The 144,179-nt window shown below is 42.6% G+C and overlaps 1 protein-coding gene and 1 long non-coding RNA gene across 3 annotated transcripts; one reads left to right on the top strand and one right to left on the bottom strand.

The window, feature by feature from the left end:
• The first annotated feature begins 43,228 nt into the window (after positions 1 to 43,228).
• LOC142740894 (uncharacterized) lies at positions 43,229 to 61,922 on the top strand. Its single transcript, XR_012880911.1, has 3 exons — positions 43,229 to 43,311; positions 61,478 to 61,623; positions 61,702 to 61,922. It is a non-coding gene; the product is annotated as an uncharacterized LOC142740894 (long non-coding RNA).
• CNGA3 (cyclic nucleotide gated channel subunit alpha 3) lies at positions 52,535 to 131,101 on the bottom strand. Of its 2 annotated transcripts, XM_075850318.1 has the most exons (9): positions 130,607 to 131,101; positions 102,423 to 102,567; positions 88,492 to 88,608; positions 82,015 to 82,200; positions 72,030 to 72,080; positions 69,383 to 69,475; positions 61,590 to 61,697; positions 61,387 to 61,493; positions 52,535 to 54,821 (listed from the first exon to the last, which is right to left on the bottom strand). In XM_075850318.1, exons 2-9 carry the CDS (start codon positions 102,524 to 102,526, stop codon positions 53,389 to 53,391), a joined length of 2,199 nt encoding a protein of 732 aa, XP_075706433.1. In that variant the 5' UTR covers positions 102,527 to 102,567; positions 130,607 to 131,101; the 3' UTR covers positions 52,535 to 53,388. The 2 variants fall into 2 exon arrangements, with proteins under 2 accessions (XP_075706433.1, XP_075706432.1); XM_075850317.1 differs by lacking the exons at positions 69,383 to 69,475; positions 72,030 to 72,080 and having other exon boundaries at positions 130,607 to 131,100.
• Between the last annotated feature and the right edge of the window lie 13,078 nt (positions 131,102 to 144,179).

The following is a 144,179-nucleotide window of genomic DNA, read 5'->3' as shown; positions in this document are numbered from 1 at the left end:
TCTTCAGTGGCACAAACTGGGCACAACATATTGTGCATTAAAATGGCATATCAGTGGAAAATTTTAATTTTCACTTTGCACCATCCGCTGCGCATTAACCCCTTCGCGCACCACAACTTAATAGCATGTCATGGTGCGGGGGCTATATATGGAGCAGGCTCATGCGTTGAGCCTCCTCCATATGCTGTAGGTGTCAGCTGTGTATTACAGCTGACACCTGGGTCTCACGGACAGGAATTGCGATCGCGCTGTTACAGTAGCCTGTAAAAATAACATTATACTGCAACACATTAGTATTGCAGTGTATTGTACCAGAGATCTAATGATCGCTGGTTGAGGCCCGCTATGGGGACTAATAAAATGTGTAAAAAAAAAGTAAATAAAGTTATTATTAGTGAAAAAATATATAATGTAAAAAAGAAACAAAATTGGTAACGCTTCATCCGTAAAAGTCCAAACTATTACAATATACCATTATTTAACTTGCACGGTGAACGCCGTAAAAAAATAAAGAATTTAAAACGCCAAAATCGCTGTTTTTTGGTCACCTTAGATTTTATTTATTTTTTTTATAAAAAGTGATCAAAAAGTTGTATGTACCAAAAAATGGTACCAATAAAAACTACAGCTCGTCCCGCAAAAAATAAGCCCTCACACCACTCAATCTACAAAAAAATAAAAAAAGTTATGGCTCACGGAATATGGTGAAACAAAACGTTTTTTTTTTAACAAATAGTTTTTACTTGTAAAAGTGATAAAATATTTTTAAAAAAACTGTATAAATTTTGTATCACCTTAATCGTATTAAGTCTCAGAAAAAACTTTAAGCTATCATTTATACCGCACGCTGAAAGCCGTAAAAACGAAACCCAATAAACAATGGAGGAATCGCAGCTTTTTCCAATTTCAGCCTGCAAAGAATTTTATTTTCAGTTTCACAGTACATTAAATGGTACTTTAAATGGTGTTACTACAGACTATAACTCCTCTTGCAAGAAATAAGCCCTCACACCACTCTATTGACGAAAAAATAAAAAAAGTTATGGCTCTTGAAAAGCGGGAATGGAAAAACTAAAATGAAACAGCAAAAAATGGATCAGTCCTGAAAGGGTTAATTCATTTCTACTGAAAAAAACATTTATGACCTAATGGGGTATTGCCGTACTTGGGAGAAATTGCTTTACAAATGTTGGTGTGCTTTTTGTCCTTTATTCTTTGTAAAAATGAAGAAATTCAAAATTTTTGTGGAAAAAAATTTGATATTCATTTTCACGGCCTAATTGTAATAAATTCTGCAAAAGACCTGTGGGGTCTAAATGCTCACTATACCCCTAGATAGATTCCTTAAGGGGTGTAGTTTCCCAAATGTGGTCAGTTTTGCGGTGTTTCCACTATTTTGGTACCTCAGAGGCTTTACAAATGCGACATGACACCCAAAAACTATTCCAGCTAAATTTGAGATCCAAAAGCCAAATATTGCTCCTTCCCTTCCGAGTCCTGCTGTGGCTCCAAACAGCAGTTTATTACCACATATGGCATATTGCCGTAATCAGGAGAAATTGATTTCCAAATTTATTTATTTTTTCTCCTTTATTCATTGTAAAAATGCATCATTTCTATGTTTTTTTCAGAAAAAAACGTAGATTTTAATTTTCATGGTCTAATTACACTAAATTCAGCAAAAAAAAACAAATCTGTGGGGTCAAAATGCTAACTATACCTGTAACTTTTGTGGGGTTTCCACTGTTTTGGTCCCTCCAGGGCGTTGTAAACGCGACATAGCACTGAAAACCAATCCAGCAAAATCTGCGCTCCAAAATCCAAATGGTGCTCCCTACCTTCTGAGCTCTGCTGTGGGTCCAAACAGCAGTTTATTACCACATATGGGGTATTGCCGTAATCGGGTGAAATAGCCTTACAAGTTTTGGGATGCTTTTTATTCTTTATTTCTTGCAAAGATTAAAAAAAATAATATTTTTTCAGAAAAAAAGTAGATTTTCATTTTCACAGACAAACTCCAATAAATGATGAATACCTATACGAGTATAGACCATTGGCATGCGCCAAACAATAATGCGTCCACACAAATCATAAAGCAAATATCAATACCTATACCAGACTGTGAAGACTACTAGTATATCCAGAAAATGAAACACACATAGCACAAGTCATGTACCATGACAATATAAAATAAACTTTATTGAAATATACATAACACATTGGCCATCAAAATATAAAAACAATATAGCACACAGTTAAAAAGGAGAGTATGGAGGAGCTGCGTGAATAATCCAATATATATGCTACCATACTATAAACATCCTGTGATGTTGTAACAAATGCAAATATCTATAGAAAAGATAATCATATAGATCAAGTATTTGGACAACAGAAGCACATAAATATATTTAGCACCTAACAGAAGAGCACACAATTGTGCATGCATATAAGAGTATACAGCTAAAGCTCCAAGTTGCACCCAAAACAAAGACCATACTTTATAAATAAAGGATATTGCACAAACCCATGGACTGCATGATAGGAAGCACGCAGGAACACTGCACACTGACCGCCCCCGCCGCACGTTTCGCCGTCAGCTTTCTCAAGGGGTACTGACTGATGGGATAGTGGTTGTTTTAAATATAAAATGCAGAGGGAGGGGACTACACGAATAGCCAAACACTAAGCAGTGTTCACAGCATATGGAGATCTGCAATCACAGATCAAATTACACCTACCATGCTGCAGGCACCATTAGGCTAGGTTCACACGGGGTATTTTGCAGGAGGAATATCTGCCTCAAAATTCCGTTTGGAAGTCCGAGGCAGACATTCCTCTCCCCGCACGCCGATTTTGGCGGCGATTCTCGCTCCGCTTTTCGCCCGCGGCCATTGAGCGCCGCGGGCACAAAACAGCGCGAAACACGCTTTCTCTGCCTCCCATTGAAGTCAATGGGAGGTCAGAGGCGGAAGCGCCCGAAGATAGGGCATGTCGCTTCCCCTTCCCGCGAGGCAGTTTCACTGCTCGCGGGAAAAAGACGCCGACGCCTCCCATTGAAATCAATGGGAGGCGTTTTTGGGCCGTTTTTGCCGAGTCTTGCGACGCGGTTGCCACGTCAAAAAACTCGGCAAAATACTCAGTGTGAACATAGCCCCAATGTGCATGGACGACGGAAGCCACATTCGTCTCTGCGGACGCCATCATACCATACCATACCATGCGCGCTGGCACTGATCCGGATGTCGGAAACTGTGCCATGGACTTAAACTACAAACTGCGCATGCACGCTGCAAAAAGACTAAAGGGAGGGGCTGGCATTATACAGGGAAGGGTTAGTGGCCATTTTAGAGCCTGGCAGTTATGCCAGAAGCTCCTTTTTAACTGTGTGTATATTGTTTTTATATTTTGATGGCCAATGTGTTATGTATATTTCAATAAAGTTTATTTTATATTGTCATGGTACATGACTTGTGCTATGTGTGTTTCATTTTCTGGATATACTAGTAGTCTTCACAGTCTGGTATAGGTATTGATATTTGCTTCATGATTTGTGTGGACGCATTATTGTTTGGCGCATGCCAATGGTCTATACTCGTATAGGTATTCATCATTTTGTCTGTTTTTGTTAATAGGCCTTGTTACAAATATGGATTTCCACACCAGGGAATCCAATTGGTTGTCTTTGGTGACTCAAGTTTTTAGCAATGATGCTGTGGAACCCACAGGGGTTGTCCACATTGGTATATTGGAAACCCAGAAAAAATTGAAGGAATTACTCAAGCGAAGGATGCGTATTTGGTGGAACAAGGTTTCATTGGAACAATACCTTACAAAAGAATTGATCCCTAGAGGATTACGTGTTCAAGTGTTTCCATCTTTTCCTTTTGATGATTTGACCATGCGATCGCGATGGGAGGAAGCCTGTAAATGCTGCTCTCAGACGTTCATAGAACTTCTGATTGGTTGGGACAAAAAACAATTGGAAGAAATTGAAAAATTAATATTGCCCTAACAGGATAAAATTAAAACAGATCTGAATCCTGAACTCCTGGCTAAATTTGAACAAGAGTTGAGCACCGAGTATATTAAATGGGAGAATAACATCAAAGAATTTAAATCTAAAAAATTCCAACGTGACCTGTTGGACTTCCAAGAACAGAGTGTATATAAATGGCAACGGAGGGGTCCCTCTATGTTGACACGCTCCGAGTCTGTGTCATCATTTGAGAGTACGACCTCTGGGGCATCACATGGGAGTGTCCCTATGAGAACTAGGAGATATGAGAAAAGACAGACCCCAACCAAAAGAAAATTTAATTCTGTGGAGGAGAATATGGGAGGCGAGATGAAGGTAATTAACCTCTCTGACCGAGTATTAACTCCGTGTCAAATCTCTGTGCTTTCCTTGGGCTTAACTTTCTGTCCTGTATCAGGATTTGATGATTTCACAGCCATTAAGGATGTTTTCCTGTTTGCACGCAAATTAATATATAAGAAATATTTTTTTTAAAATGATCCTCATAACTTGTTTACAGCACAGGAGGAATTGGAAGCGGTCCGGGCGTTAGAATCCCTTCTTCAGGAGCAGGAGGTGAGCACTGGCAAATTCCCAACAACTATTCGCCCCCGGTCTACCACATTTCCATCCTTGTCTCTTAACCCATCAGTTGACATGTTTGTTAAAATTGTCACCGATGAATTGCGCAAACTTCCACAGCAGCGGAGCCATGATAATCTATCGTGGGCCCAACGGAAGGCGCTTTTTGAACTAAAAGAGATGAAGGGTGTGGTATTCAAACCAGCAGACAAGGGTGGAAATGTGGTGATTTGGCCGGTGGAGATGTATGAATTGGAGGCATACAGACAATTGCGTGATGCTAGATGCTATAAACGCCTGACCTCCAACACTACTGAAGGTTTTAAGGAACAGTTGGATAAAATGCTTGCGGATGCATTGGTGGACAATATTATCACTAAAAAAGTTCTGGATGGGCTTATTGTGAAATTTCCCATCACCCCTACACTATACTTGTTGCCCAAGGTACATAAAGACCAAAAGAGACCTCCCGGTCGACCAATTGTGTCTGGCTGTGGTAGTTTATGTTAATCGGCATGCCGTTTTTTAGACTTTTATCTCCGTCCATGTGTGGAGGGACTCCAATCATACATCAAGGATTCTACGGACGTGCTGAAACGCCTTGATGGTGTAACAATGGAGCAGGATATGTTTTTGGTATCCTGTGATGTAGAATCCCTTTACACTTGTATAGATCATGATTTAGGTCTATCCGCAGTCTCATATTTTTTAGGAGCAGGCAACCTTGATCAGGATTTGGTCCACTTTCTCATCCACCTTTTGCGTTTTGTCTTGGAACATAATTATTTTCTGTTCAGAGACAAATTCTATTTACAGTTACGTGGGACGGCGATGGGTGCTACCTGTGCGCCGTCCTATGCTAACCTATTTCTGAGCCATTGGGAACAGGAGATTGTGAGAGCAGTTATGGATACGGTTTCGGGTAGCGTGGTCAGTTGGATGCGCTTTATTGACGATATACTGTTTTTGGCAGGGTACGCGAGCTGAGCTTGATTGATTTCTAACCATCTTAAATACCAATACATGTAACATCAAACTGACAAATGTGATTAGTCAGGACTTTATGGAATTTCTAGACATCAAGATTTCTGTACAAAATACGGGTAAGCTCAGTACCACTATTTTTCGCAAAAAAACTGCTGTAAATGCTCTTTTACATGCATCTTCGTTCCACCCCTCACACACTATACGCGCCATCCCCACAGGACAATTCCTGCGGGCACGACGTGTATGCGATTCACAGTCAAACTTCGAAAATGAATCCCAATGTTTGAAGGCTCGGTTTGCACAACGAGGATACCGTAAAAATGATATTGAGAAAGGGTATCAGAGAGCATACCATACTGACCGTAATAGTCTTCTTGTTCAACAACAGCGCAAAAAGAAAACAGTGAGGACACGGTAAGGCTTATCACTGCCTACAATACACAATGGTCTGAGATGCACACAATTGTTACTCGCTTTTGGCCCATACTGTTGACAGACCCTGATCTTAAAAGGCTTCTACCCCCCAAACCCAAACTTACAGCCAAAAGGAGTAAGACCTTAAGCGACCATCTAGTTCTGAGTCACTATAGTGCCCCAAACTTTAATATGTATCTATATGGTTCCAAGGGACCAAAGTGGGGATCATTCCCCTGTGGCCATTGCTCTATCTGCAATTTGATAGTCAAAACGGATACTTTCCCTGACTCTGAAAACAAAAAATGCTACAAAATTGTGCATTTTATTAATTGCAGTACATCGGGGGTCGTCTACAGGGCAACATGTCCGTGTGGTCTCTCCTATATTGGCATGACCACAAGAGAGCTTAAAATAAGAATTCAGGAACATGTAAGAGACATTAAAAAGGCTGAAAAAATTGTGGATAATGATTGGGAGATGATTAATAAACTTAAATCTATCCCCAGACATTTCCGGGACCATCATAACAACAGGTGGCAAGATCTGAAAGTACATGACATTGATAAAATCATCATCGGAACACGTGGTGGAGACACTTTTCGCAAGCTTGAACGTATCGAGTGTAAGTGGATAACAAAGCTTAACACTAGTTCACCATATAGTCTAAATGAAAAAATGTCCTTCGCTTCCTTCTTGTAATTTACCCCGTGGGTTCCATGGCGTCATTTTTATGGAATATAGTTAGTTTTATGATATTTTAATTGTGTGATGGGATTATTTCTGGTTGATACATTTCTGTGATCATGCTGTTGCGGTGGGGACGCAATGTTCTGTCGGTGTGAGTTATATATATCCCTAAAAAGAATATTGTGCTCAAAATAAAAAGCACAAAAAATATCTTTATTAAATATAATGACAAAATAACACAATGATAGAAAAAGAGAAATAATACAGCATATACGGAGACATATACAGCAGGGTCAGATGAAAAAGACCATGACCGACAGAATCAACCATATACTAATGATCACTAACACGCTCAAATAATATCCAATAATAACACAAGCCCAGGGGTGTGTAATATAAATCCCACATGTAGCAATAGCAATGCAAAGGTGGCCTATATAATATCAAAGCCTATACAAAGTGTGATAATACGTGGGAAGGGCAGGATAACATATGGCAGCATACATATGATGATAATACGTCAAAGCCAGCACAATGTATAAAAAGGTGCAGCTAAATAGATATGCATATGATAATGCGTAAAAGGTCAGCACAGTATAGCTAAATAGATATACGTATACTGCTAGGTTAGAGTCAGCACAAGTAAAGAGTGCAGCTGTTGACGTATATCAATAAATATTGTAGCTCAGATAGCCATAGAAAAGTACAGCTGCCATAGTTAAACAGAATAGCCCAAAAGTAAGTACAGGTTTAGCAAAAGCACATACACATACCCTGAGACATGTTGAGAGAGCGTGGAGGATCAGAAGATCTGGGTGAACAAACCGGCTTCGTCAGGAGGCTAATTTAAAATGGTACTCCAGGGTTATACATAGAGAACATAAAGTTAGGCTCACCTGTGATGAGCGCAAATCGGCGCTCGGAACACACGCCCAGTGACGCCCACATCACGGGACGCGCCGCGCGTCAAATGGAGAGACGCCGCATGATGAAAAATCACCATGGCGACGTAGGACGCTGAGCGGCACTCCCGGATGTAGGCCACACTGCGCATGCGCAACCGAGCGTCTGTGCGGACACCACAGGGGAGACAACAGAAGACAGGACTAACACAATGGCAGTTAGGAGTGGGAAGTAACTACGAGAATGGAATACATCCAACGGAATCTAGTGATAAAGGATAAATGCAGATAAAGCAGGATGTTTATAAAAAATATAAAAATAATAGAATATAATGAGAAAAACGGGGTGAAGTGCACATATGACAGGACTGTGCACAATAGGAAAAAGTGAAAAAATAAATAAACTGTAATCCAGTAAATATGTGAAACAGGTGAAAAAAAGGGGCATGTTTATATAATAATAAATATAATACATAATGTGAAAAGTGAATTATTGGTAAACTGAGAATAATAATGGACATACATTAATGTGAATGGGCAAAACCTAAACACCCTCTAAAAATAGATATATGTAATACAGAAAAATATATATAAAAATAAAATAGTGACAAGTGAATGCATAAATATATATAAATAAATATACATGAAACAAAAAAGTGAAATACATCAAGATATATGTTTAAAATAAATCAATATACTCCATCCCATATATCCCATTATATACAACAAATGGAAAGCCGATAATGTGAAACCCAAAATACAATAATAAAATGGAATCCATAGTATCGGCAATAAATACACACATATAGATACATTGGTGGATGTACAAAATGCTGCAAAATCAAATATACAAGAAATAGATATAAAATACTACATAGTGTATATTACAAAATACATATATATATATATATATATATATATATATATATATATATATATATATATATATATATATATATATAAATAGAAATATATTCCTATATAATTAGTTGAAAAACGCAGCAATCGCTCCAAAAATTTAGAAAAATACACATATTGACAGAAATAATAATACAAAAAATACACAATACATCAAAATTATATTCACAACATGTGTATAACTTCTCCACTTCTGGTTTGCAATAAAGGCCATATGCGATCCTCGTAGATATATAGAGAAGTAGACCCACTCACTGGACAAGATAAACGGCAATATACAAAAGTAGATATAAAACACAAGAAAAAAACCCTAGAGAAAATAAAATTCACGCATGGTTAAAAAATTACAAGAAAGGCCTAAAACTAGTGGCTTCGTTTAAGCCAGATGGAGCTACAGTATTAAGTAACGTGATCCACTTCATCTCTTTTCTCAATAACGCCACACGTACATCCCCACCTCTACAGCCCAGAGAGATCTTGTCAATTCCACGTACCTCAAAACCCTTAGGATTACAGGAGTGGAACTTGCGAAAATGCAGTGCAACAGGCTGGAGTTTGTCGATATCCATGACAATAAGTGCCGATTTGATCTTACTCACGTGTTCCAACACCCGCACCTTCAATTGCCTGGTGGTCATGCCAACATAGATAAGCCCACACGGACAGGTAGCAAAGTACACCACAGCTACGGTATTACACGTAATGTGGTAGACAATTTTATAATCTTTCCTTCCGCTTGAGCTATGAAAGTTAGAGGTACGTAGAATGTATTTACAGGCAGAACAATGACCGCAGTTATACGAGCCCCAAGGAGGGCCTCTACTCCCAAACGGGTTGGGGGGAGCACTAGGAATATAGTGACTCGCAGTCAGAAGGTCCTTAAGATTTTTAGACCGCCTCCAGGTAATGGAGGGATAACTGGGTAAGACCCCTGCCAAGTCGCGATCAGTGAGAAGGACCCGCCAGTGCTTTTTCAAAATATCACGAATCTCAGTCCAATGAGGGTTGAAAGTAGTGATAAATCTGACATTCTGATCTGTTTTATGTCTCTTGGGTCTACTCACCAGAAGTCCATCGCGAGATGAGTTTTTAGCTCTTAGATAGCCTTTCTTTATGACCCTCTGACTATACCCACGACTCTTGAATCTTGCTGTAAGATCCAATGCTTGACGCTCAAAGTTGCTGTCACTGGAGCAGATACGCTTTGCCCTCAAAAACTGGCCCACGGGTATGGATGTTGTAACCTTCGGGTAGTGGGCAGACGTAGCATGGAGGAGGGCATTTGTGGAAGTTTTTTTCCTGAAAATATTGGTAGAAATAAAACCGCTATCATCTCTGCAAATACAGATGTCCAGAAAGTCAACGCGAGTTAAGCTAAACTGCCACGTCAGTTTGATATTGATATCATTCCTATTAAGGGAATCGAGGAAAGATTCCAAGCTAGACGTGGAGCCCTGCCAGATGAATAGAATATCATCTATATACCGTGACCACAGGAGCACTGAATCATGACCCGGAGTCTGTTGCACAGTCTCCCACTCCCACAGCCCCAGGAACAAATTAGCATATGAGGGCGCACAAGTGGCCCCCATTGCTGTGCCCTGGAGCTGTAGGAAGAGACGGTCCTTGAATACAAAAAAATTGTGTGTTAGTGCAAAGTCGAGAAGGCATAGAATAAACTCAACAAGATCCGGGTCATGATTAGTCATCTGTAAAAAATGTCTAGATGCTCGGATCCCGTGGTCATGGCATATAGATGTATACAGGGACTCCACGTCACATGTGACAAGAAGCATGTCATCCTCAAGATGCAGCCCGTCAAGGCGTTGTAACATATCCGTGGTATCCCTGATATATGACGGCAGGGTTTCCACACATTTCTGTAGATAAAAATCCACGAATCTGCAGATGTTCTCACATAAGCCTCCAATCCCTGACACTATTGGACGCCTGGGAGGGCAGATGACATTTTTATGCACTTTAGGCAGTAAATAAAAAGTGGGCTTGATGGGAAAGTCCACGGAAAGACCATCTCTTAGTTTGGAATTGATAGTATTTGAATCCACACCTCGTTGCAATAAACTATCTAGTTCTGCTTTAAAGGCTAGCGTAGGATCCGATGGTAACCTACGGTAACAATGGCTCATATCTAGTTGCTATTGCTACATGTGGGATTTATATTACACACCCCTGGGCTTGTGTTATTATTGGATATTATTTGAGCGTGTTAGTGATCATTAGTATATGGTTGATTCTGTCGGTCATGGTCTTTTTCATCTGACCCTGCTGTATATGTCTCCGTATATGCTGTATTATTTCTCTTTTTCTATCATTGTGTTATTTTGTCATTATATTTAATAAAGATATTTTTTGTGCTTTTTATTTTGAGTACAATATTCTTTTTAGGGATATGTCCCAATTGGTTCGTTTTTAGGTTTAATTGCTATAAGGGACCCCACTACATGCCATTTCTTTGGTGCGAGGTTTTTGGTTAGGGTGTGAGTTATATACACTCAGGTCGGACTATTTTTGAGTATTCTCCACTATCTCAAATTCTCAATCTCTTTACAGGCGATATGGATACATTGGCTCATTTGTCCAGTTATAGCGGAGTTGCTTTATGATGCCCAAATTGTGCCCGTTCCCGCTTTCTTCTGCGTGCTATTATCATATGTGGGCTTAGTGTATGCATGGGAATGTCATTTTATGTATATATTGCTATACATTTATATCCTTTTTTTGTATATGCTTGGTATTTTGGGATGTTCTCAGCTTTCTCAAGGGGTAGGTATTGGTACTGGTACACGTACCTTATCCATATTTCTCTCTTACTGACACATGTTTATATGAATTTACATATTGTTATTATTGTATTTCTTGTATGATATCATGATTACTACATGCACATATTATGTATACACTTTTAGTGTACCAACTTTATATATTTATATATTTTTACTACTCTATATGCACTAATTAATTAACATATTTATATACCTAAGTCTATACACGTTATCACATTTTACATATCTTGCATGAATCTATATATATTGTTTCATGTTTCTTATCCATTATATTATATCCACGTATACTCACTACACATTTTTTTGAATATGTATATATATATTTTTGGCACATGTATGGATTTTAATTGTATACATGTGTTCAGTTATACTTATTAGATCACTTACATTTTGATGACTTTCAGTCATGATGCATTGATTATTTTTATGGTCTCTAACACGCTCATATTGAGTCGCATCATTTTCATATTTTTATATAGGTTTTCAAATTTTTGTCATTTATACAATACATTATATAATGATTCATATTGAATATGTTTATATTTCTGCATGTTTAATAATGGCTATATATTTTTCAGGTGCAGTCCTTTTTTTACTCCTTCACATAATCTAACTATTTATTTATTTTTTTCTTTTCCTCACTTCTTTTCACTATCACGAGCACGTGTGTTCACTCACCTCTCCTCACTCCCCTTGCACTCTATTTACACTATTTACTATTATTTGTTTATATGGGGGTACATTGTATATTTATATATGTATATTTTTATTACGATGGTATTTATTGTAAAATAAAGTGGAATTTTTAATTGTATGGTGCTATTTACAGTGATGTACTAATATGTGTAGAATATTGATATTGTTGTGTATTTATGTATGTATGTATATTCATTCATGTCTATGTATATGGGATTTTTATGTGCGTGCTCCAGCTGTCCAGTGATAATGTCTCAACTACCTTGAGAGATACCCAGGTACTCGGAAGTAGCGACTAATGTATTAACTATGCTTTCACTATTTATATGTTTTCCCGGGGTAGATTGTTTTAGTGCTATATACGGCACTCCTGGTCAGTACATGACCTTTATCCCGTGTTTGGGCTTCTGGCATAACTGCCAGGCTCTAAAATGGCCACTAACCCTTCCCTGTATAATGCCAGCCCCTCCCTTTAGTATTTTTGCAGCGTGCATGCGCAGTTTGTAGTTTAAGTCCATGGCACAGTTTCCGACATCCGGATCAGTGCCGGTGCCCATGCGCCAAGCAGGTATGATGGCGTCCGCAGAGACGAATGTGGCTTCCGTCGTCCGTGCACATTCGGGCTGTGTTCACACGGAGTATTTTGCCGAGTTTTTTTACGCGGAAACCGCGTCGCAAGACTCGGCAAAAACGGCCCGAAAACGAATCCCATTGATTTCAATGGGAGGCGTCGGCGTCTTTTTCCCGTGAGCAGTAAAACTGCCTCATGGGAAGGGGAAGCGACATGCCCTATCTTCGGGCGCTTCCACCTCTGACCTCTTATTGACTTCAATGGGAGGCAGAGAAAGCGTGTTTCGCGCTGTTTTGTGCCCGCGGCGCTCAATGGCCGCGGGCAAAAAGCGGCGATTCTGTGAACACTGCTTAGTGTTTGGCTATTCGTGTAGTCCCCTCCCTCTGCATTTTATATTTAAAACAACCACTATCCCATCAGTCAGTACCCCTTGAGAAAGCTGTCGGCGAAACGTGCGTCGGGGGCGGTCAGTGTGGAGTGTTCCTGCGTGCTTCCTATCATGCAGTCCATGGGTTTGTGCAATATCCTTTATTTATAAAGCATGGTCTTTGTTTTGGGTGCAAATTGGAGCTTTAGCTGTATACTCTTATATGCATGCACAATTGTGTGCTCTTCTGTTAGGTGCTAAATATATTTATGTGCTTCTGTTGTCCAAATACTTGATCTATATGATTATCTTTTCTATAGATATCTGCATTTGTTACCACATCACAGGATGTTTATAGTATGGTAGCATATATATTGGATTATTCACGCAGCTCCTCCATACTCTCCTTTTTAACTGTGTGCTATATTGTTTTTATATTTTGATGGCCAATGTGTTATGTATATTTCAATAAAGTTTATTTTATATTGTCATGGTACATGACTTGTGCTATGTGTGTTTCAATTTCTGGATATACTAGTAGTCTTCACAGTCTGGTATAGGTATTGAAACTCCAATAAATATAGCAAAAGACCCGTGGGGTCAAGATGCTAACTATACCCCTAGATAAATTCCTTAATGTGTATAGTTTCCAAAACTGTGTCACTTTTGGGGAGTTTCAACTGTTTTGGCACCACAAGACCTCTTCAAACCTGACATGGTGCCTAAAATATATTCTAAAAAAAGGAGGCACCAAAATCCACTAGGTGCTCCTTTGCTTCTGAGGCCTGTGTTTCAGTCCATTAGCACATTAGAGCCACATGTGTGATATTTCTAAAAACTGCAGAATCTGGGCAATAAATATTGAGTTGCGTTTCTCTGGTAAAGCCTTCTGTGTTACAGAAAGAAATGTATTACAAATGAATTTCGGCAAAAAAAAAATAAATTATAAATTTCCCTTATACTTTGCTTTAATTCCTGTGAAAAGCCTAAAGGGTTAAACTTTCGGAATGCTGTTTTGAATACTTTGAGGGGTGCAGTTTCTAAAATTAGGTGATTTATGGGGTCCATCTAGTACATAAGGCCCTCAAAGCCACTTCACAACTGAACTGGTCCTTGAAAACTAGCCTTTTGAAATTTTCTTGAAAATGGGAGAAATTGCTGCTAAAGTTCTAAGCCTTTTTAATGTCGTAGAAAAATAAAATAATGTTAAAAAAACGATGCAAATATAAACTATACATATGGAATATGTGAAATAACTATTTTGTGTGGTATTACTATCTGTTTTACAAGCAGATACATTTAAAATTACAAAAATCATAATTTTTGCAAATTTTCTTAAAATGTTGGTGTTTTTCACAAATAAGCAATGAGTTTCTTGACCAATTTTTTCCACCAACATAAAGTACAATATATCACGAGAAAATCACAGAATAGCTTGGATAGGCAAAAACATTCCAGAGTTATTACCACATAAAATGACACCTCAAATTTGAAAAAATGGGGCTGGTCCTGAAGGCCAAAATGAGCTCGGTCCTGAAAGGGTTAAAAAACAGAGACATAAGAATTTTTTTTTATTGAAATAACTCCCCCACACAACCCTTATTAACCATTTTATTTCTAAAAAAAACCACGTAGATCATTGCAGCAGTCCACCGAATCTCGACGTAGTCTAATAGATCCAGTGGAAACCTGCAAAAAAAATAAAGTTAGGCGTCAAGCACACTTCAGTGAAACGCTTCAGTGTGCTATCCATTTTTTTTAACGGATAGCACACTGTCCCATTCATTTCTATGGGGCCATGCACACTTCTGGGTTTTTTTTCAGTTTTTTTTTTTGCGTCTTTTATGCGCGCTTTTTGCACATTTTTTGGGGCATAGATAGGACTCACAGTGTCTCTGGGAACATTTGTCGTATTTTATGCACCAAAGAATTGATCCAATGCTTTTTTTTTACGCAACACATTTTTAAAAAACGAATGGCTTGCTTTCCTTAATCAAGCGTTTGATGCTTTTTTGCGTGTTTTATGATGCATTTTGTGTGCACTTTTTGCAAGTTTTTTGGTGCGTAATTAGGACTCCCGTTGACTATGGGAACGTTTGGTGTGTTTTACGTGCAACAGAATTGACGCAACACCACTTTATTTACACAACGCATTTTTTTAACAATCGCGTGTGTAAAAATATCAGGACTTTTATCATTCTTAGCCTTTTACAAGCTGCCATTGTAAAAGCACTCCCAAAATGGGAGCTGGACAATGATTAGCAATTTGAAAACACCTTTTCCTGGATTGTATCCAAAAATAGGGAGGGGGGTGAGTCTCTTCCCACATTTACATCAGCTGTAAATCAGGCTGCTTTGCCTTATTCACCTTGCAGTAATTCTGGGAAGTGCTCCCTCTGGTGGCCAACATAGGAAAACTTGTCAAATTATTATTACATTTTAAATACTTTCCACTTTGTGGAAGAAATAAAAAAAATACAGCAAAAAAACTTAATTTAAAAAAAATATAAGTAACTTACTTAAAAAATTTTTTTATTTCACGACACATCCCTTTAAAGGGAATGTGTCGCTAGAATTTATTTTTTTAGTTAAACAGTTAGTATATAAATAATTACACATTGTTCTATTTTTTTTAATTTTTTCACAAGTCAGGAAATATTATAAATTAGATTCTAATTTATAACATTTCCATGTGCTGGTCACTAGAGGGAGCAATTCCCAAAATTGCAGCATTGGCATGTGGTAAAGTAACCTCATTGCTTTATGCTGCAAAATTGGAGAAGACACGCTCGCTCTAGTGTGCTCAAACAATCCCCCCTCCTTTATCCTGGCTAGTGCCAGGAGCAAGGAGGGGGTTGAATGTTCAAACCTCCTACACTGTGTGCCGCCATTTTTTGAGCGAATGCACAGTGTAGGAGGATTAGATACAGTGGTAATCACACAGTATAACACGAACATACACACACATCACATACACAAACATAACTTACCTGCTCCTGCCGCCGCCGCTGTCCCTGCCACTATCGCCGCTCCCTCCGCTCCTAGTCCTTGCTTCTGAACATATGGACGGAAGCCGCGACCGGAAGTAGTCATCTTACTGTCCGGCCGTGGCTTCCGGTCCACATGAAAATGGCACCAGATGTCGCTCTGCTGAAGACCTTCCTTTTGGACTGTGTGGCAGTGGCGCATGCGCCGTTCCCACACAGACGGCGTACACTATAGTGAATGGAACGGTTCCCGTTCGCATTATCTATGGGGATGTATGTGCCGTATTCCATCTCTGTATGTGTCGTTAATCGACACATACAGAGATGGAAAAAAAAATGCCAGCCCCCATAGAGAAGTAAAAAAAAGAAAAAAGTAAAACACAAATAAATAAAATTTATTTTAATAACATACTAAAAGCAATAACATATAAAAAAAAATATTTTCGTGACACCTTCCCTTTAAGCGATTGGAAGACTGGTTCAGTCCACAAATTTACTGCCTCTGTATTTTACGCGTTATAAACAACAAGGGTATGTTCACACGCACTAATTACGGACGTAATTCGGGCATTTTTGCCCCGAATTACGTCCGAAAATAGCGCCTCAATAGCGTTGACAAACATCTGCCCATTGAAAGCAATGGGCAGACGTTTGTCTGTTCACACGAGGCGTAATTTACGCGCCGCTGTCAAATGACGGCGCGTAAATAGACGCCTGCGTCAAAGAAGTGACCTATCACTTCTTTGGCCGTAATTGGAGCCATTATTCATTGACTCCAATGAATAGCAGCGCCAATTACGTCCGTAATGCACGCGACGTTCAAGCGCCTGCACATGCCGTTAAGGCTGAAATTGCGGGGATGTTTTCAGGCTGAAACATCCCCGTAATTTCAGCCGTTACGGACGCCCTCGTGTGAACATACCCCAAGAGTACTGCAGTCACAGCAGCCATTCATCTCCTCTCAGACAATCACAGACAATCACAATCACCTGTAGGCAATTGCCAAGGTATTTATGTGTTTGATATAGTTTGATAGAAGTTAACATTTTTGATTGAAGACAAAAGTTCTAAAGTTCTTAAATGGTCTACTGCCGTGGGTTCAGTTTTTGAAGCTGTGGACAGTAACATTCACTGCAGGTGATATAATATAGTATATAGAGGCCATGTGGTATAAGGTTGTACTTAGTAGGAACAATTCTTTCCCATGGCTCTCCTATCAGACCAACGCCTCATTAAAAGGGCCATAAAGTGGCCCCATTTTAGCCTCTGTATTACTGAGATAAGTCCTGGCCCGACCGGATACCTATGATGCTGTTAGTTTAGGTCACCAGACCCATAGTCAGGTCGGTACTTGTGGCTGTAGTACAGATGCTAAAATGTGGCCGCTTTATGGCTGTCCCAATGAGGCCTAATAAATGGGGTCTCGAGCAGAGACAACCTCTATCTCATTCATACTCCCTGAAAGGGCATATGGTAAGGGCTCAATGGGAAAACACATTTAACTTTTAAAAACTGAATTATATTACAAAGGTGCCAAATAGAATTGGGGAAGAAATCTCTATTCTGTGTTGTGCATCTACAGCTATGTAACATAGAAACACTCTGATCCTATATAAATTATCACCATAGTGTCACTAGATGACATAGTTCTCAGGTGAGTCCAGGGTGTCCCCTTTTTGAACATGCAGGCAGGCAGTACATCATTGGTTTGCAATTATAAGTAAAGAGATCTTGAATGTAAGGGTGTGTGCACACGGCTTATTTTTGGAAGTTTTTCGGGCCGAAAACGGGAAGCAGAACACCTCCACACATCTGCCCATTGATTTCAATGGGAAATACGGCGTTCTGTTTTGATGGACCGTTTTTTACGCGGCCATTTTTTAAAAAATGGCCGCGTAAAAAAACGCCTGTGAAAAAGAGGTGCATGTCACTTCTTGAGCTGTTTTTGGAGCCGTTTTTCATTGACTAGAAAAACAGCTCCAAAAATGGTGCGGAAAAACACGAGTGGCTTAAAAAACGTCTGAAAATCAGGAGCTGTGTTCCCTTGAACACAGCTCTGTATTTTCAGACATTTTTAAGTAAGCGTGTGCACATAGCCTATTGGTAAAATGTGATTTTTATGAAGAAAAATATTCTCGTCAGATATGGGAATACTCTTACCTGTTCAGGTCCATATTCTTATCATGCAGGGAGGGATTAATAAAGGGCACAGTACAAGATTAGGATTAAATATCACAGTGGTATCATATCGCCTTGCTTCTCGCCAGGGGCGTAACTAAGAAAGACTGGGCCCCATAGCAAACTCTTGACCCCTGCCCCCCCCACCGGGGGCCACAAGCAGCCCCCCTTACAGATAGTGCCCCCTGTAGAATGTGCCATATAGCCCCCCCTGTAGACAGTGCTATATAGCCCTGCCTATAGACAGTGTCACACCCCATTTGTAGATAGCGCCCCCCACCTCCCCCTTGTAGATGGTGCCATACAGCCCCCTTTAGATATTGCCATGAAGCCCCCCTGTATATAGCGCTATAAAGCTCTCACTGTATATAGCGCCACACAGCCCCCCCCTTAGTAGATAGTGCAGCACAGCCCCCCATTAGTAGATAGTGCCACACACAGATCCCTGTAGATTGTGCCACACTCAGCCCCCTGTAGATAGAGCCACAGCCCTCCCCCTTGTAAATAGTGCCACACAGCCCCCCTTGTGTATAATGCCACACAGCCCCCCCTTGTGTATAGTGCCATGGCAAAACCGAGAAAGTTGTATCAGCCAGGGAGATGTCAATCAAACATGGAAAGGTGGGGTTGGAGGCAGGACTATGTGACTCTTCAGGATAGCGGCACCACCCCATGACCCTTTTAGGAGTAATTAGCATATAGTGTGCGCCGTGTTAAAAGTGGATTTTAAAGATTTTGCTGCATCTGAAAAAAACATACAAGGGAATGTTTGGAAATATTGTCAGGTCATGTATTACCGCATGGTGGCGGTTCAATGGGGTTAAAACTACCAGACAGGTTCTCATAAAATATACAATGAATTGAGAATAATTCCATCTGCCCTGCTGTTTTGTTGTTATAAATATATTCTATATAATTACGGCTCCAGAACCAAGCTCATACATATATACGGCATGAGAGACAAGCTCAATACATATATACAGCACCAGAACAAACCTCAGTACATAAATACAGCACTAGAACAAAGCTCATACATATATACAGTACCACAACCAAGCTCAGTACATAAATACAGCACTAGAACCAAGCTCTGACATATACAGCACCAGAACAAAGCTCAGTACATATATACAGCACTAGAACCAATCTCAGTACATAAATACAGCACTAGAACAAAACCCATACATAAATACAGCACCAGAACCAACCTCAGTACATAAATACAGCACTAGAACCAAGCTCAGTACAGATATACAGCACCAGAACCAAGCTCAGTACATACATACATCCCCAGAACTAAGCTCAGTACATATATACAGCACCATAACAAAGCTCAGTACATAAATACATACCCAGAACCAAGCTCAGTACTTATACACATCCCCAGAACAAAGCTCATTACATATATACAGCACCAAAACCAATATCATACGTATATATAGCACCAGAACACAGCTCAGTACTTAAATACAGCATCAGTACCAAGATCAGTACATAAATACAACACCAGAACCAAGCTCAGTACATATATACAACACCTGAACAAATACAGCTCAATTTAGTGCAACCCCTGCCGTATAGGTTTGTACGGCATAAAACTACAGCTCCCAGCATGGCCCAAACAATGGTAAGGATGTGCTGGGAGTTGCTGTTTCACAAAAATTATACCACAATCATCTCGCTGCAGATCATACAGTGACTACAGTGCTGATTAGAGGCAGAATAAACATTTACATTAAGTGACTCACCGGTGACGTCTCAGATTCTAGACCTTTTCTTCTCCCTCCTGGTCCAGACATCTATGATGTATTTCTCCTGGCCACGACCCATTTCTGCAGTTTTCCGCTCAAATGTCTTCAGCTTCTCACTTTTAAAACATTTCTGCACCTATAAACGAAGTTAAAATTCTCAGCACCTCTAAATATAATAAAGCGCCATACACTGCACATCTAACTATAATGGCGCCATACACTGTGTCCCTGATTATAATAGTACCATACACTGTGTTCCACACACACACCATGCCCCCTGTAAATAGTGCCCCCATAGCCCCCTGTAGATAGTGACACCATAAAGCTTTTGTAGATAGTGCCATGCATAGAAGCCCCTGTAGATAGTGCCCCACATACAGCCCTCTATAGATAGTGCCCACCTATGGACTCCAGAGCTGTTAGGCAATAGTGCTAACCACTGAGCTACTGTGCTGCCCTATATATAGCTCCCCCTATAGATAGTGCTCCACATATAGCCCACCTCTGTAGATAGTGTCTCACATATAGCTCCCCCTGTATATAGTGTCCCACATATAGCCCACACCTGTAGACAGTGCCCTACATATAGCCCCCCCTGTAGCTAGTGCCCCACAGGAAACCCACCCCTATATATAGTGTCCCACATATAGCTCACCCCTATAGAAAGTGCCCTAAAAATAGCTCCCCTGTAGATACTGCTCTACATATAGCCCACCCATGTATATAGTGTCCCACAAATAGCTCCCTCTGTATATAGTGCCCCACATATAGACCCACCTGTAGATAGTGCCCCACATCCCCACATATAGACCCCCATGTATATAGTGTCCCACATCCCCACATATAGACCCCCCTGTAGATAGTGGCCTACATCCCCACATATAGACCCCCCTGTATATAGTGGCCCACATACCCACATATAGACCCCCCTGTATATAGTGGCCCACATATAGACCCCCCTGTATATAGTGGCTCACATCCCCACATATAGACCACCCCCCTGTATATAGTGGCCCACATCCCCACATATAGACCCCCCCTGTAGATAGTGGCCCACATCCCCACATATAGACCCCCTCTGTATATAGTGGCCCACATCCCCACATATAGACCCCTCCCCACATATAGACCCCCCTGTATCCCCACATCTAGACCCCCGTGTAGATAGTGCCCCACATCCCCACACACATACAGTGGCCAACATGCCCACATATAGACGACCCCCCTGTAGATAGTGCCCCACATCCCCACATATAGACCCCCTCTGTATATAGTGGCCCACATCCCCACATATAGACCCCTCCCCACATATAGACCCCCCTGTATCCCCACATCCCCACATCTAGACCCCCTGTACATAGTGCCCCACATCCCCACATACATACAGTGGCCAACATGCCCACATATAGACGACCCCCCTGTAGATAGAGCCCCCTGTAGATAATGCCACTCACAGTTTTATTAGAAAAAAACAAAAAACTTTACATACTCACATGATTCCATTACCACACCGTCCGATGGCAATGCAGATCTGCTCTCTTCTAACATTTTGCCCCGCCAATCAGCGTCATTGTAAGGCGCTAAATGGTCGGAACATGCCCGGCCATTCAGCGCTAATGCATGTATTTGTATATAAGTATAGGAAAGGGAAGTGGGAAAACTAGTGTGTATTACCGAAATAGAAAAAATAATAAATAGTTTATTGAAACAATTTTAAAAAAGCAATGTTAGATGGAAATAGTATTGTACCAAGATCCCCTAAATTGGCACACTAAGACAAACTATGTCAATAATAAATATGCTCAGTTTTATTGAAGTTAAATAACCTAGCCTCCACTGAAGATATTATTATAGGACATCTAAAGTTAACCCTACAGTGGTCCAGAAAATTTGTTTGTATCAATGAATTCTTAATGATTGTCACCTATAGTAAATAGTCAGGGGACAGTCAGATTACATTTGATCCTAAAGGTTTCTCCAACGGGCTGTAAATTAAGCCCAGCAGTGGATAAACCTTTGCATCAATGTGATTAGAATGTGTTATATACACATATAATCCTATGTGGACAGGCACAGCACAGCAGAGTTTAAGCTTCTACGTGTTCCCAACTCCAAAAGGAGAAAGAATGAGAGAAAAGCCACAGTTACGGGCGGCCGCACAGACAGTATGCCTAGACAGTGAACTCCAATTCCACATGACAGTGGGTGTCTTTTAAAATCACTATCAATGTTATATGGTCACACTATGCTCCATACTGTCAAACAACAGGCTGACTTTATTGTTAATCTGGCAGAATATCTGCCCTAGTTAGGGACGAGAATACGCCATCACCACATGCTGGGCTCTCCATTTAACCGTAGTGCACGGAGGGACGACGCTGAGCCATGTTTAAGATGCGGTCGCACTCAAACAGCTGATCGCGGCTCATCTATTAGCCCTTCTCATGAAGCTGTGACTTTCTCTGGCAGCCTGGTTCTTTGTACACAAAGACCTCTGTTGTAGTAAATTAACTGCCTGAAAGGCAGAATACTCACTGTCATGTGGAAATGGAGTTCGCTGTCTAGGCATACTATCTGTGCGGTGGCCGTACCTTCGTGACTCCTCGTTGTGGAGTTGACATCACGTTGCAGTTTCAACTCTGCTGTGCCGTGCCTGCCCACATGGGATTGCATGTGTATGCAACAAATTGTAATCACACTGAAGCAGCCTGGTGGTTTGTAGTTTGTTTGTACAAAAACAAACTTTGTTGGATCAATTGAACTGCCTAACAGGCAGAATACTCACTGTGACGTAGGATTTGAGATCGCTATCTAGGCATTTCTCTCATTCTTTCTCCTTGTGGAGTTGGAGAAACCTTTAGGATCAAATGTAATCTGACTGTCCCCTGACTATTTACTATATGTGACAATCATTAAGAATTCATTGATACAAACAAATTTTCTGGACCACTGTGGGGTTCATTTTAGATGTCCTATAATCATATCTTCAGTGGAGGCTAGGTTATTTAACTTCAATAAAATGGAATTATTCTAGACATAATTTGTCTTAGTGTGCCAATTTAGGGGATCTTGGTACAACACTATTTCCATCTAACATTGTCTTTTTTAAATTGTTTCAATAAAATATTTATTATTTTTTCTATTTTGGTAATACACACTACTTTTCCCACTTCCCTTTCCTATACTTATATATCAATAATTGGTGGTGTATGCCTAGTGTGAATCCAATTGCTCTAACATTATATATAAAATTGTACGAGGGTAATACCTATTAAAATATAATGCATGTATTTGTAACTGCGTGCTACAGACGCAGGTACAATTACTGCAAGACGGGGTGGCTGTCGCTAGCACCGGGGCCCCCTCCTTTGCTAGAGACGCCTACGGGCATGAGAGGGCCTGTGTCGCCTGGCCCATACATGGTAGAGGCTCGGCAGGGTCCATGACATCACTGTCCATATATATATAGTGATATCAGGAGCTTTAAGATGCTGGAATCTCAGCAAGAGCGTCAACAATGCTGTGGCCAGGATTCCACTCCTGAAGGAGTCCATGACATCACTGTCCATATAAATGGGCAGTGATGTCAGGAGCTTTTAGGTGCCAGAATCCCTAGCCAGATCGTTGGCAATCGTCTGGCCTGGGATTCCGCTCCTGAAGGAGTCCATGATATCACTGTGCATATATATGAACAGCGACATCAGGAGCTTTAAGATGCTGGAAACCCTGGCCAGAGCGTTGGCAATGCTTTGGCCAGGCATTCCGCTCCTGAAAATGACCATGACCTCACTGTCCATATATATGGACAATGACGTAAGGAGCTTTAAGATGCCGGAATCCCTAGCCAGAGCATCGTCAACGCTCTGACCAGGGATTACACTCCTGAAGGAGTCCATGGCATCACTGTCCATATATATGGGCAGTGACATCAGGAGCTTTTAGATGCCAGAATCCCCAGCCAGAGCGTTGGCAACGCTCTGGCCGGGGATTTCGCTCCGGGAGGAGTCCCTGACGTCAATGTCCGTATATATGGACAATGACGTCAGGAGCATTAAGATGCCGGAATCCAGAGCATCAACAAAGCTCTAAACCGGGGATTTCCCTTCTGGAGGAACCCCTGACGTCATGGTCCATATATATAAAAAGTGACATTAGATGAGATGCCGGAATCCCCAGTCAGAGCATCAACAACGCTCTAAACCGGCATTGCATTGGCAATACTCTGGCCATGAATTCTGCTCCTGAAGGAGACTATAACATCACTGTCCATATATATGGACAGTGACGTCAAGAGCTTTAAGATGCCGGAATCCCCAGTCAGAGCATCGACAACGCTCTGGCCAGGGATTCCGCTCCTGAAGGAGTCCATGGCATCGCCATCCATATATATGGACAGTGACATCACGAGCTTTATGATGCTAGAATCCCCAGTCAGAGCGTTGGCAACGCTGTGGCCGGGGATTCCACTTCTGAAGGAGCCCATGGCATCACTGTCCATATATATGGGGAGTGACATCAGGAGCTTTTAGATGCCAGAATCCCCAGCAAGAGCATTGGCAATGCTCTGGCCAGGGATTCTGCTCCGGGCAGAGGCCCTGACATCACAGTCCATATATGGACAATGACGTCAGGAGCTTCAAAATGCCGGAATCCCTAGCCAGAGCCTCGGCAACATTCTGGCCGGGGATTCCGCTCCTGAAGGAGACCATGACACCACTGCCCATATATATGGACAGTGACATAAGGAGCATTAGGATGCCAGAATCCCCAGCCAGAGCATCAACAACGCTGTGGCAGGGGATTCCCTCCTGAATGAGTCCATGACATCACTGTCCATATATATGGACAGTGATGTCAAGAGCTTTAAGGTGCCGGAATCGCCAGCCAGAGCGTTGGCAACACTCTGGCCTGGGATTACGTTCCTAAAGGAAACCATGATATCACTGTCCATACACAGTATATCGACAGTAACATTAGGAGAATTAAGATGCCAGAATCCCCAGCCAGAGCATCGACAACGCTCTGGTTGGGAATTCCGCTCCTAGAGGAGTCCATGACATCACTGTCCATATGTGTGGGCAGTGACGTCATGAGCTTTTAGATGCCAAAATTCCCAGCCGGAGCGTTGACAACGTATTAGCGGCCCTACCGCTGAAGCAGCCATAACGACTGCTAGCGGCGCCACCGGGCATATGCGGGGGGCGTGTCGGCTGGCGGGCCCTGTAGCAGATGCTACGGCTGCTACCGCGGTAGTTACGCCACTGCTTCTCGCTCTTCTGTGTGGGCTGTGCTATGCTGGCTCCTCGCTCAATCTATGCTTTGCAGCCCCATGTGTCTTCTCTAGTCCCACTATGTGTCTCCCATTTGTACCCCCATTCGTCTCCCTTTAGTACCCATATGTGCTGTCGTGTCTTCCATTAGTTACCCCATTTGTCTTACTTGAGTTCTACTAAGTGTGGTGCAGAATTATATATTTTTGGACACATTTTAATATGATCGCAATTAACGAAATTCAGTTAAAACTTCTACATGTTTTTACCATGTGAATACACCCTAATGTGAGACCCATGAAGGTACTAATAAGAAACACATGGGGGTGGGGTATTATTTAGAAACCTAGGGACAATAATAAGAGACTAGGAGATAATAGGATAAAAGTAAGATGCATGGGGGTAACAACGAGTCAATCGGACATGGGGGAAGCGTATCAATAGTGTTGTAGGATCCATGCATTTAGGTGTATGTGAAAATTACACAAAATGCATCAAATTTATCACAGCGGAGCATCCAGCAGTCTTATGCGAGGTTTACAGACATAACATTTCCCATCTCTCAAACTGTTCTGCTCAGTAGTTGCAGAGTCTTACAGGGAATATTGTTCTAGATGTCCAAATGCTGATGATATAGAGGTCCACGTACCCAGATCATGGTGGTAAGTGATGCCAGCATGATACACAGTACTCATTGAAATTACTGGACTGTCCGTGTAATGCATGAATATGCTTAGTTCTCCAGAGTAAGAGACACTCTTTGTAGACTTTCTCCACTCTGGTCAAGAGATGAGGATCTCAAAATTCTCTAATATGGTAATTCAAAAAAGTTTTTCTAATCCAGAAAACACCTTTTATGGACTAAGGTCATACATACTGTAGACAATGTGGCTCCTATGAGGCCCTAGTTAATCCCATTCCCTTTGCTACTTAGTGAAGGGAACCTCTGCAGGACTCCCCTCTACAGACAAACTACATTGTAATCAAACAAAAGTGTAGGGAATCGGCACAGGGGTCATTGAAAGAAATAAAAACCTGGTCCTTTTGTCCTAGGCGGAAAAACATGGCACAATAATGGTGGGCCCTCTTTTGGTCTTTTGCTATGGGGCCCCTTTCTTGTATGTACATGAAAATTTCCAGGGACGCTTCGTGGACAGTGATGTCAGGGGCTTCCCCAGCCGTAGTCCCAGAGTAGATTCGCTTCTAGCACTCTGCCTGGGACACTTGCTCTGCTCCTGACATCACTGCCCATATATGGACTGTGATGTCAGGGGCTTCCCCAGCTGGAGTCCCGGAGCAGAGATGCTTCTAGCACTGTACCTGGGACTCCTGCTCTGCTCCTGACATCACTGCTGTCACGGTTTGTGGGTTTGTGGACCCACTAGGCCGTACCGCCGTAACGGGGAGGCAGCTGGCCAAACAACAGGGAACCCCAGCAATACAAAGTCCCGCACAAGGGTACCTGGATAGTCCACTGATGGAGATGGGTGCAGCAGGTAACGCCAGATGTGGCGGATTACACAGATGCCGCAGGTTGCACCAGACGTGGCGAATCCCTCTGGACGTGGCAGATGACACAGATGCAGTAGACTCGACTCCTACTAGTAGGCACAGAAGCAAGAACACAGCACGGGATACAGGAACAGGTAACAGGGCACGGGTAACAACTGGAACGGGAAACACTAAGGGACCATTTGCAAGACAGACTTGTAAATTACTAACAACGCTCAGGCAAGGATCAGACAGGCTGGGGCCCTCTTATAGTCCAGGAAATCATGTATGTTGATAATGATGATTTCCTACTTGTGTGCGCGCTGGCCCTATAAAAGCGGGCACGAGCGTGCGCGCGCACCCTGTGGGACACAGCAGACCGGAAGTGAGCGCTGGCGTCTCCTGGGAAGGAGATGGGGACCAGCACTCACAGATCCCATGGCTGCGGGCGTCAGGAGGTGAGTGGACCCGACGGCCCACGGCCATGGACGCTACAACTGCCCATATATGGACAGTAATGTTAGGAACTTTCCCAGAGCAGGAATCTCGGAGCAGAGCGCTAGTATAGTCTCTGCTCTGGGATTCCTTCTCTGGGGAAGCCCCTGACATCATTGTCCATATATGGACAGTGAAGTCAGGGGCTCTGTCTATGAGCGGAATCCGAGGCAGAGCATCGGCAATGCTCTGGCCAGGGATTCCGCTCCAGGAGGTGCCTTGCCCTGACGTCACTGCCCTTATATGGACAGTGAAGTCAGGGGCTCTGTCTATAAGCGAAATCCCCGGCCAGGGCATCGGCAATGCTTAGGTTGAAGATTCCGGCACTCCGGGAGGAGTGAATGGCAGAGCAGGAAGCGGATAGTTTCCTGCTCTGCCATAGTATTGAATTGTATCTATGTCCTGAAGACGCAGATACAATTAAATGTAGCAGTTGCTGGGACAAGTCCCGGGACAGTCATTTGCTGGGACTGTCTCTGTGAATTTGGGACAGTCCTGGTAAATTCAAGACTGTTGGCAAGTATGTATGTATGCCACTGATAAAATATGAAGATATGTACAGTTATCTTGTCTGTTATTTTTTTAGCCCATAAAGGGGTTTTCTTGTTTAGACCATCTCTTTGATATTCGCTATGAAGGTATAGGTAGGTAATAGAGCAGAGTCCTCCACGCAGAAACCCAACTTTTAAAAGTCATAGAAGAGTGCTGCTACAATAGAGGGTGCTCCATGAGTTACATGAATGGCCTATTTAAAGGGACGCTTCATGAGAACAACCACTTTCTACATGCCTTAGTAGGGTATATGTACACCATAGATGGGAACCCCTGTTAAGGACACCCCTCTATGAGCCAGAGCGGAGAGTTACTGCTAAGACTTGATGTAATCATGTATTAATGTACTATATACCTAAAATATAGGTTGTCCAAAATTAGAAAAACATGGCTGCTTAGTTCAAGAAACAACGCTACATTTGTCCATGGGTTGTGTCTGGTGTTGCAACTCAGCTCCATTGAAGTGAATGCACTACCACAGTCAATACCACACTGAACCTGTGGACAGGTTTGGCACTGTTTTTTATGATAGCAGCCATGTATTTCTAATCTTGCACAAGCCTTTAATTTGAATGGACATTGTGTAATACCACATAGGTATCTGCAGGGATAAATACAATCATAGGCTCCTTTATTTTGCTGAATATTAGCCCCCTGCCCAATACTTTTGTGATAATAGCCACGATCAATGTGCCAGAGACAGATATAATAAAAGAGGAGTAGGATTTTTTTTAATGTGATACATATATGAAAAAACATTACCAAAAAGCCCTGAAAGTTCCGCTAGATACTAAACTCCACCATATCCTGGGAAATAAGGACACAGCAGACTTGTTATATGTAAGAAGATTTATTTTATTATATGTATTTTTTTTATATTTATATTATTAATGAGAAGGACATCCCTATACCTAAAGCTGTTGATCCAGAAGAAGACAAAAAACCCTGGACACATTTGGCCAATTAGTATCACAAGGGGAAAATTCCTTCTTGACCCCAGAAAATGGCGATCAGTTATAAACCCTGGCTCAAAGCCGCTAATACTATCACTAGATGTGTTACAGGATCGTAAGTTCTATATCTATCACCCTGACTGCTAGTCACTAAGGGCTGTGAGTGGTTGTGGATGTCCTGTCCTGTATAACTGTGTATTATTATATAATGGTAAGGTATTAATATTTATATTATAGTAAGCTATTGTTTCTATTATAGTGAGGTAGTATAGTTTATATTATAGTGAGCCTGATAAATTTACTTTAATTTAGACCAGAAATTTTAGTAAATTATAGTCAAAATCTATGCCAGCTTGTAGCAGGCATAACATTTTAGATTGTAGCATACAAGCACGCCTGTTGGCACACGTCTCTTAATAAATTTGTTGCATCTTGCTCTAGGACTCTTCTATCTAAGACTGGCATATGAAACACCAGTTTTAGTAAATCTGGGCCTTAGTGTTTATATTATAGTAAAGTAATAGAATTTATATTATAGTGAGGTATTAGAGCTAAAATAACAGTAAGATATTAGTATTTATATTATTGTAAGGTGTTACAAATTATATAATGGTGAAACAATAGTATTTATATTATATTATAGTACAGTATTAACATTTATATTAGGGTCCTATTCACAACACGGTTTTTTCCTTCCCTCTGATGTATATGTCAGGAGGAGTATACCTCCGACGGAAGGAACCAACGTATCCCACTGTACAGGTATACAGTGGGATATGTCGCCTGAACTCACTGGGCACATCGCTACTTTAAGTGAAGAGCCTGTTCAAGCCCCTGAAGTCACTGTCCATATAAAGACAGTGGAGTCAGGGGCTTTCAGTTATGGAGCGTCGGCAACGCTCTTGGCTGTAGATTCTACTCCTGGAGGAACCCCTGACGTCACGGTCCATATATATATATATATATATATATATATATATATATATATATGTATGTAAAGGATCTGCCAGACACAGCTTCTGTGTCGACACCCGTGGTTAATCAGTCTGCATCTGCTCCTAGGTCTGATAGAGTGACTCGATCTGCTACCGCTCAGGCTGGTGGGCTGAGGAGTGGTAGTACCTATCACAGCCTGGCCAGACGGTTCTAGATCCCGCCATCGGTCTATGTATACCTTCATTTGCTTCTTGTCTTTGCCTGTGATTCTCTCTTGTTTCTTGGCTCTGTTGTTCCAGCTATTACTATTGACCTCTGCTTCATTTTGACCCTGGCTTTACTGACTACGCTCCTGCTCTGCGTTTGGTACCTCGTACACTCCTGGTTTGACTCGGCTCATTCACTACTATTGTTGCTCACGGTGTTGCCGTGGGCAACTGCCCCATTTCCCTTAGCTTCTGTGTACCCTTGTCTGTTTGTCTGTCGTGCACATAATGAGCGTATGGACCGTCGCCCAGTTGTACGCCGTCGCCTAGGACGGGTCGTGCAAGTAGGCAGGGACTGAGTGGCGGGTAGATTAGGGCTCACCTGTCTGTCTCCCTACCCCATCATTACTTAATCGCAGGCCCATATACCTTTTTTACCCTGGTTCCTACTACTATGGACCCCCTTGAGACCCTGGCTCAGTAAATGCAGGGTCTCTCCCTACAGGTCCAAGCCCTGGCACAGAGGTGCGACCAGCGTGATGCTAACCAGCTAGTGCCCTCCACCTCACCTCTTGAACCCCATCTTAAGTTGCCTGACCGGTTCTCAGGGGACCGGAAGACGTTTTTCTCCTTTCGGGAGAGTTGTAGACTCTATTTCCGTCTAAGGCCCCACTCCTCATGTTCTGAGAGCCAGCAAGTGGGTATAATTGTCTCCCGGCTCCAGGATGGCCCCCAAGAATGGGCCTTCTCCTTGGCTCCTGACGCCCCTGAACTTTCCTCTGTTGACCTTTCTTTTTCTGCTCTCGGGCTCATCTATGATAAGACTGACAAGACTGCCTTTGCCGAGAGTCAGCTGGTGACCTTACGTCAGGGTAAGAGACCCGTTGAAGAGTACTGTTCTGACTTTAGGAAGTGGTATGTAGCCTCTTGCTGGAATGACCCTGCCTTGAGGTGCCAGTTTAGATTGGGTCTGTCGAACGCCCTGAAAGACCTGTTAGCTATCACTCTTCTGACTCTCTAGATCAGGTTATGGCTTTAGCGGTACGTCTTGACCGACGTCTCAGGGAACGACGACTTGAACGTTTTTGTACCTTCTCCTCTGGATCCCCCATGATGGCTCCCGAGGTTCCGTTGCTTCGTTCTTCCACGGAAAACTCGGATGAACCAATGCAACTCGGGGCCTCCGTGTCTCTCAAACAACGTAGATAGTTCAGCAGGAAGAATGGTCTCTGCTTCTACTGTGGGGATGACAAGCATCAAGTGAACAACTGTCCTAGGCGTAAGAATAAGCAGCTGGAAAACTTCCGCGCTTAAGTGACCGTCGCTTAGGTGCACAGGTATTACCCGTAAATATGAAACCTAATAAGATCTTGCTTCCCTTTCAGGTCTCTTTTGAGGGTAGGTCTGCCACCGGCAGTGGATTCAGGATCTTTTGCTAATATTATGTCTGTGGAATTTGCTATGTCTCTAGCTATGCCATTGATTGATTTGCCTAAACCTGTCCCGGTAGTGGGTATCGACTCCACTCCACTTGCTAATGGTTATTTTACGCAGCATACCCCTGTTTTTGAACTCATTGTTGGCTCCATTCATTTGGAGCAGTGTTCTGTACTGGTGATGCAGGGATTATCGTCCGATTTGGTTTTAGGCCTTCCCTGGTTGCAGATGCATAATCCCACGTTTAACTGGAGTACTGGGGATCTTACTAAATGGGGTAATGAATGCATGACGTCCTGTTTTTCTGTTAATTTTATTTCTCTCCCTGAGGAGGTGAACACTCTACCTGAGTTTATTCAGGACTTCGCTGATGTTTTTTCTAAAAAGGCCTCCGAAGTGTTACCTCCTTATAGAGAATACGATTGCGCAATCGATTTGGTACCAGGAGCTAAGCTCCCTAAGAGTAGGATTTTTAATCTCTCTTGTCCCGAACGTGAGGCCATGAGAGAATATATCCAGGAAAGCCTGGCCAAGGGTTACATTCGCTCCTCTACTTCTGCGGTAGGTGCTGGCTTCTTCTTCGTAGGGAAGAAGGATGGTGGTCTTAGGCCGTGCATCGATTACCGAAACTTGAATAAGGTCATTGTAATGAACCAGTACCCCCTTCCTTTGATTCCTGATCTCTTCAATCAGGTTCAGGGGGCCCAATGGTTCTCTAAGTTTGATCTTCGGGGGGCTTATAACCTTATCCGAGTCAGAGAAGGGGATGAGTGGAAGACTGTGTTTAACACGCCCGAAGGTCATTTCGAATACCTCGTCATGTCCTTTGGGTTGTGTAATGCTCCTGCGGTCTTCCAGAATTTTATAAATGAGATTTTAAGAGACTACCTGGGGGTATTTCTTGTAGTGTACCTTGATGACATACTTGTGTTTTCCAAGGACTGGTCCTCCCACATTGAGCATGTCAGGAAGGTGCTCCAGGCCCTTCGGGAAAACAAACTCTTTGCTAAATCCGAAAAATGTGTGTTTGGGGTGCAGGAGATACCATTTTTGGGTCAAATCCTGACTCCTAATGAATTCCGCATGGACCATGCCAAGGTTCAGGCTGTGGCTGAATAGGTCCAACCTGCCTCCCTGAAGGCGTTACAGTGCTTCCTGAGGTTTGCTAATTATTACAGGAGATTTATTGCCAACTTCTCGGTCATCGCTAAGCCTCTTACGGATCTTACTCGCAAAGGTGCTGATCTCCTCCACTGGCCTCCGGAGGCGGTCCAGGCTTTTGAGATTCTTAAGAAGTGCTTTATCTCTGCCCCAGTGCTGATTCAGCCTAACCAAATGGAGCCATTCGTCGTGGAGGTTGACGCCTCCGAGGTGGGAGTGGGTGCTGTCTTGTCCCAGGGTACCAGGTCCCTCACCCATCTCTGTCCCTGTGCCTACTTCTCCAGGAAGTTCTCGCCCACTGAGAGTAACTATGACATGGGCAACCGCGAACTCTTTTGCCATTAAATGGGCATTTGAAGAGTGGCGCCACTTCTTGGATGGGGCGAGGCACCAGGTAACGGTCCTTACCGACCACAAGAATCTGGTCTTCCTAGAATCTGCCCGAAGGCTAAACCCGAGACAAGCTCGATGGGCGTTGTTTTTTACTAGATTCAACTTTGTGGTCACCTATAGGGCTGGGTCTAAGAATATGAAAGCTGATGCACTGTTACGTAGCTTCATGGCCAGCCCTCCTTCGGTGGAAGATCCTGCTTGTGTTTTGCCCCCAGGTATAATAATATCCTCTGTTGATTCTGACTTAGTCTCCGAAATTGTGGCCGCTCAAGGTTTTGCTCTCGGGAACCTTCCTGAGAAATAGCTTTTTGTTCCCCTGCAATTCCGGCTAAGGGTACTCAGGGAAAATCATGACTCTGCACTATCTGACCATCCAGGCATCCTGGGTACCAAGCACCTCATTGCTAGAAACTATTGGTGGCCTGGGTTGCCTAAAGACGTTAAGGCCTACGTCGCCGCTTGTGAAATTTGGGCTAGGTCAAAGACTCCCAGGTCCCGACCAGCGGGCTTACTATGTTCTTTGCTTATTCCCCACAGACCTTGGACCCATATCTCCATGGATTTTATCACCGATCTTCCTCCATCTCAAGGCAAGTCGGTGGTGTGGGTTGTAGTAGAACGCTTTAGTAAGATGTGCCACTTTGTGCCCCTCAAGAAACTACCCAATGACATTAGCTACCTTGTTTGTCAAACACATCCTGTGTGTCCATGGGGTTCCTGTCAATATTGTTTCTGACAGAGGGGTACATTTTGTTTCATTGTTTGGGAGAGCTTTCTATAAAAAGTTGGAGATTGATCTGTCCTTCTCCTCGGCCTTCCATCCTGAAACTAATGGCCAAACTAATCAGTCTCTACAACAATATTTAAGGTGTTTTATCTCTGACTGTCAATATGATTGGGTCTCCATTCCCCTCGCCGAATTTTCCCTTAATAACCGGGTCAGTAACTCGTCAGGGGTCTCCCCCTTTTTCTGTAATTTTGGGTTTAATCCACGGTTTTCCTCCCTTTCACCTGGTGGTTCCAACAATCCCGAGGTAGATGTCGTTCATCGGGAACTGTGAACAGTCTGGGCCCAGGTTCAGAAGAACCTAGAGGCATCCCAGAGCATACAAAAGACTCAGGCAGATAGAAGACGTTCTGCTAACCCCTTGTTTGTGGTCGGGGATCTGGTGTGGCTGTCTTCAAAAAATTTGCGCATTAAGGTTCCGTCCCAAAAAATTGTTCCCCGGTTTATAGGGCCGTACAAGGTCATTGAGGTCCTTAACCCTGTCTCCTTCCGGCTGGAGTTACCCCTGTCTTTTCAAATACACAACGTGTTTCATGCCTCCCTCCTGAAACGCTGCTCCCCGTCCTTGGTTACCTCGAGGAAACCTCCGGTCCCTGTTCTCACCCCTGAAGGGGTAGAATTCGAGGTGGCCAAGATTGTGGACAGCAGGATGGTCCAAGGCTCCCTCCAGTACCTGGTCCATTGGAGAGGATACGGGCCTGAGGAGAGGACTTGGGTACCCGCCCTGGATGTTCACGCTGGGGTATTGCTTAGGAGGTTCCATCTTCGGTTCCCCAATAAGCCAGGTCCACCTAGGAAGGGTCCAGTGGCCCCTCATAAAAGGGGGGTACTGTAAAGGATCTGCCAGACACAGCTTCTGTGTCGACGCCCGTGGTTAATCAGTCTGCATCTGCTCCTAGGTCTGATAGAGTGACTCGATCTGCTACCACTCAGGCTGGTAGGCTGAGGAGTGGGAGAACCTATCAACAGCCTGGCCAGACGGTTCTAGCTACCGCCCTCTGTCTATGTATACCTTCATTTGCTTCTTGTCTTTGCCTGTGATTCTCTCTTGTTTCCTGGCTCTGCTGTTCCCGCTATTACTATTGACCTCTGCTTCATTTTGACCCTGGCTTTACTGACTACGCTCCTGCTGTGCATTTGGTACCTCGTACACTTCTGGTTTGACTAAGCTCGTTCACTACACTTGTTGCTCATGGTGTTGCCGTGGGCAACTGCCCCATTTCCCTTAGCTTCTCTGTACCCTTGTCTGTCTGTTATGCACATACTGAGCATAGGGACCATCGCCCAGTTGTACGCCGTCGCCTAGAACGGGTCGTGCAAGTAGGCAGGGACTGAGTGGCGGGTAGATTAGGGTTCACCTGTCTGTCTCCCTACCCCGTCATTACAATATATATATATATTTTATATATATATATATATATATATATATATATAAATAAAAACTGTGACGTTAGGAACAATAAGATGCCGGGGATTCCGCTCCTGAAGTAGACCATGATATCACTGTCCATATATATGGACAGTGATGTTAGAAGCATTAGGACGCCGGAATTCCCAGCCAGACCATCAACACGCTCTGGCCGGGGATTTTGCTCCTGATGGAGTTAATGGCCTGACTGTCCATATATATGGGAAGTGACATCAGGAGCTTTTAGATGCCAGAATCCCAGGCCAGAGCATTGGCAACGCTCTAGCCGGGGATTCCGATTCGGGAGGAGTAGCTGACGTTACTGTCCATATATGGACAGTGACGTCAGGAGCTTTAAGATACCGGAATCAGCGGCCAGAGAGTCGGCAACACTCTGGTCGGGGATTCCGCTCCTGAAGGAGACCATGACATCACTGTCCATATATATGGAGAGAGACATTAGGAGCATTAAGATGCCGGAATTCCCAGCCAAAGCATTAGCAAAGCTCTGGCCGGGGATTCTCATTCTGAAGGAGTTCATGACATCACTGTCCATATATATATAGACCGTGATGTCAGGAACTTTAAGATGCTGGAATCCCCAGCCAGAGCGTTGGCAACGCTCTGGCCAGGGATTCCGCACCAGGAAGAATCCCTGATGTCAATGTCCATATATGGTCAGTGACATCAGAAGCTTTAGGATGCCGGAATCCCCAGCTAGAGCAACGGCAATGCTCTTGCCAGGGATTCCGCTCCTGAAGGAGACCATGACATCACTGTCCATATATATGAACATCCAATGATAGACAGCACTCCAATGTCAAGGTGAAAAACAGTGACGTCTGGAGCTTTAAGATGCCAGAATCCCCAGCCAGAGCGTCGACAACGCTCTACCCGGCGATTCTTTTCCTGAAGGAGTCCATGACATCAATGTCCATATATATGGACAGAGACGTTAGGAGCATTAAAATGCCGGAATCCCCAGCCAGAGCATCAACAATGCAGTGGTCGGACATTCCCCTCCTGAAGGAGTCCGTGACATCACTGTCCATATATATGGACAGTGACATTAGGAGCATTAAAATGCCGAATCCCCAGCCAGAGTGCAATGTCAGGATAGGGAGCTTAGGATAGGGAGACAGACAGGTGAGCCCTAATCTACCCGCCACTCAGTCCCTGCCTACTTGCACAGCCCGTCCCTACGCTCAATATGTGCACGACAGACAAAACAAGACAAGGGTACACAGATGCAAAGGGAAGTAGGGCAGTTGCCCACGGCAACACAGTGAGCAACAGAGTAGTGGACGAGTCGAGTCAAACCAGGAGTGTACGTGGTAACAAATTCAGAGCAGGAGAATAGTCAGTCAAGCCAGGGTCAATATGAAGCAGAGGTCAATGGTAACAGCAGGAACAGCAGAGCCAGGAAACAAGAGAATCACAGGCAAAGGACAAGCAGCAAATGAAGGTATAAGTAGACCAAGGGCGAGAGCTAGAACCGTCTGGCCAGGCTGCCATAGGCTCTCCCACTCCTCAGCCTACCAGCCTGAGTGGTAGCAGATCGAGTCACTCCAGTAGACCTAGGAACAGATGCAGGCTGATTAACCACGGGCGTCGACACAGAAGCTGTGTCAGGCAAATCCTTTACAGTACCACCCCTTTTATGAGGGGCCACTGGAACCTTCCTAGGTGGACCTGGCTTGTTGGCGAACCGAAGATGGAACTTCCTGAGCAATAACCCGGCATGAACATCCCGGGCGGGTACCCAAGTCCTCTCCTCAGGCCCGTATCCTCTCCAATGGACCAGGTACTGGAGGGAGTCTTGGACCATCCTGCTGTTCACAATCTTGGCCACCTCGAATTCTACCCCTTCAGGGGTGACAACAAGGACAGGAGGATTCCTCGAGGTAGCCAAGGACGGGGAGCAGCGTTTCAGGAGGGAGGCATGGAACAAGTTGTGTATTTGAAAAGACGGGGGTAACTCCAGCCAGAAGGTGACAGGGTTAAGGACCTCAATGACCTTGTACGGCCCTATATACCGGGGAGCCAATTTTTTTGACTGAACTTTAAGGCGCACATTTTTTGAAGACAGCCACACCAGATTTCCAACCACAAACAAGGGGTGAGCAGAACGTCTTCTATCTGCCTGAGTCTTTTGTATGCTCTGGGGCTCCTCAAGGTTCTTCTGAACCTGGGCCCAGACGGTGCACAATTCCCGATGAACGACATCTACCTCGGGATTGTTGGAACCACCAGGTGAAACAGAGGAAAACCGTGGATTAAATCCAAAATTACAGAAAAAGGGGGAGACCCCTGACGAGTTACTGACCCAGTTATTGAGGGAAAATTCGGTGAGGGGAATGAAGGAGACCCAATCATCTTGGCAGTCAGACATAAAACACCTTAAATATTGTTCTAGAGACTGATTAGTCCTCTCAGTTTGGCCATTAGTTTAAGGATGGAAGGCCGAGGAGAAGGACGGATCAATCTCCAACTTCTTACAGAAAGCTCTCCAAAACAATGAAACAAATTGTACCCCTCTGTCAGAAACAATATCGACAGGAACCCTATGGAGACGCAGGATGTGTTTGAAGAACAAGGTAGCTAACGTCTTGGCATTGGGTAGTTTCTTGAGGAGCACAAAGTGGCACATCTTACTGAAGTGGTCTACTACAACCCACACCACCGACTTGCCTTGGGATGGAGGCAGATCGGTGATAAAATCCATTGAGATTTGGGACCAAGGTCTCTGGGAAATGGGCAAAGAACATAGTAAGCCTACTGGTCGGGACCTGGGAGTCTTGGACCTAGCACAAATTTCACAAGCCGCGACATAGGCCTTAACGTCTTTAGGCAACCCAGGCCACCAATAGGTTCTAGAAATGAGGTGCTTGGTACCCAGGATGCCTGGATGGCCAGATAGTGCAGAGTCATGATTCTCCATGAGTACCCTTAGCCGGAATTGCAGAGGAGCAAACAGCTTGTTCTCAGGAAGGTTCTCGGGAGCTGAACCTTGATCAGTCGCAATTTCGGAGACTAAGTCAGAATCAACAGAGGATATGATTATATTGGGGGCAAAACACAAGCAGGATCCTACATCCGGAGGAGGGCTGGCCATGAAGCTACACGACAGCACATTAGCTTTCATATTTTTAGACCCAGCCCTATAGGTGACCACAAAGTTGAATCTAGTAAAAAAACAACGCCCATCGAGCTTGTCTCGGGTTTAGCCTCCGGGCAGATTCTAGGAAAACCAGATTCTTGTGGTCGATAAGGACCGTTACCTGGTGCCTAGCCCCCTCCAGGAAGTGGCGCCACTCTTCAAATGCCTATTTAATGGCTAAGAGTTCGCGGTTGCCAACGTCATAGTTACTCTCAGTGGGGGAGAACTTCCTGGAAAAGTAGGCACAGGGACGGAGATGGGTGAGAGACCTAGTACCCTGAGACAAGACAGCACCCACTCCCACCTCGGAGGCATCAACCTCCACGATGAATGGCTACATCTGGTTAGGCTGAATCAGCACTGGGGCAGAGATAAAGCACCTCTTAAGGACTTCAAAAGCCTGGACCGCCTCCGGAGGCCAGTGGAGGAGATCGGCACCTTTGCGAGTAAGGTCCGTAAGAGGCTTAGCGATGACCGAGAAGTTAGCAATAAATCTCCTGTAATAATTAGCAAACCCAAGGAAGCACTGTAAAGCCTTCAGGGAGGCAGGTCGGACCCAATGGCAGGGTCCATGCAGAATTTGTTAGGAGTGAGGATTTGACCCAAAAATGGTATCTCCTGCACCCCAAACACACATTTTTCGGTTTTAGCAAAGAGTTTGTTTTCCCAAAGGGCCTGGAGCACCTTCCTGACATGCTCAATGTGGGAGGACCAGTCCTTGTAAAACACAAGTATATCATCAAGGTACACTAAAAGAAATACCCCCAGGTAGTCTCTTAAAATCTAATTTATGAAATTCTGGAAGACCGCGGGAGCATTACACAACCCAAAGGGCATGACGAGGTATTCGAAATGACCTTCGGGCATGTTAAACGCAGTCTTCCACTCATCCCCTTCTCTGATTCAGATAAGGTTATAAGCCCCCCGAAGATCAAACTTAGAGAACCATTGGGCCCCCTGAACCTGATTGAAGATCGGATGATAATCCCTGCATCACCAACACAGAACACTGCTCCAAATGAATGGAGCCCACAATGAGTTCAAAAACAGGGGTATGCTGCGTAAATTAACCATTAGCAAGTGGAGTGGAGTCGATACCCACTATCGGGACAGGTTTAGGCAAATCAATCAAAGGCATAGCTAGAGACATAGCAAATTCTACAGACATAATATTAGCAGAGGACCCTGAATCCACGAAGGCACTGCCGGTGGCAGACCTACCATAAAAAGAGACCTGAAAGGGAAGCAAGATCTTATTAGGTTTCATGTACACGGGAAATACCTGTGCGCCTAGGACAGTCGTTCACTTGATGCTTGCCATCCCCACAGTAGAAGCAGAGACCATTCTTCCTGCAGAACTCTCTACGTTGTTGGGGAGACACGGAGGCCCCAAGTTGCATTGGTTTATCCGAGTTTTCCGTGGAAAAACGAAGCAACGGAACCTCGGGAGCCATCATAGGGGAGCAAGAGGAGAAGGCACAAAAACGTTCAAGTCGTCGTTCCCTGAGTTGTCGGTCAAAACTTACCGCTAAAGCCATAACCTGATCTAGAGAGTCAGAAGAGGGATAACTAACAGGTCTTTCAAAGCGTTCGACAGACCCAATCTAAACTGGCACCTCAAGGCAGTTTCATTCCACCGAGAAGCTACACACCACTTCCTAAAGTCAGAACAGTACTCCTCAACAGGTCTCTTACCCTGACGTAAGGTTACCAGCTGACTCTCGGCAAAGGCAATCTTGTCAGTCTCATCATAGATGAGTCAGAGAGCCGAAAAGAAAAGGTCAACAGAAGAGAGTTCAGGGGCGTCAGGGGCCAAGGAGAAGGCCCATTCCTGGGGGCCGCCCTGGAACCGGGACATAATTATACCCACTCGCTGGCTCTCAGAACCTGAGGAGTGGGGCCTTAAACGGAAATAGAGCCTACAACTTTCCCTAAAGGAGATAAAAGTCTTCCGGTCCCCTGAGAACCGGCCAGGCAACTTGAGGTGGGGTACAAGAGGTGGTGTGGAGGGCACTACCTGGGTAGCATCACGCTGGTTGCACCTCTGAGCCAGGTCTTGGACCTGTAGGGAGAGACCCTGCATTTGCTGAGCCAGGGCCTCAAGGGGGTCCATAGTGTGTCAGGGACCAGAGTAGAAAAGGTATATGGGCCTGTGATTATGTAATGTCAGGATAGAGAGACAGGTGAGCCCTAATCTACCCGCCACTCAGTACCTGCCTACTTGCACAGCCCGTCCTAGGCGACGGCGTACAACTGGGCGTCGGTCCCTATGCTCAATATGTGCACGACAGACAAAACAAGACAAGGGTACACAGATTGACAATGCTCTGGCCAGGGATTCCGCTCCTAAAGGAGTCCATGACATCACTGTCCATATATATGGACAGCGACATTAGGAGATTTAAGATGCTGGAAACCCTGATTCTGCTCCTAAAGGAAACCATGACATCACTGTCCATATATATTTGGACGGTGATGTCAGGAGCTTTAAGATGCCGGAATCCCTAGCCAGAGCATTGACAATGCTCTGGCCCGGGGATTCCACTCATGAAGGAGACCATGGCATCACTATCCATATATATGGTAATGCTCTGGCTGGGGATTCCAGCTTTAAGATCCTGGATTCCCCAGCCAGAGCATCAACAACGCTCTAGCCGGGGATTCCTTTCCTGAAGGAGTCCATGAAATCAATGTCCATATATACGGACAGAGACGTTAGGAGCAATAAAATGCCGGAATCCCCAGCCAGAGCATTAACAACGCTGTGGGCGGGGATTCCTCTCCTGATGGAGTCCATTACATCACTGTCTATATACATAGACAGCGATGTCAGGAGCTTTTAGATGCCAGAATCCCCAGACAGAGCAACTCAAATCTCTGGCCGGGGATTACGGTCCAGGAGAAGTCCTTGACGTCACTGTCCATATATGAACAGTGACGCCAGGAGCTTTAAGATGCCAAAATCCCTAGCCAGAGCATTGGCAACCGTCCGGTCTAGGATTCCGCTCCTGATATCACTGTCATTATGAAGAGTGACATAAGGAGCTTAAAGATGCTGGAATCCCCAGCCAGAGCGTTGCAACGCTCTGGCCAGGGATTCCGCTCCTAAAAGAGTCCATGACATCACTGTCCATATATATGGACAGCGACATCAGAAGCTTTAAGATGCTGGAAACCCTGGCCAGAGCATCGACAACGCTCTGGCCAGGGATTCCACTCCTAAAGGAGTTTGTGGCATCACTATCCATATATATGGCAACGCTCTAGCTGGGGATTCCGCTCCGGGAGGAGTCCCTGACGTCAATGTCCATATATGGTCAGTGACATCAAAAGCTTTAAGATGATGGAATCCCCAGCCAGAGCATCGACAATGCATCAGCCGGGAGTTCCGCTCCTGAAGAAGGCTATGACATCACTGTCCATATATATGGACAGTGACATTAGGAGCATTAAGATGCCAGAATCCCCAGCCAGAGCATCAACAATGCTCTGGTTGGGGTTTCCCCTCCTGAAGGAGTCCATGACATTACTGTCCATATGTATAAACAGTGAGGTCAGGAGCTCTAAGGTGACGGAATCCCCAGCCACAGCGTCGACAACGCTCTGGCCGGGGATTCCGCTCCTGAGGGAGTCCATGACATCACTGTCCATATATATATATGGACAGTGATATCCGGAGCTTTAAGATGCCAGCGTCCCCTGCCGGAGCGTTGACAACACTCTAGCCGTGGATTTCTCTCTGGGAGGAGTCCCTAACGTCACTGTCCATAGGATGACGGTTGGTAATGCTCTGGCCTGGGATTCTGCTCCATATTTGGACAGTGATGTCAGGAGTTGTAAAATTCTGAAATCCCCCACCAGAGCGTCCACAATGCTCTGGCTGAGGATACTGCTCCATTAGGAGATCCTGACGTCACTTTCAACATATGGACATTGACGTCTGGAGCTTTTAGATGCTGGAATACCCAGTCAGAGGGTCGGCCGGGGATTCCACTGCTGCAGACGACTTTGACGTCACTGTTAATATATGGACAGTGCTGAGAGGAGAGTTAAGATGCTGAAATCCCCTTCTAGAGCGTCGACAATGCTCCGGACGGGTATTTCGTTCCAGGAGGAGCTCCTGACGTCACTGTCCATATATAGACAACAATGTCAGGGGCTTTAAACTATGGAGTTCCTGGCCAGAGATGTATTTATTTAAGGGAGTATGTCAGTGGTCTTTGTTTAGGGGGGAGTGTGGTCTGCGGTCTATTTTTCTGGGGGTAGGCTCGTCTTGGATCTGTATTTAGGGGTAGTCTGGTCTGAGGTCTGTATTAAGAAGTAGTCTGGTCTAGGGTCTGTATTTAGGGATAGTCTGATCTGAAGTTTGTATTATAGGGATAGTCTGATTCGGGAACTGTATTTAGGAGTAGTATTGTCTGGGGTCTGTATTTATGGGTAGTCTTGTCTGCAATTTGAATTAGGAGGATAGTCTTGTCTGGAGTCTACATTTAGGGGAGTCTGGTTTGGGGTCTTTATTTAGGGGGAGTCTGGTCTGCGGTCTGTTTTTCTGAAGATAGTCTGGCCTGAGTTCTGTATTAAGAGGATAGTCTGTCAGTTTTCATATATTTTGTATGTCCATGTCAAAGTGTTATTCTACCTAATTGATAAAAAAAAAAGTGCAGGCTCCTCCTTCTGCGCTGGAGGCTGTGTATAATGGACATTCAGGGAAGCTCAGCTTAACATATTTTTGTTTGATTCTTCTGGAAGTATCAAAATATGATGATCGGAGCCGACCTGTAAACAACACAAAGCATGAAAAATCACCCCCAGATACATTGTGATGTCACATTGGGGTCCATTAGAATTGTGTGAAACAAAACGGCTGTGTTGCCTGCAACAACCAATAAGATTTCATGTTTCATATTTTCAGTGCAGTGCTGGACATGAAAGCTGTACTGTGTGATTGGTTGCTGTGGTTAAGCCCACACCCTTTTTGCCAGCACTAGGCCCAGTATGTTATAATAATAACAACCATATTAAGGATGATGATGATAATGATGATGATAATAATAAAATATACATTTTTACTGCTGTAACAGGAGTATCCCTATATAGGCAAGTGCAAGAGAAAACGTTGGGGCGTCATGGCAACTAATTAGCTCTTATTTTTTCGCAGCCTCTTGGAAATTGAAAGCAGCAACCTGATTGGTTTCTGCAGGTAACATGTCCACTTTTCCATTGCACTACTTCGACAAAAAGTATGCGTTGTCCATAGCAACTAACAACAGTGTTGGATTCATATTGGTTGCTATGGGTAACACCACTGTTTGTCTGCACTATTTGTCATACACACTGTATAATATATTATATAATTAATCTATGTGCTGATCATACAGATTCTATAATATATGACTGTGGTATTATTACATATTAATAACATACAGTCCGTTATTTAACGAGGGAATTAATTCACTAATTGAATAAAGGGCTGTATGTTGTTAATATGTAATAAACCCCTTTAAAGACCTTAGTGGGGCACTATAGAGCAGCAATGCTCCCTACTATATTATATATATATGTTCTACTACTGTGTCATGCTACAAGTAATGAAATGGAAGTGATAAATAAGGCTCTGTTTACGTCTGCAATGGCACATGGCATGACTTGTAATGGGGTCCATTAGGTTCCATTGTGGTGTCTATAATTTTCCCCTTAATAAATTTGGCGCATTTCATACTGACCTAGTTCAGTTTAAACCTGGCGTATGAAATGCCATTCTTAATAAATCCCCCCTATTAATTCAGAAGATGATGATAGAGTTACCTGTATTCTGCCCTTGGTCTTTGTCTTCATCTTCTGATCTGAGTAGTGAGCTCCGGCTTATACATGATAGTATTATTATAATGGAATCTAGTGATGTCATAATGTTTACTCAGATACAGTGCAGTACATAACATCACAGGATGACATGGTAGAATTATAATGATGTCATCTTATGATGTCACGTGTACTGAGCTTCAGGCCACCATTTTGTTGGCAGGCCCAACAATAAATAATATGACGTCAATGGCCCACATTTACTAATAATGGTGTATTTTACACCAGGCAAAAGGGAGGGGATAGTTGTCGAGATTTGCACCAAATGTACTAAATGGGGCATGGGACTTAAAAAAATTTGTTGCATTTTGAACCCTCCTGACAAAAAAAAAATAATTCTTACAAAATATATACATGTAACCCCCTAACAGTCACGTTAAATTGGGGGCAAAAACGTCTCAAAAGTGTCACTTTTTTTTTTGTAGATATTTTATTTATGTCTTAAAAAAATATTGTTGGCATTTAATTCTGGTTCTTTTAGAGCAGTGGTTCCCAAAGTTTCTGAGGCCGGGACCCACTTTTGGCCGAGACTTTTGTTTTGGACCCCCTCACTACCGTACTTAGCCCGATTTTGTGTGACGTATGTCAACATCATTCGTGGTTTGATGCCGGTACTTAGTTACATTACAAAAATAAGTCCCTGCAACATCGAAAGCAATGATAATTGTATGGGGGATGGGGCGGGCTCAAGGTATCCTGCTGCTGTGCGCTGCTGTGGTCAGACTATGGTTGCTAATGGTGGGTAATGTGACCCGACCCATCCCTCAGTGGACAACAGAGGCGTAGCTAGGGGTTTAGCACACGGGGGGTCAAACACATCTGAGTGGGCCCAAACCCAGTAGGCCACCCACACCGTATAATGACCCCTTAATGCCCTTATACCTGCCCCACACAGAATAATGTTTCTATAGATGCCCCCACACAGTATAATGCCCCCATAGCTGTCACCACACAGTATAATGTCCCTATAGTGCCGCCCCACACAGTATAATGCCCTCATAGCTGCCCCTACACAGTATAATGACCCCTTAGTGTCCCCACACAGTATAATGCTCCTATAGCTGCCCACACAGCATAATACCCCATAGCTGCCACCACACAGTATAATGCCTCTAAAGTGCCTCCCTACACAGTATATTGCCCATAAAGTTGCCCCCATAGACTATAATGCCCCCATAGCTGCCCACACAGTTTAATGCCCATAGCTTCCCCCACCCCTTAGTGCCCCCACACAGTATAATTACCCCATAGCTGCCCCCACAGGATAATGTCTCTATAACTGCACCCACACAGTAAAATACCCCTATAGCTGCCCCCACAGAATAATGTCCCTATAACTGCCCCCACACAGTATAATGCCCCTATAGCTGCACCACACACAGTTTAATGCCCCATAGCTTCCCCCACACAGGATAAGGCCCCTATAGTTGCCCTCCCCACAGTATAATGTCCCCATAGCTTCCCCCTCAAAGTATGTGCACACACAAAATAAAAAATGTCTGAAAATACGGAACTGTTTTCAAGGGAAAACACCTCCTGATTATCAGATGTTTTTTTTTATCATACTCACATCTTTCGCTGCGTTTTTTTACATCCATTTTTGGAGCTGTTTTTCTATAGAGTGTATGAAAAACCGCTCCAAAAACAGCTGAAGAAGTGACATGCACTTCTTTTTTGTGGCCGTTTTTTTTATGCGGCCGCGTAAAAACCGGCCCATCGGAACAGAACACCGTTTTTCCCATTGAAATCAATGGGCAGATGTTTGGAGGCGTTCTGTTACCGATTCTTCAGCCGTTTTTCGGCACGTTTACGGCCCCAAAAACGGTTGAAAACACTGCTTGTGAACATACCCTAACAGTAAAATGCCCTACAGCTGCCCTGACACAGTACAATGGCCCCATAGCTGCTACCACATAGCCCCAATAGTGCCTAATAAAACTTTAAAAAAACATATTTACCTATGCTCCTGGCTCTCCGCTCACAGCATAGTGAATGCTGGAGCAAGGAGCCATTATCTCTTTGCTCCAGCATTGAATTCAACTGTATATGCGTCCTGAGGAAACCGGGACATCAGTGAGTGGCTCGTGATCTCCCGGAGGTCTTCACTCGACCACCCAGATGGTCGTGATCCAGTTTGGAAAACAATGTTTTAGAGCATAATAACCCCTTATTGATGTTGCTGATTTTGGCCTTAAAGACCACTAAATTTATCCCCCCCCCCCCCCGTGTTCAGTTGAATTTTACTGGTGCTTGCGCTAGCCCTTTAAGAAATAGCACGAGCACGCGCGCACCCTATGGGACATACAGGGAGAGGAAGCAGAGAGAAGAGGCATATTCCTGTGGTCGCGGCTGCCAGTAAGAGGGGGATGCCGGTGGTCCGCGGCCACAGGCATTACAGTACTTGCCCCCTCCTCTTAGGTCTAGAGCGTAGGAGGAGCTTCTTGATGATTGTTGGGTCGTCAATATTCTCTTCAGGTTCCCAATCTTCTCCTCAGGTTGCAGTGGATTTACTTGTATGATTATTATACGAGAATTCAGCCCACAGAAGGAGATGTACCCAGTTGTCATTTTGAACTGATACAAAATGGCGGAGATCGTTTTTGAGCACTTGATTAATTGGCTCAACTTGGCCATTGGATTGTGAATGGCAGGCAGAAGAGAAGTCCAGTTTTATGTCCAGAAGTTTACATAGAGCTCTCCAGAATTTGGATGTGAACTGGACACCACAATAAGAGACAATGTGGATAGGCATTCCATGCAGACGAAAGACATTCTGAATGAAGAGGCTTGCCAGACGAGGAGCTGAGGGAAGACCAGACAGAGGAATGAAATGTGCCATCTTGGAAAAACAATTCACAACGACCCAGACAATGGTGCAGCCACCAGAGGGAGGAAGATCTGTAATAAAAATCCATAACACTATGCTACCAGGGACTATCAAGAACCAGCAAAGGTTGGAGTAGACCCACAGGCTTGGAATGAGTAGTTTTGTTTTGGGAACAGGTGGAGACAAAGTCCTGGACATCCTCTCACACGAGTGGAACAGAGCGTCTGCTTTGACGTTTTTGTCCACTGGAGAAAAATGAAGTTGAAAATCAAACCTGGCAAAGAAATGCGACCATCTGGCTTGACGTGGATTTAAACGTTGTGCCAACTGTAAGTAGGTAAGATTCTTGTGATCTGTGCAGATGAAAACTGGATGTGCAGAACCTTCAAATAGATGTCTCCACTCTTCTAGGGCTAACTTGATGGCTAGGAGTTCACGATCACCAATGGAATAATTATTTTCCGCTGCCGAGAAGAGTTTAGAGAAAAAGCCACAGGAGACAGTTTTTCCCTTAGGGTATGTGCACACGGTAGCAGGCTTTTACGTCTGAAAGGACAGACTGTTTTCAGGAGAAAACAGCTGCCTCGTTTCAGACGTAAATGCTCCTCCTCGCATTTTGCGAGGCTTCTCTGACAGCCGTAAATTTTGAGCTGTGCTTCATTGAGTTCAATGAAGAATGGCTCAAATTACGTCTTAAAGAAGTGTCCTGCACTTCTTTTGACGAGGCTGTATTTTTACGCATCGTCGTTTGACAGCTGTCAAACGACGACGCGTAAATGACAGGTTGTCTGCACAGTACGTCGGCAAACCCATTCAAATGAATGGGCAGATGTTTGCCGACGTATTGTAGCCCTATTTTCAGGCGTAAAACGAGGCATAATGCGCTTCGTTTACGCCTGAAAATAGGTCGTGTGAACCCAGCCTTAGAGTTTTTCTGGAAGAGGAGTTCTCCAGCACCTATGTAAGAGGCTTCAACCTCCAATGAAAACTGACGGGAAACATCAGGATGGTGTAGAACGGAGGCAGAAGTGAAGGACTTTTTAAGCTCTGAGAATGCAGCTTCAGGAGGCCAACTTGTAGCATTTGCTCCCTCTTTGGTGAGGGCAGAAATGGGAGGGGTAAGCAAAGAAAAATTAGATATAAATTGTCGGTAAAAGTGTGCAAAACCCAGAAACCTCGGTATAGCACAAAGACCTTGAGGAGAAGGACATTCAAGAATGGACTTTACTTTCTCTGGATCCATCTGGAGTCAATGATCGGTGACAATATAGCCCAGGAAGGGCAAAGAATTATTTTCAAATATGCATTTCTCCAATTTAGCATAGAGGTTGTTCCCCCTTAACCGTGACAGGAATTGGCGAACATGCTTCCAGTTAGTCATCAGATCAGGTAAGTAGATCAAGATGTCGTCCAGATAAACCACCACCATACAACATATCCCAGAATATATCATTCACGAATTCCTAGAACACAGCTGGAGCATACGCAAACCGAAGGGCATCACAAGATATTCATAGTGGCCGTCTCGTGTGTCGAATGCAGTTTTCCACTCGTCACCCTTGCGGATACGAATCAAGTTATAAGCCCCACCAAGGTCCAGCTTAGAGAAAATCTTGGCTCTAGGAATACGGTCCAAGAGCTCAGAGATAAGTGGTAAGGGATACTTATTTTTGACTGTGATCTTATTCAGACCACAGTGGCAAGTGGGCTTATACAATTTGATCAAAATGTTTACTAAGAACATCATGTTCGTACATTTTATTTTGCTGAGCCGCAATAGATCAAGTATAACAAGTGGATGTGTGGTCCAGGTTTCTTTTCTCCCTTGTGGATGTAACAAGCAATGTATTGTACTTCGGTGGCTTAAAAAGGCTCTGTAACCACATTATAAGTGCCCTATCTCCTACATAGTCTGATCGGCGCTGTAATGTAGATAACAAAAGTGGTTTTTATTTTGAAAAACTATCAATTTTTAGCAAGTTATGAACAATTTTAGACTTATGCTAATTAGTTTCTTAATAGACAACTGGGCGTTTTTAAACTTTTTACCAACTGGGCGTTGTACAGAGGAGTGTATGACGCTGACCAATCAGCGTCATACACTTCTCATTGTTCCAGCCCAGCTTGTTTCACTGCACATACTGCGTGATCTCACTGTGAATGACAGCACAGCGTGATCTCGCAAGATCACGCTGTGCTGTCACTTACTCACACATTAACTTTAACGAAGTGTATTGAGACTGAATAGACATTGCCTCCAGCCAGGATGCGATGTCTATTCACACTCCCTACACTTCGGTAAAGTTTCTGACACAGCACAGAGTGATCTCGCTGTGAATGACAGCACAGTATGATCTCGCGAGATCACGCTGTGTGTGTAGTGAAAGAAGCTGGGCTGGAATGATGAGAAGTGTATGACGCTGATTGGTCAGCGTCATACACTTCTCTTTACAACGCCCAGTTGGTAAAAAGTAAAAAAACGCCCAGTTGTCTATTAAGAAACGAATTTGCATAAATCTAAAATTGTTCATAACTTGCTCAAAATTTATTGTTTTTCAAAATAAAAAACACTGTTGTTATCTACATTACAGTGCCGATCAGATTATGTAGGAGACAGGGCACTTATAATCTGGTGACAGAGCCTTTTTAACTAGTGCTCTATACAGACCACAAATAAGCCCTCTCTCAGTTGAAATGGTCCGGCTGCAGAAGTCTGCAGTTAAGCTTAGCAAGGATATGGGATGGCTTAAAAAACCAATTGTTCAACCCTGGATTCCTTTCTCTCTGACTACACTTCTGGTGTGTATTTCGCTGGTTCTACTTCTTCTCCACTTTCCACACCCCAAGGTTCAGTGTTTGATCCCCTACTGGTTTCCCTTTTTACAAAGTTCAGCTTATTTAGTTTCCAGTATTATCTTTATACTTATGACACCAACCAATTACATTTTATCATGCTGTCCTAAAAACATCAGTGAGCAGCTGTTTCTGGTCTCTTCCTATTTTCACTTTCAAATTTCTCACCAAAATCAGATGTTTCCCTCTCAGTATGTAATACTACAATCCTTCCTATTTTTCATGCCAGGTATATGTGCTTTCTTTTTTACATTTAAGGTTGCTGTTTGACCACTGACAACACCTTTAATCTGAAAGCTGCTCCCATGAACCCTGGGAAATAGCTGCAAGGGAAATATAGTATTACATGGTGACCGTTTAGATGTTAGCATGTCTCCACTCTGACTCATTGAGGGGGAACCCCCTCTGACATCCACATGATGTCATAAGGAATATGGACAGGGGTTGTCCATTACCAAATTCTAAAATAATCTCTACCTACCTCACCACTGGTATAAAAAAAAAAAACAACGATTCAATTCTTGCCTTGAATGTAGCTCATTCCTAACTGGTTTTCCATTAAAGAAACCATCTCTGATTCAATCTATCATGAATTCAGCAGTAAGGTTGATATTTGTGTCTAATGGTCATACTTACCCCTCTGCCCTTTGTCAGTTATTACACCAATTACTTGTCTCTTCTAGAACTCAAAGTCCTCTTACTAGTTTATAAAGCTATCCACCATGCTGCACCTTCCTACATTTTCAACCTCATCTGTGTTTAATAATGGACTCTCAGTCCCATCTCCAGGACTTCTACCATGCTTCACCCATCCTATGTAAATCATTGCCTTGTGCCTTTAGATTTGTTCCTAACATTCACAGTTTAAGTATCCTTTCCAAACTTGTCACATACTTTTATCAGATGCCAAGCCCATGGTCCATATTTTCATTATTATTATTTATTTTTCAAACTGTTTTTCATTTTTAGGACCAACAAGGAAAGGAGACATTGCAATGTAAAAGGAATATTACAAATAAGATCATCATTACATAGATCCAGTGTAATGGGCTAAGGGGAAGTGGAGAGTGGAATGGCAGGAGTGTGAAACCATGAACAATCACTCATTACGCATACAGACATAAATGTATAGTTACCAGTATACAGTAACCAAAGTCTGGTACAATGGCATTGAAGCTCAATTAGTAAACATGAGGGACCCATCAACGTCTGAATTGTGGACAATAATTACACTGGTGCAGAGCCCAAGAGAATCTGATTCTGGAACCAAACTGTGTACTGGAAGCTATCACATATTGCCTGTTTAACATTTGATGGCAAAAAAGCAATAAAAGGGACCCAAGTATAAAAAAAAGTGTATGCGTTGTTTTTTTGTGGAGGGTAGTCTCTGTCCAATCTATCTTTAAAAAAAAAAAGAGTTTTTCCCAACAATTTCAAAAAGAGGGGGGCTCCCTTTATAACCAAGTTTGTAGTATGGCATAATTGGCTGAGGCAGCTATGATGTGTAACAGTCCTTTACACCCTGGAGTGCAATTATATAAATACTCTAAATGTTTTAATTATTTACATTTTCTAAAGCACTGTGGAATATGGTGATGCTATATAAATAAAGATTATCATCATTACTACTTTTATATAGACACCAAACATTTTATTTCAGCACCTTGTGTCATCTAAATAGTGGCCTATTAAATTAAAAGAAGTATGGTGGTATTAAATTCATTGTGGAACATTTCTTAGTCTAGTAGTTATTTTTCTAGTGACGGTTAAAATATAGAATAGGCAACACCTCTATTCTTGTATGGGTTTTATAAATAGCCCTCATTGTCTCTTTAAAATGAAAATGAACACAAATTAACATATTTAGTAACACAAAAAAAACTAGAAAAAAGTCACATATATTCAGTAACAATTTATTTCTAAACAGCATTTTCTTAAACAATCCTATTACAGAGTGAATATTAGTACTAGATATAGTTTAAATTCTAAACTGGCTTACGGCAATATGAATTGCAACCTGAGAGCAAATCATTTCTACAAAATACGGTACATTAACGTTTCTTTACCAGAGGCATTTTAATAATGATAATAATGATGTGAGTATAATCTCATCATGTGTTCAAAGCCCTTTTAATATCTGAATATTGTTACAAACGAATATACATAAATATACATATGTTTTTGTATAGGAAAGGACATGAGATAAATCCATCTTCATTATATGTCACCTACTTCATTACCACATTCATTTACCATCAGGTGCAGCATGTTCTACATAATAGAAAAACATTCAATGAACTACAGTATCATTATTATATATTACCCCAGGCCAAAATTGTCAAACTGAAGGCTGACGTGACTGAGTGTTTCTGGCTGGATTTCCAAATGTTTCATAAATTTATGGATATAAGTATATGTTCCAAAGAGAAAAAATGTTTTGGAGGATTCCTCCAGCTCACCTTATCGCATATGGGTACTTGCGCGCGGGTCCTCGTGTCAGCACACATATGGAGTACAAGAGAAGACAAAGAAATGGATCCAGCGCTGTGTCCTTGGAGTCTTTTAAAATAGGAAACTATTTCCAAGTTTTATTATATAATGAAAAATAAAAACAATAGCATTGCAGGTAGATATTCTCAAATGAATGGTGGATTTATGGCAGTGTGAGCGGTGCCTACGCGTTTCTGACGCATACAGCGTCCTTAGTCATGGCTTCTGAGAAAGCCATGACTAAGGACGCTGTATGCGTCAGAAACGCGTAGGCACCGCTCACACTGCCATAAATCCACCATTCATTTGAGAATATCTACCTGCAATGCTATTGTTTTTATTTTTCATTATATAATAAACCTTGGAAATAGTTTCCTATTTTAAAAGACTCCAAGGACACAGCGCTGGATCCATTTCTTTGTCTTCTCTTATATGTTCCAAAGATTTGCTTTTAGCAGTCACTTAGGCTTTGTTCACATTTGCATTAGGTGTTATCTGTAAGGTTCCCCTGCTTTTAGTGGAAAAGCGTAACATGATGCAGTATTCCATCCAGTTAAAAAAAACAAACATGTGTTCCTGACACTCATTAGAAGTCAATGGGGAAAAATCATATCCATCATAGATCCTGTAACGCCAGACATAATGACGCCAGTGTGAACTGATCATTTGGGCATCATTTTGCAGTGACAATATATCAATATTTGGGATCAATCATGTTCAGGTCAGATTATTTATTTTTTTCCTGGTCTTTGGTTGAAATTTTAGCGTCTGAATCTGATGGTACTGTATAATGACAACACTGAGCACTAAACACAAATCTATGCATCTACAAGGTGCCTTAATACCCATCTCATCTTTAATGGCATCCTTCAAAATGTTTGTGTGTATTGTTGGATAAAATTGGCAAAAATAGGCAATAAAAAGTTCCTGGATTATTATCATATGAATGTACCAAGAGCAATATCCATTTATTATTATTATTTTTTTTTATAAAAGTAGTTGTATCTGTGACTATTCTATCCTAAAACAAATACCAGTGGAGCAGTACTGATAAACCTGTGTACTGTGTTATTATCTAAAGAAGTCTAAAAGCTCTTGAATACAAAAATATCTCATTGAAGAAAATATATAAAAAATGTATTACCCTGTAATGACTAAGCTTGCCAAAATAAGAAAATCTATGCAGTAAAAATAGAAAGAATGTATAAAACAATGTTCATTTGACAATAAAAATCTCAGTGCATGAGTTTATTTATCATTGTCATTGTCCTCGGCTTTAACATTGTCTGTTTCTGGTGCACTGTCTGGTCCTTGAGACAAGTTGTCATTGCCTAAATTCTTTTCTTGTATACTCTTCTCAACTTTTGTGATTCTTTGTTTAAGTTTTAGTTGTGTGGAGTTGTAGTCGGCTAGTAATCTGGCAAATCTTGTCTGTAAACTGTCAAAAGCAGTTTCTAGCTTCTCCACTTTTTCTTCTGTATCTTTTGGATCTGACCCAGCCTTTGCGGCCTCCTCATCAATTAGTCCGTCTTTCATTAGAATTTGTCTACCTTTTTCTTCAAGCGCTGATTTTGCCTCTGGGTACTCTGTGAGAGCCTCCATTAAATCATCCTTGGATAAACAGAACAAGTCAGAATAACCAATACTTCGAATGTTAGCTGTCCTCCTGTTCCCTGACTTGCTACCTTTGATGTTTAATATGCTGATTTCACCAAAGTAACTTCCATCACTGAGGACCACAAACTGTGTCACACCATCATCTGCCACCACTGCAAGCTTACCTTCTTTAATAATATACATTTCCCGTCCTATATCACCTTTTCGACAAATATAGTCACCAGGGCTAAATACTTGAGGCCTTAGCTTCAGCACTAATTCCACTAGTAATCCAGCTTCACAGTCTTGAAAGATTCGAACCTTCTTCAAAGTGTCCAAATGGACATTAATTGCAATCTCTGCTTTCAGTTTGTCTGGTAAGTTTTTTAGGACTTCTTTTTCATCCATTGTTTTCTTGTTTGTCCAGAGATAGTCAAACCATTTTATTACCCTGGCCTCCAGATCTTTTGAGACATTACGAAATTGCATATATTGCTTTATGGAGTCAATCTTGGACTGAAAATCTGCTCTTGATGCATTCATATTTGAGATCATAGATCCCACATTACCAACAATGGTGGCAAAGATGAGAACACCAATTAAGAAGTCAAACACCACAAAGAGGAACTCTATATCCTTGACTGGAGGAGGTGTCTCCCCAATAGTGGTAAGAGTGAGGGTTGACCAGTAAAGACTGTAAATATATTTCCGTGCAAGGCGACCATATTCTGGATGAGAAATATTAGGATAGACCCATGTGTCATTTCCAAAGCCAATGGCTTTGGAAATTGCAAAGTAAATGCATGCATTCCAGTGTATGATAATCAAAATATAAAGAACAAGGTTTCCAATGCGGAAAATATTAGGGTAATTGGTTCTAGTTTCAGTGCGATCAAAGAACTCAAACATTCTAGCAAACCTTAATAGGCGGTTGAAACGTAGTTCTGGATAGTTAAAACCCACTTTGAAGGAGATCAAATCTGTTGGCAAGAGTGATAACATGTCAAGTTTAAACTGCAAAGTCTTTGTGTAATATTCCTTTAACTTCTTGGCTTCTCTCACTAGCAAGCCTTGCTCAAGAAAACCTGAAAAATATAAGTTTTTATTAAAATATAAGTTTTTATTAATACTTCATGTTCTAAATTTTATGTACTTAAAGTTCTATTAACTACTGTATAGCAAATAAAGGGGCCAATTTGTAACATTATACAATATGAATGAGATTTCAGCCTGTCAATCCATTAACCCCTTATTAACCAACCTATTTTAGGTCTTAATGACCATTTTTCCATCGTTGCATTCAAAGAGCTAGAACGTTTTTATTTTTCAGTCGACACAGCTGTATAAGGACTTGTTTTTTGTGGGACAAGTTGTATTTTCTAATCGTTCCATATTGGGGTACATATCATTTATTGATTAGCTGTTATTAACTTTTGGGGGGGGGTAATAGAAAAAAACACAGAAATGTTGCCATACTTTTTTGTGTCTAAAATTGACACCGTTTACCCTGTGGTATAAATAACATAATAACTTTATTCATCATGTCGTCACGGTCGTGGAGATACCAAATTTATATTGTTTTATTGTTCCTCTAATATAGCTGTAAGAGGGATGCCAATTAGCGTCTATGAAAGGCACTGATTGGCAGGGCAGAATGACTTGTAGTTTTTATTCAGGGGCGTAGCTAGGGGGGGCAGGCGGGCCATGTGCCCCGGGCGCAACTAAGAGGGAATTTGAGGGGGCACAGGGCCCCACCAATCATGACAGCGGTAGGCAGTTTCTCTGAGGGGGTGGCGGCGCCACTGAAATCACCCGCCGCCACCCCCTTCTGCAAAATAGACGATGAATGGCCGGGTACCGCGCCGCTAGCATCTATGAAAGGTGCTGATTGGCAGGGCAGAATGGCTTGCCGTGTCAATCAGCACCTTCCATCGATGCAATAATTAGAGGTGCATTGTATGACGCCATCCCCAGGAAACCTGCTCAGAAGAGAGTAGGTTTATACTGCCACGGGACGGCGTGGGAACCGGATTATGGTGAGTATGTAAAGTTTATTTATTTTTTATCCTAAAAAAATAAGTGACATTATCTACAGGGGGGGGGGTCTTTCTACAGAGGTCGGCTCAATCTACAGGGGGTGGCTATATACAGGGGTGGGCTATATGTGGAGTACTAAACGGGGAGCTATATGTGAGGCATTATATACAGGGATGGGCTATATACAGGGGTGGGCTATATGTGGAGCACTATTGGGGGAGCTATATGTAAGGCACTATATAAAGGGGTGGGCTATATGTGGAGCACTATATACAGGAGCGGGCTATATACAGGGGTGGGCTATATGTGGAGCACTATAGGGGGAGCTATATGTGAGGCACTATACACAGGGATGGGCTATATGTGGAGCACTATTCATAGTGGGAGATATATGCAGGGCACTATCTACAGGGGCATGCTATATGTTGGACACTTTATACAGGGGTGGGCTATATCTACACGGAGGCTATATACAGGGGTGGGCTATATATGGAGCACTATTGGGGGAGCTATATGTGAGGCACTATATACAGGGGGGTATATGTAGAGCAATATTCATAGGAGGAGATATATGTAGGGCACTATTTACAGGGGTGGGCTATATGTTGTACACTATATACAGGGGGGTATATGTGGGGCACTATATACAGGGGGGCTACATGTGGGGCACTATTTTCAGAGGGGGCTATATGTTGGGCACTATATACAGGGGGGCTATATGTGGGGCACTATTTAAATGGGTGGCTATATGTGGGCACTATCTACAGGGGTGGCTATATGTGGGACACTATCTACAGGGGGCTGTATGTGGGGCACTATCTACAGGGGGCTCTATGGGGGGAACTTTCTACGGGGGCACGGTGTGTGTGTGTGTGTGTGTGTGTGTGTGTGTGTGTGTGTGTGACACAGTTTATGGTGCTATTATAATTAGAGGTGCAGTGTATGGCGCTATTATAATCAGGGACACAGTGTGCAGTGCTATTATAATTAGAGGTACAGTGTATGGTGCTATTATATTTAGGGGCACAGTGTCTGGCACCATGAGAACTTTATCTTTGTTTATAGGTGCAGAAATGTTTGAAAAGTGAGAAGCTGAAGACATCTAAGTTGTAAACTACAGAAATGGGCCGTGGCCGGAAAAAGTTATCACAGCGGTCTGGACCGGATGGATAAGAAAAGACAAAAAGAACAACTACAATCTGAGATCATCACCTGTGAGTCACTTAACGTAAATGTTTATTCTGCCTCTAATCAGCACAGTAGTCACCGTACGATCTGTAGCGAGTTGATAGGTAGTATGTTTTTTTTTCCTGAAACAGCATCTCCCAGCATATCCTTACCATTGATTTACCCTTGCTGGGAGCTGTATACAATTTAGTACAAACCTATATGGCAGGGGTTACAATAATTGAGCTGTATTTGTGCTAGTGTATTGTATTTATGTACTGAACTTGGTTCTGGTGCTGTATATATGTATGGAGCTTTATTCTGGTACTATATATATATGTACTGATCTTGGTTCTGGAACTGTATATATGTACTGAATATTGTTCTTGTGCTGTATATATGTAATGAGCTTGGTTCTGGTGTTGCATATATGTAATGAGATTGGTTCTGGTGTTGTATATAGAACTATATTGCTTGCAAAATGTACAAATGGTTTTATGCACGAGTTACATTAAAAACAATAACGTGGGAAAAAAATGCCACCTCATTGATTGGTAGAGAAAACAAATATGGCGAGTTGGAAGAAGATGTCGGGAATGAGGTTGGGGGGGGGGGCGCCAAACTGAATCTTTGCTCCGGGTGCTGGAGAACCTAGCTACACCCCTGTTTTATTGGTACCAGTTTGGGGTCATTACAGATGTGGTGGTATCAAATATATGTAGCTTTTTTTTTTCCATAAAAGGCATATTGTAAGCGGAAAAAATAGTTTTGTTCTTTTTTTTTTCTTGGGATTTTTATTTATTTATTAACTTTGTTAAACTATTAGCTTTTTTTTTTTAGTCCCACTAGGGGACTTTACTGTATGATATTTTGATAATAGAGTGCAATATTCATGTATTGCAGTGTATTATCCCTGTCAGTGTAAAACTGTATTAGGCCATGCCTGTTAGGCCCCCGGCTGCCATAGAAAACATCGGCATTCCGCGATCGGGATAAGAGAGGGAGACCCCCCTCTAAAACCACTTAGATGCCTCGGTCACTATTTTGATCCTGTCCGCTAGAGCAGGTGCCCGACTGCCTTTAGACCGCCTGACACCCACTCTAGCTGGCACGGTACAAGCATGCCGGGCCTATGTCACAGCGTCGCCTTTTCACGGCACTGTGGCATAAGTACCCTTAATGGCCGCTGTTTAAACACTTATTGGCGGTTATGAAGGGGTTAAGGACGTCTCAGTACATTACAAAGCTCTAATACATATATTGTGACTGTAATGTAATGAGCTGTGCATCTTTGTCTCCATCACATAACCAGGACAGATCTTTATTCACTAGAAGTGAACAATGATGGTTCTCATTGAATAACTACATAAGGAATCTGTATAGAAAGTATATTAGAAAAATGTATACAATACAAAGTATAATATTAATTTGCTGAAACCACTATACTCCTTTATTCCATGCAAAGTTTCCGATTCCTTTCTGAGAAGTGACATTCCGTTCTGTGTAGGGAACATGTTTTCTGAATATTTTGTTTTAAGACATCTTTAGTAGACAAACGTAAACATTATGTACACCTTTGCAGAACTTTTTTTTTTTTTTGAATACTCATTTTTATTAACGTTTTCGACAAATAAACATACATAATTATATAATATAAGAGGAGTAACATAATCCCCTATCAAATTAAAATGTCAGAGTATTCAGTAACAATCTAAAAAACCTCAACTGTCCCCCGCCCTACTCACCTCCAACCCCCCCACCCATGTCACCACCTGTAAAGTATAATCATGTATCATACCAAGGAAATAGGTGTTCGCCCATGTAGTAGCTCCAAAGAATACCATGTTGTATACTTAAAGCCAGAGGCGTAGCTAGGTTCTCCAGCACCCAGGGCAAAGATTCAGTTTGGCGCCCCCCCCACCTCTTTCCCGACATCTCCTTCCCCCTCGCCGTGTTTGTTTTCTCTACCAATCAATGACGTGTCATTTCTTTTCCACATTTATTTTTATGTAACTCTAGCATAAAAACATTTGTACATTTTACAAGCAATACACACACACACACACACACACACACAAACACACACGCATTAAATAAAATAACAAACAATTCAAACTCACCTTAATCCCGCTCCCACGCCGGCCGGCAGCAATGGAGACCTGCTCTCTTCTGCGCAGGTCTCCTGGGGGTATAACCAAGCATCTATGAAAGGCGCTGATTGGCTGGGCAGGATGACTTTCCCTGTCAGTCAGTTAGCACCTTTCATCGACAGAAGCTTCACTGGTACAAAAGGTACCAGTCGCTTCACTGGTACAAAAGCGATGAATAGCCGGGCACGGAACGTACCCGGCCATTCATTGCTTCTAATTGTACCTGTGTCCTATAGACACAGGTACAATTATAGTGCAGGAGGAGGTGGCGCTGGCGCCCCACTCTAAGTTGCGCCCGGGGGGAACATGCCCCGCCTGCCCCCCTAGCTACGCCCCTGCTTAAACGTATAACTGCGGATTGAGTATTAATAAAGGATAGCCAAGATGAAAAGAATAGTTTTGTCAGTGTTTCCTTCTGTAATGCCGCATTAAACCAATCCATGCAAAATAAGTGTTCCACCTTTGATAAAAACCAATGCAAAGGGTACTGCGTCTGCATTTGCCCAATATTGAAGTATACTCTTGCGAGTCGCACATGCCCAAATATTCAAGATAGATTTTGAAAGGCTATTTTTGTCAGATTCTGACAAAATACTGAAGATAGCTCATTCAGGAGTCATTTCAAAAGAGATTTGAAATTGTTGAGAAAGATGAGTTTTGACCATGATATTTTAGTTTGCGGACATTCCCAAAAATTGAGAAAAATTTCAGAATTAGGAAATTTGCATCTAGCACAAGAGTACACTTCAAGTGGAGACACAGACCTTTATTTTAATGATTATGTTGTGAACAAAACATTTACAATTGGTTTTGATGAAAAGTTTTGTACCGTTTGTTTTCTGAATCTTATATGTCTTACAATCCTATACCAGCTGCTGGATGCCTTAGGGCTTGTCCACACATAACGGAATTGCGGCAGAAAATTTCTGCCGCAATTCCGCAAAAACTAGCAGGATTTCCGCTGCGGAAAAACCGCACCATTTCCTGCGTTTTTACTGTAGAAATTGGTGCAGATTTTACTGCGTTTTATTCAATGTTGTGAGATGGTGACATGTCCTCTGAAAAACGCAGCAATTCAGTCCACTTTCCGCAGCAGGAATTGACATGCGAAAAATACGCATCGAAGGTCAATTTCTGATCAGAAATTTTACGCGGTGTGTGGATAAGATTTGTTTAATCTCACCCACTTTGCTGCTACTGTATTCTGCTGTGTATTTTCCATCCGCAATTCCGCTACGTGTGGACAAGGCCTTACAGTGCTCTGCCCGACAGAAACGCTTATTGTCGGCTTATCTCTAGCCTCTCTCTGTACTCTCCTGAACGCTATTCTAAGCTGAGATCTTCTTTATTGAAAAAATGTTAGTTTGAAACCCCATGTACACAACCGTAAAAATCATCCTTAATTAAGGACGCATTCACTTCTATTCATCACAGACACCTTCACATTTATTTACGGGAAGGTGTCCCGGCCGTAGAAGTGTACCGCAAAAGATAGGACATTTCCTATATTTTGCTTTTTATGGTCCGTACTCCCATACGTTGTATTAGAGCAGGGGCCGAAAATGCGGGTGGCTGCCCGCAGGCCGTCAGCGGGCCGGCGTCGTGGCCCATGAGTACCGGCACGTACGTGTGCATGAGGCCTAAAACAGCATTGAGGATAGCAGAAAGAGAAAGGATAGAGAAGAGCTGACATTCAGCTGGTCTGTCAGACAGAGCACTGAACGGCATCCAGCAGCTTGTATGGAATTGTAATACATACAGGTTCCAGAAAAAAAAAAGTGCAATTTTTTTGAATAAAACCAATGGTAAAAATGTTTTATTTTTAAAAAAAATACATACAAGGCTCGCAAGTGTGAGGACATACAGCAGGAGACATCTTGGCTTCCTGAGTAGGGGCTAATAATAACTGCACGCAACCTACATTTCCAGGTCTGAATGGGGTTGTGCATTATGGATTGTAACACAGATCATATACACAGTATTCTATAAATATTTTTGACTGGTTATCTATGGTGTCCAGCTGATTTGATGTAATATAATATAATAAGGAGTACAATAGAGCAAACAGAGTTATAGACGTCAAAAAGTTGTAAGAGGTTCAGAAAACTAAGGAAGAATTTGGGCCATTTGTTCCTCTGGCTCGATTGTAGTCACCATCCCACTAAGAATGTGTTTAATCCATGACCCCCTCAAAACTTTTGGTTAAATAGTCTTAATTTCTAGCAACCAAAGTAATTTAATTGTAAAAAATATTAAAATTGAATATTATATGGGTGTGATGATTTGAATAATTTACCTGTCCTGAATCTTACTATTATGTCCATGATGTATACTGCATCCGCACTGTAATCCAGGATCATCCACAGGACAATGTTTTTTTTCTGCAGTTCATCAAAACAGGCTCTTCAAAAACAGAAAAAACAGCCAAATATCAGTCAGTGCTGACAGGATATCCAAGTGAACGTTATCAATAAGAGAGAAGACATCTGCTATCTTTACCTGCACACTAGAAAGCACCAGTTATACAGCACAGGTATGGAGATGATTGATAACCATCTGTAGTAGAAGTTGCTGGCTGGATCAACTACAAACACTACTTTTTTCTTTCTAGAATTAAAGAACACTTGTATTAAGAATACATCAGAGAAGAATATTCCACAATATTCCAAGATGTGACTGCATCAATTAAACCATCTCACCCATACCTACCTGTCAATGCAGACATATTTTCTTTGTTATAATATGTTCACCAATAGAAAATGGACATATTTTCTTTGTTATAATATGTTCACCAATAGAAAATGGACAAATTTCAGGATTGTGATCTGTTGTTTTTATTGTACCTTTAGGAATGATGTTCTATAATTGCTATGATATAATTTCCTTTACCTATATACTAAGAAATATTCTTATTAATAATAAGAAGCTTTTATAGCTTTTTTATGTATCATCAAGTTATCATTAAATGATTTCAAACACATACAGTATAGTAATTCATGTATATCAACCAGTCTAGCAAAAAAGGAAAAGGTACAGTAGTTTTACTTTTCAACCTCCACTTGACACTGGGAATCTAATAGTACCCTGGAAAACACCACTATTTGTATTTGTACTGTAGAATGTTAAATCTGTTCAATTTAACTCCTGTATTAGATTTCTATAGTGCCTTAGGAAATTATACACCCCTTTGGTATTTTTCCTGTTTTATTACATTACAACCTGAAATTCAAATCGATTTTAAATTAGATTTTATGTAATAGACCTAACAAAATAATCCAAATTGTTACAGTGGAATGTTTTTTTTTTTACCTTGTTTAAAAACAAAAACACCTGAAAAGTTGTTTCGTGCATATGTATTCAATCCCTTTGTTATGAAACCCCATATATAAGGTCTGATCAAACCAACTAACTTCAGGAGACACATAATTAGTAGAATAAGGTCCCTCTGTGTGCAAAGTGTTACATGATCTGTCACATGATGTCAGTATAAATATATCCGTTGTGGAAGGCCCTGATTCTGCAACCCCTCTAAGCAAGAACCATGAAGACCAAAGAGCTCTCCAAACAGGTCAGAGACAAAGTTCTGGAGAGGAATAGATCAGGGTTAAGTTATAAAAAAATATCCCAAACTTTGAACATCTCACGGAGCACCATTAAATCCATTATTAAAAAAAAAAATTCAAGGATATGGCACAACTACACATCTGACAAGGGAAGACCCCCCACGAAAACTCGGACTGGGCAAGGACAGCATTAATCAGAGATTATAAAAAACACCAACGATAACACTGAAGGAGCTCCAAAGATCCACAGCTGAGTTGGAAGTACAGTATCTGTCCACAGTACCACTATAAGCCATACATTTTACAGAGTGGGGCTTTATGGAAAAATGGCCAGAATAAAATCATTGCTTAAAGAAAACACATTTTGAGTTGACCAAACAGCATGTGGCAGGCTACCACAACGCTATGTGTGGCTCACACCCAGCACTTCCCATCACCCCAATAACACCATTCCCACAGTGAAGCATGATGGTGGCAGCATCATGGTGTGGGGGGGATACTTTTCATCGACAGGCACTGGAAAACTGGATTGAAGGAAAGATGGATGGCAGAAAATACAGGGCAATGCTTGAGAAAAACCTGTTTCAGTCTGTTGGACATTTGAGACTGGGGTGGAGGTTCACCATCTAACAGGACAATAACCCTGAACATACTGCTAAAGCTACTGTACACTGGAGTGGTTTAAGGGGAAACCGTTAAATGTCTTAGTCAAATCCCTGATCTCAATCCTATTGAGAATCTGTGGCATGATTTCGAAGACTGCTGTACACCAACACAACCCATCTAACTTGATGGAGTTGGAGCAGTTTTTCCTGGAAGAATTGGCAAAAATCCCAGTGTCTAGATGATGTAAACCAATAAAGACATATCCCAAGAGACTTACATCTGTAATTGCAACAAAGGTGGCTCCACAAAGTATTGACTTTCAGGGGGTGAATACTTCTGCACATTAAAGTTCTATTTTTTATTTTAATTATTGTTTGTGTGACAGTAAAAAATATTTTGCACCTTAAAAGTGATAGGCAAGTTGTGTAAATCAACTGGTACAAACTCCCAGAAATCCATTTTAATTCAAGGTTGTAATGCAACAAAACAGAAAAAACACGAGATGTGTGTGGGGGGAAGGGTGGGTGTGAGTACTTTCACAAGACACTGTAAATGCAAAGACACTGTAAATGCAAAGCAGATAATAAACCAAACTTGACCATACTTTGGCCTACATGGTTTACATCAAGTGATCTAATCCAAAGAGTATGGAAATCTCTAGTACAATATGTAGAAATGTGAGCAGAAAATTGAATACTTCACTCTGCAGAGATTTCCATGGAGAAAATTTTAAGCATCGAAGGGATTTTCCGAGTTATTTAAAAAAACAAAAAACAAACAAAGTGATTCTCATATTGCACTGTTTAAGATGTGACCATTACATGTAAAGTACCAAATTTTTACAGATTTCACTTACCACGTCTTTCGCCATTTGTTTACATCCTTAGGCCTCATGCACACGACCATAGCCATGTGCACAGCCGTGATTTTCGGGTTGGCCGGCTGCGGACTCATTATTTTCAATGAGCCCAGACCGCAGAAGACGGCCGTAATAAGGCATGTCCGTTCTTTCTGCGGTGCGGGCTCCCGGGCCATGCATGGACCGTAAAAACTACAGTCGTGTGCATGGCCCCATAGAAACGAATGGGGCCGCAATTCTCCCATGGATTTTCCGGGGAATTGCGGCCGCAAAAGCACGTTCGTGTGCATGGGGCCTTAGACTTCTCTTGTTGGGCGTTTCATAACATGCTCTACTGTAACTACATCTCCCATAAGTCTTTGCAGACTGCACATCGGGGTGTACTCCTCCCTCTGTCTTTTTCTCTGCTCTCTGAATAACTTCTAAGCAGTGGCGTAACTACCGCTATAGCAGCCGTAGCGGCTGCTACAGGGCCCGCGGCATGAGGGGGCCCGTGTCGCCCGCCGGCACGGGCCCCCACCTTGGCCGGAGGCTCCGCTAGCAGCCGCTATGGCTGCTACAGCGCGACGCCACTGAACACTACGGCAGAGCAGGGAGGTATCTCCCCGCTCTGCCATTAAACAAAAGACATGTATCCCCTATTCACAGGATATCCACAGGACAGGGGATACATGTGTGACTGCTGGCATTGATAGGGAGAACGGGGGACTGAAAGTCCCCTGAAGTTCTCCATCACAAATTTCGGACTTCCGGGGTCTGTGTCGGCAGCTCCGTAGAAATGAATGGAGCGCCGGTCGTGCTTGTGCGCATGCGTGACCAGCGCTCCTTTCATTTTTATTGAGCTGTGCAGACGCCGGAAGTCAGAGGTTAGTCATGGAGAACTTGGGGGACTTTCGGTCCCCCGTTCTCCTTATCGCTGCCAGCGATCACACATGTATCCCCTATCCTGTGGATATCCTGTAGAGAGGGGATACATGTCTTTTGTAGGACACACTGTAGGTCGCATTTTTTTGGGAGGGTGGACGCTGTATGGCGTTCCCTACAGGGGGGCTGTATGGCGTTCTCTACAGGGGGGGCTGTATGGCGTATACAGCCCCCTCTGTAGATAACGCCATACAGCCCCCCCTGTAGAGAACGCCATACAGCCCCCTGTAGATAACGCCATAAAGCCCCCCTGTAGATAACGCCATACAGCCCCCCTGTAGATAACGCCATACAGCCCCCTCTGTAGATAACGCCATACAGCCCCCCTGTAGAGAACGCCATACAGCCCCCTGTAGATAACACCATACAGCCCCCTCTGTAGATAGTGCCATACAGCCCCCTTGTAGATAACACCATACAGCCCCCCCTGTAGAGAACGCCATACAGCCCCCCTGTAGAGAACGCCATACAGCCCCCTTTGTAGATAACGCCATACAGCCCGCTGTAGATAACGCCATACAGCCCCCCTGTAGATAACGCCATACAGCCCCCCTGTAGATAACGCCATACAGCCCCCCTGTAGATAACACCATACAGCCCCCTGTAAATAATGCCATACAGCCCCCTTTGTAGATAACGCCATACAGCCCCCTCTGTAGAGAACGCCATACAGCCCCCCTGTAGAGAACACCATACAGCCCCCCTGTAGAGAACGCCATACAGCCCCCCTGTAGAGAACGCCATACAGCTCCCTTTGTAGATAACGCCATACAGCCCCCCTGTAGATAACACCATACAGCCCCCTGTAAATAACGCCATACAGCCCCCTTTGTAGATAACGCCATACAGCCCCCTCTGTAGAGAACGCCATACAGCCCCCCTGTAGAGAACGCCATACAGCCCCCCTGTAGAGAACGCCATACAGCCCCCCTGTAGATAACGCCATACAGCCCCCCTGTAGAGAACGCCATACAGCCCCCCTGTAGAGAACGCCATACAGCCCCCCTGTAGATAACGCCATACAGCCCCCCTGTAGATAACGCCATACATCCCCCTTTGTAGAGAACTCCATACAGCCCCCCTGTAGGTAACATCATACAGCCCCCCCTGTAGATATCTACAAAGGGGGATGTATGGCGTTATCTACAGAGGGGGCTGTATGGCGTTATCTACAAAGGGGGATGTATGGCGCTATCTACAGAGGGGTCTGTATAGCGTTATCTACAGGGAGGGCTGTATGGCGTTATCTACAAAGGGGGGTGTATGGCGCTATGTACAGGGGGGCTGTATGGCGTTATCTACAAAGGGGGATGTATGGCGTTATCTACAGGGGGCTGTATGGCGTTATCTACAGGGGGTCTGTATGGCGTTATCTACAGGGTGTCTGTATGGCGTTATCTACAGGGGGGCTGTATGGCGTTATCTACAGGGGGATGTATGGCGTTATCTACAGAAGGGTCTGTATGGCGTTATCTACAAGGGGGGGCTGTTAAAAAGGCACTATCTACAAGGGGGGGGGGGGTTGTGTGACACCCAGGGGAGGGGGGGGCCCAGTCAAAAGTTTGCTATGGGTCCCAGTCTTTCCTAGTTACGCCCCCGCTTCTAAGACAACCGCTGTGTCAGCTGCTCCGCTCCCCGCCACTCTCGTTCTTCTCCTGACGCCCTGACACCAACAAACTAGTGACGTGCCGTATACCAGGCAGATACTTTCAACAGGTTGACCACGTAATAGATATATGGCTTGTAAACAGAGGGGGCAAAGAGTGTGACGTCACCAGTCATGTGCCCCTTGACAGCATCGGAAAACAGGGCCAGTTTAGATACAGTAAGTGCATTACAAATGTAATCACTTTCAGAGTTTAAAAGCACTGCCACATAAAAGTGTTAAGTCGGAACACCCCTTTAACCTGTGTGGTCTATGCACTGCTAATATGGCATGGGAAAGACATAGCTTTGCAGTGATTTGACAAGAGGCAGCTAGAGTACTAGTTTAGACATCTCTATTGCTGAAATCTTTTGCTTTACCTCTCCCCTATGCTAACTATTTTTTCTATGCATCTAGAGTCGGCTGAAGGAATTGAACAACTTTATGGCTGCCATTCTACTGATTTGTTTCTGCTTTGTGTCATTTACAGAAGCCTGCAGTCTGCTAATACAGATTTGCCTATAGACTACTGTAAAATAGTCATTGTCTATAGCCAGGGCATGCAGAGAACGGAATTCTTGTTTGAATTCTTGTATGGATCGGCTCTGTAGAATCTATTACTGAAATATCTGCTAAAAAGTTATAAATGGAAAATATAAAAGTAATTTATTAATTAGTAATGTATTGGAAAGTTTACTGGCTATACGTGTACAGATAATTTGGTTGACCAATAATAGGATTTCATGTCAATAACCTGTAAGTATATGCCAAAGTCCCGTCACTTCTGAATGATGGAGATCCTTGACTTGTAAGGGCACATTCAGACGTGGCGGAATTGCTGTTGAATTCCGCTGCGGACAGTCCGTAGTGGAATTCTGCAGCAGATGTTTTTTTTTTGTTTCTTTCTCTACATTTTTAGGAAAGTTAGTTCAGACGTTGCGGAAAATAACTGTGCGGAATTTAGGCTGCGGTGCAGAATTTTCCCTCCGCAGCATGCACATTATGTTGCGGAGAAGCGGAACTTCACTGCGGATTTCAGCCTTTGCAAAGCAAAAACTGAAATCTATGGCAAGTCCGCTGTGATATATGCAACTTCTGAATTACCTGTCAAATATGAAAATGTTGGTGCAGAGTCGTTGCGTAATTGGCCCGAATCTGCACCAACATTTGCAGTGGAAAAATTCCGCCACGTCTGAACATGGCCTAATACTGGATTTACATATCGGGAGTCAGTATGCACAAAAGGCTCTCGAGTATGATCCTGATCAGTCAGTGTAAATGTAACAGAGACACGGCCAGCACCCCATGGGTATCTAAACTTTTACCAGTTGCGGTACAACTAAATATTCTTTTGTCAGTGTTTAGAGACATTGCATGTATATATCTATTGAATAGACTACTGCATTATCTCGCAATGCATTCAGCCCTGACCTGGCACCATTTCCAATAGACTAAAACAGGAGACAAAAAGAGACACGGCGCCACATGGTGCAAAGTAAAAGTAAAATTAGGCAGGGGAGCAAACTTTGTTAGGAATAAGCTCACCTAGCCCAAAATACACCAATAGGTGTCAAACGAGCATTAGGGCTGCTGCTGCCAGGTCCAAAACACATCAAACGAAGTTTGTTGTCCAGAATAGATACTTTAAAAATAATAAAAAATAGGACCACCGGCGCTGCAATGATGGACAGAAAGATGGAAGACTTAGATAAACATCACGGCAAGGTTTTAATGTCAAGGGCTACGCGTTTCAACACCGGACTGGTGTCTTCATCAGGCCAATACCTATTGATGAAGACACCAGTCCGGTGTTGAAACGCGTATCTAAGTCTTCCATCTTTCTGTCCATCATTGCAGCGCCGGTGGTCCTATTTTTTATTATTTTTAAAGTATCCATTTCTAATAGGGCTGCCCATAGGAACGGGCCTTTCATGCCCAATAAACACCTGTCCTCAAAGTCAAGTTATCAGACATGCTTGTTTTTTTTCTTAGCAAATGGTTACTATTGTTTGCACCAGTGATGCCCAAATGACAACCCGAGGGCCTCATGCAGCCATAATGTGTCTGATATACGGCTCCGAATAGAAGCCTAAATCAAATGCTAGAGCTGCTTTCCCAAAGATAATGATCAGGTATGAGCACTCCTGTACGATGAATGCTCTGCTCAACCATAAAGAATAGAAGAGCTCCTCTGTTTTCTCCACTGTTATGGGGGCACTGTGATATCTTTCTCATCTGCAAAAGATGTTTCATGTATATGTTTATGAATATTTATATATGGTTTTTTTTTTTACATTCATGTAGTCCCTCCTAATGTATTTTGCCTAACCCTTTATGTGGCCCAGGCTAAATGTGACTTTTGATGAAGTTAAGGGCTACATTTCAGGCCCCCTCAAATGTGTCAGGTTGCCCACCACTGGTTTACAATGCAGCATATAATTTCTTATCAATTTATAATTTTCTATACAATGGAAGTGCTATCATATTTTTGAGCGTACTGCAATTGCTTTCATTATAGCAAAATAAATTCTATGTAATATTTCAGAATGATAGCTGCAAAAATATTGTTTGTCAATGCCTAGCCTTAGAAAACAACGAGGTAAATAATCCTTGCAGAAGTCATGCAGATAAATCCCATTCCCGACAAACACCCCCTGCATATAAATTCCACACCAGAACAGCTCTCAGTACTTACTCATTTTCCTTTTTCTCATCATTTTTTGCATCCTTTTTGTCCTCCTTTTTTTGCTCTTTGTTCTCATTGGCAACAGTCTGATCGTTCTTTTTGCTGTTTAGTGTATTCACATGTAGAGTGGAAAGAGGCTTTTCAGAGAAGAGAATAGCACAGACACAAGAGCGAGCAGTCTAGTTTCTGCTGTATGAATTTGTGACCATTTTTCCAGACATCATTCAGGTTGTACATTTCAAATAACTGGGTTATTTGTGAGACTCGTGTAATGCAGAAATATCACCAATTTAGCAATGGAAGGAAATAAGAGGGCCATGATTTTGTTGTTTGAAATGATATGTTAGCTCGACATAAGACGTACCCTGAGCAGTAAAATATCTAATGTTGTTAGAAATAATGATGAATCTTAATATGGACGTGTTATGCGTTATCACATACACTCCAGCACATTTTTTTTGCTGTGGCCCCCGTTTGTAAAGTACACCCGGTAAAAGGTAGGGCAGTCCATCCTTTTACTGGGCGCTTTGTTGCAGAAATATCCTGGCCGCAATTATGTCACGTGACTGGAATGTGACCGGCCGATTCCGACAGCATCTTCTGTGTGGACCAGAAGTCACTTTAAAGAGAACCTCCAGCTGTAATGAATATTGAATAAATGCAGAGAATGTCGACAATACCTTCTATTAGAAATCATTGATTAATACACAGAACTGATGTCAACTTATCCCTTCTGCATTAAAATGCCCTGAAGCCACCTTCATTAATATGGAATTTAATCCATACTCACTTCATGTCCATTGGCCTATCAGAACATATTGTGAATATGCTTGTCTGCATCTAGTAAATATTCATTATAAATAAAAATTCTGACAGTGAGATATATTGTCGTCTGCCAGATTTATCTCCTACCCTTCCCCTGTGACCATTTAAAAGTCTTTCATCTGAAAAAAAGAAACTGGGGACCCTGTTCATCATCAATACTGTCCATTAACACTTCTGTAGACTGGCAGATGACAATGTTCACACACGGCAGATTACAGTTGCAGAAATGTTTGCCACAGAAATCCATTCAATACATCTGAATAGAGTTTTGTAAAATTTCCATGCATGTGTGCCATGTGAGAACCTAGTCATCCACTTCATGGAGATCCTGTTAAAACATTTTAGGTATTGTCTAGAAAATGAAGCTCAGGGAAAACAATAAGATGATTGTTTTAGGGACCTTGAAGGACATTACTGGAGTCATTACTATGGGGAACTACTTTTACCTACGTTTCCACTCTATATCGGTCAGTAGGTGTCAATGTAAAAGCTATCCATGAGCATGAAATCAGTGGATTGTCAAATTGAAGACTGACTGTATGACCTTCCTTCTTATAAGGACTACGATGATAAAAATTTTGGGCAGCAGGTTTACTTGAATGACTGGTAATGACGAAGAAAGGACAAAACGTGCGTTGTGGTGCCCTGTGTGTCCCCCCTGGTCAGTAGACCTTTTATTTTTATGTGATATTCCTAGTCCGTCTCTTCTCTATGTTACGTTATGTATTACTTGTACTTATGAGGGCTTTGTTGTACATATGCATAGATGCTTATAGGTGTATAGCTTTAAACACCTCTTTACAATAAATATGGTAGTTACAGTGTTTGTGGTTGTGTATCACCATTTATATCAATTTTATGTACTTTTATATCCGGATTTATTAACCGGTTCCCGACCGCCGGCTGTGTATATATAAGTCCGGCGGTTGGGGCCCTTAAAACCCGCGCCATAGACTATTTACGGTGCCTGTTTTCGCTTGCTCCCCAAGCGATCAGGCAAGCTGAATGTCGGGTCTCCGGACAGACCATAATAATATAAAAATAAAAGTTAAAAAAAAGTTTAAAAAATGAATAAATACACATAAAATACCCACCCCAAAAAAACGTTGCCCCCACCAATTATTATCATAACGCTAGCCCTGACCCAATTACCCTAAAATAGACATGTAATATATCAAAATTTACAGTAGACAACGATCACAAATAAAAGGTCTATTTTAGGGTAAAACTATATTTTTACCAGAAAAAAATAGCTAAAAAGTGAAAAAGTTTTTTTTTTACTATTATTTTCAAACTTTAAGCCTAACAATTCTAAAATAGCAAAAAGGATGTGTATAAAAATGATAAAAAAAAAAAAAGAAACCTGCATTGTCTTTGGGAAAACATTGCAAAAATCACGTCCCTAGCCCAACAAATAAAAAAGTTATAGCTGTTTAACTAACGCGTGCTAAAAATGGCTAAACGATGTCTGGTCCTGAAGGATCAAAATAGCCCGGTCCTGAACCGTTTAATAAAGAGGTATGATTATTCCTTACTATTTTTGTTCTGTGCATTTTATCTTTTTGGTGATTATTCTTTTAGTGACTGGATGATGGGCACAATTCTTACAAACAATATTAACAAAAGGATGAAATAATACAGAGAAGAGGACACAAGGGTCAGTATATCGGGAGGTCAGAGACATGACATCTATTGATTGTTGAAGGGTTAACTTTGGGATTCCACACTACCGTTATCTACATCTACATTCAAAGTATCAGAATAATTCTACATTTTGTCACAACTAGTACAAAAGGTTATCAAGGGATTTTCTTCTACGGGAATAACTTACTCATCAGTATTGTTGCTGTTGTTGACATTGAACTCGGCAAGAACCCAATGACTGGAATAACAGTAAATAATAATAAAAAAAACCATTAATAAACTGCTACCTAGTATTCTGAGAAAATATATTAGCAGCTTTAGCGAATATTAGGGCACTATATATATATATATATATATATATATATATATATATATATATATATATATATATATATATATATATAAATAAATGTACAGTGCTACCCATTTAAAATAAAAAAGCAACCAGTAAAGAACTCGGTTACAATGATTTAATGCTCCCCCTCCTGGGCAGACACAGTTAAGATGTCACCAGCCTCTACCCTCCTGCACCATAGAGGAGATTGTCCTGAAATGTAGAATTAGGCACCATCACAGTCTTGAGGAGGTGGTTCAACCCATTAAAAGTTGTCTCAGGACAGATATTTATGGCATCTTCACAACATATGCCATAAATGTCTGATAGATGCGGGTCCCACTTCTTGGACCCACATTTATCTCTGAAATGGGGGACCTCCAACCACATTCCACCTGGTTAGGGGGACACTGGCCGCTGCATCCAAAGCTGGATGAAAACTTATAGAAGTGAATGGGAGTTTCGGAAAAAACGTTGTACAGCATGCTACGCTGTTTATGAAACTTGAGCAATGAACATATATTATATTTGGAAGAATTAGAATGCTTTTCCTCTGGGAAAATAATTCTGATTAGTGGTATATACCATTGTATGCTCTTTTAACAGCCAGCACCCCAGTTGAGGCAAAATAACTTACGTTGCCAGCTTTAGGTCCTTGTTATTTTTAGTACACTTCACACTATTGAACACTCATGCTATCAGTAATGCAGCTAGAATTAATGTTACCTCCTGTTACAATAGAAAATATATGCTCTATGAACACTGTATATGGAATGGAATGCCACAGGACATGTGAAATATTTACACTACATAGGAAAAATGACCCCTTATATAAGTGTCATAGTCTTGCAAAATTAGTGCCATGGGTGCTTAAAAGTCCCCTGAACATGGCCCTATTGATATGCAAAATAAGGATCTCCTGCGTACACAAAGCTAATGCAGTTATCATGTGGACATAAAACAGTTCTTTAGAAACAAGGTTACATCATTTCATTATCATGAACATTAATAAGGGTTTAGCAAGTCATTTTTACCCCCTTTATTTCTCAAGATTGATGTCTCCAAAGTGTGTAATGTGTTGATGATAGTTGTTTCGCTATATGATTATCATATATTATCATATATTCAATACATTCTATTTATCTCGGCCATAGAGACCTCATTGCAGGAAAGGGAAGCTGAGCACATTGGAGAAGATTTAAAATAGTGGCGTACATGCCTTGCGTCAGATTTATTTTGTGTTTTAGATACCTTTTGCGCCTCACAAGACAGTTTTGAAAAGTGTATAGAAAAAAGGGCATGGCTTAGCAAAAAGGTGTAACACAAAATGTACCAGGGTGGCAAAATTGCACCAACATTTTGGTGCAAAATATTGGTCTAAAGTAAGCCAAGCAAGAGAAAGAGAAGAGAAAAGTATCTAACATGTCTTGCAAGATGCGCCAATTTTATCATACAGCATGCGCCACTGCCTGCCTGCCTGGTCTAAGTTTGACCATTTAGTGACAAGCCTATTTTAGGCCTTAGCTATTTGAGGGCTTTTTTTTTTTTTTGCTGGACAACTTTTTTTAGTTTTTTCATAATAAAGGATTTTGCAAGGAGACAAAGTATGTTTTTAATTTTTTTCTACTTGGGATTTTTATTATTAACTTTATTAAACTTTTTTCAACTTTTTTTTTTTTAGTCCCACTAGGGGACTTCACTAATCAGTCATTTGATCGCCTTTATAATACACTGCAATATTACTGGCATGGCCTAAGAGGCATTCATTCACCTGCGATACAAACCATGGGCATTAGGGGTGAGAGAGGGAGCCCCCTCCCTCTAACAACACTCAGACCCAGCGATCAAAATTGACAGCCACATCTAAGGGGTTAAATGGGCGGGATCAATGTTGATTTTGATCCTGCCCCCTCGAGCAGATCTGCTCCCAGCCCTCAGCTACCTCCGGTAGCTGAGAGCAGGGAGCTTTAACTGCTACCGGTGGCACTGCTTTATTCTGATGCAGAACCGTAAAAAGGCTACTGCATCAGAATAAAGCCTGTTAGCGACCGCTGTGAAAAGGCGTATTGGCGTTCACTAATGGGTTTTGATAGTAATATTAAATCTGCTCCATTCTGTCCAGCATCCTGTCAGAGAGACAGGACACAGGCAACATGTGATATCTGCTACGTTATCCTAGACCACCAGAGAAACACTTACCCCCCCCCCCAGTACCCTAGACCACAAGGGGAGCAGGCATTAACCCCCTCCATTACAGTAGACCACCAGGAAAGCAGGCACCCCCTCTCCATTGCCAGGGACTAAAGCTTCTGAATCTTTTTCTACTGTGTCCTCCCCAGCAAGAACATGGTGATGCCTGGGCCCCAATAATTGTCGCACTTAATGCCCAAATGTTAAAAAAATGTACTTCATTTATCTGAATATTTCTTCCTGAATATAGTAGAACATTAAAATAAGCACTAAAGTATTCAGCTAAATTAGAGATTGCTGTAGCCAGAGAAAGGGCTTTGCAGCATATAATCACTTCTGTCAAAACAGCCTATCAAACTGAGCCTCCTCAAAAACTGGGGGGGGGGGGTAACCTCAAAAGTGAGATCCTCCTCACAGTTTTAGACGCACTGACCTAGACCATTAGGGAAGCAGATGTTAACTCCTTCAATGCCATAGACACCAGGGAAGCAGGTATTATGCCTCCATTACCTTAGATCATCAGGTAAGCAAGCATTACCCATATAGCTGGCTTCAGAGGTGTGCGACCCTTGTCCTTGCACAGGGTGCATCAGCCACTCCTGCTGAAGAGAGGTGCCTCTGGAGCATTTGTGGCCGCAAGAAATCTTATTATTAATTGTATGGCACTGTTACTGAATTACACATGGAGCTGTTATTTAGTCATTGTACTTTATGTTGGTATTATTTGAGCACTGTATTATGTGGCAATGCTGCTTAGGTACTGTGCAGTATATTATTTTTGCAGTGTATAATGGTGGCGGTGATGGCTGCACTGTATCATTGTTATTTAGGTAACTGTAAAGAAGTATTATTTGGCCAATATATGACACTGTATGATACTTTTAATAAAGCAATGTTTAGTATGGTTATTTGTGCACTGTATAACAAAACACCATATGGTAAAGGGGCATTAGCAGAAGGTACTGCACACAAGCCATTCGCCACTTACCAATGCCAGAAGTGGATCCAAAAGGAAGAAAAAGTATAAAGGAAACACTTATACAGTACAGTACAGTCCTCTTTTATTGTATCCACTTCCGTGGAAAAATGTAGCCTTATAGACTGAAAAATATAGTAAATAATGAGGTAAAGATTTACATGTATTTTGATTGCACTTTGCATATACCTGATATCACACTAACGATGTAAATGGTCTCATAGTAGCCAAAAATACTAATTTGTCTGGATGTGTGGTTTGGGCAACCGTTTATATGTAGTTGTCCAAAAAGCTGATGCTTTCCTAGTAAGTGTCAACACTCGACAGTATAATAAATCTGGCTGTTGAAATAAATGGCTGTCCATAGGCTGCATTCCAGCTGTTCAGACAAAACAGGTACTAACAAGCCTTTCGATACAAAGAAGAACTCTATTCATGTTGGTTATTATTGGGCACAAAGTGCTTTTAGCATATGAAACACCACCCTACCTACGTTCATGAGTTCAACGGAGACCAAGATTATTCAGTTTCTACACCAATATAATTAGTTGATGCTGTTTTTACAGAAAGGGTATGTGCACACGCTAGCTGTCATTTACGTGTGAAAAGACAGACTGTTTTCAAGAGAAAACAGCTGCCTCGTTTCACACGTAAATACTCCTCCTCGCATTTTGCGAGGCGTCTGAGACGCTCGTAAATCTTGAGCTGTGCTTCATTGAGTTCAATGAAGAACAGCTCAAATTACGTGGCAAAGAAGTGTCCTGCACTTCTTTGCGGAGGCAGTCCATTTACGCGTCGTCGTTTGACAGCTGTCAAACGACGACGCGTAAATTACAGGTTGTCTGCACAGTACGTCGGCAAACCCATTCAAATGAATGGGCAGATGTTTGCCGATGTATTGTAGCCCTATTTTCAGACGTAAAACGAGGCATAATACGCCTCGTTTACGTCTGAAAATAGGTTGTGTGAACCCAGCCAAACAGCTGCATGTTTTCATGTGGTGGTTTTGTAAATGACCTTAAGGCCAGGTTATCACACACTTGATGCAGACTTTGGATCTTTTTTTTTTTTTGCCAAATTTTGTCCAGAAGTGGATTAAAAAGAAAGGAAATGCGTAAGGAAAAGACTGATGCATAACCTTTCTTTTGTGTCCACACCTGTGTTTGGCTAAAAAAAAAAAATATTAAGGGGCCAAAAACTGCATCAAAAGTGTGTTCTGCGATCCTGGCCTTAGAATGTGTTGCATTCCAACAAAGCCCCATTGCCAGAAGCTGCTGAAGAAATGTCAAAAATAACAACAAAACACGCTGCCAATACTGATGCCACAAGGTGTCCAGGGAGGACTAAACAAAAGCTTACCTGTAGCTGACTGATTTTTATGGCATTTGATATTCCAAAATAAAATAGTATCTCCTAATCCTATAAAATTCGTGGTACTTTAACACTAGTGTAATAAAGCTTTTAAAGTCTTATAGGAAATGAATGGTGAATACTTTATCACTATAGACAGCATAAAACCCATAGATGAAGAAAAAACATCATGCTACAAATACACGATAAGTGGCAGCATACTTTTTATAAAAGACAAATACAATACCTTTTAAATAACAGCCACTTTAAGTTCTTTTTCCCCACCATAGACATTTAAGGCATATCAACAGGATATGCCATAAATGTCTGATAGGTGGGGGACCTATCTTTGGGACTCTATCTGTTGAGAGTACAGGGTTTCTTGTTCCGCCAAGTGAGACAGCTACCAAAACTAGACGAAGACTGATTGATAGCTGGTCTGTATGGAAGTTACGAAGACCACCGTTCTAACATTAGGTGGTCCCATAAGTGTGATTCTAAAAATACTGTATATTCTCGCAAAGTTACAATAAAAAAATCACAACAAAGTTCTAAACTTTATGGTTGTCCTTTGAACCTCAAAAATTCTAGATTTGCATGATATATTCCTAGATTTGCAGAATACATTGTAAAATGCAGTAAATTGAGGAAGTATGGTCAAGCTCCTAGAGCACTAAAGCACATTTTTTGCTGTTTCTATGTTTGAAACGGGTTTCCTCTGATTACTATCATTTTGTTGTTCCCTATTCTCGTATCTGAGGACAGTAAAATCTGTACAGGCAGTGGCGTAACTACCGCTGTAGCGGCTGCTACAGGGCCCACAGCCTGCTGACACGCCCCCCCATATGCCCGACGCTACTACGGGGCCCGTTTTGCCAAGCCTCTAACATTTATGGGCCGGGTGGCACGGGCCCTCTCATGGCAGGTGGCGTCACTTGCACCGGAGGGCGCCCGGTGCTAGCGACAGCCATCCCCTCTTGCAGTAATTGTACCTGCGTCTATAGCACGCAGGTACAAATACATGCATTGGCGCTGAATGGCCTTACAATGATGCAGATTGGCGTGGCAAGTCATTCTACCCTGCCAATCGGCTCCTTTAAACGACGCGCCGCTTGCATCATTCAGCCCCAGCAGACCTGCTCAGAAGGGAGCAGATCTGCATTGCCGCCGGACGGCACGGGAATGGGATCAGGGTGTGTATGTAAAGTTTTGGTTATTTTCTACTAAAACTGTGAGTGGCATTATGTGGGGGCTCAATCTACAGGGGGTTTCTATATGTGGGGATGTAGAGCACTATCTACAGGGGTGGGCTATATGTGGGACACTATATACAGGGGTGGGCTAAATGTGGAGCACTATATATAGGGGGAGCTATTTGTAGGGCATTATCTATAATGGTGGGCTATATGTGGGACACTATATACAGGTGTGGGTTACCTGTGGGGCAATATCTACAGGGGGCTATATGTAGGGGACTGTCTACAGGGGTGGGCTATATGTGGGACACTATATACAGGGGGAGATACATGTGAGGCACTATCTACAGAGGTGGGCTATATGTGGAGCATTATAGGGGGAACTCTTTGTAGGGCACTATCTACAGGGGTGGGCTATATGTGGGACACTATATACATGGGTGGGTTATTTGTGGGGTACTATATAAAGGGGGCTATATGTAGGGCACTTTCTACAGGGGTGGGCTATATGTGGAGCACTATCTATATGGGTAGCAATATGTAGGGCATCATGGTGGCTCAGTGGTTAGCACTATTGCCTTGCAGCTCTGGAATCCATATGTGGGCACTATCTACAGAGGGCTGTATGTGGGGCACTGTCTACAGGGGCTTCTTTGTAGGGCACTATCTACTCTATGGGAGTCACTATCTACAGGGGGGCGATGGGGCACTATGTACAGGGCGCACGGTGTGTGTGGGGGACACAGTGTATGATACTATTATAATCAGGGACACAGTGTATGGCGCTATTATACTTGGAGGTGTTGAGAGTTTTATCTTCGTTTATAGGTGCAGAAATGTTTTAAAAGTGAGAACTTGAAGACATCTGAGCGGAAAACTGCAAAAATAGGTTGTGGCCGGGAGAAATCCATCATAGAGGTCTGGACCGGAGGGATGAGAAAATAAAAAAATAACCAGAATCTGAGATGTCACCTAAAGCAAATGTTTATTCTGCCTCTAATCAGTACTGTAATCACTGTATGATCTGCTGCGAGATGATGGGTGGTATGATTTTTTTTTTTGAAACAGCATCTCCCAGCATATCCTTACCATTGTTTGGGCCATGCTGGGTGCTGTAGTTTTACGCCGTACAAACCTATACTGCAGGGGTTGCACTAAATTGAGCTGTATTTGTTCTGGTGTTGTATATATGTACTGAGCTTTGTTCTGGTGCTGTATATATGTACTGATCTTGGTTCAGATGCTGTATTTATTTACTGAGCTTGGTTCTGGGGCTGTATATATATGTACTGAGCTTTGTTCTGGTGCTGTTTATATGTACTGAGCAGTATATATGCACTGATATTGGTTCTGATGCAGTATATATGTACTGATCTTGTCATGATGCTGTATTTAAGTACTGACCTTTGTTCTGGTGCTGTATAGCTGTATATATGTACTGAGCTTTGTTCTGGTGCTGTATTTATGTACTGAGCTTTGTTCTGGGGCTGTATATATGTACTGAGCTTGGTTCTGGTGCTGTATATATGTACACTGAGCTTGGTTTTAGTACTAAGGTTTGTTCTGGTGCTGTATATATGTACTGAGCTTTGTTCTGGTGCTGTATATATGTACTGACCTTGGTTCTGGTGCTGTATATATGTACTGATCTTGGTTCAGATGCTGTATTTATTTACTGAGCTTGGTTCTGGGGCTGTATATATGTACTGAGCTTTGTTCTGGTGCTGTTTATATGTACTGAGCTTTGTTCTCGGGCAGTATATATGCACTGATATTGGTTCTGATGCAGTATATATGTACTGATCTTGTCATGATGCTGTATTTAAGTACTGACCTTTGTTCTGGTGCTGTATAGCTGTATATATGTACTGAGCTTTGTTCTGGTGCTGTATTTATGTACTGAGCTTTGTTCTGGGGCTGTATATATGTACTGAGCTTTGTTCTGGTGCTGTATATATGTACACTGAGCTTGGTTTTAGTACGAAGTTTTGTTCTGGTGCTGTATATATGTACTGAGCTTTGTTCTGGTGCTGTATATATGTACTGACCTTGGTTCTGGTGCTGTATTTATGTACTGAGCTTTGTTCTGGTGCTGTATATATGTACTGAGCTTTGTTCTGGTGCTGTATATATGTACACTGAGCTTGGTGTTAGTGCTGTATATATGTACTGAACTTTGTTCTAGTGCTGTATATATGTACTGAGCTTGGTTCTGGTGCTGTATATATGTACACTGAGCTTGGTGTTAGTGTTGTATATATGTACTGAACTTTGTTCTACTGCTGTATATATGTACTGAGCTTGGTTCTGGTGCTGTGTATATATATATATACATACATATATATATATATATATATATATATATATATATATATATATATACTGAGCTTGGTTCCGGTGCCTTATATATGTACTGAGCTTGGTTCTGGTGCTGTATTTATGTACTGAGCTTAGTTCTGGTGCTGTATTTATGTACTGAGCTTTGTACTGGTGCTGTATATATGTACACTGAGCTTGGTTTTAGTACTGTATATATGTACTGAGCTTTGTTATGGTGCCGTATATGTCAGGGCTTGGTTCTGAAGCTGTAATTATATAGGATATATTTATAATAAAAATGCAGGGCAGATGGAATGGTTTTCAATTTATTGTATATTTCATGGGAACCTGTCTGGTAGTTTTAACCCTTTGAACCGCCACCATTCGTTAATACATGACCTGACAATATTTCCAAATGTATGTTTTTTTCAGATGCAGCAAAATCTATAAAATCAACTTTTAAAACGGCACACACTACATGCTAATTACTCATTAAAGGGTCATGGGGCGGTGCCGCTATCCTGAAGAGTCACATAGTCCTGCCTCCAAACCCACATTTCCATGTTTGATTGACATCACCCTGGCGGATACATCTTTCTCGGATTCGCCATTGCCTTGTACTACTTGGGGGGCTGAGTGGCACTATATTAAAGGGGGACTGTGTGGCACTATACACAAGGGGGGGCTGTGTGTCACTATACACAAGGGGAGCTGTGGCACTATACACTTGGGGGATCTGTGTGGCACTATATACAAGGGGCTGTGTGACTACTAAGGGGGGCTGTGTGGCACTATCTACTAGGGGGGCTTTATGGTACTATTTACAGGGAGGGGGCTGTGGCTCTATCTACAGGGGGCTGTGTGTGGCGCAATTTACAGGGGTCTGTGTGTTGCACTATCTACTAAGGGGGAAGGAGGGGCTGTATGGCGCTATATACAGGGGGGGGCTTTATGGTGATATCTACAGGAGGCTGTATGGCACTATCTACAAGGGAGAAATGGGGGGCACTATCTACAACTGAGGTGTGACGCTGTCTACAGGCGGGGCTGTATAGCACTGTCTACAGGGGGCTGTATGGCACAATCTACAGGGGGCACTATCTATAAGGGGGTGCTGTGTGTGGCACCTGGGGGGCCCCAGTCAAGAGTTTGCTATGGGGCCCAGTCTTTCCTAGTTACGTCTCTGTGTACTGGGAATGATATGAGTGATTCTATTCTGTGCACATAGCTGCAGAATGAGTTGTACTGTATAATGACGAGCAGTGGTAGTGGATAAACATCCTTTGAAAAAAAATACAGAATTTTTATTTCAGGTTAAACAGTTTGAGAACTTTTTTGGGCATTTTTATGAGAGAGAGAGAGAGAGAGAGAGAGAGAGAGAGAGAGAGAGAGGGAGAGAGAGGGAGAGGGAGAGGGAGAGAGAGGGAGAGAGAGAGAGAGAGAGATTTCTTTGAAATTCAGATTCATATTTCAGTAGTTCAGCCTCCATTGTGTTCTTATTAGGAAAGTTGCCGATCAACAAAACAACGGTGAAGTGAATTTAAAGTGATACGGAATACACAACTATTTGGTATCACGTAATTTACCTTTGTTTAAACAAAATTAGATGAAAATACTTTAGTATACCATATGGGCTCAATCCCTTAATTTCTCCAGAACAATGGCACAATAGCATCAGTATCTGAAAACCGCACATTGACACCATGGTTTCAAGAACACTGATCCTAGAACAATTAGTGATAACTTCTACATCAATATAAATATGGACCAATAATAATAAGTGGCCATGACATTATTATAACAGTACCTATTTGCCCTGTCCAGCTTGTCTGGGTTTTGGTTTTCTATTGCAGAATGTGTGTAACTATTCCTGCTAGACACCTCTTTAAGTTCTGGCCCTCGGAACCTCTCCAGAAAAGAGTCTGGACGCTGATCTTCATGATTCAGGTGTCTCATTGCCCAGTTCCGCATTGTTAAAAGAAATCTTGACAACCTGCAAGGAATTAATAATAAATAGTTTGCTAGTTTTTCTTTCTAACTACTCCCTAATAAAACATTATTTTTAAAGTATTTTAAATAATTTACAGGAAAATCCAAGAACATTCCATATAATCAAAACAGCATTTGGCGAATAGAGAAATACATCCAAAATATTGTAATTCTGTATAAGAAACATATTTGTATGATGCTGGCTAAATCTTTTTGTTTCTGAGGTCCAAATAAGGCCTCATGCACATGGCAGAGAAGTCCACTGCATATGACTGTACGATGCTTCGTCGGGTGCCATATGTCGATATTTTCTCCCCTAGAAGCAATGCTTCCGCATCCAATGGAACATGGCACGATTTTCGCACAGAATCCCACAAAAAAAACCTTGCCTCTGTATGAAATCAGAGGTATATAGAGATACCGTTAGGGCCCTATGCGCCTTTATGGGACTCTATCACAATGGACTGCTTTAGGTTACCTTTTTTTTATGGTACTCTATGAATATCACTGAGTATTAAGAAAAAATAAAATGTTACTTTTGTCTGATTAAAACATTACTATAGACAATTACTCTGCTTCCGAATGCTGCAAATATTTAGAAATATCCTCAGGCTATTTTATTTTTATGCCTGGGTACAGTGAAACCTTTTTAAGACGACCACCCAAAATTGCATTTGAAGTGGTCTTCTCTGGGGATGGTCTTCTCAAAGCAGATGGCCAGTATTTGTAATATATGTTGGAACTGAAAATCTGTCACGAGAAATCTGGTCTGGATAAGGGTTGGTCATCTCAAATAGATTGTCTTTTGGAGAGGTTTCACTGTATTTTCTAGTGCTCCAGGCTATCGGGCTAGTTAGTCTGTTTTTCCCGGCCTCTATACTTTTAAAGGAAGAAGAGGGATACAAAACCGAAATGTGCCCTATTCTTAGCTTAGACTAGCCATTCAATTACCAATTATTAATCCTACGCGTTTCTGTCCAAACATCATCAGGCAGTGGCATAGCTATAGGGGACGCAGTGGTCGCCGTAAAGCCAGGGGTTCCCGCGGCGTCCCCACACCACGTCTACAATTGCCCAGAGCCACCTGCACTCTATAGCAGCTATAGCGGCTGCTACGGGTCCGAGCCGCCTGGCACATAACATTTATACATACACGTACACACATTTTTTTTTGGGGGGGGGGGACCTATGTATTGGGGCTTGTGCTAGTGCTGCATCGCTGGGTCATTTAGCTGAAAGCTGCAGGCTGTCGGCCATGAGAATAAGTTGGGGGGCCCAAGAAGGCCTTTTGCATTGGGGCTCATGAGCCTTTAGCTACGCCCCTGTCACCAGGAGTATATATTTTATGGAGATTTAGATCAGCATATATTTCAGCAGCATAGCGGTCATTGATAACAGCCTTGAAGGTGGTTATTAAACAAAAATCACTCCAATAAACAGACTGTTACACAAATACCGAAAAATCTACAGGCTTCTCCTGCACTGGATATAAAACAGGGATGAGTGCATTTAAATACAAGTTATATATTTGGATGGGTATTACCCCCGTACAATTTATATATAATATATGTCGGAGTAACTCACACTAGGTGTACACCACCGATTGTCAATATATGATTGAAGGAACAGGGGGAGTAGGAAAAGTAGTGTGTTTCATAGATGTAAAAAATAAAAAATACTTTATTATTAAATTGTTATTAAAAACAATGTTGGATGTAATTTACGTTGCGCCAAAGTCCCCTAGATTGGCACAATATGACAAATTATGTCTAAATTAAATTGCTCCAATTCTATAGTAGTATATTGATTTATATAGACGACTGACCTCTCAGTGTTGGTGAGAAAACAGTCAATTGCAAGCAAAAAATTATTATTAAGGTTCCTCCAACGGGCTGTAGATAAAGCCCAGCGATGGGGAAACCCCTACATCAATCTTGCTGCAATGGGTTCCATGTACATGCATATAACTGCATAGATTGCATGCACAAATATCCTGTGTGAGCAGACACGACACAGCAGAGTCGAAACCGCTGCGTGCCAGCAACTACACAGGAGTAGGAAAGGAACAAGCCACAACAAGTGACAGCACTGTTGAATTGCCTAGATAGTGACCTGTGAATGATGTATCAGCAAATACTCTGCCCTGTCAGGCAGTCAATGACTTGCGAATCACAGCTTGTGTGTTATCATGTATGTGTATCTCAGCATAGCAGAGTTGAAACTGCTATGCTGTGACAGCTCTGCAAGGGGGAGTAACAGATCGGCCGTGCTCCCGGACGGGCGGCCACACAGGCAGTGTGCCTGAACAACGAGCTCCAGTGCCTTGCAGGGGTGAGTACTCTGCCTGTCAGGCAGTTAGTATACTGAAGCACAGTTTCTTTATTATTTATTATGTAAGTTGAGCTGCCAGGTCATTCACACACACGTGGTGAGGGCTGGGGGAAGGAGAGCCGCTATCAGCTGTCTGTGTACGGACTTTACTCAGACACAGCTCGGCTCCGTTCCCCTGTGCAGAGCAAACTAAATCAGCTGCTCAGCGTGCAGCCTCGGCAGGCCATTGTCCCTAACTAAAGCAGATATTCTGCAGGGTAGATGGTGAATAGAACTGCTAGTAGGCAGTACGGAGCAATATTAAGCATCCAATATTGACAGTGGTATTAAAAGAACACCCGACGCGCGTTTCGCCGGTACTTCCGGCTTCTTCCAGGGGTCTTCCTGCTTTAGTTAGGGACAATGGCCTGCCGAGGCTGCACGCTGAGCAGCTGATTTAGTTTGCTCTGCACAGGGGAACGGAGCCGAGCTGTGTCTGAGTAAAGTCCGTACACAAACAGCTGATAGCGGCTCTCCTTCCTCCAGCCCTCACCACGTGTGTGAATGACCTGGCAGCTCAACTTACATAATAAATAATAAAGAAACTGTGCTTCAGTATACTAACTGCCTGACAGGCAGAGTACTCACCCCTGCAAGGCACTGGAGCTCGTTGTTCAGGCACACTGCCTGTGTGGCCGCCCGTCCGGGAGCACGGCCGATCTGTTACTCCCCCTTGCAGAGCTGTCACAGCATAGCAGTTTCAACTCTGCTATGCTGAGATACACATACATGATAACACACAAGCTGTGATTCGCAAGTCATTGACTGCCTGACAGGGCAGAGTATTTGCTGATACATCATTCACAGGTCACTATCTAGGCAATTCAACAGTGCTGTCACTTGTTGTGGCTTGTTCCTTTCCTACTCCTGTGTAGTTGCTGGCACGCAGCGGTTTCGACTCTGCTGTGTCGTGTCTGCTCACACAGGATATTTGTGCATGCAATCTATGCAGTTATATGCATGTACATGGAACCCATTGCAGCAAGATTGATGTAGGGGTTTCCCCATCGCTGGGCTTTATCTACAGCCCGTTGGAGGAACCTTAAAGGAACAGTGTCATCACAAATTATTTTTTTATATGTTAAAGATGTTAGTGCTTTATTAAAAACGTTTATATTCATTTGTGTGTTTGTGTTTTACTTTTTCTTATTTTTACACTTTTTCTTCCCTATGGGGGCTGCCATTTTTTGTTCCATTTCTGTGTGTGTCGATTAACGACACACACAGACATGGAATACGGCAGCCACAGTCCCATAGGGACTGCGAACGGCTCCCGTCCCATTGACTGCCGTGTACGGCGTCTGTGTGGGAACTGCGCATGCGCCGCTCCCACACAGTCCTATTCGAAATTGGCGCCGTCCGGCGCCATTTTCCTGTGGACCGGAAGTCGCGGCCGGACAGTAATATTACTACTTCCGGTCGCGGCTTCCGGACTTGTGCACATGGAACAGCGGCAGCAAAGGGAGCGGACGGGCCGGAGGGAGCCGCGGCGGCAGGAGCAGGTAAGAGATTTCAATGTATGTTAGTGTTTGTGTGTGTTTACTACTGTATGTAAACCTACTACACTGTGGGTTACCTAAAAAAATGGCGACACACAGTGTAGGAGGTTAAACCTTTCAAACCCCTCGTTTATCCCGGCACTAGCCAGGATAAAGGAGGGGGGGATGCTGAGAGCTCACTAGAGCGAGGGCTTTTAACCCAATGTTGCAATGCTGCAATTTTGGGAACTAGCTCCATCTAGTGACCAAAAATGGGTAGTATTATAAATTAGAAAAAATTTATAATATTTCCTGACTCGCGAAAAAAATAAAAAAAAATTGAACAATGTTTAATCACCCACAAACTAAATGTTTAATTTTTAAAAAAAAAACATGTTTTTCTGGCAACACATTCCCTTTAATAATAATTTTTTGCTTGCAATTGACTGTTTTCTCACCAACACTGAGAGGTCAGTCGTCTATATAAATCAATATACTACTATAGAATTGGAGCAATTTAATTTAGACATAATTTGTCATATTGTGCCAATCTAGGGGACTTTGGCGCAACGTAAATTACATCCAACATTGTTTTTAATAACAATTTAATAATAAAGTATTTTTTATTTTTTACATCTATGAAACACACTACTTTTCCTACTCCCCCTGTTCCTTCAATCATACATTTAAATACAAGCACAATTATCAATGGAAACAGTTTGTAACATGGGAGCCCTACCCATACAAGTGTATAATCGAAATGGTAAACTTAATCTAAAGGCTTGTGTCAGCGTTCATGGGTCAGACTACCATTAGGTGAACACTGAAACAAGAATGGTGTATATGGGAGGATAGCCAAGATGTAAATACTATTCTCAAGTAGAACATGGTCATCCATTTAAGGTTTGATAAAGAAGACCTTAATTTGACAGAACTGAGAAAAAATGGAACATGAAATGAGCAAAATTAGATATGGTGAAATCCTAAGGCCTCATGCACACGACCCTAAGGGTTTTTACTGTCTGCAAATACGAATTTGACGGCTATTGATACACATTCGTAGCCATCCGCAATTGTGGACAAGAATAAGACATGTTCTGTATTTTGCGGATCATTTCTATGGCACGAATACACATCCGTAAATATACGGAAAGGTATCCATGGCCAATAGAGATTAATGGGTCCGCAATTTCATCCGTAATTACGGATGAAAACTACGATCGTGTGCATAGGCCCTAAGACGACAATCCAACATGAGAATGGCATTCCAGCAAAAAAAAATCATGCTGATGTCACTACCAAGACAGATTGTAATCATTGCATGTAAATCAGAAGCTCCCCCTAGTGGCCACTACCAGAAGACAGAATTTAATATTTATTTCTATGCACGGGATTTGAAAATCTGTATCAGAAAAATAAAACTCTGACCTCTATTAAAATATATTAGGAAAACAATCAGTACAAAATCCAGGACCTTAAAACAACATGATGTTAAAAGGGATTCCCTTTAATTACAATCAGAGTATGAGTTTACGCTTTTTTCCTGACAAATAAATATAGAAATATATCCTTTAAGTTTTTTTGGTTTGTCATAATATATTTCATGACTATTATGACCTGAAAATAATCAAATCCATGCAAAAATCCATTAAATTCTAAAGGGTCACACACCACTGTAGATTCATACAACTACATTGAAATAAATAGACACCAAAATAAATCCCAGCTGTACACTGAATTATTATAGTAGACACATAAAGCTTATTTCTAAATACACGTTCATTTCATTAAGGCGTCATGCACACGACCATAGTTTTGCGGCTGTATACTATCCGGAAATGTGGAACCGCAATTGTGGATAGTATAAAACACATGCTAACCTATGGGCCAATGCACACAACCGTGGTTTCCATGGTCCGTGCATTGCCTAGAGCCCGGACTGCAAAAGAAATAGGACATGTCATTCTATGATCTGCAATTGCGGTCCGGGCTCAATGAATTTAACGTACATCTTGTGTCTGCAGGGTCCGTGATTGCGGACGGCCTGCGGATGACACTCCACTGCCCGCCTGTGCCGTAATCACGGACTGTGCACACAGCTATGGCCGTGTGCAGGAGGCCTAACATATACATGATGTAAAATAATTTTGTACAGAAAAATACAAGAACTCATGTATTTAACTCAGAGGTACATATTAAAGATATACAGATGTGGCCATCTTTATCTTGACTCTTAACGCATTGGATACACCGTGGCAAGAAACTTTAAATTGACTTTTTCAATGGCTTTTCAACGTCTTTTGTTGTGTGATATCATGCTGCAGCAAGTTATCAGAGTCAAGTTTGCTACATATGTATATTAAAGACTCATGGGTTTACAGTACATAATATGATCTAGAGGAGCCTGTCAATGCTGAATTCATAAAATTATTTTCTGTGTCTATTACCTGGCCAGTCCTCCCCTTCCTGTGAATGAGCTCCTGCGGGACTCAGTAAGGCCTCTAGCATCCAATGCAATAACCCGTTGCAGCTCCGATGAGGTGTCCTCGCACAGGGAATGGGCCCTTTAAAATGAAAGGAAAAAACTGGGTTATATCTTGTTGGGGGTAAAATGATAGTATTAAATGACAGGAGGATACAAAGTATACATACTGGGGCTGGACGATTATGCCCTAAATCAAAATCACGATTAATTGAACATGTAACCTGGGTTACGATTAATGAACGAATATTTAGGCCACACCCCTTTTTGTGTATCACACCCCTTATTTGCATGCTACGCCATTGAATTAAAGAGGCTCTGTCACCACATTATAAGTGCCCTATCTCCTACATAAGGAGATCGGCGCTATAATGTAGGTGACAGCAATGCTTTTTATTTAGAAAAAACTATCTGTTTTTACCACTTTATTAGCGTTTTTAGATTTATGCTAATGAGTTGCTTAATGCCCAAGTGGGCGTATTTTTACTTTAGACCAAGTGGGCGTTGTACAGGGTAGTGTATGACGCTGACCAATCAGCATCATGCACTCCTCTCCATTCATTTACACAGCGCATAGGGATCCTGCTAGATCCTTATGTGCTGTCTTATACTAACACATTAACAATACTGAAGTGTTTAGACAGTGAATAGGCATTCCACGGGATGTCTATTCACAATCTCTGCACTTCGTTACTGTTTCTATGGTAGTTACAGCAGAGGAAGCGTGATCTCGTTGTAACCTGTCATTTACCGCGTAATCTCGCGAGATTACGCGTCCTCTGCTGTAACTACCACAGACAGAGTAACGAAGCCTAACAAAACCCCCACTTGGTCTAAAGTAAAAATACGCCCACTTGGGCATTAAGCAACTCATTAGCATAAATCTAAAAACGCTAATAAAGTGGTAAAAATAGATCGTTTTTTTAAAATAAAAAGCATTACTGTCACCTACATTATAGCGCCGATCTCCTTATGTAGGAGATAGGGCACTTATAATGTGGTGACAGAGCCTCTTTAATATTTATCCCCTGTGCCTGCTGTATACTACTGTATATAATATACCCCGACACTGCCCCCACACAGTATATTGCCCCATAGCTCTCACCACACATCAGAATGCCCCCATAGCTGTCCCCACACATTAATGCCCCTTAGCTGCCCCCACACATTATAATGCCCCCACACCGTATAATGCCCCTAAATCTGCCCCCTACACAGTATATTGCGACCCATAACTGCCCTCCACACAGTATAATGCCCTCCTTAATTACCCTCCATATAGTACAATGCCCCTATAGTTGCCCTCCACACAGTATAATGCCCCTATAGCTGCCCTCCACTCAGTATAATGCCCCCATAACTGCCCTCTACACAGTATAATGCCCCCATAGCTGCCTTCACACAGTATAAAGCCGCTACAACTGCCCTACACACAGTATAATGCCTCCTATAGCTGCCCTCCACACCGTATAATGCCCCTATATCTGCCCTCCACACAGTATAATGCCCCCTTAACTGCCCTCCACACAGTATAATGCCCTTATAGCTGCCCTCCACACAGTATACCACTATAACTGCCCTCCACACAGTATATTGCTCATATAGCTGCTCTCCACACAGTATAATGCCCCCTATAGCTGCCGTCCACACAGTATAATGCCCCCTATAGCTACACTCCACACAGTATAATGCTCCCCACAGCTGCACCCACACAGTATAATGCCTCCTATAGCTGCCCCCCACACAGTATAATGCCCCCCACAGCTGCCCCCACACAGTATAGTACTCTTATAACTGCCCCATATCTGCACTCCACACAGTTTAATACCCCCATAACAGTGCCTAATAAAATATATACTCACCTAACCCCGTTCAAACGACAAATGGTGGAGATTCCTCTGCTCCTACGATCTGTGTGGCTCAGCGCAGACCGGAACGATGACATCACTGCTTTGTACATGTCTGGGCAGAGCCGTGAGCGCCCGGTGATAAATAGTGAATGGACCTTACAGCTCCCTGCTCTACCATTGGATTCAACTGTACTTTTCTAACCAATCCATTACCTGTGTGTCCATCATATGAACATGGACAGAATTATTTCCTTTGAGAGTAAACTATTAAGGTCTTTTTGAATGACAGCAAGCAGAGATATTGAAAACCACAAGGAAATGATGCAGACAGTATTTCGGAAATGTGTATACCTTTTCATTATACAAGGAATAACATATATTTGTTGAAACCAAAATACCCCTTTAACAGATGTTAGTCTCAGCTTTTTAAAACGTATCAACAGATTATAACCAAACTTCTTGTAAAGCCACCTCCAATGTTATCACTAACTTTTCCTTTTAACATCCTGCATTACTACTGGAATATCTGTAACGTGTTAGGCTACAATCACACAATATGCAAATCCGACACAAATTCTTACATGATCAGTGGCAGAAATCGGAGGCATTTCTGCTGTGGATGGGCCGCGGATTTGTTGCGGGTGTGCAGCAGATCCACATTCTACTTATTTCCACAAGGACAGACCTTTTCCCGGAACATGTAAACGGGTTGTGGAGAGCCCATTCACATGGATGGGATACAGTTTGTAGTCGAATTTGACAAAATCTGTGTCAAATCCGCCATGGGTGAATGAGTCTTACTGTACTGGGAATTACTGATGTGATTCGCATGATGTGACTGTTAGGGTATGTTCACACGAGGTCATTACATCCGTAATTGACGGACGTATTTCGGCCGCAAGTACCGGACCGAACACAGTGCAGGGAGCCGGGCTCCTAGCATCATAGTTATGTACGGCGCTAGGAGTCCCTGCCTCGCTGCCGGACAACTGTCCCGTACTGTAATCATGTTTTCAGTACGAGACACTGTCCCTGCACTGTGTTCGGTCCGGTACTTGCGGGCGAAATACGTCCGTCAATTACGGACGTAATGACCTCGCGTGAACATACCCTTACGGAATGGCCCACATAGACTTGGATATGGTCCATTATGAGAGTACATCTGTAGTAGAAAATTGGGTCCATACATGCATTACTTATGCAGCATCTGGCCACAATTTTGTCATGCTATCCTCATGACCAACACTTTTCAGTTTGGGTGTGTTGCTAATTTTTCACAAGTGCTTGCCACATTTCTAAAGAACATATAATGTGTTATTTTCTACCAAATAAAACTGAAGAAGGGTTTTCTTTTATCCTGCAACATTTTCACAATATTCTGGTTATTATGTTGCAAATCATATCCAAGTCTAAGGACGCTGGAGTCGTCCGAAACGCGTAGGCTCTAAGGATCTACACTCCCCCATTTCTGCACACCAGGACTCCACACCATTGGACCTTTATAACTAAGACCATTAAACTTGGAAACAGCTTCCATTTTACTTCTATTTCAAAGCGCTGGACCCAACCTCTCTCTATTACCCTGATATACAATGTAGATTGTGCTGCGACATGAATGTGTGAAATAAATGTACAGCTCTGCCTGCCTATGACTGGCACGGAACTCCTTTCCTTGGAATATAATCTGAAGGATATGCAGACTGTAAAATCAGCTAAGTGTATTGTTATTGTCTAAATTTCAATCTCAATTACTTTATCTAATTATTAGTTTGATTTAAGTCATTATTGTTATATTGCATTATTGTTTATATGTGCTAGTACACTTTTATTATCACTTGTGTTTTTATGTTGCTGTAATTCATTAAAGTTATTTTTTAAAATAATGTCTGCTTCTAAATATTGAATTATAAGACCAGCGATATCTAAGGCCCTGTTCACACAGAGTTCTTTGCAGGCAGAAAATCTGCCTCAAAATTCTGTTTGGAATTTTGAGGCAGATTTTGCTCTGTCTGCACGCCGATTTTTGCAGTGTTTTTCACCCGCGGCCATTGAGCGCCGCGGGCAAAAAACGCAGCGAAATACGCTTTCTCTGCTTCCCATTGAGGTCAATGGGAGGTCAGTGACGTAAACGCCCTAAGATAGGGCATGTCGCTTCTTTTTCCCACGAGACGGTTTTTCCGCTCGCGGGAAAAAAACGGCTTTGCCTCCCAAATCAATGGAAGGCATTTTCAGACATTTTTTGGCGCGTTTTCCGACGTCATAAAACATGTAAAAAAACTCAGTGTGAACTTACCCTTAAGAACCTCCAGGGATGAGGCTAAAGTTGGCAATTGCTAAAACATTTATTTGATAGCTTTGTATGTTACTGCTCCCTTCTACTTTAGTGCTCTACTATATGTCCTATATCTCAGTGAATTGGTTTTGGCATGCCAATATACACCGATCAGTCATAACATTATAGCCACTGATAGGAGAAGTCAAAAACATTGATAATGGCACCAATCTGAGAGTGGGATACATAAGGCAGCAAGTGAACAGTCAGTTTATGATGTTGATGTTTTAGAAGCAGGAAAATTGGAAGGCGTAAGAATCTGCATGACTTTGAAAAAGGCCAAATTGTGATGGCTAGATGACTGGGTAAGGGCATCTCCAAAACGGCAGATTTTGTGGGGTGTTTCCAGTATGCAGTGGTTAGGATCTACCAAAAGTGAACCAAGAAATAACAACCGGTGACAGGGTCTTAGGTGCCCAAGACTCATTGAAGCTCGTGGGGAGCGAAGGCTAGCCCATCTGTTCTGATACCACAGAAGAGCTACTGTAGCACAAATTGCTGAAAAAGTTATTTCCGGCTATGATATGAAGATGTAAGAACACAGTGCATCACAGCTTGCTGTATATGAGGCTGTGTAGCCACAGAGAAGTCAGAGTGCCATGCTGACCCCTGTCCACCGCCAAAAGCGCCTACAAAGGGCACGTGAACATCAGAAGAAATGGAAGAAGAGGGCCTGGTCTGATAAATCACGTGTTCTTTTACATCGTGTGGATGCCCAGGTGTGTGTTTGCGTTGCTTACCTGGGAAAGAGAAGGCACAAGGATGCACTATGGGAAGAGGGCAGACCAATGGAAGCAGTGTGATGCTCTAGTCTAGGTAATGTTCTTCCGGGAAACCTTGCATCCTTCCATTACTTTGACACATAGGTACCACCTACCTAAACATTGTTGCAAACCATGTACACTCCTTTATGGTTTTCCTAACGGCAGTGTCCTCTTTTAATAGGATAATGTGCCCTGCCACACTGCAAAAATTGTTCGGAAATAATTTGAGGAACATGACAAAGAGTTTAAGGTGTTGAATTGGCCTCCAAATTCCCCAGATCTCATCGGATCGAGCATCTGTGGGATGTACTGGAAAAACAATTTAGATCCATGGAGGCCATACCTTGCAACCAACAGGACTTGAAGGATCTGCTGCTAACATCTTGGCGCCAGATACCACATGACATCTTCAGAGAACTTGTGGAGTCCATGCCTTTGATGGGTCAGAACTGTGTTGGTAGCACAAGCTCAATATTAGATGATTTTTTTTGTAATTTTGTTATGGCTGATCGGTGTATCGCTTGAAAAAAAAAAACGCACGTATCTCTGAGCTATTTTAGTGAATATGCTGAACAACTGATGGCACTGATGTAAAATTTTGGCAGAATGTCCATTATTAGAAATTTCAGGCCAATCATTAAAAGTAAATAAATGAGTACCGTAACTCCATGTGTATTCTGCATCCCCCTAAGAGACGAGATTAGCCATCATATATATATATATGCAATGTGACTGCTTTATAATAACGTATATGATTGTTACTGCTTCATGGCTAGTAAGAAATATTTAAAAATACTTTGTGATATGAAAAGGGCTGTAGGTGGCAGTGTTATATAAGAGTCTCAAAGAGGGACTGTTTGCCAGGTAACAGCTAATAGGAATAAGCAGGGAGCTTGTCCGTAATGAGTTTACAGTGAGGTCACCGCTGGCTCTGTTTCTTCGTCTCTGATTGGAAAATAAATGAGTTTTCACACATTGACACATTTAATGAAAGAACTGACACTTAGGCCCTGTTCCTATTGTGTGTACTCGACATGTTTTTTGGCACGTTTTACACTCCGAAAAATGCATCAAAAACAAAATGAATGGGAAAGCGCATTGTTAGTGCATACAACACATTTTTTTTAAACGCGCGTGTTTAAAAAACGCGTTGTATAAAGAAAGCGTCAGGTCAATTCTTTGGCGCGGAAAATGCGGCTAATTAACATAATCAATGGGAGTCCTAATTACGTGCCAAAAACGCGTAAAAAACTTCATTTTTTTTTTTGTTTTTTTAGCCCCATGTGAACAAGGCTTTAGCGTTGTGGTCATCTGTTTACCCACCAAACCACATTAAAAAAAATCTAAGTATCCAGGTATAGAAAACATCAGAGACACCTGAAGCATAATTCACATTAGCTACCTGTGGATCTTTAGGCTGGGTTCACACGACCTATATTCAGGCGTAGTGGAGGCATTTTACGCCTCGAATTACGCCTGAAAAGACGGCTCCAATACGTCGGCAAACATCTGCCCATTGCTTTCAATGGGTTTGCCGATGTACTGTGCCGATGACCTGTCATTTTACGCGTCGCTGTCAAAAGACGACGCGTAAAATTACAGCCTCGTCAAAAGAAGTGCAGGACACTTCTTGGGACGTTTTTGGAGCCGTTTTCTCATGGACTATTGAAAATAGCTCCAAAAACGGCCGAAAAAACGCTGCAAAAACGGCACGAAAAACGCGAGTTGCTCAAAAAACGTCTGAAAATCAGGTGCTGTTTTCCCTTGAAAACAGCTCCGTATTTTCAGACGTTTTTGGCTCAGCGTGTGAACATACCCTTAGGGTATGTTCACACGAGGGCGTCCGTAACGGCTGAAATTACGGGGATGTTTCAGCCTGAAAACATCCCCGTAATTTCAGCCGTAACGGCATGTGCAGGCGCTTGAACGCCGCGTCCATTACAGACGTAATTGGCGCTGCTATTCATTGGAGTCAATGAATAACGGCTCCAATTACGGCCAAAGAAGTGACAGGTCACTTCTTTGACGCGGGCGTCTATTTACGCGCCGTCATTTGACAGCGGCGCGTAAATACACGCCTCGTGTGAACAGACAAGCGTCTGCCCATTGCTTTCAATGGGCAGATGTTTGTCAGCGCTATTGAGGCGCTATTTTCGGACGTAATTCGGGGCAAAAACGCCGAATTACGTCCGTAAATAGGCCGTGTGAACATACCCTAATAATGAAAATGAGATGGTATTTTGTTTGAAATCATTTGCAATTATTCAGGAGTGCTGCTTATATCGTTCTGTAAATACAAATAGAAAAGTTAACTAGTCATGATATTACGGACATGTCGTTTTAGCACTCCCCACTTTAGTTTAATGGACTGTATAGTAGTTGCTCTCATAACCCCGCTAGTTTAAAGCTTTAGGCTATATTCACACAACAGTGAAAAAAAATGGCCATTAAAAACAGATCAACTGTCAGTTTTTCATGGCGGATTTGCATCAGTGTATCTCAAAATTGTCATGCATTTCTAGTCAGTCTGTCCATTTTTAATGACCGTTTGACATCCGTTTTGCATCTGTTTTTCATGGGCGTTAAAAAAAAACTGATGAATTTATTTGTCAGGCTTTTTTTGTCCCAACCGCCTGAAAACACTCAAAGGAAGGTCATTATCATGATTGTTTCACAGCCTCCCGTAGATGATGGCACACAGACCCCTGTATATGATGCCACACAGCCCCCCTGTAGATGATGCCACACAGCCTCCCTGTAGATGATGCCACACAGAACCCCTGTATATGCCACACAGCCCCCCTGTAGATGATGCCACACAGCCCCCTGTAGATGATGCCACACAGCCTCCCCGTATATGATGCCACACAGCCCCCCTGTAGATGATGCCACACAGCCTCCCTGTATATGATGCCACACAGCTCCCCTGTAGATGATGCCACACAGACCCCCTGTAGATGATGCCACACAGACCCCCTGGATATGCCACACAGCCTCCCTGTATATGAGGCCACACACCTCCCTGTATATGATGCCACACAAACCCCCTGTATATGCCACACAGGCCCGATGTAGATGATGCCACACAGCCCTGATGTAGATGATGCCACATAGCCCCGATGTAGATGATGCAACACAGACCCCCTGTAGATGATGCCGCACAGCCACCCTATAGATGATGCCACACAGCCTCCCTGTATATGATGCCACACAGCTCACCTGTAGATGATGCCACACAGCCTCCCTGTAGATGATGCCACACAGCCCCGATGTAGATGATGCCACACAGACCCCCTGTAGTTGAGGCCACACACACCCTCCCACACCCTCCCTGTAGGCATTTTCAGGGACTGCCTCTGTAAATTCTGGACAGTCCCGGAAAATTCACTACAGTTGACCACTATGTACAATGCCCCCTATACTAACGCCACACTACCCTTGTAGTGAGCGCAACAATACACTACATTTAACTTTTGGCTGCCCTACATACTCACTGATGCAGCGCCGTCTCTCATCTTCTTCCCGTGTGGTCTCTCATCTGCACGGGATCTGCCAAGGCGGTGCGATGACATCATCGGTGAGTATACCGCCGATAGCCAGCAAGGGAACTAATAGTTCCCTTGCAAATCTCCATGTCACAGATCCGTTTTAACGGTTGTTACACGTATTGACAGCTGTTAAAAACGGAACCATTGACTTCAATGGGGTCAAATGGCTGTGAAAACGGCCAAAGATAGGACTTGACCTATTTTTTGACGGCCATTATTCTTGGGCCGTTAAAAAAACGGCCGTGTGAATACACCCATAGAACATCAATGTTCTGAAACTGTCGTGTGAATTAGTGGATTCATGTTGGTGGCCATATTTAAAGCTTTAACAAGCAAACAAAATGGAAATAACTTTTAATTGTAATAGACATGTTTGTGTAATATTTTTGTCTGCACAACATATCCTAGAAGGCCTTATGCACCTAACTCTGTGCAGCCTCTGAGTAATAATATGGCACCAATAGAAGTCTATGAATTCCTACTGCACCTTTCTATGCCTCTCGATTATTCCACGTTCCATCAGATGCTATATTAGAATCAATGCTTCTAGAGAATACCTCTGTAAAATAGTGCCGTGCGGGGGCACCAAAGGCGTCAGGGACTACTCTAAACAGGCTCCCGAGGCCTAAATAAGTTATGTTTAATATCCATGAAATAACATGACTGAAGGTACATTTCACGCTACACTTTATTTACTTCACCGAACAGCAATATCGCATGTACTATGAACGACTTTATTCATATATTGGTTTATACTAGGAATACGGTAGGATAAGTCAGTAGACGACTATTTACATATTACAAATTAATCAATAGTGATCATTTTTATTTATGAACAATTCCCATTAACTATACTTATATCATTTATCTCTGATCCTTTGAGCATTTATACTCAGAAATTATCATTGTGACTGCTCAGAATCGGATGGATTATTATGGTAATTTCCCTGTGTACAGGTCCTGTAAGGTGTGAATGTAAAGTCAATACGTAAAGTCAGTGAAATTGTCCGTAAAACATAGCAGTGCTGAACTACAAGCACTGTCCTTGCATCTCCGAGGCGACTTGCACATCAAAGGAAGAGAGAGAATATTAATACTTGAGATGAGCTCTGTGCTCTTGTGAATAAAATCCTGTCATTAATATTTAGAGGCAATGAGAATCAGAAGAAATGCTAACCACCCCTCTACAGGAGAAATCCTAACCTAAAAGTAACATAAAACGTGTTATATTCAATCAATAACATTATATACATTCATTGGTGTCATTCACTGAGAGATGCCTTGTGCTTGTCAGAGGAAAATGGTGGAAACTCTGAGTAGAAAGCCAAATATGGATCCCCTCTCCTGCCAGAATCCCCTTGTCTATGCCTCATAATCAGAATTGTTATTATAATTATTATGATGTTAATGGTATAGTAGAGCAGGAATTGATTCCGAGATTTCTAGTTATGGTTTGGGCACTATGTAGAGTCCTGTGGTCCCTTTAACTGGGGAAGTTGTAGGGGTTGAGCTCAGACCTCCACCAATAACACCTTCCGATATGTCAAAAGATGATTTTATGCTGGATCGCCCTGTTGTAATCCTGTTATCCCACAAGCCATGGCTGTATTTAGTCATTTAAATTTTTGTTATTGTAGCAATAAAATGGTTGTCCAGTTTCAGAATAAATGGTCCGCTGATTTTCCAGAAACAGCGCCATGTCTGTCCATCAGCAGTGTATGGGATTGCATCTCTTTTTTTAAAACTCAATCAATAAAGCTGAATTGCAATACCAGAGACAGCTCATGGACAGACGTAGCGCTGTTTCTGGAAAATCAGCAGACCATTTTTTCTCATGCTGGACAACCCCTTAAGAGTATATTCACACTAAGGCACCATGCACACGACCATATTTTTATGCATCCGCAAATACTGTCCGCAAATACGTATCTGTAGTCGTCCGCAACTCATCTGCATATACGGCACGCTGTCCACAAATACGGTCCGTAGTGAATCGGTAGTTCATCCGTATTTACGGATCCGCAAAAAAAATGGAGGAATCTTGGGTAATCCCCTGGCGTCGCATAGCAACACTTCCGCAATTATGGATGGCTACGGATGCACATTCGTAGCCGTCCGTAATTGAAGAAGAGCCCATGGACTATGGGGAGTTTGTGCCGTAATTACGGACAAGAATAGGAAATGTTCTATAATTTGCGGATCATTTCTTCGGCACGAACACCCATCCATAAAAATACGGAAAGGTGTCCGTAGCCCATAAGGATGATCTAATTACGGATGAAAAATTGGGTCATGTGCATGGGGCCTAAGCAGTTGAGGTGCAGTTAAAAACCGCATCAAAAACACATTACTGCAATTTTAGGCGTTTATTGATGTGGTTATGTTTTTTAACTGCAACCACATTGAAAAACGCACCAAATTGCGGTTAAACCGCATGTGGTTTTTCAGATGCATTTTTGATGTGTTTTTTTAACTGCACCTCAACCGCTACGTAAGGCTAGGATTACACATCCAGTTTTGATGCAGTTTTTTTACTTTTTTTTAGCTAAACACAGGAGTGGACACAAAAGAAAGCAGATTCATCAGTCTTTTCATTATACCTTTCCTTCCATTTGGATCCACTTTTGGCTTTGGCTAAAAATAAACTTCATGAAAACTGCGTGTGTGATCCTTGCCTAGGATGTGGAGTCACTTTGGTTGTGGCTTTTGCAACGATTTTCATAATAGTGGCAAAACCGTGCATTTGGAACTACACCCTTAATGTTTTTATAGAACCCAAGGTGAGTATAAAAGCTTTCTGATATACGGTAATCTATGTTAACGGTTAATTACTTTTTTGAATTACTGGTGCTAAATATTTAGGACATGAGTTGGCCAAAAGGAGAGCTTAAATTTAATGTTCAACTCCTCAGACCAACAAGAGAACAGTCATTAAATGATCAGGGGTATTCTATTGTAATAGGAAAGTATCCCAAATTAAGATTAGCCCCCACAGAAATATATATGCATCAATTCAAGACAACCCAATAAAAATGAACCTCACCACCTTCCACGTCATACCACTGCACCATGTCATTGGCAGATCTACAAAGTAGGGCTGGGCGATTAATCAAATCAATTAGATTAATTTGCCCTCAAGGACTCCCACGATTCTGTTTAACAGAATCGTAGAATCGATTATTTAGTGGCGCCATCGCGCCGTGCTGCGGGAGGAAGCTCCACCCCGCCGCCTTGTCACTTCCTGGTCCGCCCCGTTCTGTCTCTGCTTCCCGTACGGAACTGCTGTTCTGTACTGAACAAAATGATACAGTACAGAACAGCAGTTCCGCAGGGAAGTAGAGACTCCTAGTACATAGCCACACCGCCCCGCTGTAGATAGCACCCCCCTTGTACCTTGTAGATCGCACCACAACCCCCCTTATAAATCGCGCCGCTGTAGATAGAACCTGCTTGCAGATCGCACCCCCCCTTGTACCTTGTAAATTGCACTTCCCCTTGTACCTTATAGATCACACCCCCCCTTGTACATTGTAGATCGCACCACAACCCCCCCCCCCCCTTATAGATCGCCCGCTGTAGCTCCCACTAGGAGCTGAATCCCCGGCCAAAGCATCGGCAACCTCTGGCCGGGGATTCAGCTCCTAGTGGCAGCAACAGCGGCGCAATCTACAAGGAAGGGGGGTGGTGCTGCGATCTGCAAGGGGGATGGGGGTGCGATCTACGTGGGAGGGGGGTAGTGCTGCGATCTACATGTGGGGGTGAAATCTACATGTAGGGGTGCTATCTACAAGGGAGGGGGTGGTGCTGTGATCTACAAGGTGGGGTATGATCTACATGGGGGTGCTATCTGCAAGGGGGTGCTATCTGCAAGCAGGTGTGGCACTGTCTACATGGGCGCTGTGGCACTATATTGGGGGGTGTCACTACATATGGGCACTGTGGCACTGTCACTACATGTGGGCACTATGGCATTATGTAACTATATGTGGGCACTGGGGCACTATCTACCCTGACATGAAAGACGGACTGGAAATGGATGGGAATTTGGAGACACTGATGCAAAATGGACATAAAAAAACTGACCATTGATCAGTTTTTAATGGCCAATGGCCACTTTTTTTTCACTGTCATGTGATTGTAGCCTAAATTACTATGATGCCAGGAGTCCTGTTATTATGTACCATAGTCAGGCCGGGAAATCTGGCCATTTTTCACGGTCCAATCACGGTAGTTTGAATCTGGCAATGTCGGAGACCGGCTGAGGTGGTGACGGGTAGAGAGGGATGTTAGTGCACGCATTGCCTCATTGATTATAGATTCTGTTAAACTGTTCCCTGCCAGGGAACACAGAAGTTATAATCAATTAGATTTAAATTTTTCCAATTGTATTTATGATAACAGAAAATGTATTTAATTATCTCTTGGTATTACTGATAGAAAAACAGAAGAGAAAAAAATAAGAAATATCAAGATTCAAATCGAAAAGCACCCAATGTGTTGAAAAAATATCTAGATTTAAATTTTTGGGCAAAATCACCCAGCCCTACTACAAAGAGTATTTTCAAGCATAGCCATCCAAATTGCAATTCAACAGCTAGGATCCCACCACGTTTGGGCATTACCAAGATACACTTGAAAGTGCTGCCAAACATATGCCCAAGACATATTCAACTGGGTGTCTATATAGATGCAAGAATCTGCAATTGAATCCCATTGTAAAAAATATATGATTTGTTTTTTGCATACAGTTGTATGCATAGTCCATTACACATTTCAATACAGTTGAGGCAAAGGCTTACTGACGCGCCAGACAAAATAATGCCAAAAGGGGCGTGCTTTTGGCATATATCTGGGTAATAGAACTCTTTAGCCACATAAGTCATATATTAGTTGGGATCATTTCCCAATGTATATGGGAAACGTAGTGCCCAAACATAGCCCTACTCTGGCATAAGAATGGCAAATGTCCCGACATCATATGAAAGACCTGTTCCATACGATTCATCTGCTGTATCTAGGCTCATGGGCATTTAATATTTTGTTTGGCTGGATGTATCCCCAATATTACAAAAAACATCTCTCAGTGTTTCAGAAAGAATATCAGATACTCACTGGTGTCAAAACAATGGAATAAGAACTAGTGCAGTAAAGAACAGGGGTGTGAGTGAGTGAGTGAGTGAGTGAGTGAGTGAGTGAGTGAGTGAGTGAGTGAGTGAGTGAGTGAGTGAGTGAGTGAGTGAGTGGCTGTGGCTACGTTAATGCTTGTTAAGTTATGTTTACATCTGTGCTGGAGGCTCCATTAGGATCTTTTGTCACAGAGCTGCGCCTAAAATATTTTTAGCCTTTTTTGTTTTGTAATGTATCTCATTTTGCATGATACATGAAGTGATGGATTACTTTACCTGCTGTTTCCATTTTCAATTCTTTCTATTTCCTCATCTATAGTTCTGACCGATAGTCTGTGCAGCACTGGATATGATGATTGTGTAGTCACTATGGCAGCCATCTTGAATCACAGCCAATTGGTCTTCACAGTGTAGTAAATGGCTAAATAAACAAAAAAACAACTTATCATCACAATAGTTTTTAGACTTAGGGAAAGCTGAGATATGGGCCACTATATGCAGTGTGCTCACACTGGAGAGCTGCTTAAGCTGTGCTTTTGCCTGCTGATCTGATATGTAGAGAGGCAGGTAAAACATGCATTTTTATGCAGCTCACAGCATTTTAAAAAACGGACGGGGTGGGGCCACCCACAACCCGACACATTTACCAGAAACTGGCAGAAATTAGAGAGGAAATCTTTGCCAGCTCATAGATGAGGTAGATTTTCCTTTCTGGCGCATGGACAGCAGAAGATGTGACAAATTTATTAAGAAGAATGCGCCTCTTAGTAAATCAGCCACATCTTACTCCTGCGCGCTTCTTACTAAGACTGGCATATGAAACACCAGTCTTAGGCCTCATGCACACGACCGTAAAAACACCCGTTATTACGGGTCGTAATTACGACCCATAATAACGGGCTCATAGACTTCTATTGGCCACGGGTACCTTCCCGTTTTCTTACGGGAAGGTGCCCGTGCCGTTGAAAAAGATAGAACATGTCCTATTTCAGGCCGTAATAACGGCACGGACAGCCCATAGAAGTCTATGGGGCTCCCGTAATAACGGGTGACTACGTGTGTGCACCCGTCATTACGGGAGCGTTGCTAGGCGACGTCGGTAAATAGTCACTGTCCAAAGTGCTGAAAGAGTTAACTGATCGGCAGTAACTCTTTCAGCACGCTAGACAGTGAATTCCGATCAGAATATAGAGCAACCTGTAAAAAAAAAAAGACGTTCATACTTACCGAGAACTTCCTGCTTCCTCCAGTCCGGTCTCCCGGCCCTTGCCTTGGTGACGCGTCCCTCTCGACATCCGGCCCGACTTCCCTGGATGACGTTTCAGCCCATGTGACCGCTGCAGCCAATCACAGGCTGCAGCGGTTACATGGGCTGCCGCGTCATCCAGGGATGTCGGGCTGGATGTGAAGAGAGGGACGCGTCACCAAGACAACAGCCGGGTAAGTATGAATTTCTTTAACTTTTATTACAGAAAGGGCTGTCCCTTCTCTCTATCCTGCACTGATAGAGAGAAGGGGCTGCCGATTACTGCAGTGTAATTTTGCAGCCAAAAACTTGCCCGTAAATACGGGTGGAATACGGGTGACACCGGGCCCGTATTTACAGGCACGGGCCCGTAAATACTGGTGCAAAACGGGTCGAATACGTGTGACACCGGACCCGTATTTACGCCAGTATTTACGGGTGGGAAAAAATACTGTCGTGTGCATGAGGCCTTAGTAAATGTGCCCCAGTATTTCTGTATGTCCCAGAAAAAGACATAACCAGTAAAATCTGTTAATTAGTCCTTAAGTGGAAGGACCGATGAGAGCGTGACTTGGACTAAGATATTTAGTTCAGCTCTACTTAAGTTTTTTGTTGTTGTTTTTTTTAAACATCTTTTTATGAAGGCCTCGTTCACATCAGTGTTGGGCTTTCCTTTCATGGGTTCCATTAGACCTTTCCGTCGGAGGAACCCATGAACGGAAAGCCAAACGGAAACCATAGCTTCCAATTGCATTACCATTGATTTCAATGGTAATGCTCGCATTGCAATTGGTTTCTGAAACAACAGCAAAGTCAACTACATTATTGTTTTTGCTAGAAAAATGGAAACCTTACGGAACAGAAACAAACAGAAACCAATCGCAACGGAAGCATTACCTCGGAAATCAATGGTAATGCAAACAGAAGCTATGGTTTTCGTTTGGCTTTCTCTTCATGGGTTCCTGTTACGGAAAGGTCTAAACAAACTCATGAACGGAAGGCCAACGCGGATGTGATCAAGCCTTAGAGTTTACAGAAGACGTAACAATATAAACATAACACACTTCTCCGAAATTATTGCAAAAGCCTTTCTTTTTTGGCTTTCCATAAACATATTAGGTTGTAAAAACTTCAAGCCCTCCCGACCCACCCATCTCACTCGAATGCCGTCAGATAGCAGAGAACTGAAGAATCAGACCAGTCAGGTAGCCAACCTGATGGGCAGTAAACCAAGCTAGGGAACGCAAATACGTCTTTTTAGGATGTGAATGAAGGTGAGATTTAATGCTTATTCATTCTAAGATTCTTTGTCTTTCGAATTTTTCCTCACACAATGAATAAACTTTATTTGCATACAACAAGAAGACCCCTTTAACGCCTTAATGCAACAGAATGTGTCGGTACATCATGGTGTGTGGGTTAAGTATGGAGCGGGCTCACGCTCACACTAACAGCCAGGAACCGAGATCCGTCTGATTCTAGCCATTTAACCACTTAGATGCCGCGGTAAATAGCGATCGGGGCATCTAAGCCATTAGAAAGAGATAGCAGGGTCCTGATGGCTGTCGTGGCAACTTGGGGGCCTAATGACGGACACCAGGTCTGCCTTCCTTCTTCTCCTGTTAAGCGCTGCCTCTGGCAGGGTTTAACAGGAGACTGTAAAAATTGCAACACACTTCGATATATTAGTATTGCAGTGTATTGAACCAGTGATCTGATGATTGCTGGTTTAAATCCCCTAAGGGGACTAATGGAAAGTGTAAAAGATAATGAAATAAAGTTTTCAGTAAGGTACAAACAAAAAAAAAAAATATTAGACGTTCAAAAAAAAAACTTTTACCATTTTACCTCTAAAGTAATGTAAAAAATAAAAAAGATAAACAAGGTCGGTATCGCTGCGTCCGTAAAAGTCTGAACTTTTACAATATAACATTATTTTGCATGGTGAACACTGTAAAAAAACAAATTTAACACGCCTGGATCGCTATTTTTTCATTACCTTAGCGCTAAAAAATAATCTAAGAAAAGTGATCAAAAAGTTGTATGTACATTAAATGGCAAAATAAAAAATGTATGGCTCTCACAATGTGGCGACACAAAGCTATTTTTTTTAACAAATAGTTTTTTCTTGTAAAAGTAGTAAAACATTAAAAAACTATATAAATTTCATATCGCCGCAATCGTATTGACCAGCAGTATAAAGTTAAGTTGTCGATTTTACCGCAAGGTGAAAGACATAAAAACCAAACCCAAAAAGTAATGGAGGAATCCGTTTTTTTTCCAATACCACCCCACAAAGAATTATTTTTCAGTTTCCCAGTAAATTATATGGTACAATAAATAGTGCCTATAGAAACTACAACTCATCCTGCAAAAAATAAGCCCTCCATTGACGTAAAAATAAAAAGTTATTGCTCTTAGAAGGCGGGGAGTATGAAACGAAAACGGAAAAAAAAACTAAAATGTCTGACTGGGTTAATATAATACACTTAGGCGTTATTCACACGAATGTGTTATATACGTCCGTGTGATGGCCGTCAAACCAACAGCTGTCACACGGACTTATGTAATTCAATGTGGCCGTCCACATGGCCGTTGTTTCAACAGACCTTGTGAAGGGTCCGTGAGAAAATAGGACATGTTCTATTTTTTCACGCTTCACGCATCCCTCCATAGACTCTAGTCTGTGGGTATGTGGACCCACTGGATCTCATCGTCGTAGCGGGGAGGCAGCTGGCCAAACAACAGAGCACCCAAGCAATGCAAAGTCCCGCACTAGGGTACCTGAATATTCCAGACAGTGGCCGAGGCTTTAGCACGGATGGAGGTGGGTGCAGCAGGTAGCACAAGACCTGGTGGATGACACTGGATGTGGTAGATGACACTGGACGTGGCAGATGACACTGGATGTGGCAGATGACACTGGATGTGGCAGATGACACTGGATGTGGCAGAAGACAGCAGGTGCAGTAGGACACAACTGCAACACTAACAGGAACAAGGACACAGCACGGGATACAGTATACAGGTAGCAGGGCACGGGTAACAACGGGAACAGGATAATACTAAGGGACCATTTGCAAGACTGACATGGGAATACTAACAACGCTCAGGCAATGAGCAAAGGGGCAGGGCCCTTCTTATAGTCCAGGGAAATGGTGGGCTAATTGATGATGATGATTCCCATGTGCGCGCGCTGGCCCTTTAAGGCTGGGCATGAGCAGGCACGCAAACCCTACGGGACACAGCAGACCAGAGCGGAGGTGAGTACTGGCATCTCCTGGGAAGGAGATGCGAGCCAGCGCTCACAGATCCATGGCTGCAGCTACCGGGGGTGAGTAATACAGACGGTCCGCGGCCATGGTCGCTACAGTATCCCCCCTCTTACGCCCCCTCTTCTTGGGGCCAGAGCGAGAGAGGAACCTCTTAATGAGTGCAGGGGAATTGAGGTTCTCTTCTGGCTCCCAGGACCTCTCCTTAGGACCAAACCCTCTTCAGTCCATCAAATAGAAAGTCCTTCCACCTACCCTTTTGCAGTCCAGGATCTCCCTCACCTCAAACACATCAGATAAACCGCTAGGAGGAACTGCGGGACTGGGAGTCTTACTGCAGCAGTTCAGGACCACTGTTTTCAGGAGGGACACATGAAAGGAGTTGGGGATTTTGAGGGTAGGAGGCAGCCGAAGGAGACAGGGTACCTGGAAGATCTTCTTTTTATATCCGCTTTATGCAATCGACTGCTAGCAAAATAGAGGACCGGGTCGGTTGCCAGATTTGCAGAAAGTACCCAAATGCAGAGTCAGCAGCGGGTACCTGAGATGTAGCCGACACAGGAAGGACTCTAGGATTTTGACTGTACACAACGTAGAATGGTGTGGAAGTGGTGGACTCACTTGTGTGGTTGTTATATGAGAATTCGGCAGATGGAAGAAGCTGTACCCAGTTATCATGCTGCATGGAGATGAAGTGGCGGAGATAATTTTCCATGATCTGGTTAATCCTCTCGACTTGCCCATTGGACTGGGGGTGATAGGCTGAGAAAAAGTCCAATCTCACATACAGGAGTTTACAGAGGGCTCTCCATAATTTTGTGCTAAATTGAACCCCCCGATAGGACACGATGTGAAGGGGCAAGCCATGCAAGCGGACGTTGTGCTGAATGAAGAGACTCACCAGTCAGGGAGCAGAAGGTAGGCCGGGCAGCGGGATAAAATGTGCCATCTTCGATAACCAGTCCACCACCACCCACACAGTGTTGGTCTGTGACAAAGTCCATTGCAATGTGAAGCCAGGTAACATTGGGTACAGGCAGGGGTTGAAGCCGGCCGGCAGATTTGGAGTGAGCAACCTTGTTAGAAGCACACACCGTGCAGGTAGAGACAAAGTCCACAACATCTTTAGATAGCGTGGGCCACCAGAAATGACGAATAATCAGGTTTCGGGTCTTACGAACACCAGCGTGCCCAGCCAGTTTAGAGCGGTGTCCCCATCGGAGAATTCTTTTCCTGTCTGCCAACCGAACAAAAGTCCTCCCTGGAGGGATGTCTCTAATCTGCAAGGGATTGGCAGTGACAATGCAGGACGGGTCTATGATACTTTGAAGGGACTCCACCGTGTCATCCATTTCAAATGACCTGGACAGGGCATCGGCCCTAACAGTCTTGTCAGCGGGATGGTAGTGGTGCACAAATTGGAAATGGGTGAAGAACAGCGACCACCTGGCTTGATGGGGTTTAGTCGTTGAGCTGAATGGAGTTAGGTGAGGTTCTTGTGGTCAGTGTAGATCAGGATGGTGTGAGCTGCGCCCTCTAGCAGATGTCTCCATTCCTCCAGAGCCAATTTGATGGCCAAAATCTCGAGTAATAGCCACATACTACTGCCTTTCCTTTTGGAGCTCCTCTGGAACAGAAGTGCACCTGCACCAACAGAAGAAGCGTCTACCTCCAATGCCAAACTGCCAAGACACGTCAGGATGATGGAGAATCGAGGCTGACGTGAAGGCTTTCTTGTGGCTAATAAATGCTGACTCTGCCTCTGGAGTCCACACCTTGGTGCTCACACCCATCTTGGTAAGGGTAGAGATGAGAGCCGTCAGTGATGAGAAGTTTGGGATAATGTAAAGGATCTGCCAGGCACAGCTTCGGGGTTAACGCCCATAGATAATCAGTCTGCACCTGCTTCTATGTCTGTGAGACTGACTCCATCTTCCACCACTCAGGGTTGCAGGCTTAGGAGTGGGAGAACCTATCGCAGCCTGGCCAGACGGAGCTAGCTCCCGCCCTCTGTCTATTTATACCTGCCTTTCCTGTTCCTCCTTTGCTTGTGATTCTTCTCCTTTGGTTTCCTGGCCCTGCTGCAGCTTCTTGCACTAATGTCCTTGCTTCATATTGACCCCGGCTTGCTGACTACTCTCCTGCTCTGCGTTTGGTACCTCGTACACTCCCGGTTTGACTCGGCTTGTTTACTACTCTTCTGCTCTGCGTTTGGCACCTCGTACTCTCCTGGTTTGACTCGGCTTGTTCACTTCTCTTCTTGCTCACGGTGTTGCCGTGGGCAACTGCCCCTTTCTCCCCTTAGCTCTGTGTACCCTTGTCTGTTTGTCTGTCGTGCACTTATTGAGCGTAGGGACCGTCGCCCAGTTGTACCCCGTCGCCTAGGGCGGGTCGTTGCAAGTAGGCAGGGACTGAGTGGCGGGTAGATTAGGGCTCACTTGTCTGTCTCCCCACCCCCGTCATTACAGATAAACTGCCGGTAGATATTGGCGAATCCCAAAAAACGCCGTATGGACCTCAGGCCTTGAGGACGTGGCCATTCCAGAATGGACTTTACTTTCTCGGGATCCATCTTGGGACCTTGATCCGAGATTATGTAGCCCAGGAAGGGAAGAATTCTTGTCAAAGACGCATTTCTTCAGCTTGGCATATACACGATTCTCCCTTAATCACAGCACAACCTGACGGACATCCCTCCGATGAGTCGTCGGATCTGGGGAGAAGATCAAAATATCATTCAGATCAAATTATAAGCCCCACTCAAGTCTAATTTTGAAAAAAATCCTTGCTCCTCGTATACGGTCAAACAGTTCGGATATAAGGGGACAACATTTATTTGTTCTTGACCGTGATCTAGTTGAGACCACGGTAGTCAATGCAGCGTCGAAGAGATCCGTCTTTCTTTTCAACAAACAAGAACCCGGCCCCGGGCGGGTAGAATGACTTTCCTATGAAACCCCTCTCCAAATTCTTCTTGATATAGGCCGACATGGATAGAGTCTCTGGCAAGGAGAGAGCATACACCTTTCCACGGGGAAGAGAAGCATTTGGAACCAGTTCAATGGGGCAGTCATAAGTCCGATGTGTAGGCAGCGTCTCAGCCTCCCTCTTGCTGAAGACATCCGCAAACTGAGCGAAATGAGGGGGTAATCCTGCCAATGACTGAGGCCGAGGAGGCTGGACAGGATAGATCTGCAACAGACAGCGACTGAGGCATTTGGAGCCCCATTGGTGAACCTCTACAGAATTCCAGTCCAGGACTGGGGAATGTAGTCGAAGCCAATGCAGGCCCAGCAGAACAGGATTAATGGCTTTGGGCAAAACAAGAAACTAAATTTGTTCCAAATGAAGAGGTGCAACTTGGAGCTTCAGCGGCTTGGTCTTAGATACAATCGTATCGGGCAGAGGCAGTCCATTCACCGGGGCAACAGCCAAAGGTGTCTCCAGGGGAACTGAGGGCAACTGGATATGATCCACTAGATCCTTTTGGATGAAGTTTGCCGTGGACCCAGATAGGCTGAAACCCGGTGCGTCTTCTCGGCAGATACTATGGTCACAGGAATGGTCAGCTTCTAGTTGAATTCTTTATTTGGTACCATTCTGCCTAGGGTTGTCTCTCCTACAAATCTTAGGCACTGTGGTCTCTCTGGCCTCTGGGGACACAAACGCACAACATGGCCTCCGAGGCCGCAATACAGACAAAGTCCTGAAGTGCGTCTGCATTGCCTATCCTGGGTAGACAATTTGGCTCGGTCCATCTGCATAGGCTCCTCTGGTGGGACAACTGAAGAGGACAATAGGGATTGCTGAAAAGTAGAAGACAGCCTAGGAAATCCTCTCTCCCGGAGAATCTCTTGGAAATGCTCCCGGATCCTTATGTCAACCCGGGTAGCTAGTAGGATGAGATTGTCCAGGGTAGTTGGCAGATCGCGAGCGGCCAGCTCGTCTTTAATCCCAGAAGACAGTCCCTGCCAGAATGTGGCCACCAAAGCCTCGTTGTTGCAGGTTAGTTCAGCAGTCAGGGTACGAAACTGAATGGCATACTCACCCACGGGGAGGTCTCCCTGGTGTAGGGTCAGCAGGGATGCAGCAGCAGAATTAACTGTCCCAGGTTACTCAAATATCAAATGGAAAGTCCGTAAAAAGCACTACAAGTCACGGGTCTCTGGTCCCACAGAGGATTTGCCCATGTTATGGCTTTGCTAGTAAGGAGAGAGATTATGAAGGCGTCATCAGAAAAGAGGACCCTGGCATGTAGTCTGAAGTGGATCCGGCACTGATTCAGAAATCCCCTGCAGGCCCTTGTGTCTCCGTCAAAGCGAGGAGGTAGCGGCAGGAAGCATAGGGGATCAACACTAGTACAGACAGGAGGTGTAGAAGGAGGAACAGCAGGAATAGGTGCGGTGACGACTGTGGCTTGAGCAACAAGCCGATGTGCAATGGCGTTCACCGACAGGAGGAGTTGGTCTTCCCGTAACTGAAGGTCTTGCATCTTGGCCTAAGCGTACTGTCACAGTCTGTGGGTATGTGGACCCACTAGGCCGCACTGCCGTAGCGGGGAGGCAGCTGGCCAAACAACAGTGCACCCAAGCAATGCAAAGTCCCGCACTAGGGTATCTGAATAGTCCAGACAGTGGCCGAGGCTTTAGCATGGATGGAGGAGGGTGCAGAAGGTTGCGCCAGACGTGGCAGATGACACTGGACATAGCAGAAGACAGCAGGTGCAGTAGGACACGACTCCAACACTAACAGGCTCAGGAACAAGAACACAGCACCGGGATACAGGATACAGGTAGAAGGGAACGGGTAAACATGGGACCAGGATAACACTAAGGGACCATTTGCAAGACAGACATGGGAATACTAACAATTATCAGGCAATGAACAAAGGGGCAGGGTCCTTCTTAGAGTCCAGGGGAATCATGGGCTAATTGATGATGATGATTCCCATGTGCGCACCCTACGGGACACAGCAGACTCGAAGCGGAAGTGAACACCCTGGGAAGGAGATGCGAGCCATCACTCACAGATCCAGGCGCCATGGGGTGAGTAAACGCGACGGTCCGCGGTCATGGACGCTACATCTACGTCTTGGATGTGAAAAACTGCAGTTTTCAACTTCCGAGATGCGCAATGCTCGTGTGAATCCGGCCTTAGTATCATGCTCTGTTCTGAAAAGTAATTAATTTAGTATGAGATTCTTGGAGTGGAATCGGAGTGGTTCTTGTGGGCAAATATTGTGTTTTTTTTTTATCTGCACTAGTTTTCATACATCTCTTTTGTAGTCTTAGTACAAGGTGATAAGGATCCAATGTTTAGAATGACTTCCATTGTCATGGCTTGTGTGACTTCTTGAAATGCTCCAAAGGGTAAAGTACATTTATTTCTACACATAAATGCCGAAACTGCTTGGTATAGTTGTGGCAACAAATCATCTTCAGGGTATGTTCACACGGCCAAATTTCAGTCGTATACGAGGCGTATTATGCCTCGTTTTACGTCTGAAAATACGGCTCCAATACGTCGGCAAACATCTGCCCATTCATTTGAATGGGTTTGCCGACGTACTGTGCAGACGACCTGTTAGGGTATGTTCACACGGCCTATTTACGGACGTAAATCGGCCGTTTTTGACCCGAATTACGCCCGAAAATAGCGCCTCCATAGCGCTGACAAACATCTGCCCATTGAAAGCAATGGGCAGACGTTTGTCTGTTCACACGAGGCGTATATTTACGCGCCGCTGTCAAATGACGGCGCGTAAATAGACGCCCGCGTCAAAGAAGTGACCTGTCACTTCTTTGGCCGTAATTGGAGCCGTTATTCATTCACTCCAATGAATAGCAGCGCCAATTACGGCCGTAATTGACGCGGCGTTCAAGCGCCTGCACATGCCGGTACGGCTGAAATTACGGGGATGTTTTCAGGCTGAAACATCCCCGTAATTTCAGCCGTAACGGACGCCCTCGTGTGAACATACCCTTATTTACGCGTCGTCGTTTGACAGCTGTCAAACGACGACGCGTAAAAATACAGCCTCGTCAAAAGAAGTGCAGGACACTTCTTTGGACGTTTTTGGAGCTGTTTTCTCATAGACTCCAATGAAAACAGCTCCAAAAACGGACGTAAAAAACGCTGCGAAAACGGCGCGAAAAACGCCGCGAAAAATGCGAGTTGGTAAAAAAACGTCTGAAAAGCAGGGTCTGTTTTCCCTTGAAAACAGCTCTGGATTTTCAGACGTTTTTGTTGACTACGTGTGAACATACCCTGAGGGTATGTGCACACGTAGTGACCAAAAACTTCTGAAAATCCAGAGCTGTTTTCAAGGGAAAACAGACCCTGCTTTTCAGACGTTTTTTGACCAACTCGCATTTTTCGCAGCGTTTTTCGCGCCGTTTTCGCTGCGTTTTTTACGTCCGTTTTTGGAGCTGTTTTCATTGGAGTCTATGAGAAAACAGCTCCAAAAACGTCCAAAGAAGTGTCCTGCACTTCTTTTGACGAGGCTGTATTTTTACGCGTCGTCGTTTGACAGCTGTCAAACGACGACGCGTAAATAACAGGTCGTCTGCACAGTACGTCGGCAAACCCATTCAAATGAATGGGCAGATGTTTGCCGACGTATTGTAGCCCTATTTTCAGACGTAAAACGAGGCATAATACGCCTCGTTTACGTCTGAAAATAGGTCGTGTGAACCCAGCCTTACTGTTTTTGATTATAACTCAAATCTTAAGGTCTCCTTCACACACTTTTTTAGCAGTGTTTTTAAAAGTCTGTTTTAAAAAAACGGCATGTTTTTCATGACTTTTTTTACAAGTGTTTTAAATGGCATTTTTTATGCCAAAACATTTGGGACATTCATTTTTTCTGGGATTTTTCAAGTCCTATAGAGAAGCTTATGAGAAAAATGTCAGAAAAAAGCGCTTTACACAGAGTAAAAATGAAACAAAAATGCCACAAACCAAAACGCTGTGTATGTAGCATTTTCAATAATTCACTATACACTTTAATGTAAAATCTCGTCACAGCGTTTTAGACCTAAAAGGAAAAAAAAATGCCATTGAAAGACACCAACAAAAACGTAGAAAAACGCTGTGCGAATCCAACCTAAACCCCTTCCCTCTTTAGCCACTTTTGACCTTCCTGACAGAGCCTAATTTTTCAAATCTGACATGTGTCACTTTATGTGGTAATAACTCCGGAATGCTTTCATCTATCCAAGCGATTCTGAGACTGTTTTCTCGTGACACATTGCACTTTAAGTTACTGGCAAAATTTGCTCGATATGTTCAGTATTTAATTGTGAAAAACACCAAAAATTTGCGAAAAATTGCAAAAATTAGCATTTTTCTCTATTTAAATGTAGCTTGTAACACAGGCAGTTATACCACACAAAATTGTTGACAATTAACATTCCCCATATGTCTACTTTAGATTGGCATCGTTTTTTGAACATCCTTTTATTTTTCTATGACCTCACAAGGTTTAGAACTTTAGCAGCAATTTCTTACATTTTCAAGAAAATTTCAAAAGGGTATTTTTACAGGGGCCAGTTCAGTTGTGAAGCGGTTTTGAGGGCCTTATATATTAGAAACACCCAAAAAGTCACCCCATTTTAAAAACTTCACCCTTTGAGGTATTCAAAACAGCATTTAGAAAATGTCTTAACCCTTTACACATTTCACAGGAATTAAAGCAAAGTAGAGGTGAAATTTACAAATTTCATATTTTTTTGCAGAAATAAATTTTTAATACACTTTTTTTTTATAACACAGAAGGTTTTATCAGAGAAATGCAACTCAATATTTTTTGCCCAGTTTCTGCAGTTTTCAGAAATATCCCACATGTGGCCGTAGCGTGCTACTGGAATGAAGCACCGGCCTCAGAAGCAAAGGAACACCTAGCGGATTTTGGGGCCTTATTTTTGTTAGAATATATTTTAGGCACCATGTCAGGTTTGAAGGGCTCTTGCAGTGCGAAAAAAGTAAAAATCCCCCAAAAGTGACCCCATCTGGGAAACTACACACCTCAAGGAAATTATCTAGGGGTGTAGTGAGCATTTTGACCGCACAGGTTTTTTACAGAAATTATTGGAAGTAGGCCGTGAAAATGAAAATCGACATTTTTTCAAAGAAAATGTAGGTTTAGCGATTTGTTTTCTCATTTCCACAAGGACTAAAGGAGAAAAAGCACCACAAAATTTGTAAAGCAATTTCTCCCGAGTAAAACAATACCCCACATGTGGTAATAAACAGCTGTTTGGACACACGGCAGGGCTTAGAAGGGAAAGAGCGCCATTTGGCTTTTGGAGATCACATTTAGAAGGAATGGTTTGCGGAGGCCATGTCACATTTACAAAGCCCCTGAGGGGACAAAACAGTGGAAACCCCCAACAAGTGACCCCATTTCGGAAACTACACCCATTGAGGAAATTATCTAGGGGTATAGTGAGCGTTTTGACCCCACAGGTTTTTTGCATACATTATTGGAAGTAGGCCCTGAAAATTACAATCTAAATTTTTTCAAAGAAAATGTAGGTTTAGCTAATTTTTTCTCATTTCCACAAGGACTGAAGCAGAAAAAGCACCATAAAATTAGTAAAGCAATTTCTCCCGAGTAAAACAATACCCCACATGTGGTAATAAACAGATGTTTGGACACACGGCAGGGCTTAGAATGGATGGAGTGCCATTTGGCTTTTGGAGTTCACATTTAGCATGAATGGTTTGCGGAGGCCGTCACATTTACGAAGCCCCTGAGGGGACAAAACAGTGGAAACCCCCACAAGTGACCGCATTTTGAAAACTACACCCATTGAGGAAATTATCTAGGGGTATAGTGAGTGTTTTGACTCCACAGGTTTTTTGCATAAATTATTGGAAGTAGGCCCTGAAAATGACAATCTACATTTTTTCAAAGAAAATGTAGGTTTAGCAAATTTTTTCTCATTTCCACAAGGACTGAAGGAGAAAAAGCACCACAAAATTTGTAAAGCAATTTCTCCCGAGTAAAACAATACCCCACATGTGGTAATAAACGGATGTTTGGACACACGGCAGGGCTTAGAAGGGAAAGAGCACTATTTGGCTTTTTGAGATCACATTTAGCAGGAATGGTTTGCGGAGGCCATGTCAAATTTGCAAAGCCCCTGAGGGGACAAAACAATGAAAACGCCCAAAAGGGACTCCATTTAGGAAACTACACCTCTTGAGGAATTCATCTAGGTGTGTAGTGAGCATTTTGACCCCACATATGTTTCATAGAATTTATTAGAATTGGAAAGTGAAAATAAAAACAGTACTTTTTCTTCAATAAGACATAGCTTTAGCGCAAATTTTTTCGTTTTCTCAACAAATAAAGGAAAAAAAGAAACCAACATTTGTAAAGCAATTTCTCCCGAGTACGGCAATACCCCATATGTGGTCATAAACTGCTGTTTGGGCAAACGGCAGGGCTCAGAAGGGAAGGACCGCCATTTGGAGTGCAGATGTTGCTGGATTGGTTTCTGTGTGCCTGTGGGCCCAAAACAGTGGAAACCCCCCCAGAAGTGACCCAATTTTGGAAACTACACCCCTCAATTCATTTACCTAGGGGTGTAGTAAGCATTTTAACCCTGCAGGTGTTTTGTAGAAATTTGTGTGAACTCGATGTTGCAGAGTGAAAATGGGATTTTTTTCCATAGATATGCCAATATGTGGTGCCCAGCTTGTGCTACCATAACAAGACAGCTCTCCAATTATTATGCTGGGTTTCCTGGTTTTAGAAACACCCTACATGGGGCACTAATCTTTTGCCTGGACATTTAACAAGGCTCAGGAGTGAAAGAGTACCATGCGAAAATTGAGGCCTAATTTGGCAATTTACAAAGTATTGGTTCATAACTGCAGAGGCTCAGATGTGAAATAATAAAAAGAAACCCTGAGAAGTGACCTCATTTCGAAGCTACACCCCTCAAGGCATTTGTTAAGGGGTGTAGTGAGTATTTCACCCCACAGTTCTTTTCCATAAATGAATGCACTGCGGATGGTGCAAATTAAAAATTTATATTTTTCCTTAGATATGCCATTTTAGTGGCAAATATGTCATGCCCAGCTTATGATGCTGGAGATACCCCAAAAATTGGTAAAAGGGTTCTCCCGGGTATGGCGGTGCCATATATGTGGAAAGAAACTGCTGTTTGGGCACGCTGTAGGGTTCAGATAGGAGGTAACGCCATTTGGCTTTTGGAGAGCGGATTTTGCTTGGTAGTAGTTTTGTTTGAGTATTGCTGGTGTTTCCGTTTATAATGTGGGGGTACATGTAAGCTGGGCAGAGTACCTGAGGGGCATAGTCAGGTGGGATGATAATGGGGTAAAAAAAACAATAAAATGATCCATAGATGTGTGTTACGCTGTGAAGCAATACTTTCTGCACAGGCAGGTGTTGCACTGATATATGGCGTCCTTTCTTATCCCCCTTTTGGTCCACACTCCGCACCTTTGCAGTTTGGGGAATTTTGCTGGGAAAGTGTTGTGTTGGTATAATACGGGCACCGTCGCTTCCAGCAGATATGTTTGGGCCCTCCCTTTCCTGGTTCCCTAATTTTAGGTCCTTGATATATCGCCTCTTCATACAGAAGAAATGTTCCCCTCGGGCAGCACAACTGCATATTTTTTATTTTCTGACTTATTGGAGCCATAACTAATTTTATTTTTTTATAGACGTAGTGGTATGAGGGCTGTTTTTTGTGGGACAAGCTGTTTTTATTATTGGTACCATTTTGGGGTACATGCGACTTTTTGATCACCTTTAATCCTATTTTTTGGGAGGCCAGGTAAACAAAAAAACGCAATTCTGGCAAAGTTTTATTTAGGTTTTTTTATACAGCGTTCACCATGCGTTATAAATTACATGTTACCTTCATTCTGCGGGTCAGTACGATTCCGGCGATACCTATTTTATTTTATAGGACTTTTTTATGTTTTACAACTTTTTGCACAATAAAACTACTTTTGTAAAAATAATGTATTTTTTCTGTGGCCAAGTTGTGAGACCTATAACTTTTTCATTTTTTTGTCGACGGAGATATATGAGGGCTTGTTTTTTGCGAGACGAGCGATAGTTTCTATAGGTACCATTTTTGGAATACGTGCGACTTTTTGATCACTTTTTATTCCTATATTCATAGGGCAAAGTGACCAAAAAACAGAAACTTTGGTATAGTTTTTTAAGTTGTTTTTTTTACGCTGTTCACCGCGTGCAATAAATAATATAATATCTTGATAAACGGTCGTGGCGATACCAAATACGTATGGTTTATTCTTTTTTTCAATAATAAAGGACTTGATAAGAGTAAAAGAGGGATTGTGTTTTATTTTATTACTTGAAACTTTTATTGTTTTCAAACTTTTATTGTTTTCACTTTTTTTTACACTTTTTTTTACACTTTTTTTATACTTTTTTTTACACTTTTTCTCAAGTCCCCCTAGGGGACTTGAAGGTGCAGCTGTCAGATTTATTTATTTTTAATACATTGCACTACCTATGTTGTGCAATGTATTAGATCTGTAAGTTATTCACTGACAGCAAGCCGATTAGGCTTCGCCTCCCGGCGGGGCCTAATCGGCTTCCGTAATGGCAGAGCAGGAGGCCATTGTGTCTCCTGTTGCCATAGCAGTCGCCAGTCCTGATTGCCTGTCAGGGCTGGCGATCTGCTAGTAACCGCTACGATGCAGCAATTGCTTTCGATTGCTGCATCGAAGGGGTTAATGGCAGGGATCGGAGCTAGCTCCGGTTCCTGCCGTTACAGGTGGATGTCAGCTGTAACATACAGCTGACTTCCACCGCTGATGACGCCGGATCAGCTCCTGACCCGGCGCCATCTTGCCGGCAGCTACGGAAGCCGATCAGGCTCCGCCGCCGGGCGGATCTTGACCGGTTTCCGTGCTAGGCAGACCGGGAGGCCAGTATTAGGCCTCCGGTTGCCATTGCAGCCACCGGAACCCCGGCAATTTCATTGCTGGGGTTCCGATGAGCTGCAAACACCTTAAGTGCAGCACTCGCGTTTGAGCGCTGCACTTAAGGGGTTAATGGCGGGGATCAAAGCTAATTTCGGTCCCCACCGTTACAGTCGGATGTCAGCTGTCAGATACAGCTGAGATCCGACGATGATGGCACAGGCTCAGCTTCTGAGCCGGTGCCAAACATTTGGCGTATGGGTACGGCAAAATGCAGGAAGTCATGGCTTTCCATGACGTACTCATACGGCAAATGTCGGGAAGGGGTTAAAGGGTTGTCCAGGATTAGAACCAGCGCTATGTATGCCCATTGGCTGTGTGTGGTATTGCAGTTCCCTTGATTGAGGATATGCTGCAATATCAGACACAGCACATAGACAGATGTCGTGCTGTTTCTGGAGAAAAGCAGACCTTTTTTTTAAATCATGGACAGTCAATTGAAAACCAATGAATATGTTAAATCTGGCGTAAGATACTACAGAGCAATCACAAATAACAATTGAAGTTTTGCGTTTATATTTGCAGAATTTCGTATAAAAGTCACATGAAGCTGGTGCTGCATAGTTTACACTGAGATATTTCAGTGAGAACCTGCTCAGGAAATTAAGCAGCATATCAAATTGCACTTAGTGAATAATATAATTGGTGCCTAGAAAGGAAAGAAGAATGAAGGAATTGCTGACTTTTACTCAGTAATCTTCCTCCAGAGGTCTATAAATACAAGCTGTGAATCCTTGGACCACATGGGAGAAACATAGAAGGCGTACACTTATTATAATAGCACTGCCGGGAAGGAAAAGTCAGGTTTTCTTTAAAAAAAAAAAAAAAGGATCCAATTATTAGGTGTATATGTTTTTTAGAAGCAGGTGCCTGTCATCCAATACAACAAGGTATCCTGCAGTTTGGCCTACTAAATCTTTTATGGGTTTTAAAGGGGAATTCTCGAATAAATAAAAACATTGTGAATGGGAATGTACGCCGAAACCAGTCATTTATTTCATATAACCATGCTGGCTTAGAAAAATAAGAGTTGACCACATAAAAGGCTCCTGGCACTCTCCACAGCACACTTTAACTAGGACTCTCATCACTCATATAGGTCAAAGCAATATTCCTCTACATTATTCCTCTACATTAACAACTAAAATATATCACGATAATCCATACATTCAATCAAAACTAGTCCCAAACTCAATGTTAATCCTGAGTACCCATATGGATATATAAGGCCTTGCTCACACAGGGCAGTTTTGGAGCAGTTATGAATGTTGTTGTTTTTTTGCCAAAACCAGGAGTAGACTAGAATTTTAGAATACTATAAGAAAAAAAAACATGAAACATAGTCACAAGTGTAATAAAAACCCAACCCAACCCAATAGGGTGCAGTAGGTAACCTAGAAAATACTAAACAAAACAGGACACAAATAAGAGGCTCTTCACTTCAAATTGTACTTATTGCACAGGAAGACCACATAACACTCCTCTCCATTCATTTACACAGCAGCGATGTGCAGCCACATACACAGAGATTAACGTTAATCAAGTGTCCTGATAATGAATACACATGACCTGCAGCCTGGACGTCATGTGTATTCAGAATCCTGACACTTCTGACTCTTTTCTTTGAGATTTCCAGCAAGGGAAACTAAATCTCGTTTACCTCCGTAATCTCACGAGATTACGAGTGGCTTGATGGAATCTCACAGAAAAGATTCAGAAGTGTCAGGATTCTGAATACACATGACATTCAGGCTGGATTTCATGTGTATTCATTATCAGGACACTTGATTAACGTTAATCTCTGTGTATGTGGCTGCACATCGCTGCTGTGTAAATGAATGGAGAGGAGTGTATGACGCTGACTGGTCACTGATTGGTCAGCGTCATACACGTAAACACGCCCAGTTAAAAACACAATACACGCCCAGTTGGACATAACGAAAAAAAAAACGCCCAGTTGTCCATTTCAAAGCTCATTTGCACATATATAAAATAGCTCATAACTTGGCCAAAAATGAACGTTTAAAAAATAACAAAAAAAAAACTTTACTGTTATCTACATTGCAGCGCCAATCACATGCAATAGGAGATAGGGATTTGAGAATCTGGTGACAGAGCCTCTTTAAAGGAACAGTGTCATCACCCAAAAATGTTTTCATATGTTCAAGATGTTAGTGCTTTATTAAAAACGTTTATATTTATTTGTGTGTTTGTGTTTTACTTTTTCTTATTTTTACACTTTTTCTTCCCTATGGGGGCTGCCATTTTTTGTTCCATTTCTGTCTGTGTCGATTAACGACACATACAGACATGGAATACGGCAGCCACAGTCCCATAGGGACTGCGAACGGCTCCCGTCCCATTGACTTCAGTGTACGGCGTCTGTGTGGGAACTGCGCATGCGCCGCTCCCACACAGTCCAATTCGAAATTGGCGCCGTCCGGCGCCATTTTCCTGTGGACCGGAAGTCGCGGCCGGACAGTAATATTACTACTTCCGGTCGCGGCTTCCGGATTTGTGCACTTGGACCAGCGGCAGCAAACGGAGCGGACGGGCCGGAGGGAGCCGCGGCGGCAGGAGCAGGTAAGAGATTTCAATGTATGTTCGTGTTTGTGTGTGTTTACTACTGTATGTAAACCTACTACACTGTGTGTTAGCTCAAAAAATGGCGACACACAGTGTAGGAGGTTACACCGTTCAAACCCCTCGTTTATCCCGGCACTAGCCAGGATAAAGGAGGGGGGGATGCTGAGAGCTCACTAGAGCGAGGGCTTTTAACCCAATGTTGCAATGCTGCAATTTTGGGAATAGCTCCATCTAGTGACCAAAAATGGGTAGTATTATAAATTAGAATTAATTTATAATATTTCCTGACTATTTCCTGACTCGTGAAAAAAATAAAAAAAATTTGAACAATGTTTAATCACCCACACACTAAATGTTTAATTTTTAAAAAAAAAACATGTTTTTCTGGCAACACATTCCCTTTAAGCCAGATAGAAAACATGTCCTTTACACAGAGATATTTAGACCCTGCCTGTGTGCCTGAATGGACTATCACATTTTTGCTCCCTTTGGGAGTTCAGTTGTCAAAATATTTAACCCCTTAGTGACCACCAATACGCCTTTTTATGTTGGTCACTAAGGGGCCTTAGGCTAGGCTGACGTCTTTTCACGTGAGCCTAGTCTAAGTCCTGCACGGGTCTCCCGTGCAGGCTGGAGCCGGGGCTCAGCTGTCTGGTGACAGCTGAGCTCCTGCTCCAACGCCCGCGATCGAAGTTTACTTCGATCGCGGCTATTTAACCCGTTAAATGCCGCCGTCAATAGCGACCGCGGCATTTAACTTTGTTTACAGAGGGAGTGCGCTCCCTCTGTCACCCATCGGCGGCCCGCGAATGCAATCGCGGGTCTCCGATGGGGTGTCATGGCAGCCGGGGGCTTGATAAAAGCCCCCAGGTCTGCCCTGGACATATGCCTGTTAAGACGTGCCGGAGGCACGTCCTAACAGATTGCCTTTTAGATTGCCTGTCAGATGTACAATGACAGGCAATAATGCTCTGGTATACGAAGTATACCAAAGCATTATAGCAGCGATTTGAAGATCGCACAGTAAAGTCCCCTAGTGGGACTAGTGAAATAAATAATAAATGTGAAATAAAGATGAATAATAAAAGTTACAGTAAAAAAAAAAAATAAAACCATTTTTTTCCATAAAAAGTGGTTTTATTTAGTAAAAGTGTAAAAAAATAAATAAAAGTACACATATATGGTATCGCCGCGACCGTAATGACTCCATTAATAAAGTTAATATGTAATTTAAACCGCAAGGTGAACACTGTAAAAAAACAAAAACGTCCCATGCACCCCAAAACAGTACCAATCAAAACTACGTCTCGTCCCGCAGAAAACAAGCCCAAAAAATCACTACATTGATGGAAAAATAAAAAAGTTACGGCTCTTGGAAAGCAACGATGCAAAAACAAATAATTTTAGTTCAAAAGTGTTTTTATTGTAAAAACACCGAAAAAGGCCATACTTACAAATGGACACAGCCAGGTCAGAAACGCTGATGAAGGAGTGTGAGCAGCTGCTTTAAATAATAATAGCCACTCCCACTAGTCTTGAGGGGAGTGGTGTGTGTGGTGCATGGGATGTGTAGTAAGAAATAATAAATGAATAGTGTGTGTGCAAGTGTAATACTATAAGTGAAATATAGGGGGCAGTAATGAGTGAAGTGCCTCAATAGAAATAAATGGATAATGGGGTGCAAGTGTGTGAAACATGGAGGGATAGTGTGTACGTCATGAGGCACAACGTGTATAGCCAGGTAGAAGCCTATTTGTGACGCCTTGATAGTTCATAGAGTGGGCTACCCTGCTTGCTATGCCAAACAACAACACACCATGCTCTCCCAGCATCAAAGACCCGGCTGTGTCCAAGAGAAGCAAATATACATAATAATGAAAAATACCTGTGGTATTAGTGATCATTTTGGCCAAAAGGACGCAAGCTCGCAATCCACAACAAGGATCCCCAGACTTGCGAGTCCCTAACTCCTTAACTGGAACAGAATGTTCCTGATGCACAGACAGAACCAATAAAAACAAGGGCACATATACAAAAACACTGAAAAAGGCCATACTAACAAATGGACACAGCCAGGTCAGAAACGCTGATGAAGGAGTGTGAGCAGGTGCTTTAAATAATAATAGCCACTCCCACTAGTCTTGAGGGGAGTGGTGTGTGGTGCATGGGATGTGTAGTAAGAAATAATGAATGAATAGTGTGTGTGCAAGTGTAATACTATAAGTGAAATATAGGGGGCAGTAATGAGTGAAGTGCCTCAATAGAAATAAATGGATAATGGGGTGCAAGTGTGTGAAACATGGAGGGATAGTGTGTACGTCATGAGGCACAACGTGTATAGCCAGGTAGAAGCCTATTTGTGACGCCTTGATAGTTCATAGAGCGGGCTACCCTGCTTGCTATGCCAAACAACAACACACCATGCTCTCCCAGCATCAAAGACCCGGCTGTGTCCAAGAGAAGCGAATATACGTAATAATGAAAAATACATGGGGTATTAGTGATCATTTTGGCCAAAAGGACGCAAGCTCGCAATCCACGACAAGGATCCCCAGACTTGCTTCTACCTGGCTATACACATTGTGCTTCATGACGTACACACTATCCCTCCATGTTTCACACACTTGCACCCCATTATCCATTTATTTCTATTGAGGCACTTCACTCATTACTGCCCCCTATATTTCACTTATAGTATTACACTTGCACACACACTATTCATTTATTATTTCTTACTACACATCCCATGCACCACACACACCACTCCCCTCAAGACTAGTGGGAGTGGCTATTATTATTTAAAGAGGCTCTGTCACCAGATATTGCAACCCCTATCTGCTATTGCAGCAGATAGGCGCTGCAATGTAGATTACAGTAACGTTTTTATTTTTAAAAAACGAGCATTTTTGGCCAAGTTATGACCATTTTTGTAGTTATGCAAATGAGGCTTGCAAAAGTCCAAGTGGGTGTGTTTAAAAGTAAAAGTCCAAGTGGGCGTGTATTATGTGCGTACATCGGGGCGTTTTTAATACTTTTACTAGCTGGACGCTCTGAAGAGAAGTAACATCCTCTTCTCTTCAGAACGCCCAGCTTCTGACAGTGCAGATCTGTGACGTCACTCACAGGTCCTGCATCGTGACGGCCACATCGGCACCAGAGGCTACAGTTGATTCTGCAGCAGCATCAGCGTTTGCAGGTAAGATCGACTTACCTGCAAACGCTGATGCTGCTGCAGAATCAACTGTAGCCTCTGGTGCCGATGTGGCCATCACGATGCAGGACCTGTGAGTGACGTCACAGATCTGCACTGTCAGAAGCTGGGCGTTCTGAAGAGAAGAGGATGTTACTTCTCTTCAGAGCGCCCAGCTAGTAAAAGTATTAAAAACGCCCCGATGTACGCACATAATACACGCCCACTTGGACTTTTACTTTTAAACACACCCACTTGGACTTTTGCAAGCCTCATTTGCATAACTACAAAAATGGTCATAACTTGGCCAAAAATGCTCGTTTTTTAAAAATAAAAACGTTACTGTAATCTACATTGCAGCGCCTATCTGCTGCAATAGCAGATAGGAGTTGCAAAATCTGGTGACAGAGCCTCTTTAAAGCACCTGCTCACACTCCTTCATCAGCGTTTCTGACCTGGCTGTGTCCATTTGGAAGTATGGCCTTTTTCGGTGTTTTTGTATATGTCCCCTTGTTTTTATCGGTTCTGTCTGTGCATCAGGAACATTCTGTTCCAGTTAAGGAGTTGGGGACTCGCAAGTCTGGGGATCCTTGTCGTGGATTGCGAGCTTGCGTCCTTTTGGCCAAAATGATTACTAATACCCCAGGTATTTTTCATTATTACGTATATTCGCTTCTCTTGGACACAGCCGGGTCTTTGATGCTGGGAGAGCATGGTGTGTTGTTGTTTGGCATAGCAAGCAGGGTAGCCCGCTCTATGAACTATCAAGGCGTCACAAATAGGCTTCTACCTGGCTATACACGTTGTGCCTCATGACGTACACACTATCCCTCCATGTTCCACACACTTGCACCCCATTATCCATTTATTTCTATTGAGGCACTTCACTCATTACTGCCCCCTATATTTCACTTATAGTATTACACTTGCACACACACTATTCATTTATTATTTCTTACTACACATCCCATGCACCACACACATCACTCCCCTCAAGACTAGTGGGAGTGGCTATTATTATTTAAAGCACCTGCTCACACTCCTTCATCAGCGTTTCTGACCTGGCTGTGTCCATTTGTAAGTGTTTTTATTGTGCAAAAGTCGTAAAACATAAAAAACCTCTACATATGTGGTATCGCCGTAATCGTACCGACCCAAAGAATAAAGGTAACATGTTATTTATGCCGCACAGTGAACGGCGTCAATTTAAAAACGCATAGAACAATGGTGGAATTTCAGTTTTTTTTATAATCCCCCCAAAAAAAGTTAATAAAAGTTAATAAAAAAAATTCTATGTACCCTAAAATGGTGCTATTAAAAAGTACAACTAATCCTGCAAAAAACAAGTCCTCATACAGCTATGTAGATGAAAAAAATAAAAAAAGTTATAGCTCTTTGAATGCGACTATAGAAAAACAAATAAAATAGCTTGGTCATTAGGACCTAAAATGGGCTGGTCACTAAGGGGTTAAAGAGAGAATTCATAATAATTTTTAAAAAAAATTACACTGTCTAAACCTAGTCTAAGTGGGCAACTGCCAGTTCATGGTAAGATGTTGTGGAAACCATAAAACTAATTTGGAGGGTTTAGTATGGATTAACACCCTGAAGTATTAAAGTTGCACAATGTGGGAATTAAAAGCTGCAGGCTTCTGCCATCAGAAATGTATTGTACGACTCTTTCATACAGGAGACTGTCTGCCTTAAAATTGTAAAAAGGAAGATGGGGGTTCGGCCTTCCCTAATCCCTGGTTGTATTACCTTGCTGCTCAGCTACAACTCCTATGGGGAGTGGGAGAACATTTACCTAAAATCGGGGGGAATTTGTTAACTTTTGTACTCAGTTTTGTGGTGTAGATAAGTTGGAAATGGAACTTAGAGGAATAGATAGAATGAAGCATCCCTCTTTGGATAGACATTTTACTTCCTTCTACCAATTCCAACAGGAATTCGGACTGCCCCGCCAGTGCTTTTATCAGTATTTGCAACTTTGTCATGCCTCTAAGGCTGGGTTCACACGACCATGATACGTCCGTAATGTACGGAACGTATTTCGGCCGGAAGACCCGGACCGAACACAGTGCAGGGAGCCGGGCTCCTAACATCATAGTGATGTACGACGCTAGGAGTCCCTGCCTCTGCGTGTAACTACTGTCCCGTACTGTAATCATGATTACAGTACGGGACAGCTGTCCTGCAGTGAGGCAGGGACTCCTAGCATCGTACATCACTATGATGCTAGGAGCCCGGCTCCCTGCACTGTGTTCGGTCCGGGTCTTCCGGCCGAAATACGTTCCGTACATTATGGACGTAACATGGTCGTGTGAATCCATCCTTACACTAAACAACTACTGACTCTCATAGTATCTGCTACATTTACCTCGACCTGGATTTAATTATACATATAGGGCGGACCAGAGGGGTAATTTACTTATTTTATCGGTCCCTATTGGAGGCCCATCTTAAAGGTCACCCTCTTTTCTTTACAGAGTAAATGGGAAAATGATGTAGGGCAATAAACAGATAAACAATAGGTAGATATTATACAAGCTTTCCCAAAGACATGTGTTAGTGAGGCCCACAGACTGACTGATCTCTAGCTTCTATAACAGGGTGTATAGGACTACTTTTTAAAATGGATATCAGGTCTGATAGTTCTGCCCGTTGTCAATCCCCTGGGGCAGAAATAATTCACCTTTTCTGGAATTTCCCTGCCTGCGCAAATATTGGGGAGACGTATTGGACCTGATTGATAAAGTCTATGCAGTAAGTTTAATAGGAATCCAATAATTTATATTTTAGGTTAGGTATCTGAAATACTTGTTTATTATTCTATGACTGCTGTATCAAGACAAGAAGTAATTGCTTTTCATGAGAAAGATGATAAACCTCCTTCTATGGCAGAATATGTAGGTAAAGTGAAACTTTTTCTTAGATTGGAGAAATTTGTGTGTTAAAAGGGGGAAAGGGAAAGATGTTTGATGTCATTTAGGCACAAGGCCTGGACACCCAGGTCTAGATCCATTGGATTAGCTGAAAAATTGTAGGCTGTTGGCTTTATTTTTTCCCTTGATGTCAAATTATTACTATTCTTTGAAATTTTCACTTATTCTAGTAAGATATAATGCAGTTTGTGTTTCTGCTGTGATGTGTACAATGTATGCTATTATATGTGAAGGGTTTTTTGTGATTGTGCTGGCAGCACCTCTTTGAAGCTAAGAACTAAGATGGCGTTAGACTCTATATTGTAGTCAGGGAGGGGGGGGTAGGGAAGGAGTTTTGAAGAGTGATTTTTTATTTTATTGTTGTATTGTAAACCTTTGAAAATGTATCTTAAAAAAAAGAAATATATTGTACATTCTTGTTTGAGCAATACGTAAAGACCACACAATAATATCATAGTTCATGTATTTGGATTGGATTCTTATGAGTTATGTACCACATTATTTTAAGACAAATCTCCAATGAATTTTTAGACTCTTATCTATCCATCGATCCATCCATCCATCCATGGTTTTTCTCCTTGAGCTGAGTACTGCCTGTAATGGAGATGGTTTTGAATTTTTTTTTCTTCTATCTAGTAATGTCACTATAATTGAAATTTCTACTACAAATAGTTTGAAAGTGACATACGTTGTGCCGTCACCATTACCACAGAAGTGGTAGACAGTTCTCTAGAAGTAGATCACCTCTGTAGTGCAAATCCACTATTCAGCATTGGTAGATCACACTGAATTAAGTCTGGATGTACTACATAGGGCTCCATATGGTGATGTGTATGGTTATGTATTGTAATAACATTTAGCATATTTAAATCTATATCTACCTAAGTTCCTTCACCTGGATGCGGAAAACATCCCTTTATAAAAGAGTGTAACGGAAGTGCTCCTGGATATGCATAATAAGGTAAAATATAGGTGTTTCTATGATGCGATGTAGAATATTACTGTTTATTGTTCTAAATAAAATGTTTTACTAAATGAAACACTTACATATAGACACTTACATTCAAAGGTTTACATATAGTGCAGCCAATACTTGTCCTAGTAGAGGTGCTCCCAAGGCCTTGTTCCTTACTGCCCGTAGAGATATTTCTAAGTCTCTGACACGCAGGATCGAGAGTTTACTGATCAGATCTAAGTTCATAACTTAGATGTGATCGATAACAGGTGGATTCTGTGTGGACCCGCTGACACTTAACCCGTTAGTGCTGCTGAACTGATGGATTGAGGTCTTAGAGCAAGATACGGCTACTTTATATACAGGCTACAAAGCAGCTGTATCTTAAAAAGTAAAAATTATTTTTAATAAAAAGTAAATAGAAAGTTGCACCAATCACATAGCCTTTAAAATCTCTTCTTGGAATAAGTTTCTCCCTAAAATAAGATGATTACAGGATGTCCTGATGATGGGACCCTCAGCGATAAACTGTAATTTTAGGGTGTACCAGTTAGCAAGTGTTTGTTTCTCCTGCAGCATCACCATAGGGGAAATGAAGCATTAACCAATTCCCATAGTAATCAATAGTGTGTCCCCGTGTAATGTATATATATGCTGGGTCCCTCAAAGTGACAGATGCTCTTTGTATGGGTCTCTGCTCTGACTAATTGATGGAGGTCCATCCTCTAGTAACTCAGATTATCCTCATAAGGTGTTTGAAAATGGGTTTTCTAAATCAGACAACCCCTTTAAGACAGTCCTGTGGCCTACAAGTAACATAGTTAACCCAATTTATCATGATGCCCACAGGGCTGATCGTACATGTCTCCAGGATTACCACACTACTACACACGTGAAAGTAGCTAAAGGCGATTAATCGAAATCTGTCAATCCAACTTAACTTTTAACCTGTAAAGGGTTCTCCATTGATGTAAATGTGCAGGGAAGTGAATGGGAAATAGTGCTGTTTTATATAGGCTGTTTTGTTGGCAGTAATAATTTGGTTTTTCTATTCTCTTACAATTGCCTCCATGTAATAATTTGATTATATCTGGATGGATAATTTTTGATAGTGGCTTGTTCGGCTGGTTACTGAATTCTCAGCATGCATGGTCATACCAGACACCTATCTGTATTTCTTATAACTTATTTAGCTCAATCATTTGGCAGAACTGTAAAACCAATTTAGGTGTAGAAAAAATCCGTAATTGTTAAAACACGTGAGACATCATCCAACTTATAGGCAGAAGTTCTGATTTACTGAAGATAAAATCCAGTATCAGTTCATTTGAACAAATCCGTTACCATAACAATCCTACAAATTCTATATGTCAGCCATTTACGTTAACCGCTTAGGTTAAGGACCTTTATCTTCCTTCTTTCCCTCTTACAACAGACACAATGGGCAACCTTCCCTCTTTGTCCTGATGTGATGAATAATGACAAGAGCAGTGGAAATAACAGCAAGGACTGTTTTATAACAGGGAAGGTTTATTTACGGACGATTTAGAATTCAAATGCCATTCTGAATATATCTTCATGATTGTATCTTAATAGCGGAGCTATTGTTTAGAGCGCAGTCGACTTTGCCTGTGGAAAAAGTCATTTCAATTGCAAAAATATAGGAAAAGCCATTTAGTCTAATCCACATATACATCCCTATGACAGGAATACAGAGGAGACGACCAATTCACCGGAAAATCACAATGTAGCCATCAGCGGCTGCTATCTACACCAGCCTGAAATTGTTCTAATAACACACTTTCCTCTATCGAAACACTGCCATGTGTATTTATGTGTCCTGTATATATAGATATGTGGAAGGTGAGTTGAATATAAATGGAATCAGTTCCCTCCTGTATATATATCTGACCTACAATGTCATTCTTTCCGAATCTCATGTTATAAAGGGGTTTCAGACACAGATGAAATACATGTTATTCTATGTTATACTGTAGAATCCTCGTGACATAACTTCCCTGTGACAACAATCATCTTAGGTTATATTTATCTGGTCACCGAACAGAAATCTTACTGATCCAGGGGCAATTAAAGTGAAAGCCTAATTCCCCTGGACACAGAGAAGATCTAGGACTGCTATCTTATTAAGTGCTTTGTTAATTGTCATTGCCATGGCAACTGACCCTTTTACATAAGCTTTCCTTATATAGGTAAAGTAGGCTAACTTTGACACATAGACCCTACATGTAAACCCCTGTATATGACAACTCACCTTATATCCAGGTTATCAGCATAGTGAGAAGTTTATTCCTGTAGATATAGAAGGGAGCAGTTGTAAGAACTCTTTGGCATAGTGATGTGTCCAAGGCTCAGAGTATTCATAGATGATGGTGCTGAGCTGATTATGTATCATCCTTCACATGTATCAGGTCCCAGGTCAGACATTGTGGTCACTGTCCATCTCTGTCATCATCTCCAGCTCTCCATGGCTGTTCTCTAGAGACTTCCAGCAGCTATCCCCTGACTCTGTGTCTTGTTAGTGGCGCCCTCAACAGTCGTGCAGGAGGTAATGGCTGGTAGTCACAGGTTCTAGTTTCAGCACGGTGTGTGGACAGCTCCTGCTTCAGCAGCTCTGGGACTGTCCCCCTCCACAGAGCTCCGGGCACACAGCTCCAGCCCTGCTGCTGTCCCTCCCCCTCCTCCTGCTGCTGCCACAACAAGCGCGGACTCCTATATGCCCGTATGTCACCACTCATACAACCTGAGAGATGTGGCATTTCCTCCACTACTGTCCAGTGGCGGATTAAGAAGACCATGGGCCCTGGGCTGTTACCCAAACTTGGGCCCCCCTTCTCCACCACCACCCTGCCGCGCCGTGACTATTGCTAACACTACCTTTTTGCACAAGCATTAACAAATGGGTGTTACGATTCCCCTTTCACAGGGATGTGTCCCTACATACTGACAGTATCACACTGTGCAGGGACACATCCCCCCATGTAGACAGCGCCACACACACACACACCCCCTGTAGATAAAGCCACACACACACCCCCTGTAGATAAAGCCACACACATACCCCCTGTAGATAAAGCCACACACACCCCCCCCTGTAGATAAAGCCACACACACACCCCCTGTAGATAAAGCCACACACACACCCCCTGTAGATAAAGCCACACACACACCCCCTGTAGATAAAGCCACACACACACAACCCCCTGTAGATAGAGCCACACACACACACACACACACACCCCTGTAGATAAAGCCACACACACACACCCCTGTAGATAGTCACACACCCCTGTAGAGAGCGTCACACAGCCCCCTGTAGAGAGTGTCACACAGCCCCCTATAGATAGTATCACACGGCACTCCCCCTTGTATATAGTGCCACACAGCGCTCCCCCCCCCCCTTGTATATAGTGCCGCACAGCGCTCCCCCTCTTGTATATAGTGCTACACAGCGCCGCTGCAGCCCTGGGATGACATTTTATCCCATATGACTGCTGCAGCCTGTGATTGGCCTGTGATTGGCTGCAGCGGTCACATGGGGTGAAACGTCATCCCAGGAGGCCGGCCCGGACGAAGAAACAGAATTCTGGGCAAGTGTAAGATTTTTATTTTTTCTAAATTGCGTTTTTACATAACATCTGCTATCTGTTGCGGGTTTTACCTCCCCATTGAGTTAAATGGGGAAAACCCGAAACAAATGAGGAGCATTTACGTAAATACAATTGACATGCTGCAGAATAAAAAACCGCACCGCAGCTTTTTATTTCCCACTTATCATTTACGCAGCGTGTGGAAGAGAATGGTTCACATCTAATCTACTCTGCTGCTACGGTTTTAGGGCTTGTCTACACTTAACGGAATTGCTGCGCATTTTCCGCCCGGAAAATACACAGAATACAGTAGTGGCAAAGTGAGTGAGATTTAACAAACCTCATACAGATGCTGCGTAAAATTTCCGACCAGACATTTTGTCCTGTGGTGCGTATTTCTCGTACTGCAGCATGTCAATTCCTGCTGCGGAAAGTGACTAAATTGCTGCGTTTTTTCAGAGGAGACGTCACCATCCCCCAAAACTGAGAAAAACGCAGCAAAATACGCACCACTTACTGCAGTAAAAACCACAGGAAATGGTGCTTTTTTTCTGTAGCGGAATTTCTGCTGAAATATATATATATATATATATACACACACACACACATACACACACTATACATATGTATGTATATATACACTATCTCTATCACTGACAAAGTACGCACATTATGCACATAGTACGCACAGTACACAAAGTACGCACAGTACACACATTATGCACAAAGTATACACATTATGCACATTATGCACAAAGTACACAAAGTAGGCACATTATGCACAAAGTACGCACAGTACACAAAGTACCACATTATGCACAAAGTACGCACATTATGCACAAAGTACGCACAGTACACACATTATGCACAAAGTACGCACAGTACAAAGTACCACATTATGCACAAAGTACGCACAGTACAAAGTACCACATTATGCACAAAGTACGCACAGTACAAAGTACGCACGTTATGCACAAAGTACGCACAGTACACAAAGTACCACATTATGCACAAAGTACGCACAGTACACAAAGTACCACATTATGCACAAAGTACGCACAGTACAAAGTATGCACATTATGCACAAAGTACGCACAGTACACACATTATGCACAAAGTACGCACAGTACACAAAGTACGCACATTATGCACAAAGTACACAAAGTACCACATTATGCACAAAGTACGCACAGTACACAAAGTACCACATTATGCACAAAGTACGCACAGTACAAAGTACGCACATTATGCACAAAATACGCACAGTACACAAAGTACGCACATTATGCACAAAGTACACAAAGTACCACATTATGCACAAAGTACGCACAGTACACAAAGTACCACATTATGCACAAGGGTACGCACAGTACAAAGTACGTACATTATGCACAAAGTACGCACATTATGCACAAAGTACGCACAGTATACACATTATGCACAAAGTACGCACATTATGCACAAAGTACCACATTATTCACAAAGTACGCACATTATGCACAAAGTACGCACATTATGCACAAAGTACGCACATTATGCACAAAGTACGCACATTATGCACAAAGTACGCACATTATGCACAAAGTACGCACAAAGTACGCACAGTACACACATTATGCACAAAGTACGCACAGTACAAAGTACGCACATTATGCACAAAGTACGCACAGTACACAAAGTACACACATTATGCACAAAGTACACAAAGTACACACGAGTATGCACATTATACACAAAGTACACCTTGTAAACACATGAATATGGACATTAAACACACATGAATATGGACATTAAACACACATGAATATACATGAATATGGACATTAAACACACATGAATATACATGAATATGGACATTAAACATACATGAATATGGACATTAAACACACATGAATATACATGAATATGGACATTAAACACACATGAATATACATGAATATGGACATTAAACACACATGTATATACATGAATATGGACATTAAACACACATGTATATACATGAATATGGACATTAAACACACGTGAATATGGACATTAAACATACATGCACTTACCTTTTATGTCTTCACTGCAGCTCTTCTCCTGCTCACAGCACGACACAGAGCCCGCCGACAGTCTCCCCTCCCCCATGTCCCGACAGCTAGCAGCAGAGGAGAGATGTTTAGAGCAGGGAAGGGGGGCTGGAGGGGGAGCTTCTAAAGCAGCACAGACCACGGCTGCTAAGTAGAAGCGAAGCTCCCCTCGCCTGACAGGTGCGGTCCTGGCACCGGGGCTCCCTCCGGTGCTAGCGACGCCACTAGGCATGAGGGGGTTCGCGGTCATGGGCCCCCTGGGAGCCTTGGGCCCCGGGCGGCCGCCCGAAATGCCCTAATGATAATCCGCCACTGCTACTGTCCCCTCCCCCATGTGTGGTAAACTGTCACTTTACTGTATATTTTACCAATTCATTGTATATTTTATCTACAAGTGGAGTTGGAATTGAGGAAAATGTAGGTTATTTTCCAGTTTTTGTGTTTTCAGTCTCGTTTTTCCCCCCTTGCCTTTCAAGAGCCATAACCGTTTTATATTTCTGTCAATATAGTCGTATAAGTGCTTGTTTTTTGCGGGACGTGTTGTATTTTTTAATGGCACCATTTAATGTGTTAAGAAATCGAACAAAATTATTTTGTGGGGTGGAATGGAAAAAACAACAATTCCAACAATTCCTCCGTGGCGGAATTATTCCGCTGCAAATGTTGGTGCAGATTTGGGGCAATTACGCAACAAATCTGCACCAACATTTGCATATTTGACAGGTAATTCAGACGTTGCAGAAAAGACAGCGGACTTGCCACAGATTTCAGTTTTTGCATTGCAAAGGCTGAAATCCGTAGTGAAATTCCGCTTCCCCGCAACATAACGTGCATGCTGCGGAGGGAAAATTCTGCAACGCAGCCTAATTTCCGCACAGTTATTTTCTGCAACGTCTGAACTAAGTTTCCCGAAAATGTATAGAAACAAATGTAAAAAAACGGCTGCTGCAGAATTCAACAGCAATTCCTCCACGTGTGAATGTGCCCTTAGGGGGAGTTCACACAGAGTATTTTTACTAGTTTTTTTACACGGAAACCGCATCGGAAAAAGGGCCAAAAAATTTCAGAAAATGGCTCCCATTGATCTCAATGGGAGGTGGAGGCATTTTTTTCGCGCGAGCGGAAAAACCGGCTCGCAGGAAAAAGAATGGACATGCCCTATCTTCAGTCGTTTACGCCTCTGACCTCCAATTGACATCAATGGGAGGCACAGAAAGCGTATTTCGCGGCGTTTTATGCCTGCGGTGCTCAATGGCCGCGGGTGACAAATGCAGCTAAAATCAGCGTGCAGGGAGAGGAAAATCTGCCTCAAAATTCCAAACGGAATTTTGAGGCAGATTTTCCTCCTGCAAAAAACTCAGTGTGAACCCAGCGTTATAATCCTCTGAGATGGACTGAAAGTGATCTGGACCCCCTGCTATAGCCATGAAACATTTGGTTTGGGTGAATAAATTGTATTTGAGGTGCATATATCACTTAAATAATTTATTTTTATTTTAAAAACCCAACACCTAAACTTTGAAAAGTGTTGTACTCAACAGAGGAGCTGGACCCCTCTGGCCATATGTACTCTGCCCTAATGTAAGAATGGCTAGGCCACCCCTGCACTATGTTAGGACGCCGCATTAGGTTTACTTACAGAACAGGAGAGATATTTCTGCTACTGATGGATTAGGCTCACAAAGGATCGTATAGTTTGATTTCAAGTGTAGCATTTATTTAGACCCCATGCACGCGACTGTAGATTTAGTCTGTAACTGTGGACCGTAATTACTGTCCGCAATTACGGACACATTATTTCCATTGACCACGGACACCTTCCCATATACTTTATATGGAAGCACAGATCGAAAATGCGGGTGGCTGTCCGCGGCCACCAGTGGCAGGCCGTGCCTGTAATCACGGATATGTTCACACACAGTTTTTTGCAGGCAGAAAATTCTGCCTGGAAAAATCAGCTCCGTTTTTTTGTAAGTGGCTTTGCACCACACGCGTTTTTTGATGCGTTTTTTGTCACGTTTGTTTTACGCTGTTTTTTTAGCTATCTCTTCAAAAGAAATACGGAATAACCGCAAGCGACTTTTTGACGAAAAACGCATCAAAAATCGCAGCAAATATACACGTAGAAAAACGCGTTTATTTCCATCTCTCATTGATTTCAATGGAGCTTTTGAGGCGGAAAATAGGGCATGTCGCTTCTTTTTACCGCGAGCGTTTTTTTTTGCTCGCGGTAAAAACGCCTCAACCTCCCATTGAAATCAATGGGCGTCAATTTCGACCATTTTTTGCTGCGGTTTCCCCGGCAAAAACCACAGAAAAAACTCAGTGTGAACAGGGCCTTAGTCTGTGTATGTTTTCAGCCTCTAGGTTCCCATTCACTGACAACAAGCAGAAATCTTGAAAATGAGTAAGTATATTAGAAAGTTGCATACATTTTCATTATACAGAAAAAAACCTGAAAAACCCTTTTGTCCTATTAACCCCAGAAAACCTTTTTATGGCTCAGGATACCTTTTGTAGTGTAGCAACTGGAATAGCAACCGTTATGTGACATATTTAGTCCAGATGCTATAAAAATAAATAAAAAACACACAAGGCGCACCATCTAATTTAAAAGAAATGGCAACGTGTAATCGGTTCTTCTACGTGGTTTGTTTGTACTGGGAGCACAATGTCCAGTAGAGCTTTTCTCGACAATAGGGAGGCAGTATGGGTCACGTTCTGGGCGACTTCCGTCCAGAAGTAAATGCTCAGTTTAGAAATAAAAAAGAAAGTCGGATTGACCCCTTGGCGCTGCCCAGTGTTCGTTTAGTTAGTGCATAATAGTGTCGCACACCAATAATAAACTCAGATTGGTTTATTGGTACAGAGTATAAAAAGCATTGCGTTTCAAAGCTGAACCGGCTTCTTCATCAGGCCTGTCATGTCTTGTCATGTGAATGTCGCTTGTGTATGCAACTCACTGGTTACTAATGAAGCTCTTGCATACAATTAGGTCCAGAATTATTTGGACAGTGACACAATCTTCATGATTTGGGCTCTGTATGCCACCACATTGGATTTGGAATGAAACAACTCAGATGCAATTGAAGTGAAGACTTTCAGGTTTAATTCAAGGGGTTGAGCAAAAATATCCTGTGAAACGTTTAGGAATTGCAACCATTTTTCTACACAGCCTCCTCATTTCAGGGGCTCAAAAGTAACTGGAAAAATTAACATTACCATAAATAAAAATTATTTTTTTTTAATACTTTGTAGAGAATCCTTTGCAGGCAATGACTGCCTGAAGTCTGGAACCCATGGACATCACCAAACGCTGGGTTTCCTCCTTTGTGATGCTTTGCCAGGTCTTTAATGTAGCGTCTTCCATTGTTACTTGTTTGTGGGTCTTTCTGCCTTAAGTTTTGTCTTAAGCAAGTGAAATGCAGCTCGATCCGGTTGAGATCTGGTGATTGACTTGGCCATTGCAGAATAATTCCACTTCTTTGCCTTAAAAAACTCCTGGGTTGCTTTCGCAGTATGTTTTGGGTGATTGTCCATCTGTTCTGTCAAGCGACGTCCAATCAACCTTGCTTGAACCTTTGGTTGAATCTGAGCAGAAAGTATATCCCTGAACACTTCAGAATTCGTCCAGCTGCTTCTGTCTTCAGTCACATCATCAATAAACACTAGTGACCCAGTGCCTTTGGCAGCCATGCATGCCCATGCCATCACACTACCTCCACCATGTTTTACATAGGACGTGGTGTGCTTTGGATCATGAGCCGTTCCAAGCCTTCTCCATACTTTCTTCCTCCCATCAGTCTGGTACAGGTTGATCTTAGTTTCATCTGTCCAAAGAATGCTGTTCCAGAACTGGGCGGCTTCTTTACATGTTGTTTGGCAAAGCCTAATCTGGCCTTTCTATTTTTGAGGCTGATTAATGGTTTACATCTTGTTGTATTTGCTCTCATGAAGTCTTCTCTTCATGGTAGACTTAGATACTGGTACACCTACTTCCAGGAGATTGTTCTTCACTTGGGTAGATGTTGTGAAGGGGTTTTTCTTCACCATGGAAAGGATTCTGCGATCATCCGCCACTGTTGTCTTCCGTGGATGTCCAGGCCTTTTGGAGTTCATGAGATCATCAGTGCACTTGTTTTTTTTCAACAATGTACCAAACTGTTGATTTGGCCACTCCTAACATTTTTGCTATCTCTCTGATGGATTTCTTCATTTTTTTCAGCCTAACGATGGTCTGTTTCACTTTCATTGAGAGCTCCTTTGATCTCATGTTGTGGGTTCACAGCAACAGCTTCCAAATGCAGATGCCACACCTGGAATCAACTCCAGACCTTTTACCTGCCTAATTGACGATGGATTAGTGAGGGAATAGCCCATGCAGCCCATTAAATAGCTTTTGAGATAACTGTCCAATTACCTTTGGTCCGTTGAAAAAGAAGCTGCTACATATTAAACAGCTGTAACTCCTAAACACTTCCTCAAATTAGGATGTGAATACCCTCAAATTAAATCTGACAGTCTGCACTTTAAGCCTATATTGATTATATAACTGTATATTCAATATGTTTTGATAAACCGCTAAAATGCCAAAACCCGTGTCATTGTCCAAATTCTGGACCTAACTGTATATCCCTCCTTTAAAAAAAGCAGACCCACCCTGTTGACTTTTGTGATATTAGTCAACCCTCACAATAAAAATACTTAAGTTGTTTAAATAGTTAATGATTGAAGTATTACGGTACACCGGCCAATATACTCACCCCCGAGACCGGCGTCAATTTCTGCTTCCCACCGCTGACAGCCCTCCATAGTGGCTTGCCGTGGCGTGATTACTGCTCAGACTATATAAACCTGTACAGTACATTCCTTGTCTTAGCAACAAGGTTCTTTGGTTCCTGTGGTGTGCTGTGAAGGTGTTTACGTTTGCTAATTTGGATCGCCTCAGACTATTGATTATGTTTATTGATCGGTGCTTGCCTTGACCTGTGCTTATTTTCCTGCATTGCATGAACTCTGCCAGCCTTGACCTCAGATTTATACAACTACTCTTTTGCCTAGCGATTTTGGTACCACACTTCCAAAATCCCTATCTGTCAGTAGTCAGCAGTTGCTATTACAGACTGCTACCAGGACACAACCTGGAGATTCCCTTTGGGAAAGTCAATACCCTGGGTGTCGCATTTTAAGGAGGAGAAAAATCAATTGGCCCTAAGCCAAATCTGCTAGCAGTCCACTCTGTGTCCAAAGGCCGGTTATTCACACCAAGTGAAGGCACAAATTATGCATGATGCTGGAAGATATATAATTGTGTTTCCTTTTAGCACTTGATGCGCAATCATCAGCATTATAAATCCCAGGACAAAATTATACCTCTCATTTGATGGGATATATATGGAGTTATATTACCTAGTGAACTCCAGTTGCACCCCTCTGCCATGGATCTGCTGCTTTGGGGTCCCATCTGTGTTGTACCAAAATGGCCACAGCGCTTCACAGACTGAGTCTAAGACACTCCCTTTGTTCTCAGATTGGCCAGAACTGCTCATGTGAGCAGCTCTGACCAATCCGAGAACAGTCAGTGTTTCAGATTCCTAATTTAAAAAGCACTGCAGCCATGTTGGGACAACACAGAGGGGACCCAAAAGCGGTGGATCCATGGCAGAGGGGTGCAACTGGAGGGCACCAGGTAATATAACTCCATATATCCCCGTCATATTTAAAATGTTGTCACAGGACCGGAGGGTCGCTTTAAAGGAAACTCTTTTGTCTATACTGTTTTTATTTTTAATTTTTAAAAAGGCCTATTGTGTTACAAAAGCAATCTTGAGATGTCATTAGAACCATTTCTGCTTTTATCTTGAGGCCAGAATCGCACACACAGTTTTAATGCCGTTTTTTATGCAGTTTTTAGCTCAGTGTTTTGAGCCAAAGCCAGAAGTGGATCCTAAAGAAAGGAAAGATATAAACACAAGACTGATGCATCTCCTTTCTTTTTTTGTCCACTTTTAAGCTTGGCTAGAAAATTGAGCCAAAAACTGCATCAAAAGTGTGTGTGTGTGTGTGTGTGTGTGTGTGTGTGTGTGTGTGTGTGTCCGTGTCCTAAAAGACGTCCCATAGAAATGACTTAGAGTTGCAGTGAAGCATAATTATGATGGTCATCTGTGATTCTGACTTAATGCATAACATTAATTACACCGGACATACTACTTCTACATAATGGGCTTTTTTTTATTGCAAAAACGTCTTGAGCTTTCCTATAATAGGACCAATGCAGTTTCTGACGCAGAATTGAATGACCTCACAGGCTGCAAACATAGATGTGTGAATGCAGGTTGTATGCAAGAATAAGGCACCATGCACACAACCGTAAAAAATCCCTGTAATTGCGTACCGCTACAGAAGGGTGTCCGTGCCGTAGAACTGTTCCGTGAATTATGGAGCATGTCCTACGATTTAGTTTTTTACGGTCCATGCTCCCATACAAAGTATGAGAACACGGCACGAAAATGCGGCCCGTGACCATCGGAGGCCGGCCGTGCCCGTCGGAGGCGGGCCGTGATTACGGGCCCGGCCATGTGCATGAGGCCTTAGATGAGGTTCAGATGTTGCGTTTAAGGTATGGTTAAAACTACCTAAAAAAAAAAAAATAGCATCCACAACAACTTGTGGTTTTACACCGATTTTGGTGCATTTGTCTATACGATTGAGGTAAAACCCCCAATAAAAGAAGACAGTTTCTGTACAACTGAAAACAGTTAGAGGCAGATATGATCATAGTCTGATGAACTCACAAATCCTTAACTCATCAACTATTTGATACTCTGGAACGTAAATTTAATTTCCACTTTGTTACACCATTTAAATTTTTAGTCCGAAATTCTGTGCTCATAAATATATATATATCTTTAGGCCATGATAACACATTCAATTTTGATGCGGTTTTTGGCTCTGTTTTTTGTAAGCTAAACACAGGAGTGGACACAGAAGAAAGGATCAGTCTTTTATTCATACCTTTCCTTCCTTTTGGACCATTTCTCGCTTTGGTAAATAGAAAAGCTGAGCCAAAAACTGCATCAAAACTGTGTGTGATCCTTACCTTATAGCGTTTGTAGCTAAAAAAATTTCTACCGAACTCCCAATCTCATGCACAGTGATAGAGTTAAAGGGGGTTATCCGGGAATTACAAATTGGTGGTCTATCCTTAGGATAGGCCATCAATATTAGAGCAGTAGAGTTGTAAAAGCGTGTGCAAGTACAAACAGAAATGAAATCAATGTGAACAATGTTCATACAAGGCCTGCAGCCCCTTCATACAACTGATCGGCAGGGGTGCCGAGAGTCAGACCGCCACCGATCTAATATTGGTGGTTTATCCTAAGGATTGTCCATCAATTTTAAAATCCTGGATAGCCCCTTCAAATTACACAATTATCTCTGCCTGCAGTCAACACTAGGATAAACTTACTGAATACGGTTTAATTATTGTGTTCCATGTTTAGCCCTCTCACGTCACCCATCTGTCTATGTAAGTCGCTATAGCACATACCTCATGTTGCAGCAATGTTAATGCTGCATAGCGTTTTGCCATTAAAGAGATCGAGCTGACTACGCATCAGCCCGATTCTCCTGAAGTGACAGTGAGTTTAAATGATCAGCTCCCTGTAACAAAATACACTAAACATTTGTTCTGCTAAGGGTAACTTAGTTTCTATATTTGGGCCTTTGCCATGGAAACCTATGATGGGTCGATGACGTCACTGACTTCTAACAGTCCGATGGAGGAGAGGCGCATGCTGGGAGGACATAATTTGTGTCCTTCCAGAATTCCTCTTTATGCAGATCACTGCGAATAGTGATCTAGTGGTTAGCAGGCATCAGATCAGTATTAACGATATAGCATTACAACTAACAATTTAACTTTTAGTGAATACTGGTCAGTGATCTTGCAACAGGGGGCTTGCTACCGAACATTGGAGGTCCTGACCCTATTGCTGACCACATCACTATACGTGGCTGTAAGAGCCGGACTAGCGCAACATAGCGCAAGGTGTAGCGTGGTACGGCGCTATTACTAATCAATCATTAGGATTCAGCTTATATATAATAATAGGAGAGACTGGTCTGTGGGTAGTTAGTATCCTTTGCCTCTTAGGCTAGGTCTCTGCTGCTGACCATATGATTGAGCCTGTTATTTTGGCTTCAAGGGCCCATTTTTAAAGATTTATCTAAATAAACTTATTTTAATCGTTCAGCTCAGGCAGTAATATTTACAGGCATCAGATCAGTATTATTTGTGATCCGCATACAGAGAAATGCTGGGAGGACAAAAATAATGTTATCCCAACTTCCTCCAAACACAGGAAAAAAAAAAAGGAAGAAAAAATTAACACAAATAAGAAAAATTAAAAAGCCTGTGAAATAAAAAAAATTGTAACACCTAAGCCATTCACATCATTATGCACTATTAACGTATATATTATTATGTCCATATCACAGAATCAATGTTATATGAAATCCACAGAAATTATTACCTGTCACTAGTTTTTATCTCCCTAGCCGGGCCACTATTTACTTTAATGCCTACAATAAAAATTTATGTACACGGGTACTTTGTGCCCATTTAAAGATCTCACATACAACTTACAGGCAGAAAGTGCACTAGAAAAAAAGGGCGACATTTGTTTTTGGGCATTATAGTGATAATGTTGGTGGGGCATTATGCAGGAAGCTTCTAAACTTTCTCTAGTGGTGGCTGCAGGCAAACAGAATTTTGTCAATTAATTAATTTTTTTTGCCGTGGATTTGGAGCTCTATTTCAGAGAAATAAATCTCCGACCAAGATATAATAAAAAAAATTAATTAGCACAGAATTTCAGAAATAAATAAAAATCCTAAATGTTATTCACGGCAGGTCATTTTAAAGAACCATACAACAAGAGGGTGATCAAAATTTTAGGAACTCCTACATTGGTGACAGTTTCTCTTCTTTCATATTGCTATTTCATTCTACACTTCGGTATCACCCCCACCTTTTAAGTAAATGCATTATTTTCCCTATATACCCATAATGATAGACAACATTATAATCTTTATCACCAGTAGGCTTAGGGCATAACAGACCTGAAGGGCACCACTTAATCAAACAATAATCTCAACTATTCTATGTCAGAATATGTGTTGTTTTCTTCTCAGACAGTTATGGTACTCATGGGTACTCAATTAGAACATATTTGATGCTTTGAACATTTTAATTTGAACTTCTCAAACTAATTCATGCTAAACCTAGTCTGAAGAAATTCCTAGTGTTTTTCATGTTACTTTAATATTCAGTGCAACTTCCTCTTCCTGTCCCTACCTGCTTTCTCAAAACTTTACAGAGACTACTATTGACATTTATCTGGAATAATTCCATACCTAGGGTGTCCAGTGCAGTCCTATATCTCTCTATACTCAAAAGGAGACTCAGGCTATATTCACACGACAATGAAAAAAAATGACCATTAAAAACTGATCAACTGTCAGTTTTTCATGGTCATTTTGCATTAGTGCGTCTCCAAATTTACATCCATTTCAGGTCAGTCAAATCATTTTTAAAGGGCCGTTTGTCATCTCCTCAGGCCAAGGATTCCGCTCCTGGAGGAGCCCATGGCGTCCCTGTCCATATATGGACAGTGACATTAGGGGCTTTAAGATGTCGGAATTCCCAGCCAGAGTGTCAGTAACGCTCTGGCCGGGGATTTAACTCCTGGAGGGAGCCCTTGACATTACAGTCCACATATGGACAGCGACGTTAGGGGCTTTGAGATGGCGGAATCTCTGGCCAGAGCACCGGGAATGCTATCGCCAGGAATTCCGCTCCTGGAGGGAGCCCCTAATGTCACTGTCCATACAGTGACGTCAAGGTCTTTCCTAGGACAGGAGTCGCCGACCAGAGAGCACGCTGTGCTCTGGTCGGAGACTCCATAGTTGAAAGCCCTGATATAACTGTCCATAGATGGACAGTGACATCAAGGGCTTCCCTGGGCTCAGTGCTTGTGAGGGCCAGGATCAGTTTTTAACTGCCGTCACAAGGATTCAATTCTAACAAACGGACGTTAAACGTAGACGGAGGCATTTGCGCCGAAACGCGCGTTGGGGCGGACGTCTTGCTGTGCACCCAGTT

Source organism: Rhinoderma darwinii, chromosome 2 (genome assembly GCF_050947455.1).
Source record: "Rhinoderma darwinii isolate aRhiDar2 chromosome 2, aRhiDar2.hap1, whole genome shotgun sequence".
Taxonomy (NCBI): domain Eukaryota; kingdom Metazoa; phylum Chordata; class Amphibia; order Anura; family Rhinodermatidae; genus Rhinoderma; species Rhinoderma darwinii.
The sequence above is the reverse complement of the archived record's forward strand: the minus strand, read 5'-3'. Positions and strand labels throughout refer to the sequence as shown.

What these genes read in the sequence shown, in the direction of transcription:
- CNGA3 (XM_075850318.1), bottom strand. Translation starts at nt 102,526, where the DNA reads ATGGCTGCCATAGTGACTACACAATCATCATATCCAGTGCTGCACAGA. An exon ending in GGAAGGGGAGGACTGGCCAG is followed by an intron (nt 82,201 to 88,491) that starts GTAATAGACACA and finishes AATTCCTTGCAG; the next exon opens with GTTGTCAAGATTTCTTTTAA. An exon ending in AACAGCAACAATACTGATGA is followed by an intron (nt 69,476 to 72,029) that starts GTAAGTTATTCC and finishes TACACTAAACAG; the next exon opens with CAAAAAGAACGATCAGACTG.